At 37.2% G+C, this 110,413-nt stretch overlaps 4 protein-coding genes across 8 annotated transcripts; 3 read left to right on the forward strand and 1 right to left on the reverse strand.

Moving 5' to 3' along the window:
* Nucleotides 1-4,134: 4,134 nt before the first annotated feature.
* Nucleotides 4,135-13,066, forward strand: LOC135683463 (INO80 complex subunit B). The gene is made up of 10 exons (XM_065198719.2): nt 4,135-4,291; nt 6,534-6,714; nt 8,122-8,330; nt 9,195-9,276; nt 9,658-9,763; nt 9,979-10,036; nt 10,701-10,804; nt 10,916-10,975; nt 11,376-11,491; nt 12,500-13,066. The coding sequence occupies exons 1-10, from the start codon at nt 4,243-4,245 to the stop codon at nt 12,645-12,647; spliced, it is 1,113 nt and encodes a 370-aa protein (XP_065054791.2). The 5' UTR covers nt 4,135-4,242; the 3' UTR covers nt 12,648-13,066.
* A 6,037-nt stretch (nt 13,067-19,103) lies between these two features.
* Nucleotides 19,104-31,733, forward strand: LOC135683464 (ubiquitin-conjugating enzyme E2 G1). The gene is made up of 5 exons (XM_065198721.2): nt 19,104-19,265; nt 23,700-23,802; nt 27,131-27,228; nt 30,707-30,885; nt 31,501-31,733. Exons 1-5 carry the CDS (start codon nt 19,217-19,219, stop codon nt 31,579-31,581), a joined length of 510 nt encoding a protein of 169 aa, XP_065054793.1. The 5' UTR covers nt 19,104-19,216; the 3' UTR covers nt 31,582-31,733.
* Nucleotides 31,734-39,231: 7,498 nt separating this feature from the next.
* LOC135683462 (heterogeneous nuclear ribonucleoprotein L) lies at nt 39,232-61,117 on the forward strand. Of its 2 annotated transcripts, XR_016143893.1 has the most exons (22): nt 39,232-40,202; nt 42,383-42,494; nt 44,693-44,741; nt 45,026-45,064; nt 45,608-45,675; nt 46,353-46,443; nt 46,728-46,813; nt 47,172-47,268; nt 48,049-48,118; nt 48,226-48,387; nt 49,781-49,849; nt 50,054-50,092; nt 50,738-50,887; nt 51,697-51,800; nt 52,083-52,204; nt 52,504-52,611; nt 52,808-52,836; nt 53,168-53,241; nt 54,110-54,164; nt 54,431-54,562; nt 55,175-56,582; nt 56,775-61,117. XR_016143893.1 is itself a non-coding variant. In XM_065198718.2 (21 exons), the coding sequence occupies exons 1-21, from the start codon at nt 39,845-39,847 to the stop codon at nt 55,231-55,233; spliced, it is 2,073 nt and encodes a 690-aa protein (XP_065054790.2). In that variant the 5' UTR covers nt 39,232-39,844; the 3' UTR covers nt 55,234-61,117. The 2 variants fall into 2 exon arrangements, 1 of the variants encoding a protein (XP_065054790.2); XM_065198718.2 differs by having other exon boundaries at nt 55,175-61,117.
* Nucleotides 61,118-63,966: 2,849 nt separating this feature from the next.
* LOC135683466 (SANT and BTB domain regulator of class switch recombination) lies at nt 63,967-90,982 on the reverse strand. Of its 4 annotated transcripts, none has more exons than XM_065198726.2 (22): nt 90,822-90,982; nt 90,018-90,078; nt 88,715-88,776; nt 81,360-81,400; nt 78,537-78,728; nt 77,820-77,878; nt 76,095-76,189; nt 75,728-75,793; nt 72,834-72,920; nt 72,602-72,712; nt 71,984-72,061; nt 70,520-70,724; nt 70,257-70,329; nt 69,440-69,542; nt 68,324-68,384; nt 67,981-68,040; nt 67,707-67,800; nt 67,224-67,278; nt 65,582-65,640; nt 64,893-64,993; nt 64,301-64,401; nt 63,967-64,168 (listed from the first exon to the last, which is right to left on the reverse strand). In XM_065198726.2, the coding sequence occupies exons 2-22, from the start codon at nt 90,021-90,023 to the stop codon at nt 64,135-64,137; spliced, it is 1,743 nt and encodes a 580-aa protein (XP_065054798.2). In that variant the 5' UTR covers nt 90,024-90,078; nt 90,822-90,982; the 3' UTR covers nt 63,967-64,134. The 4 variants fall into 4 exon arrangements, with proteins under 4 accessions (XP_065054798.2, XP_065054796.2, XP_065054797.2 ...); XM_065198724.2 differs by lacking the exon at nt 90,822-90,982 and adding an exon at nt 90,227-90,802; XM_065198725.2 differs by lacking the exon at nt 90,822-90,982 and adding an exon at nt 90,227-90,801 and having other exon boundaries at nt 68,324-68,369.
* Nucleotides 90,983-110,413: the final 19,431 nt, after the last annotated feature.

Below are 110,413 nucleotides of genomic sequence, written 5' to 3' on the forward strand. Positions count from 1 at the left end.
TATGCTATCATTTCCCGATTTCAGTTGGTATGCTATCATTTCCCGATGCCTTATTTGCAGGAATAAAATCTATAGCTTGCTGCAGCTCTTCTAGTGCTGGTTCAAACCTCCAAGATTTCAAACTGAGGTAATGTCGCAAATACGGCCTCATTGATCTCAAATGTTCTTGTACATAAAATCCCGTAATGTTCAACAGTGGTATAAATTCAGGCTTTCATTTGGGGGGGGGGGGGTCAGGCCTACGATTTTCCGACAAGATAACATCTTGGATCATGTCTAATTTTAAAGAAACTGCATATTTTGATAAAAATAGATGGTTTTTTGACGGGACTCTTTAGAAATCTTTGCTGACCACGCCATAATCAAGTAGCAAGAAGAACAATCCATGTATGGTTGTTCTTCTTGCTACTTGAGACCATTATTGATATCAAGATCGATATCTCATCTAAGACAATTGATGATACAAGAGGTCTACCGATTACACTTTTGACAAGTAGTACGTCCATTTTATGCATTTTATCTTATTTTCGTCAGTGGCAAATACGTCCCTTAGATTAGCTTAAAATTCCTTTTCAGAACGATTTCTGTGAGTAATTTCGACAGGTTAAACGGTTGTCAATTATTCGAAGAAAGCCCGAATTTTCCGACGACATCGCTGATTGGGGGGGGGGGGGGGCGAATCACTTTCCAAAGCACATGCCCCAAGAAGCGCGACTGTCTCATTCTGATATCCTTAATAAGCCTTCTATTTACACCGGCTCTTGCAAGAACTTCTTCGTTGCTCACCTTGTCTGTTCACGGTATTCTCATCATCTTCCTTAAGAGCCACATCTCATAGCTTTCGAGGCGCTTCTTCAAATCTGCTGTTAATGTCCAAGCCTCAGTCCCATAGTCAGGGACTGTCTGGCGTCAAAATCGCAGGGTGGCTAGCAAACTCAAAGGGCCCGGTTAAGGGCGTGGCGGAAAAAGTTGGACCGCACCCACTGAAAAAGAAACCATAAAATAGGGTTAATTCAATAAAAATTGATAATAAACCAATGTGATAAACAGCAGCAGCATATCGATTTAATTCGTAAATTCTGACCCAATTGGATCCATACCTTTCCTCTCGTGTAAAAAGGCCTTAAAATCTTATGTAGAGTTAAAAATCAAGATAAAAAGAGTGTCATCACACATTTATATGCATTGTAGAGTGAGTGAAGAGTATGCTGCTAAGTGCATGTTGTACACTCTCATTTATAACAACCAGTAACTTTAGGTTCAGGCTGACTGTTTTTTACTTTTTACAAATTTCTCTTAACTTTAGGCTGAATTTTTCTAAATTTTTTCTAAAATTAATAGCGTGTAAGCAGTGCGATGGATAGCTTTTCCACTCTAGGGTGGTGTTCAGGCATCATTTGCCAGCAAAGTTGGTGAGAAAACCTTCATTTGACGACAAGTTTGAATATTCGCCGAAAAAGCACCCACACATGGCTAAAAATCCTCGTTTTTGGGATAAAATGTTGTTCCAAATTGATTTTATAGTAGCTCAGTCTAAGCCTGTTCTTGATTTGTTCTCAACTTTTGACCAACTTTGATGCTCGTGTTTTTATAAAATTGTTTTTTAAATAAAAAAGAAGGTCGGTAAAAAGTTTTGAATGCGCAAGGTATGTACAGTTGGCAAGCTTCTACCCTTTTAATACAGGGTGTCGATGTTGACTTTGGGGTCCTTTCTCTCTTTGCGAATCCCCACCTTGAAAGTCACAGTTTTCTTCTCCAAATGTTTCTTCTCGGAGAGCTTGCTCCTTGAAATCATCTTCTTTTTCTGGATCTCCATTTGCACTAATTGTTGTTTCTATTTGAGCGATATGCTGCTGGTAACAATTTGCAAATGCCAGCAGCTCTTCCCTGAGCATTTCCAAGCTGACATTCGCTAAACGAGAAATCTTGAACAGAAGGCTTTTGTTGCTCTCCTGTATCATCTTTTTATCAACAAATCTTCTTGGCTCTAGCATTGCTAAATCCTGATACAGATTTCTATTCTTTGCGAATCTGTCAATCTCTCCCTATCTAATTTTGAAGCTGTAACCAGATGGTAGTGATGACTCCTTTACCTTATTTTCCCACATTGGAGCCTCCCCTCTCCAGTAATTGAAACATATGCTTTATATCCATGCAATATAACATTGTACTAAGTAGGAAGAAATACAATGCCAGCCGCCCTCCCGCCAAAAAATATAATACGAGTTTCTTTTCCAAAGCCTGTCTCTGATGGATTTAAAATGTGACTTAAATCTAGCTCTCATGAGGAGGATTCTCAAAATGATCTTCGTTATGTGATTCATGGTACGGTATTGCTCACTGATATTTTCGGAAGAGCTATGAACACAGATTTTCTAAAATCATCGGGAAATTTTCCATCATCATACATTTTTTTGATTATCATACATTTCCATACATTTCAATGGGGCTACTTTTCTTTATACTGACGCAACGTTTGATTTCTTCGTACATTTTACAAGTTTTGATAATCCCTTATGCTACCGATGTTTATACGAAAACGACTAGGAGTTTTGTTGCGATATATCTTCTTCGCACAAATTTTAATCTTGCAGCCAATCAAAGAATGGTCAGTGTCACATTCAGCACTCTGATAAGATCTCGTGTGTAAGATTTCCTTCAAATGGGAACATCTTGTCAGCACAAGGTCTAATTGGTGCCAATGCCCAGATCTCTGATGCTTACAAGATGTTTTCCTCAAACTTTTTCCCGCAAAGAAGGTGTTAATGATGCATAGGTTATGGTTTGCACATACTTCCAACAATAGTTGTCCGTTATAATTCATATTTCTGACGCCATGTTTCCCTAGTATGCCTGTCCAGTTTTCAAAGGAACGCCCAGCTCTTGCATTAAAATTGCCGAGTATTAGAGCTGTTTCTGTTTGTGGGACTTTTTCAATCTCCTTTTCAAGGTCTAGGCAGAAATTAAACTTATCCTCGTCGTCAGCCTGATGAGCGGGTGCATATACACTAAAAATCGTTAAAGGGCTTTCAAAGGGCGTTACTGGTAGTGTGAACCTTCAAAGTCATGAGTCTGATTGTTTTAGCCACTGGAGTTTCACAGAAGGGTGTAATATTATTTTGTATGGCAAAACCAACTCCATGTTCGCGTTTCTGCCCTTGTGGCTTCCCATGCCAAAAATATAGTGTAAGAGCTCTCCTTGATTGAACCGCTTTCTGGTAGGCGGGTTTCAGATGAAGCAGCAATATCAACGTTAAGCCGATCCAATTTATGATAAAGTAAAGCCGTTTTTCTTTAATTCCTAGTCTGCATTAAAGACAGGGGTCAAAGTCCGTATATTCCAATAAGCAAGAAGTTTGATTTCAGTTGATTCAGGATTTGTTTTTTTGGAGAATGGCTTTTTAGCCCACCTTTTCTAGGACCGTCCTCTGATTGATCTGGCAAGCAGGCCATCCCTAAATAGGTGTGCTTGGATATCTTGGTAGCTGCCTCAGGTTTCCTTCTGCCACGTACGGAATCCTGCGACCATCACATCAAAACCTTCGACGACCACGCCTAGGCACTTAGTATGGAAGATGGGAGCTGACTTAGACCTTCCATCCCCCGTTTTGGCTTTTGTGGCTGTAGCTTCTGCCAGAAGGCAATGATAAATTTAAGCCAACTGCCTATCGTCTCAGCATGGGTGCCTTTTCCTTCTGGTGTGGTCCCCTAGCCTTTCTTCAGCCAAGAAGTACCCACAGGGCAGTGGGGGCATGGGTTTTAAGGCGCCCATAGCTCGCCTTACTCTGGAGGCTGCAACTCTGTGGTATTTTAAAGGGACCACCCCGCCACGAATGGTCCCACCACGTTGTATCAATCTCTCCAGTCGGATGCAGTTAAACATCATACTCATGACTAAGGGGTATTAGGGGTAGTAAGGTTCATTAAATGTCAATGTGTACACGAGAACAATTAGGAGTTTTGTTGCGATATATCATTTTCATTAAATGTTAGTGTTTGAATATAAATTAGTAGAAAAGAAGGCTGATTCAAATATATTCAAAGGGTACCAGTCCCTTTCTAGAAGTGAATTGGAAATGCATTTTTGCCACACAAGACTCACTAGCTGACCAATGAGCTGACCTGACCACTGTGGAGCTGATCAAGCTGACCCGTTCCACTACCTCCTTTTGATGGCGTACCACCTTAACTTATAAACAGTGATTTTGACGAGGAAACAATAATTATTTAACGCCATTGAAAATGGGAAAACGTAAAGGCGAAGAAAGTTCAGAGGATCATTTAGAGACTGGTAAATCAACACACTATCGTCCTCTTTTCATTGCAACTCAGGCTTGTCGAATTAGAGTAGTGTCCGTCTTCTGGCTGCAAGGCAAAATGAAAGTGGAGATCTTGAAAATTATATCTCTGCCCCCGCACAAATCACAAGGAAACTGTGCATTAGGATTGCTTCTTGGTTTTCCATTGCATTGATCATATAAGCTTTACTTTACTTTTCGTGGTAGCATTTTACAAATTAGTTGCACACAAAGCAGTTAAACTGAAAATCGGGAAATTGCGCTACTAGGTGGCTGTTCGAATGGCTTTCTAATGGAGTCAACCTTTTCTGTCTAGTAGAGCTGCTGCATGACCAATATGACTATTTGCTACCAAAATTCAAACAATAAAACACAGTGCAACTAGCCCAACTATTCAAACAAAAGTTCCCTCCTAAGCCAGTCCACAGGCTCAAGGCTGCAGAGTGTAGCATGTGCACACACAAGATTCTTTCAGAGGTTTGTCTAATGCACACAAAAACATAGGGCTGCACACACATTCTTCTGGGCACTGGAAAATTTTTAAGGAGCACGCTTTTTGAATCTTTGCTTTCCTATCTTGGTGTAAACAACATTTTCTTTATAACTTTGAATGCTGAGGAATGGGGATTTTAGTAGGCATAAAACAACTTTAATTTACTGTCCATGACTAAATTAGAAAACGTTGCTGTCTGTAACCAAATTAGAGAACACGTACCACTTATTTGCTATGTGCATTTTGTGAGCAGATTGACTTTTGTCTATATGATGCTATCCTCCTGTTTTGAAAACTCTGGCATGCAAATGCATTGAATGAAATATGAGGCACAGCTTTTCAGGTTTGCTCACTGAAGTCTCAAAGCTATGTGAAATTAGAAGCAAAGAGGAAAATTTTTAAGGGCCATGTTCTACAGATTACCACAGAATGGCCCTGGAGTCATCTTATATCTAATTTTTTTGATTTGATATTTTGAAATGACCTATGGTTGCCCTAATCAATTGATGCCCAGAACTAAAAATCTACTGACTAGCATAATTCTCTGAGAAACTACAGTCTTAGGTTTATTCTCAATTTCCAAAGCAATGGCTGGTAAGAAGAGACCTTGACAGTTACTAAGAAAGGGCATAACAAGGTCTGAATCAATGAAAGTAAGATTTTTTGGGAAACTACGGTATCTGACTTGTGCTCAAGCATGATTTACTCTTTTGGGATCATTCTGTGGACTGAATTAGGTTGAAATCAACTGACTGAGTGAACTTTTAGGGGGTTGCATTTCAACCCCACACCCTCACCTGGAAGTTTGATTACGTACAGAAAATAATTGAATTCTAATCATGCAAAATATATGATTTGTCTCCATGCTAAATTATGATCTGAAGTCAAAATTTTGTGGAATGCTTGAAAGCTCTTTTGCAGAAATAATTTCTGTGCACACATTTGTGAGACATATTGGCAAATACTTTGCCCATTAGAAACTTGCTATGCACATTGGATCAAAATTGAACAGTGTGCACACATTGCACACTTTGTCAGCACTCTTGCACATATGTACACATTTGTATTTGCTCTTGCACACACAAGATCTTGTTGAGAACTGCCACACTCTGCAGACTGGCCCAAGCTGGAAAACTTGCATAAGCTGGCAGCTACACTCAATGTCTTACACTTGTTCTTAACCTACAATTTCAAATAAATTCATATATATACTATATTTTATACTATAGGCATGTTAACTATATACTAGCATCATTTGTGGTCACCCAGACTGGAAACTTTGTCATGTGCCTGCAGTATATTGCCTTATGACTTACGAGTCTGTAGTTAATAAAAATTTTAATTATTAACCCTTTAAATTTATAAATGTGTGTGGTTTCAGGTGGGCAGTGGATTTTCTGTGGTGTAACCTAGATGGATTCCACCCAGGGCTCTCAGGCCACAGCTGATAGAGTGCTGTTGCTTACAGCAAAATGTTACAAAATTTATACATGTTTTCCAACCTGTTCATGCCTTAAAGTATGCTCATGAAATAAGCAAAAATATTCAAAATAAGGCAGTTGTGCCAAATTTCTGTTGTTGTTATTGTTATGCTCCAAACCTATTTTTGAGCTTGTCCACATTGTTCTAATCTCAAAAAGTTTCTTTGATGGCATTCACTTATGTTGAAATAGTCAACCCTTTTTAAAACTGTTTAGAGGAGTGTTTCAAAGTTAGATGAGAAATCAGCTATTCTATTTTAGGTTCTTTGCATAAAAAATCAAAGCACAAACATAAAAAACACAAGAAAAAACGAGAACGCTCATCGTCAAACAGTGAAGAAATAGATGTAGTTGGTTTTGATATGAAAAAGGAAGGAACAGCAGGTTTTGGATCATTGAAATTGAAGATCAAGTTTGGAGGAGAAACAGTATCAACAACTCAGTAAGAAAATATTTTCACTGTGACTGTTTTTCACTAATGTCACTGTAGTTGCCAAGGCTCCTTGAATATGAAATTAACCTAACAAGCTTGAATGAAAACAACTGTGTCAAAACAAACAAACAAACAGCAAACAAACAAACAAACAAACAAACAAACAAACAAACAAACAAACAAACAAACAAATAAACAATTGTTATTCTGCACTAGAAACAACTTCAGAGCTCAATTTTAAAATGAAATTCTCTTAAAATATCTTTGCACTGTTAAAACACTTCTAACCCTTGTGTGATGTTTTGTGGGTTCCACATAGTTTGTAGATATGATTTGTATCAATTTGTGTATCTACTTACTTTTGTGTATAGAACAGGATGGTTCTTAATGCGACCATCAGGCTAGTATATATAGCTTTGCCTATACGGCATTGAGCACTCTACGACAGACTGGTAAACAGTCATTTTCATTTTGTGTGTATATATCCAAGTTTTTAGCAGACAGGTTTATCAAAAAAAGAAATTTAGGTATTCAAAGAGACTTTATACCGCCCTGTTTCTTATTAGAAGGATATTTAATTTAGAGCAGGAATTTTTGTCTGTGGTTGATTGCGTTTGACTGCATTGTTTTCTATTCTCTTGAATTTTGATTCATATCTCTCATCAGGCTGTTCTGTTTTGACCTCCTACTGAGATTGACAAACCTTTGAAACTGACACACCTTTGAAACTGACACACCTTTGAAACTGACACACCTTTGAAACTGACGCACCTTTGAAACTGACACACCTTTGAAACTGACACACCTTTGAAACTGACACACCTTTGAAACCAGCATATGTTAGAAATTGATAAACCTTTTAAATTAGCATGGCCTTTCTTCGTATTGTTTAAATGCAAGTCTGACCAGAATAAGTGAGACATCATTTGCATTGATCATTAATCGCAAAAGGCTAAGGCCGGATCCATGAAGAGCCCCCACTTTTCATGTTATCAGTTTTAAAATCAATTGTGCTCTCCCTGTTTCAAAAGTAGCTCCCATACAAATTTCATGCTGTCTGTGCCAAAGTGAGCTTATAAAGGGAGAGTCTTTACCACTCTCAGCACATTTAAGCCAATTTGTAACAGGTTCAACTGATTTTGTACATTTGGAGTTGTTCTTTCAGTTACTTTGCCCAGGTCCCAAAATTCAAAAGTATGATTTTTGATTTCTGCACTTAGCTGTTTTGTTTCAGTTGTGTGGTTTTCCCAATGCTTCATTGTTGTTTTATATCATAATTGATGATGCAACTTATGGTTGTCAAATCTATGAAGTGGAAGATAAATTTTGTATCTACAAATTCGTTGATAATGTTGGCTTTCAGATATATCCTATTTGTAATTCAGTTACAATTGTTTTGTCTTGTTATCTTGCTAGATTTATAAATGTGAAAGGAAAGGAGCTGAAGACAGAAGAGCCTCAGACTTACAAAGAAAGCAGCTTGTACACCCAAACAAAACTTGCTTCTATACAGATAGTGGAACCGAATATTGAAGAAGAAAATGATGATGATCTTGATGATTATGATGATGTAGAAGGAAGTGAAGATATCAACATCAGTCACAATGATGACTCTTTACAACAAGGTGAATCAGTTGCTTTTTTGGTAAAAGGCTAATGACATATATAAAGATGTGAATAATGCGGTGTAGTAGCCTCTTATTGACTATCAGTTTATGATAGTGTTCATAAAATCAGTTACCCAGCCAGTATTCAAATTGAAAGCTTCTGAGAGTGGAATGGGAGTTTCTCTCAGATTTAAGTATTTAAAGCTTGAGCCCCTAGAATCACTCAACCATTGATGGGAACTACTTGTTGGCAAATTACGTCTGTTCAAGATTTTTAAAATATATATTGTGAATTGAAAGGGAGCATGATATGTAAAATAACTAATTCAACATTTACTAGGTAAAGGCCTTAAAAAAATTGCTTTTTGAAATCCAATTGGGCATCTTTTATCAAATATTTTACTCTAACTCATGCCAAAATATAGAACCTAAAAAAGTTTATACTGTACCAAGACTGATGTTGTCTTTTTTTCAAAGACAACTTCAAACAGCTGTTTGCTGGTTGAAAACGTCATTGCTGCACAGAGCGCCTTGCCTGTAATGAAAGGTTTTTAAAATGACTGTTTTCAAGATTTGAATCCTCAGAATGGTGGCCAAAAATTGAATGCCTGTGGACAAACTTCAAAATGATAAGTGTTGAAAATGAGAATCACCTCCAATGCGTCAAGAACAAACTGCAATGAATTATGTATGTCTGATAATTTGCACCAGCATATGGTCCTTCATCGGAACAATTGTGATGGGTGGTTCAGAACAATAACAAGTTATGTTTTGATTGATACCTGTCACTTCTCTACCATTTCAGATTTTTCTACTCTCTTGAGTGCCAGAACATTAGACGATGCTTGCACTACTCAGTCTAACCGTTCATCTTTTTTCCAGGTCTCGAGTACAGCGAGTTTGCAGAGGACTTGGACGAATCTGTCTCTGACGTCATTTCCCAAGATTCAACTATTAAAGAAGAGTAGGATTCTCTACCTATTTCTGTTCTTTCTTGAAATTTCCGTTGTATTCAAGTTTGTGTTTTTAGGATTTTCGTCTTAGATAAGATATTCTTTGTAAAGGAAAGCTTCGTGGTACTGCTAAAAGATATCTTTTATTTGTGGCTTGGGGAGATGCTTGTCCTTTTTTATTAATTGTGAATGTATGTTCATTACATTTCGTTTGCAAGATGTTTTTATGTCACGTTTCTAAACCAATTATTTAGGAAATGTTATATAGATCGAAGCCTTTAAAAGAAGCAATTAATCAACTGGACAACAAATCCAACTTCTTGCAATGTCGTGTTGTAGCAATGAGTTTCGTGGGTTATGATTATGATTAAAACAAAGCGGTTCTTGTTTAGTGATGACGATGAATCGAAGTGGCTGGATGCGCTGGAGTCTGGAGAGCTGGACGACTATGGGAGATTGAAGAAAGAGAAAGACGTCTCATTGATGACGGCAAGACAGGTGAGCAGTATGGATATTGTTTATCAGTTGATGCATCCAATAATTTGGTCAGTTTGAATAACAATTCACAAAAACAGAAGACTGATTGTAGAATTATTCTGTATATCAGATTTGTGAAAAATCAAAACAGTGACATTGATAAAAATTTATTTCAATTGAGATAGGAAAGTATCTTTACATTTAAGCAGCATTCAATGTTATTTTGTTTTCACCAGAGGGCGCTGTATGGACACCTGGTTGAAGGAGAGACAGAACTTCTCGAGCTGCCAACATGTATGCTTTAGATGCTAAGTTTTTGTTTTGATCATCGATTTGTATTCACCTTTATTGGCAAAATGAATGCTCATTTGAATCGATCTTTAAATCTGACTGGTCGCATTACCAAGCTAAAGCCCTGCTCTCTTTACGCCGTTTTCGTACGGAAACAAAACTGAATCGATTCGTTTTTGATTTTGCATTCCATTAATTCTCTGGTAAATGGATGTATTTGATACCAAACTGTAGGTATTTGAATGCTATATTCAAAATGAAGTGATTTGAAAACGATTTGGAACCGTAAAAGCGTGATGTCATTAGAAAACGAAGTTATTCATCCTCAGTTTCAAATTAAGTCCTTATATGGAGCAACGAGAATACATTGGTGAACCCCTTCTTTTTCGTGTTAGCGTCTCTTGATGAAAATGGAGTTGGCCGGAAAAGGCACTCTATGCTGGGGGTAAAATATGCTTGGTTTGTCCCTCTATTCTATTTTAAAGTTTTGTTTCTCATTGTACTGGATTCTTACCGTCATTTTGTTTTGTTCCTGCCCGTTACTTTTAATCACATTACTCATTCAGGATGCTTGGAATCCTCCGGACAGCCTATCACGTTATCTTCCTTCTGACGTAAATTGTCGCTATGCATAATGTAATTTAACAAATTTTGGTTTACCCTTTAGGGGCAAAAAGGAGAGACGAAAATTCAGAGGAAGCACAGTTAAGAAGAAAACAGAGAGCAAAGAAGAGAAAACAGCAAATGCAGAAACAGATCGAAGAAACGAAGGTAATTTATACAGAAATCCGTAAATGGAAATGTGAGCAATGCCCGCGGGATTTCACGGGATAATGATAAGAGACCTTGCTGTATCTGTACCTTGATTTTGTCCCTTTTTAGGCGCAGACGATTGACAAACTGTTGAATAAGCAAGCAGCAAAAGCAAGGAAGGAAACAAAGGTAATTTTGCCCCGATGACGTCTTAACAAAATGATTTTAGAATATTCGAATTCTGACCATGTAAACCGAAGGTTATACAATAATAGTTCTACATGTAAATAGAAAGTTGAATGTTTTATGAACTGGCCACGATATATAAAATGTTGAAACATGCTCCTCCCCCATCGCTGTAAGATTGTTTCGCGAGCCGAGACAAAGTGGCAGTAGCCCTCCAGTAACCCCTTTTGATCTTCATGGCCATATCACTGCCAATTAGTAACTTGTATTTTATTTTGTACTTCTGATATATTCGTTTAGATTATGCATTCCAAACTAAGAAGTTTTTGAAGCATACTTTCACGATGAAGACATGAATTCTTTGCATTTGCCATACCGACTAACCTTGTACTTTACTTATTAGCTGTCCCACAAAAATAGGAGACATGGAACACACATCAAGTATGCAAATGGTCCGAATGGCATCAGCATTTCCCTATCCAAAGGACTTGATTTCCCAATGAAAGCCCAGCCCCCGAGGTAAGTGCCAATCATTTTGGTTTTTTGCAATGTACTTCACGACTCTTTGATGACGTATTGCTGTTTGCTTTGTGTTAGCTGATGACGTGTAATGTCTACAGGCGTCACCCTTGATGGCTTGAATATGTCATTTTACTTCGCTTTAAGTTTTGTTCTTCCTCCTGCACATCTTGCTGTCAATCATGATCCCCTTGAGAAGCGGGTTCTTCCCCTAATGTTAGGCACAATGTTCAGGTTTTTCATCCGCTGCATTGGTTTTTCTTCGAAATTAGAAACGGATTATGTTTTCTTTTTTACTGTTTGGAGGACATTTTTTGGATCAGAGATACTCTTTTAAGTTAAAAGCAAACCCTTTTATTACTGAATTTAATAACCCTAGCTTCAATGTTGAGTTTTCAAATGTATCTATCTACGAGGCAACGATATGAAGGTGAAAAATATCCTGAAGCGAAGAAGTAATCGAGGGACACGACCAGAAAGGACTCAAGCCCGTAGCCAGCAATACTATACGAGCAGCGATGTCCAGTGTACGTGGTAGTCTACGCGTAGACATAAGGGATATTGCGTATTGGCTACCCGTAGACCCAGATTACTAGAATATAAACTCTTACTTATGACTTAAAGGCAGAATGATATTGAAACTGTAAATTGTGCCCTGTAAAGATGTGAAAAGTTAGCAGTAATTCATTATAATCTAAAAGAAGTTGGTTGTAGCCAAATCTGCGCAATGTACCTAGGTAAGCAAAGGTGTGCAGAAGAACTTCACGGGCTGCTGGTCATTTACGGCCATTGGTCATTTGCGCTTATGTTTATTTTCGATGCAAATAATCGCAGGTATAAATTGCTTCTAGTAATGAAGTATACAATGATTTGTCATCAATTAGAAGGAGTTTATTGTAGCCAACTACCCTAAAGTTTTAATCGAAATTACAATGTTAAGATTTTGATTTCCATTAACAATTATTGTGTTAACTTTTAACATAATTTATTTTTTTCTTTTTTAACTAGAGAGCCACCAATGTCGGTGAAGTGTGCCGTCGATGGCTGCTCAAATCAGAAAAGGTATGCTTGCAGTAGGACAAAACTACCTGTGTGTGGAATCGACTGTTACAAGAAAGTGCAGCAACTGGGTCAACCATTGCAAGTAGCGAGTTGATGGGTGTTTGTTTGTTATCACAAATTATTATTATAACGAGTGCCATGTTCACGCATTTGAAAGTGTTACCCCCGTCAAGTCCTTCATCTTTATGGGGTTTCCTGAGAAGGCGTTCTGCACCCGTGAAAGACGTTCTTCAATGATGAACCAAGAAATTGGCGTTGCTGAATGGTAGAGATTCTTCCGGTCTGTAATTTCACCGAAAAAGGTCGTTTGCGGGCAACGCCAAAGATTTTTTATGTGTACAGAACAAAATACCTTTAATGTTTCCAAATGGCATTTCAGAAATTGGCCTCGTTTTACATAAGCATTTTATGGATGCGAGGCCAATTGTTATGCGGTGTTTCTGTAGCTCTATTTGTTAGAGAAAAGAAGAAGATGATGTAAGGGTAGTGGATCAATTAATGCTTGTGCCTGTATTGCTGTCTCTGAATTGGGAAATTCTTGCTTCTTGATGCCTAATTTCTTCGTCTTCACATCGGCTGTTAGTTGAAATCGGAGCAACACGTCATAGAAGACAGATTTTGCGCCTTTAACGTACATGAAAATTTTACCAGCTAATTTACGTTTATTCTAAAATAAATTCAAAATGACAAACAATTTACTAAAATATGGTCGAGAAATTGGGCAGTGTCTGTTGATAAAACGATAAAACGAAACAGTTTGCTCTTGAAAGAAACAGTAAAAAATCTTTATGTGGATGGTAATATGCATTGGCAATATGCAAAAGGAAGGAAATTACCACTTAAGTACGTCCATGAATTACCCAGCAAAATCATTCAGTTCCTGTGCTGCTGTTCCCAAAATATCTATTTTTGCTCTTTATTTATGTCTTTCACTTTTTCTCTGTATTACTTTTTCTGTTTGCCCCGTTCTTTATCTGCTGCGTGTTTGTGATAGCTAGAAACATATAAAACAAAGCATGCATGTTGTAAGAGTAGCCCACTCGCTGTACCGTGATTTGACGGGTTTAGTGCTTGATAAATTTTATCTTTGATGGGTTTTGTGGAAAACTCAAATCAAGCCCAGTCGTACAAAGACTTTATCTACCTGGCTGAAAATTTCAAACCAATAAAAATAGAAATTGGTCATTTTTTGGCATTCACAACCTTCAGTGGCACTCACTGTTCCGGTCTGCAATATCATATAAAATTATAATTTGTCACCAATATTGACCAGTTTCCATAACCAAATTTGGCTGCAATACTGTATTCATGAGGCTCTGGTACCCAGGGTACAAATCACTCTATAGTAGAAATTGGTAAATCCTTACTCAAAAGTGAATTGCACCTCGATAATATGGAAAGTACTTTCGTTCAGGTAATTTACGTCTCTAAGAAGTTCTTATCACCTTTCGGTTTTACCCACAGCTAAATTTTTAAAAATTTTCCGACACAACAATGATTTTGCCGAAAATCCGTAAAATTTTGAAACAAGAGGGGGTCACAGCCCCCCTGCCCCCCGGCCACGACGCCCCTGGAGGTACGAGCTTCGGCGGTATCTGATCCTCTCCAGTAGATTTCTTTCCATCCAAGTTTTCTTTCCTTCCATCCATTTCTTTCCTCTCCAGTAGATTTCAATAGTTCCATAACTTCTTGATTGTTTGCTTCTTGAAAGGAAAATTTTTTGATTTTTATTCATGATTTTGAATGATAGCTAGGAAGCTATGGTGGTTTTTATACTTGTCCAGAATAAATCGAACAATTTGGCGGTCATCAGAAATTCCAGTATCATTAGCGAGGTTAACGGGCTTCTTACCGCTGGATTTCTCAACTATGTTTACATAGTAATCATTAAAGAGATCTGTCAGTTTCTGATCATTTGCTATAACAGTGTCGTTTTTCACAAGAAAAATATCGCTATTATTTGAAAGAAAAGGTTTTACGAGGTCCCAGAATTCTTTATTGGAAAGTGTACCATTTTTTCGCCACTTTAAAGTGGTTTTCATGGCTTTTTTCGTAGAGAAACACATTTATTACAGCTAAATTGCATCAGGCCCCCACCAAATTCATTCCTATCATGACGAATCGGTTCTTGGTAGTTATTCATGAAAAAGGTTTTAAAATTTAGTTTTGTTTCTTCTACTACCAAAATATCAGGCAGGCATCTTTCCATCACCATTCTCAGATCAATTATTTTGTTTCGGAGACTATTTATTTTTAAAAATCCAATTATAGGATTATTTGGACTTTTAGTTCTCAGATTAAAGATAAAATATTTTGATGCGTGGATCCGATTGAAGATGCAGAAAAAGAAAGTTCCGCACTTTTACGATTGTGGAACGATTGAGGCAGGTGACTCACTCTCAGTTTGAGATGGCGAAATACTACCTGAGGTTGGACTTAAAGGATTTGAATGTTCATCGTTTTGGTTCTTTTCTGAAGAATCTGGTGAAATACCAAGGTCTAGTAGGCACGTTAACGTATCAGACATTAAACAACCTGAAAATAAAATGTGATCAGGACTGACAAATTCGTCACCTTCATTTGATGACTTCGATATGCGCGAATAAGAAATACGTTCACATAGTCAAACAGCATTAAGGTAATTTACAAAACTGCTCCCTAAAACATTTGTACCTTCATTTTTTTAAGTGAATGCCATCTTCGAATAACAAATATGGCCAGCTTTCATCCAATGTTTCATGTTTAGTAAACGATATCTGACTTCCTGCAAGGTGTTCTTCCAAAAGCGAATTTACCGTTAGCCTTTTACCTTCCATTAGGTCTGTGTCTCCTCGTGCCAAAATGCTGGACACAGCAACGTTTCGGATCATTCTTTTCGAATTTATAGCAAGTCTGGTGATCTTTTTCGAAATTACATCAGGATCATCTCTTCTTAAATCATTGCAACCGCAGTGAATAATTAGATGATCTGGCTCTCTCTTCAGCGTTGTTATCTTCAGCGGGATTATATAAGATTCCATATCATCGGTAGTTGCGCCTGGGAAAGTTTTGACGAACGTATTCATGTGTCTAACACTTCGATTTATTTTCTGTTTCCGATTTTCCTTTTATGATTGAATCACCGACTAAACTAACTGTTGGTCTTTTCCTGGTAAAACGTCGAACCTGTGTGGTGTTAGGCCGCGTTTTTGGCTGAGTTTTAACAGCTTTTCCAAATCTTAGACTTTCGTCACTGGTTTCGACCGTCTGCGGTGGCAAGTCTATTTGCACTTAATTTTGTTGTGTTTGGTTGCAAAACTCTCCAGACCGAGGGGCGAATCACTGCTTAAAATCACGTACGCTCTCAAAAATAATCACACATTAATCACAAAAAATCACATTAATCGCATTAATATCATATTAATCGCAAAAAATCGCCAGTCACATTAAGCGCAAATATTTGAATCTTTGGTCACGTATATTCGCCTATGTAGTTGAAAAAATTAAATAACCGTTACAAGGTTTTCCACACTTTTATGCACATGTTTAAAACTCTGCTAACACACTCGAGAACATGAGCATAGATGAAGGCCTCGCTCTCACGCCGCGGTCGCTGAAACAGCTACAAGATGAAATGTAAATATGTTGCCGATTTTTAAGTACTTCCAAGATGGGGCGTTGGGGCTAGGTGTGACACCCGGTGGGCCCCTTTCAAGTGAGTTTGTAAAACCCATGACAAACAGACCTCTGTAAAAGAGATGCGTGGAATATGAACAGGGCCGCCGAGAGGGGGACAAGGGAGGGCAAACTGCCCCGAGGCCTTGAGGTTTAGGGGGCCTCTTAAAGCCAGGAATTCCAATATAAGAACTGAATTTTAACGAAATGCAACAAAATATACCTAAAAAGTTGTAAAACGCGGTAAACAACTGTAAAGATATTCTATCATGTATTTCAAGCTAATTTATATGGCGTGGCCCGAAAAATGTTCTTGTTCGCTTCGCTCGCAGTCCGAAGTGCTTTGTCACGTTTGTGTTTGTATCAAATGTGCACTATGTGCAATTGTGCATTGGATTTGTTCCACATTTTTTGCAGTCTTGAAGAGACTATGGTTAGAGAAAAGAGGATACACCCCAACAAATGAAGCAAATGAACCTTTAAAGGTGATAAAAACTGGCATCTTTTTCTTTTCGTAGGTGCATGGTTTCCTGGTACGTACCATTTTTTGCGACATATGGTTTTTTGATTGGAGATGTCATACAAATGAGCAGGCCATCTTATGATCATTTTCTCCCGGCCATTTTCTAGGGGCCCAGCGTCCCTGTTCTATACTCATTCCCCGTTGATTGCTGATCTACGTAACAAAACTCTCTGCCAAACTGCCATGATAGGTTGTCATTTCATTCATGAAATACTGTAGTTTAATTTGACCTATGACTTGGCTAAACCATTTTGTATTTTCGTTTTGTTTATGTATCTTGCCCTATGTCGCCTTTTCAAACGGGTTTGATTGCACAAAAACCTATTTGAAAGCACTTTCGAATATGTGATCAATTCTTAAAAAGTCACGAATAAATCACAAATTTCACTTTAATCACTAAAAAATCAAATTATTCACAAATTAATCACTCGTGATTTTTAATCTCGTACACCATTTTCAGTAGTGATTTGCCCCTCTCTCCAGACGAATTTGAACGAATTTCAACGGCCTCCGTCTGTGGATAAGGTCTGCGTTAAGGGTTACTTTTGTCTGTGGCTGTTTGGCGATTCAAATTTACCGCGTCAGTGTATCTATACTCCTCCGGTACAAAAATTGGTTTTAAGGATTCATAAGGCTAATTGTTTGTAACTCCATAATCTTCAAGTTGAATCTGTCTGCAATCTTGAAAGAAAATGCTGACGAACAGTGCGCTTCTGGAAGTGCCATAAGCCATTTCCCGAGGAAAGGCCCTCTCTTTCTGGATCCAAAGTGCTGAAGCGGGATGTAGACTTCGAATCATCTCTTGAGATTGTCTATACTTATTCAAATACCTTCTTTCAGAAGTATCGTCTTCTTTGTCGTGATGCAAAAAAACAACTGTTTTAAGTCCTTTTTTTCTGATCGTTTTTCTGAATTTTTCCTGATAGTTTCTTTTAAATCAGCTATAATTAGTCTAGTCTTAATGATATGAATAAGTTTCAAACGAAACAAGTACAGTAGAAAAGCTGTGACCGCCATGAAAGCTGAACTCATACGATATTGTATTTCTTTTTTTCAAACATTTGTGTTTTGCAGTATAACTTTTTGGCTACAGTTAGGCCCAATTAAATTGGTAAATCGCCAACTAGCGGCGAGCGAGTTAATGCAGTGAAAATTTCAAAATAATGCAAAACAGTATCTTTGGTGAAATCAAATCAATGCTAGGTAAATGAGGAAGGCAGTTTTTATAATAAAAAGCAATACATCATCCTTACAAGGCCATTTTTGTCCAAATTTACCTGAAAATCTGCAAACTCTTATGTCCTTCCTCGGTCATCACAAAGACCTAACCTTAAAATAAGCGAATATTTCTTGTTGCCAATGAAAATCATTTGATTTGAAATCCACAAGGTTCCTTGAGGTCCAAACACAAACTGACTTAGAGAGTTTATTGAGAATGAAACAGAATTCGAGTGCATTTCATCAACAAATTTTGCGCATCAATTCCAAAGCAATTTCCCGCACTTATCAGAGCCAGAAGCACATCCACAAAATGTTTGTTTAATCAAAAGTAATTTTCAAAAATAAAAAAATATATATTTGAATTTACGCTTCATTGAACTTTCAGTTTTATTTGCGCGCCATTGACTCTTGTCATGGTGGTGTATTGTAATATTTTATCTGGATATAAAAATGGTACGAAAAATTAGGAGCGTTGTGGCTCCTAGAAAAGAGCCGGGAGAAAATGATCATAAGAGGGCCTGCAATTTTGTACAAGGTTCATTTGTTATTATTTGCTGGGGGTGTATCCCCTTTTCTCTAACCATAGTCTCTTTAAGACTGGAATAATGTGAAAGAAATCCAATCCAATGTTGCACACTCGATTCCAAAACAGACGCGATAGAGCACTTACATGCACTGCGAACGCAACGAGCAAAAAATTGCTGCGGCCACGCCCTTTGAATTAGCTTGAAATACATTTCATAATGTTTTTGCAGTCGTTTACCACATTTTACAATTCTTAGGCATACTTTGGAGCGTTTCATTAAATTTGGAATTCCTTGCTTCATTAAATTTGGAATTCCTTGCTTTAAGAGGCCCCCTAGAGCTCGAGGCCTTCGGGAAGTTTGCCCCTCCTTGTTCCCCTCTCAGCGGCCTTGTTCATATTCCAAGCATCTCTTTCACAGAGGCCCGTTGTCTTGGATTTTTCAAACTCACTTGAAAGAGGCCCACCTGGAAATTTCCCGGTGTCCTGGCTAGCCACAACGCCCCTGCGAAAAATCATCATATATTGCTGTATCAGAAGGGTCTATCTGCTGGCCAAGTGATATTCCACGAGGTGATCAATATGACGTCATCAAAGGGCCGATTCTCGTTATGAGCATGCGCCGTGTAACACTGAGGATGAAATGAGCTGCATGAAGAAAGCTCCACATGAAAAGTTGGCATGCAGTAATATCGAGGAAGCTGGCTCGTTGTGGCGACATAAGCAGATCAATTAGTATTAGATGGAAAACAGCAAACAAGCGAGACTTCTTCTTAAAAAACAATTGGCAGGTTGGTTGTTTTTATGACATTTGCAAAACTCGAGTGTTGGGTCGCTAAACTGTGAATCTTACTTGCTGTAACCAGGCCTAAATCTTTTGACATTTTTTGTTGATGCTCCTTTGTTCTTCAGTGAATTGTGTCAAGAACTTTGTTCTTCAATTGTATAGCTAGAAATAATTTGCTTAATACTTCTTTCTTTGTTATTATGCGAGTTTTTCGCTTTTCACAAATTGAATTATTTAGTTTAATAAGATTCCCATGTTCGCAGTTAATTAAGGCAGCCGAATTTTTTTTTTAATTTTGGTCTGAAGAATTTTGAAATGAAAAAATTGTTTGCCAGGGCTCATCATGTAAGATTCTTGTGAGCAACAGGAACTAACAAAAATTATTCATCCAAAATTTCCATCCAAAGTATTATATTTCTAAAGTTGCCCTACGAAATGTCCGCCCTTGGTTGTTTGTGATACCATCTCTAGTGGAATGTTTTAATTGTTTCAGAAACTTGTTTTGTAACACTTGTCTTGTTATAGCAATGAAAAGGAAAGTTTTTCTGGATTAATGTTTTTAAATAGTTTGAAAATTAAATTCATATTGCACAAGTTCATGCCTTTAACAGTGAGAGAAATATTTATATGCTTGTTAATTTTTTCATTTCAGTTCATTGCTAAATTTAGGGAAATAGAGATGTATTGATAAACTAATGTTTATAATTATAATCATATCAAGTTATAAATGCAAATATTTAACTGAAATGAAAAAGCTGCCACAATTTCTGCAACTTCTAAACTCTTTATCTTCAACACAGGCACGTTTGGATTCACCTTTTCATTTACCACAGCCTTCAGCCATTTTTTGCTAGAGAAGCCCTTTAACTTTCTTCAATTATTGCAAAAACTCCCTTCAATTACTGAAAACTGTCAAAAGTTCTATTCGAATGATGTTAAAGCAATCAATTCTCCCAACTAACTTTTTTGAATTTCTTTACATCTTCAGTTTTTGCTCTGCTACCTTCTTGCACAAAAATTCCAATCTTAATGCCTTATTTTTTTATCAAAAGTGCTACTAGTTACACAGCCTAATTTGTATGTAGTTATTTAAGTCTTCGCAAAGTCCACATGCATTCCCTTCCTACAGAATTGTAATCTTAAGCAGAGCATATAAGTAAGTTCAATCAAAATATATACATGTGAAACAGAATTGAATTTCTTGAAAGCAAGAAACAAATGGTCTAGCCATTATTTATCATGGTTTGAAACCGTTGTTTGTTGATGGTCAGAACATGTTTCAAATATTGAATAAGATATTTAAGTTCAAGAAAATTTCAATATGAAAATCTCAGTTTCGTATCAGTCTATCCTGTTTGAGGCGGGCTATGATTGTCATCTTCAATTTTTCAGTTATAGGTCAGACCATGAAATGACAATGGTAAGGCAGTAGGTTTCATTTAATATTCATGGTATACCTTGGTTGTAGTACAGTGAAAACCCATGTTTAAGAATCTGGTTTTTTCCAAATAGCCTAAACAGGTTCTTATATGAATGGTACGTAAAGTCAATTTAGGCTACGAAGGTACTTAAGATAGGTTAGGACCTTGGTTAGAACTTGTAGTTATGAAGCAAAATCATAATTTTCATATTATGCAGTAATATAACACCTAAAGACAGTTCATACTTAACAAAACAAATACATACTCAAACAAACTCTTAGCAAAATCTCTGAAAAGTCATAAGTCACTAAAAAAAACTGTTTTATATGGAATACTTGGAATGAATGGAAATTGAAAGTTTTATTTGAATGATGGAAACAAGAGGCACTATTGTACTTTGGCTTCAAAGAATAACTGTTTTGCCAAGTTAATTTTAGATATTAGCAGATGATGATACTTTAGTCAGCAGTTTCCAACTAGAAACGTTTACAGCACCAATGGTAAGAACCTAACTTAAATCTTTAGCCTGAAAGGCTCTTATGTAGAAGAGGCCTAAATTTAAAATTTTAGCCTAACAGGGCCTTAAAACCCAGGTTCTTTTATGTTTATTTTTTTCTGTATGTCCATTTCAGTGAATGAACATGGTAAACCTTGGTTAAAACACGTATGCTCATGCTCCAACCATCAACAAACGTGGTTCTGCTATCGTTTTTTCTCTTTGTTTCTCTAGGGTGTGTGTTTGTCTGCAAGTGAATAAAAGCAGTGAATATACTTTAAAACATTGTTGAATATTTCCTTAGTCTTTAGCCGTTTTGTTGTTTCTCGTTTTAGTTCTGTTTTTGTATAGGTACCACTCAATATGTACAAAACAATCAACTTCACATTCTTACAATGGATGCTTATTCCTACCATATATACCAAACAGAAAACAATTTATTGGGCCATATTGATTGATTCACCATATCAACCACTTCCAACACAGCACTTGAACGCTTTTAATCATTAAAAGTTCTCAATCTCATCATTCCTTTAAGGCAAAACTTCAAGCAATCATTATTTTAGCAGAAATTTGCAAAGTGCAAAGATACTTTAGATTTTCTAGTTCACTACAGTTGAATCCACTGAATATTGTTTTGTATGATCATTTTGACATTGGTCATTTGCTCAATCTTTCTTTCGAAGAAATTGAAAACTTTGATACTTTAACAGGCATTCCTGGGAATAAATCAGCACAAGTGTGGCATTTCACACCCCTAGACTGTTTCAGGTGTGTGATGGAGTTCTATTGATACTTTGTCTTATTTCTACAAGGGTTTAATTACATAGTATATGGAGCCTTAAAAAATCCCATTCTTAGGTCTTTTCTTCAATTTTTACACAACTTTAAAAATTAATGTCTCTGATGGCATAAGGAAAGCTTATGAATATTGCCAGGGATCTTTACTAAATTTGATACTGAAAATATTTTAGATGCAGTTTCCAGGGCTTTGGTTAAAAAACAAACAAATTATTACAAAATTAGGTGTGCAATTAAACACACTCCTCAGTGTGGGAGTGCGATCGCATGCCTTTCCTGATTGTGGTGTAAGAACTCACAATATCTCTTTATCTCTATAAAATGTTGATCTCTATAAAATCATAGACAAGGTCCCTGTTTCACTGAACACTTTGGACAACATGTCATGTGCTCTAAAGTAGGTAAAAACAAAGAAATCAAAAAGATCTGCACGCAGATATCACTGTGAGGCTGCCCTAAAACAAGTGACAAATAAGATTCTACCGCAAAGGCGCTGATTAAAGATTTAACCCCCGTCTTTTTAAGATTTTATATTACCCCCGTCTATTCAAGATTTTATATAATCTGCTATCAGACTGCATTGATAAAACTTCTTAACTATAATGGAATAATGTTGTTTCGAAGTAGAATAAGGGTAAATACAGTAAGGCTGTAGTGCATGTGATTCAAAACTGGCCAAAACCCAAGGTTTGGGAAAATGCCCATGTTTGGTAAACGCAGCAGGTATTCACAGTTTACCAAAAATTTTCTCATTACCAGAGGGTAAGGGCAGCTAAATATCTTGGTAGCAAAAAGTTTGGAAAAATGTCACCCTTGCTGTAATATACGCCTGGTCTCCAGTGCATCCAAACATAATATTCAGAGACTACAAAAAAATATAAATTCATGGCTTGTCTCTTCTTACTCACCTATCTTTGTTTGTGACCTACCCCTTTGCAAAAAAGGTTCTGCACCTCAAATTCAAATACATCCGCACCTAACTACCACACCTTTTTCAGCACCTTCTATTTTTTTCTTTTCCACCTAAAAACGTTTCATTACTATTGTCTTGAATTGGATGTATCTTGTTATGTGTTGTTAGACAAACATAGCTATGTTCAAGATTATTTAAGTATATTTTCATGGGCATGGCTGTTTATGGAGAATGTCTATTTGAAAAGTCTAAAACTCCCTTCTCCAGAATCACCTCTAAAAATCCATAAATTTGCTCTAAATAGACATAGGTTAGGCAATACGGTTATGAAAGAACTGAGTTGTAAACATGTGTTTTTGCACAAATCAGCCCCATATTAATGTTTTGAAGTACTAAAATATGAAGAAGAATGCCATTTATCACTTGCACAACACGTGATTTGTTAAATAATTGCATGCAAGTATAAACAAACCAATCTCTTTCACTGAAAAAAATCACTTTCAATAATAACACTTACTTTTCAACACGCAAAAAATAGCTTTCATTGTGATGTTAGGCTAAGATTTCACATTGCTGCTACATATGGGGAGTGAAAAAGTGAATGAATTGATGCTTTTTCATAGCAAGTTGATGGAAACAAGTTTTTTTTGAAGTAAGCTTTTGGTAAGAAGCATATTTTGATTTGAAGAACAAAGATTTGCTAATATGCAAAATTATTTCTCGTGTCATTTATATTATCAATCCAGTGTTAGTCAATTTGAAATTTATTTTTCTTGAAAATTAAAAAGCTTCCTGTGTAATTTCTAGACCTGAACAAGAATCCAGTCGATGGGTTTTCAGCTGGGCTCATTGATGATGATAATCTTTTTCAATGGGAAGTCATGGTCCTAGGGCCTCCGGAGACCTTCTAGTAAGTTGACCAAGTTTATCCAAATATTCATTCACATAGCTTATATCAAAGCACTGTGGTAATCCAGCCATTTGCAAGCCTGAAGCCAGGTATTTATCTCATTGTGTAATAATTTTATAAATTGTATTTTCCTACTGTGGTTTATTTTTGTTTTGATTATCATCTATTACATGGCAGATAGTGTTTCATTTGTTATGACACCATCCTTTATTAATGATGTGGTTTCCTTCACAATTCATTTGCTAGCTCTTTCGAAGCAATCTTGAAATAAAAACTTAGTGGCTTATTGTTTGTTTATTAACAATCCTATCCAATGTCACCGTTACATAAGTAAAATTTGCCATTTTTCTAAGAATTTAATATCCAATTAACATTTGTTCAATGTCTATCCTCTCGAAGAATTTGTATGTCAATGTGCTCGCTGTTCTTGAACCTGTTTTCGAACCTGTTTTCTGCAATGAAATATCGAGGAAATTAAACAGATCTGATACATTTTTACCTGCTAATTACATTAAGTATTTTTGTATACCGTCCCCTCCACCAATTTGTAGCGGGATTTCTATCGAAGAAGTGAGACGAAGAGAAAAGAACTTCGTTTATTTTTTCTGCTTCATCATCGAAATCGAAAGTCCTATAACTAACTACGTGCTGAAATATATATCCTTAAGTTAAGTGCGTCATAAGTAACATGATAACGAGGTTAATACTGAAAAGGAGAATATTCCTATTACAGTCTACCCTTATCGAAAAATAATGAAAGCGAAAGATTACATTTTTTTAACGATTACAAAAAAGCTCCTGATTTAAAGATAATATACAAGTGCCTAAATGTAAGCGACCTGGTTTGTGGAAGTATGGACACAACTCTTCAAATCGATGCATAAACGGGACGTGCGCATCAGCGACTCGGGGCATTCTAGAATGGGGTCTTTTATGTATGACGTCAAGAGAGAAGAGTAGTACAGTAGAGTCTTTGTGCACGCGCACAGAAGAATCGGGTTTATTGTGAGAGAAATTAGTATGTGCTTGAGGCATGGCAGTGTTGCATACAAAGGAATACAAATTGTCAACAATGATTTGAATGGCATGACTGATGGCATGGGTAAATGACAATGTATCGTCATGTGTACCTAGTTGATTAATCGAGTCAGCGTCGCTGTGAACATAAACGTTAGCAGTAGAAACGTGCATAGGCGCAGATATGACGTCATTAGCCAATTTATACCGAGTGTGGGGAGCACTACCTGCAACCAAACTCAGAGGGATGGGACGGCTAATTGGACCTCTTAGGGTTTGCAAGCCTGGGGAAAATAGATGAATTTCCAGGCATTGGGATCCGTAGAAAAAGGGAGAACACAGGCATGAAATAGCTACGACTAAACAAACTTTCAAAAAATGTAACCCCCTACGGAGCAAAACCTGTTGCGTACCCCCGGAAGATTTAGGTAGTGACGTTGCTAAGCATGTGATATTTGCGCTAAAAGCAGGGGGTATACTACCTTGACATTGCATACTAGGAAATACCGATAACGGACTTGAATCATTACATGAAATTTCGAAATTCATGGCAGAATTGGCAAAGTACACCTTGAAATCTTTGCTATAAATTCGAGCATCTGTCTTGCGTAAATGATTCTGCCCGAACAAAATAGGCCATGGCAAATTAGGAACAAAAAGCATTGTAAATGTAACTGAGCGACCATTTTCCCATACAATAGGGACTTCCATTATACCTACAGCATGTAGATTGGAAGCAGGCCCAGCTACCGAAACGGGGATGTGCTGCTCAAGTTTAGTGAATTTGAGATTGGGATGCTGACGGGCTACGTGCGCAGCATGTTTTTGACTTGCTAGGGACATCGAGCAGCAACTATCCAAAGGCAAGGGAAGAGAAACTCCCGCAGAAGTAACCTTAGTCCACAAGATGTTTTTATCCGCAAGACGAAGGGCCGAAAATGTAAGATTACTTGTAAGGGCGGATACGGCGGGCATACCATAAAGTAGATCTTGCGGCGTAGCCTCGGGGAGTTGGGTGGACGTTGAAAAGGGGAGACGTTTTTCTACCTCCTGTGCAATACTAGCAGAGAGATCCTGTTTTAAAGATGCAAGAGATTCATCAAATACTTTCTTTACTGTATCAACGATAAAGGCATCATGATCTGTGTTAATATCTGCATAATTGCTATGAATTCTAGATGATACAGAATATCGAGAATCAGGCAGAGAATTACGAGTATCATGTGAATTACGTTTAAAGGTGCCTCGTGGCTGTACGTGATTCTGGCTACGAGAAGGCTTGTTACGTGTGGAATCGTGAAAGTTATGTAAGAATTTCTTACAATTAGACTTAGAACATTGCACGCATTTATGAATAAAGCCAAACTTACATCGGTTATTAGGTAATTCACAATGAGCTTTATGAAATTTATTAAAGTACCAGCAAATTTTTCTACCCGAGTGTCCAGAATTTACGTTTTGCTGGACTGGAGAAGCTGATTGCGTAGTAGCGGTAAGGAGAGATTCCGGCTTCCATGGAGTGGGCGTGTCTCGAGGCGAAAGGACGTGCTGAATTGACTCGTTTAGCAGCTTCGATGGCAGCAGTGAAATTGGAAAAAGGAGAATCACGACTGAGAAGTTCCTTGGATAATACAGGAGAAAGCTTTATAATGAAGGCATGAATGAGTTCCATGTGGAGGAAAAATGTATATGAGCTGCTCTATGAAACGATCTAGAGGTTCTCTGCCTGTAAACTCCGGTAGAATTAATTGTGGGAGATGTAGTGTCGAGCTGCTTGAATTTTGTGGACGAACGGAGAGAGACAGGTCAGCAACAGCTTGCGAGAGGCTTTGTAACTGTCGCTGCGTTTCGGCAGTGATTTCTTTTGTGGTATGTTGTTGGGATTTCACCACTTCGGCAAGACCACCAACAGGACCAACAACTTCTTCGATAGTGGACTTGACATACAAATGAAATGTTTGTTTTGTTAACACGAAGGATAATGATCCCAAGCTGAATATATTTGGTGCTTACATTTGCCAATTATTCAACGTTTATATAGTTTGAGGTGCATCGGAGGAAAGTATGTTTCTGTTGTGTGTCATGTTTCTGCTAATTTGTGCCATTTTGAAGTTTTGCTGTACGAATGACTTATTCTATTGAATTTTTTATTTCACTTATTGTTAGATTCTCAATGAGCTACTTTACATTTAGAAGCTACTGTATGTGACAAAAGATATGTTTTCAAGTTCATAGGTGACTGATAGAACCTTGAGTTATAGAATAAGAATCGGTTCAGCGTTTCTTAAAAATTTTCTTTATTTTTTTTCAGTGAAGGAGGTTTCTTTAAAGCCCATTTGATATTTCCACCGGAATACCCGCAAAAGCCACCGAAAATGAAATTTGTTGTCGATTTCTGGCATCCAAATGGTAAGTGTTGTTGGTACGTAAGGTTTTTTAACAACAATCGAAAAATTTCCTATGAACAGAAAAGAGCAACTGGATTAATGACGATCAAAATTGACTGGTGCAAAAAAATTTTCTCTGCATAGATCAGAAATGATTCTGTCTATCACCAACCGACTAATTATAGTTACTGACAATTTCAAAAAGTACACAGTTATTAGTACAGTACAGAAAGTGTTCACATGATGTTATCTTGCAGTTTTATTTGATTCAGGGCATTTCAGCTTTCATGCCAAGTCTGCTTTTGTCTTCGGGTCAATGAATACTTTAGAAAATGCCTTGTTGGTTATGTTAATGGCTAAATAGAGCCGCGAGTCTCTAGTTCATTTTCAATTCAGCGACTATCAGAGTTTGTTTCAATGATCACACTGAAGATGAGGTGGGTAATAAGCCGAATGCTTGAAATATGTTCGGTTGAATCTCTTCGAAGCTTTTTAATCTTTCGACTGCTTCATTTCTGAGAATGGAAAAGGATAAATTTTAAATTGGTTAGACAGTCATATCTAGGGCGAAAGTAGTTTTTATGTTGGTGTAGCATTGATTTTTATGTTGTCTTCTCGTAACTCCTTGTCCATTCTATTCTTGGACAAATTCTGAAGTACACATTTTTAAAACAAAGGCTCTCCTTTTGTTATACAGTACTTACAATACCACACGATGCCTTATTTTCTTTGAATATGGACGAGGAGAGCCTGAGAAGAATCCACGAAACGTTTTTGTAGGTGCCTCTTTTCCCAGGGAGCTTTAACCAACACTCTTCAATGCCCCATAACAGCCGTAACTGACCCATGTCTCTGACACTGTTGGTTGCTGTCTACTTCTATAAAATCGGTTTTCAGTGTCTCCCAACCGGGTTGAGCCTTAAGATCTCTCAATTTGCTTGTTTTCATGAATCCGTTTTTATGAATCCAGTTCAAACGAGTCACTTCAAACGAATTTGGGTGACATTTTTGTTATTTATCTTGGACAGGGTCGTAAAGTCGTAATCTCGTTAAGGGGAATTGGCTGCTCGAAATCCTAGATACCATTTCTGCACTCTTCATCTGCACACTTCCTCGAAAAACTTTTCATGTTAATTTTTTATGTGCTTCCAAACTGAATTATCGGTTATTTTTTTTGTCTTGATTCAAATATTTACGTTATCATTCTTGTTATTTTTATCTCTAATCAATTGTATAAATTATTCTTTAAGGTTGTTATTTTGATCCACAATGCACTTGCATAAGTCTTTTATTTATCTGTTTTTTTTCTTACTCCATTATGTTACCATTTTGAAATCGACAATTTGCTTTCAATTCGGCCTAAGACCCGTACTGTTCAACATAATATGGCCTTGTTCTGTTGTTGGCAACAGAATTATTGGCAGTAGATAACTTTTTACCAGTGGAAGATGGAAATATCCCTATGGTACAAAATGGGAAGTGGAGAGCCTTAAACTGTCTCAGAGTTGTGTCACAAATTGATTTTCTTACCTTAATTCCCTTTTCAAGTCAAGTTGTGAAAAAATGATCTCCATTCATGTCTGTGAGGAAAGAGCCTAAACGAAAGAGAGTTCGTGCCAAATAATGAGAAAATAACAAAACGAAGAATTGAATAAACGAATGAATTAGTAAGTGAGTGAATTTGTCAGTGGGTGTGTGAGTGGATATCTTTTAGCAGGTAGCTGGTTGATCAAGTTAAGATTGCCACTGTATACGCTTATGACGAGATTTCGATTTGTTTTTGTGCAGCCACTTGTCGATTTCTGGAATTTTCTTTATTAAAGTCCATGCTTGTTTAATTGCCATGGTTTCTGACGGGACCTTCAAACCGACGACCTGTGCGTCTGCAGGTTGCAGTGTATCTCAGGCCGTCAGAGTTTCCTTATGGCCTAGGCAATTTGACTACCTTTTTTCTCTAAATAGCGCCGCGTTTATTACAAAATAGAACTTTTGGACGCGGCGTTTATTAGAGGATGGTGTTTATTTGAGGGCGCCGTTTTATACAATGAAAAATGACAAGAAAAGTGCGATAAAAAATATAAAAGCAGACTTGTAATAAAGGCTTCGTGAAAAATGTTTTAAAGTTCACGAAAGATATTTTCAGGTTGTGTCAAGAAATGTTAAGGTCGCTGTCTCCGTCAGAGTTCTCGTCTGTGGCATGAAAACTTTCATAGCTTTCGAAAAGTGAAACATAAACTATTCGTTGTTTCTTTTTTAGTCTGTTTGGTGATAAACGCCGCTTTTCAAGACGAGGCGTTTGAAAGAGTGAGTTGTTTATTAGAGGCCGGTGCTCATTAAGGGAAATACGGTGCTCATGTCCTGTATGTAGTTGCTTGCATCAATATTTTGGACATGTGATGTTGCGTTGAATTGGACTAGAAAGAATTACTGGATGTCGCTTTTATATGCCGTTTGGGATGCGTTCCTATGTCGTCTTTTGTTGTCCCCTTTGGAATATTTGATCGTAACAGGAGTTGGAAAATCTTCAGTTAACTTGTGACTATCATGGTAACTATACGGTAAAGCGAGGTGATTTTTCTACCTTAGCTGTTGGTTAGCATCCCCTTCTTCCGCCAAGCAATTTTGTTAATATGGTTTTCAGAGCTTTTCTGTTTTCCAATATTCCTATGGCGAAAGTAGTGCGATGTCAGTTGTCCTTACGGAAAATTGTTAATTCACCCAAGTATTTTTGTTTACTGGGTGATCTCTGGTCCAATGCCGTAGGTTGAAAGGGCTGGAGATTGAGCGAGAAATGTAGATTGAATTACATAACTCGTCCTGAAAGCAGACGGACCTGGTCAAAGTTTGATCTTTATAACAGTATACACTTTCCTTTGTCTTTGATCAATTGACGTCATCTCAAGCTAGTTCACCTAATCTGTATTGTGTCCAGGGCTTGGCTGTTCTGTTTGACAGACCCGCGTTTTCAATATGAAAGAATATGCGGTTTAGTCAAGCCAGATATAAAACCATTGTCTCGCGACCTTAATGATAAAAAGTTACTTTAAACCAAGTGATTGCCGTTGTCACGTCCTTCAGTTACTGTCATTCCATGATTCCATCTTTGCAGCTTTGTTTTGGTATCGCTCCAGTTTTAACAATGAATCGCCAGCCCATGGTGGAAAGCAATTTCAGGAAAGCTGAATAGTTTAAAGACAAAAGCTGCGCTTGGCAAAAGACAAAGCAGGAGTCTACTCATGCCTTTGTCTTGAAGCCCTTTCTTTTCAATTTTTATGGCGTATTCATGTGGATATGAATACGAATGAGGGTGGTTGGGGAAAAAATTGATCGTGCTTGATATAGAGGGAACCAGACCATGTCTAACAAGGCTGATGATCTTAAAAAATCTAACGTGATGTGAATGATAAATAGTTTGTTTAAAGTTGGCCTAAAAATCTAATAGCTGTTGAAATCTAAAAATCGAAGTATATCGAGTTGATAATTGTGGTTTTCACTTGCAGTTTCAAAAGAGGGCGATGTGTGCATATCTATACTTCATGAACCCGGAGAGGACAAATATGGCTACGAGAAGCCCGAAGAAAGATGGCTGCCCGTTCACACGGTGGAGACAATTCTGTTAAGTGTGATTTCAATGATTGCTGATCCAAACGACGAGTCTCCTGCCAATGTCGACGCTGCAGTACGTTACTTTTGCTGCATTTTTGCGCATTTCTCATTGCAGTCTTCGTTCTTGAAACCTCACGCACCTCTCGCAGTAATCTCGCGCTGCCTTTGTTGAAGTCTCGCGCACATCTCGCAGTAATCTCGCGCTGCCTTTGTTGAAGTCTCGCGCACATCTCGTAGTAAGCTCCCGCTACTCTCGTTGAAATCTCACGCACCTCTCGCAGTAATCTCGCGCTGCCTTTGTTGAAGACTCGCGCACATCTCGTAGTAAGCTCCCGCTACTCTCGTTGAAGTCTCGCGCACATCTCGTATTAAGCTCACGCTACCTTTGTTCTTGAAATCTCACGCACCTCTCGCAGTAATCTCGCGCTGCCTTTGTTGAAGTCTCGCGCACATCTCGTAGTAAGTTCCCGCTACTCTCGTAGTAAGCTCGCACTGCCCTTTTTGAAGTGTCGCGCACATCTCGTAGTAAGCTCCCGCTGCCCTCGTTGAAGTCTCGCACACCTCTCGTAGTAACGCGCACCTCTTCTTCCAGTTTTGCAATATCCCCCTTTTTATCTCGCATGCTGTTTGCCAGTTTCCATTTTTAGTTGCGCATTTAGCTTAAATAGGTGTTTATCTTTGTTCACAGAAAGAATGGCGAAAAGACTACAATGGAGCATTCAAGAAGAACGTGCGCAAGTGTGTGAGAAAAAGCCAAGAATGTTTATGAATGGTAGACGGTAAAAAGTCATTCGTTTATTTTGCCATTTGTAATTCCTAATTATTGTAAAAAGTTTTCTAATTCCTCTGTAACTCCGTAAGTGTAAAACTATTCTTGAAAATAGGAAGACATGTACAACTCGTTTTAATTACTTGTAATAACTGTGCTCTATGTGTCTCCTCCTAAGCGTTATGCCACGCAGCATCCATTTCAGATAGAATCATATATTTGATTGATTACCAAGAGTCATCAGTTACGTAAGGCAGATGCCAGTTATGCAAGGTGCAATGATGGTACGTCACAATTACAGGAAATAAACTTTAGTGTTCCACAGGGATCTTATCTTGGACCCCTTCTGCTTTATGTTGAAAACTGCCGGGCAACTAGGTAAGTATCTTCAAGGAGTGTCAACCATCTGAATGCGACGTTTAACAAGGACCTAGATTCGTTAAGGGAATGGTGGCTCCAGGGCAATAAACCATGTTTGAATGTCGTGAAGACACGTTATTCGATCACGCCCTTACTTTAAACATATTTTAATAAAACTAACGGAACCCCCTGCCTTGTAATTGGTGGCTCGGAAGTCGAAATGGTCGATAGTGTCAAATATTTAGGGCTGTGAATTGACAAAAGATTGTACGATCTAAGGATTCTTGTGCTTTTGAAGTCTAAATTTAGTCTAAATTGGCCTAATATAGCGGAAATGGTAAAATATGAGACATTTTGCATTGTTTACGAATCAATAGTTAACATTGCTCCAAATTACCTATAAAGAAAGTTCACAATAACTTCTCTTAGTCCCACCAATTAAAACTTTTAAATTGTCAGCGAGCATTTTCATATCGAGATGCTAGAGTTTGGATCCTCTTGGATTCGAAAATCAAGTAGGCATTCTCTTTCAAATCATTTAAAGGTGATTTAAAATAATTTATATTGTCAGTTATTTATCAATTGTTTATTGTTTTAATAAGGCTACAGTATTTCGCTATTAATTTACGTTGTAGGATTTGACTTACGGCTCTCTGAAAAACGTTGTTTACTAACGGGATTACCGAATTTAAATTCAATGAAGTGAAACGAACTGAACATTGCGAGTCGGCGAAGACTCATGTGTTGAAAAAGCTCTCAAACAGTGACACAGAAAAAATCTTTCATGCTGCTCCGGCTTTTTTTTTGTTAAGCGTTCCATTTTGTCCCTTTGCCTCAGTGTCTTACTTGGATGGTGTTAGCCTCAGGTATCTCTCTCTCCTAGTTTCCTGTCTGTCCGGGCCAGGGCAGATCAACCAAGCAAAAGTGCTCCTAAAACGGCAGTCCGGTTCTGACAATTTAAAATATCATTTAAATCACATAATGCTTTTACTGTGTTTGGAGCGGTTCATTGAACAAAAGAGTGAAATTCTTGGATTTTGAAGCGTTAGTTACTCTGCAGTGAATGGCTATCAATGATACCAGTAACCCGGGACATAGATTGTTAAAAGTTCGGGCAATTACTGCATCGAAGTAATCGCGATTTGAAGCCAGATTCAAATGGTTTCATGTATACTCCCCGAAGAGAGTGTCTGGTTCATTCAAGTACTTAGGTATGCAGCAAAATTGCTTACCAGGAAGTTAGATAATACTTTCTCATACCAGTTGTGAACAAATTCGACCTGTACTATGAACAGTAACTGCATCATGGCGTTCGGGCAGTGCTACTCGCCCCAATCTCCTTTTCCATTCGAATGCATTTGAGTTCTTTATCAGTTTTAAGAAGATACCATTTGGTTTGTTAAATGTGATCATTTTGGATTCATGGATTCACTGAGGTTGATGTAGTTATAGTGTGACTGGATGAGTTGAAGATCAGTTTAAAATCCTGAGGGATTAAGATGTGGTGTTAATAAAACCGCTTTTAGGTGAACCCCATTATCCTGTTCTGGCAACATCAAGTATTGTGATTTGTCAATCGCTTTTACTTGTTTTGATAATGCCGCGGCGTTTTAAATTGGTTTAAATGTAATTAAATATATAAATTAAACATTAGATTGTGTTCAAGGTAATTATAATCATCATATGCACGGTATCGGGATCTTGCGCTCACCGGCGCTCACATGGATTTACTTGGTCGTGATTAAATTGAATTTTGTGGTAGATCTGTTGGTTGGGGATTTTGGAACAGAGCACTGTCTCATTGCGTGTACGGACAAGGTGACAGCAATGTGGGGCAATGTTTTGGCCGCGCTAGAGCAATTTTGTGCTCCTACTGTTAACAACTTGATAAGCAGAAAAGTAACAATTGAGATATTTGTTAGGGTATTGTATCTGATTTGTGCCGTGCTATCTGGTTCAGGAATTAGACAAAATGCCCAAGTAATGAGCTCCCGTTTTTGATCCTGATCGCCCCTTGACCACTCGTTCCCTTTCTTTAGGAACTTGTTTAGTTCTTAAGCGGTTTGCAAAAGCTCATGATTCCTCTCTTTGGTGAAACTGTTTATTAAAATGTTTACTGTTCATATAAGTTGTATGTTAGTTTTATCAGTGAAAAATGTAGTCAAATGGAGTCAAATGTAGTATTTGACAAATGTAGTCAAGTGAATGTAGTTAAGAATAATAATTTTGGACGGACATAAGTCACAGTCGCTTGCCGTAGTAAGGTGTGGCAAGAACGTTTGATAACTGCACTGGCTGTTACTACACAAAACCAAGTAGGATCCTGCAAAAGAGTAGGGGATTAATATATCTGACAGCCAGTTTCAAAGGAAAACCAAACAAGCCCTTAAACTTGAAATTTAAGGTTATCATGTCGGACGAACAAAAAATTTCTCATCATATGAATTTTCTGAACACAGAATGGTAATTTTCCGTGAAAAGCGTCAGCCTTTGCCAACTTCCAATGTCTCGTAACAAATATGGAGCGGTTCAGATGCTTTTTGTTTTGCTTTGAGCTATGGAAACGTCCACCAGACATGATTCTGGATTTTGAGCAAGGCTTTGATAAAACTTTGAAGAAAATAAATGCCATTTTGTAACTCGGCTTTTGCAATATCCAGCTTCATTTTGCCTTCCTTCGGTACAATTTTTTAATCTCTCTTTGTCTTAGGTTTGTCTTTATTCCTCGTACTTTTTAACCCCAAACTACTTCTCTTCAAAATCTGCCGACATAAGACTCGCCCCTCACCAACTCCTTCTCTCCATTCATTTTTTCCCGACAAGACTTTTACAAAATCCTTCTTCGACCGTAATTCATTTTTGTTAGAATGCAAAGCTGTTCAAAAGGACTGAAGCGCGAGTTCAGCTGGCTCGCGTTAGCTGGCAAACCCTCCTCCAGTAGAGTCTTAGCGTGACATCATAAACTATATATAAATGATATATAAATGTATTATTTTCTGATGGTTTGTACTTTTGACCACAATGAACAATGTAAAATATATTTGCTCTCTTATAATTTTCTCTTTGATTACTTGGTTCAGAATCCAGCATTTCTTAAAGTTTACTTTAATGGCGTCATCTTGTACGGGTTTGGCAATGTGAAAGTAGCGTTCGCTGATAGTGGTTTCGCAAAATTAAGAACGTTAAGAGATTCTTTTATCAAAAATGAAGCCGTTAGCTGCCCTTACTCTTTATTGGTATCTGCGGCTGATAAACGCGTAGCCGCGCGGCAGATGGTCACATCCGTACTGTCTTATCTAAAAGTGGCTTATATTTAATCACGTCATGTTTCGTGTAGAGTTCTTTTTGTTTACCTTTGACAAAGCTAATCTCGAAGACTTTTGTTTTGAAAGCTGCTGGAAAGAAATGAAGCCAGAGACGTGAAATCCAGGTTAGGGCCTCAATTTAAATTTAATCCAGTTTAAACTTTTTTGTTACTATAAGCATGATAGTCGAGAACAAATATTTTTTGAGATGGAACGAATGGGAGCCTGCATGGCTGGGGGTAAGGGGAAGTTTTGCCCCCATTATCTTACCTGTCCCTAGCAGGGAGCATAATTTGCCTCTTCACGAAATTTGCATGCGCTAAACTGCTGTGATTGTATAGACAAAAAGAAACTGGTTTAGGTTTATACAAAAACTATTTTTGAATGCGTAAAGGATATTATTGTTCCATTTAAGCAACTGATATTTTAAATAACACGCACAAGAGCAATCACGTGGCCAAGTGGACTGTCCAACAAGGCTCTCCAAAGGAAATATCAGCAAATTTTCTTGGTAGAGTGTACGTAACAAGTTCGAAAATTGTAGTTTGATAACAGATAAGGTTGACCAGAACCCACAGAGAGGTTTTTTGTTAGTTTGTGCTTTCATGTCATTTGAGAAAGGCAGATCAAGCTTGTTTACGACAGACCCTCTGTAAACCAAATACGACAGACCCTCTATCAATCTATTCACAGAATTTGCAAAAATAGAGCAATGGAACCCACTTCTACTTGTAAACATATTTTTTACAAACGCCTGAAGTAATGTTTAAAATCTAGTAATAATTTATTACGTGGCACTCTTTACTTAAATTAGCCTCAAGGAAGCTCCATTGCGTCCGATAGAGAAAAATTCCATTGGGAGCACCGAAAGAAAGAACTTTTCATAATTTCAGAAGCTATCAAAGGAGGTAAGAAAAAGTCATTTAGAACTGGTGGCAAGCCATTCTTTATCTGGTGCACGAAATAAGCGTATGGTTTTTATCAAAAAGTCGAAAATATATTGATGCTCTATTCTCTCGACGTTTTTCTTGCCAACATCCTTAGTAATACCCTAACAAAGTGTCGCACCTACTTTTTGTCAAAACTTGAATTTCTTGTAAATAATTTCTAAGCGCTTTCAAGATCTCCATCTAGAACCGGCATTCAGAGTAGAGGTGGCCTAAGTATTAGTTGATAAATGATTGTCATCAGCATACATGATTTCGCCGCAATTATTGACACCTTGTCGGATGTAGTTGAGCTAGATTAGCAACAGCAAAAGTCCGAGGTAAGATCCTTGGTGGACTCCAACGTTAATGCTCAAACATTGACACCTTTTGCCGAAAAGTAGTGCTCCTGACTTAAACCACAAATGCTCGTTTTTTTACTATTTCGTCATGAACAATGGACACTGAACTCGCAGATTCGCTTATGGTTGGGCATCTTACTAATATCCGGAATGGGATTTGTCAAAAGAAAGAAGAGGAGAGGACCTAGGGAATTCCACCCAGGGGCAAATCACTGCTTAAAATCACGTACGCTCTCAAGAATAATCACACTTCAATCAGAAAACAATCACATTAATAAAAAATCATATTAATCACAAAGTGCAAAATTAATCACAAAAGTTACTTGCAACAAATATTAGAATCCTTGCCCACGTTCATCCGGATACGTTATTGAAAAATTCAATATTTAAAATGTCCCTTTCACACTTTTCCAATCTTTTCATGAACACGTTGGAAAATCTGCAAACACACGATCGAGAACAACAAGCTTTAATCACCTCATTGGCTTTAATAAGTACCCTGCGATGAAGCAAAAAGGAAGACCTCGTTATGATGCCGAGGTCACTGAAACAACCATTGCTGTTTTTGTTGCCCAAATGCCACTGAAGTTGATCTGACCAAAAACCACTCCTGAAAGCAGTCATTTTTCACCCATAGCTACAAGGGCGGATCCAGACAGTTCCGGCTGTTGCAGTTGAAACTGTTACATTTATGAGAAAAGATTTATATCGGATTATTGTAATGTCCCCAAATAAAGTTTGATAATCAAGTTCCATATTTCTGGAACTTGTAATTTTTGATATCGGTGAAAGTTTCGGGACTGACAGTTTAATTTCCCAATAGCGACATCACTTGCGAGGGCAGAGAATAGAGCACATGCATTAGTCTTAATGTCTTTCACGAGCTGTTCAACAACTGTTCACTGTTTTTTTCATTCCAGGCCATTTGCATCCATGTTGCTATTGCTATTGTTCAAGAAAGATAGCTTTTTATGATGCATATTCAATGTTCAGTTTTTGATTCCAGACTATTTGCTTTCATATTGCCAATGCTAGTGTTCAGGTAAGATAGCTCTATCGATGCAAATTCAAATTCTTTCGACGAAAGTTGACGGCCCACAGAAATGAGCACGTGCATTTGTCTTAATGTCTCATTCCAAGTGATCAACAACGTTAAACTGTTTTTCTCTTCAGGCTACTGTCACCAACCTATAATACTGATTTAATATTTTGCTTATGCTGCTGTTCAGAAAAGATATCTCTGCTTTTAGTTGTTAATGTAAGTAAAGTTTTGCACCTTTTTCGTTTGCAAAGCTGCAAAGGTCAAATTTTTTTCTGGATCCACTCCTGTGCTGAACTGCTAATTTTTCTTTTTTAATTTCATATAGTATGTTGCAAAATCGTTTATTGAGCATGAAATTATTTTAGATCACTTTTGAATCTATGATTCAGTTTCTAAATAATCAAAAAATAATAAAAAATATTTAATCACTACTATCACTAAAAATCAAATTAATCACACACAAAATTGATTTAATCACAAATTAATCACTAGTGATTATTTATCTCGTACACCATTTTCAAGAGTGATTTGTCCCTCGAATTCCACTGTGAACAACGCGATCCACGCCCTTGAAAAGTCTAAAGAAGGCTCGTTTCATGACTAATATTGATTGGCTGGGGTCGGATCACATGGCTTGACCGCCCTGACATCATTTATACACTCATTTTTATAAGAATCTCGCTATGAAAACGATAACTGTAAACGTAAAATCAGAAATTTTCAGCACTCGAATAGAAGAATAATCAAGAAAGCTTTTTCACGATTCAAAAAATTGTTTACCAGTTCTTTCGTTTAATAGTCCAATATCTAGTGATCAAAAATTATCGAAAATATTTTTCTTGCAAACATTTTACATAAATAGACAAAAAGATACATAATTATGTCCAGTTCAGGAAATTACTGATAATCATTTTAGCACTTTTTTCTTTAAATTTTTTTTTTATTTTGGATGAAGAAGAAAATGGACTTGATTTGGGAGGTGACTGGCGAAATAACCCCTTCATAATTCGATGTAAATAGTGAAATTTACTTCGAGATCCGGATGTTTTGATATTAGAGGATATGAAAGAGAATTTGTGCCACCACAGAAAAAATTCAATCTCAGTCATGCCTCTCATATTCGACAGTATATAGCAGCAACAGTAGTAATGCTGGGAGCAAAAATAGAAGAAAATCCTAAAATGCATAAATAAAAAACAAATTTAGAAAAATTGCCAGGCAAAATTTGCTCAAAGATCATAAAATTCAATAATGTTTTAACCTTATATTAATAAGACAGCAAAGAAAAATGTTATTCTTTAATTGTGTCATGATGTCGTTTGATACTTATTTAAGTTAAGCATATTTTTTTGATCAAATTTAATTTATTTGCGCAACAAGGTCCAACAAAAACCAATGTATGCGAACAAGTTGTGTTATAGAAAATTCTATTTGATATCAGGCGGCGAAAGCTTTTAGCAACGGAAGAGGAGGCTTTAAAAGCAATCGAAAAATAATCTTTGCAGGCCATCGATAAATTTGTCGTTTTTTGTTTTCAGGGGAAAAACCTTTTTTGGAAGAAGATTGTGCAAAGGGGAAGAAATGGTAAGAGTTAGCAAGCAAGGAAATGGTAAAACGCTTTAGGCCTTGGGCTAAGTGCCTTATAAAGTGCGCGTTAGTTTAAGCCGTCGATTATAATCAAACTCACATGTTAACTAAGGGGATAATTGTTATTATTCTCACTGAAATTTTGATTATAAAATCTACGATAACTATGATTTTATTGTAGACATGATGACTGCGGAGAAAGATTGAAGCAGCCGTCCTTGGTTAATCAGGATAAGACGTAAGGCAACGAAGGAGAAGAACGATGATTGAGAGATGTCATATATATCACCTTGTGGCACCTTGATATTGCATTTCATATGATCGACCTAAATTTTCAGGTACCGCTTTCCTGCTTGTTATGCAAAACACACATCTACCATGAAAATCTGCTTTTTCACCCGTTCTGATTCGCCAAATTTTAGCTAGTCCCAAGGGATTTCGAGAAAAGCGAGGCGAGCGTAGATTGGCTGTTCCAGGGCAACACCGATTTTGTTTACATGTATTGGATTTCCTATCGACTTGAATTTAATGTTTGACTGTGTAAATGTGATTGAATACTATTGTTAATGCACAATAATATTGGTCCGATCTCCGAATTGTTATGCTAATCACTTGTTTCCAGTCTCCTTTTTGTGGTTTGTACGAGAAGTTTAAACAGTATAACATGACGGACGGGTGAACATGGCGGCCGAACGAACATCAGAGTCCCTTTTTCTAGCAATGCCAACATATGATTGCTATGATCACACAAAGAGAATAAGAAGGGACAGCCATCAGCTACCATCAATAGACATTGCCAACAGTTTTTCGTATAGTTCTGGCTTTGAACTTAGCAGCCCTAACTTTGCAAGCAACAGTTTCCAAGAGAAAGATACGAATTGCGTCGACCAATCCACATTGCATTCAAACGGCTCCCTTGCAAAATACTCGCGAAACCAGGCATTTGAAGCGTTTTACAGTTCCTTAAAGGCAAGTGATCTCAGCAGTTATATTGGCTTCAACAGTATTCTGTCAGGAAACGCACGATCGATACAAAATGGTGAGTTTTCGACCGCGTTTATTTGTAGCAGGTCTCATCGCGATTGCATTTTTCAGTTCCGTGACCAAAATTTTACGCAGCCTGTTTGGTTAAAACCACAATACGATAGGGCACGACATCACAGTTTTATTTGCATTAAGATACCTGACTCTATTCGTTTAATCGCTGAAAGGAACAATTGCAGCAAGGCATCACGAAAATCGCTGCTTACTCAACCTGCACGCTCTGTTGCTGAGTCCCAAACAAATTGAGATTGTCCGGAATAAGGCCTTTTCCACACAGTAAAGTGAAATCGTTATTTTCTTTATAGGATATACATTGAAACATTCACTTGAAATTTTAACATAAAGATATTACTTTGAAATAAATTTTAACTTGCGCCACAATTTGATTTAGTTCAGTGATTGTATCTGAAATCGCAATTTAGGGACGCCTTCAAAGAATTAGAGACGCCAGCAACAATCCGCTCATTTTCCTGTTGTGCTTGAAAAAGCACTCGTAATTTCTGTCAGTGAAGAAGTACTCGATTTGTGGCGCATACTTCAACAGTTCAACAGTTGCAATGCCCACGGCATATTTAGATAAACAAATGGTTTCAACATTATTAACGCAGGTCCTTACGAAAGGAAGATGTATTCAAAACATCGATAGAACTATTTCAGTTTTGCCTCAAACATATTTGTTACTTTTCCAAAAATTCCTTCCAACCTTTGCAATATAATGCATAAATATGGGGAAAACTATGTTTCTGGATGGTGTCACAATTTTGTCAAAATAACAATTATTGTTGATTCACGAAACCTTTCATATGTTTTTTTTATTTTCACGCCGTGCGTTTGAACTTTGAGAAATTAGCTTTGCCTTAAAACTGCCAGGGTTATGAATATGGTTGAAAGTTATATGAAGGTAACCGACTTCCAAAGAGTAATTGCTGATTCAAAATGAAAGTTTATTGTACAAGTCGCTGTCTAAATACTGTTAAAGCAGTAAATGCTTTTCTGTTGCTGCTTTTCGCACTACCGTGCGGCCACCACCGCAGTAGCTACTTGATCCTAATCCCTTTCGCTCAATAATGCAGGAACAGTGTCCCAGGCACGAACGCCACCGCAAGTAAAGACCGCCGGTTTAGAGACAACTTTGCAATCATTGACGCTGCTATGTTGAATTTTCTTTGAAAAAAGTAGCGCATAACAGTGCCTTTTAGGGAGCGTTTTTATCAGGTACGCCGCGTGAAAATCTAGTGCTGAGCCCTCGCCGTGTTATTTTCTAAGAATTGTGTTTAATGTCTGCTGCAATGGTCCTCACAAAGAGATTCACATTTATGAATTATTTATGGCTGTGGGCTAGCCTCAGCCCTCAGGGTGTTTTAGCTCTAATTTAGAGCCTCCATTGAGAACCCCAGCCTACATCCCCCACCTCAATCCAAGACATCTTGTGGACTTTGGTTTTGTTCTTGGGGACCTTTCGCTTGTTCTTTGTCGTCCTGTTATTCTGAAACTTGTCATCTCATAGTTCCAAAAGTCAAGAAAAATTGTTTTTCCTAGCATGAAAAAATTCACTTAAAAATTTTCCACCAATTGTTTGGATTTTGAATAAAAACAATAATGATAAAATTTTCAACAATGTTTTGCATACAAGAGACAATTTTGGAGAGAACATTTATAATGCTTTTTGGGCTATAGCACATTCGCTTGCTTCCTTTTCACTTTCGTTGTCAAGGACAATGTATATCGTACGATAACCTCCTAGTATTTTCGCCAAATTACAGACTTGTGCTGGGTAATGTTAATATGTCTTAAATGTTATTTAAAGGCGAAATCAATGTTACAGAAACAACGATTGCATTGAACAGGAAGTGTGCGAAAAATTTCATCAAAACTCAAAGCTTTGGTATTGTATCTGTTAGGCCAAATAAAAAAAATTTGACATTGCATTGCACCAATGGAAGGGATAAACTCGATAGGAATTAAGAATTTCCTGCAGGCTTCTGCCGCATTTCTAAATGCATAAAGTGCTTGATTACAATTTCCAAATTTTCTTTAGTCATCCTGCAGTAAGTGTAAGAATATTTGCAATTTTCTACAATGATCGAGAAACTTTCAATGCATTAATATATTATATGTTAACGTTCTGCCAAAACTCAACAATTCTCAAAGCAAATCAAATCTTTTTTGTTGCAGCCATTGAGAACCACAACATGCCGCCTTCTCGAGTTGTGCATTGCAGAGCCGTGGCAGATGGCTGCAAAGAAACGGATATTGTCGCAGCTATGAAACAATTTGGCAAAATAAGGTCAACAGATTTCCTTTTTAGTCTTTCCTGCATAATCTTACATTTGATATTAATTCACGAACTCTGTCCCACAACTGATCCTTTCTCCCTAGATCTTGTAGACTTTGGAACGCACTACTCTCTTCCTGCTTTCAAGACTTGATTAAAAACTAGAATTAACAACCCCTCTCGCCTTTCCCTTTTTAGGGCTTCACTATAGGCTCATTACCAACATTACCAACTAAACAAATAACGTATTAATAACAACATAAATATTTTTGCCTTTAAGCACCTTTTTATGTACAGGTCAACTATTATTTTCAAGGAAATCCCCTTGACTTGGCAGTAAGTGCGATCATAGTGGTACGATGCAAGACTGCACCATGCCAGCATATGGAAATTGCGGTGGCAAACCGCAATTTCTATTGTCATTTATTTCTTGTTCATTGACACGTGTTGCTTGCCGGTGTTTCATAACATCATTGCCGCTGACCTTTAATGCTGCCTCGTTTTGATTGCTGTCACGTTCCTGTAAGTAGAGAATTGTTTCTCGTGGCCGCAAGAAGGCTTTGGATAACCAATGTCATTTTATTCCGTGGTCAACTTAATTAGCCTGCTTCTATTTTGCCCTTTACCTCTCAAACTTTTTTCTACCTACTAATTTGTTCCAAACAACTTTACTTCTGCAGAGACTATTCGATTTTTCTTTTAAATTTTGAGGTAGCTGTGGTTTTTAAAACATGCGTCTTTATTTCTTGAAGGAGCAAGATTTGACAGCATTTGAATAAAAAAATGGAAGAATTCCGCTCTACCCTCGACTTCTTTTCTCACTTTGAGCTTTCTCCCAAGATGCTAACTATATTGCAGCTTATTGCTTCCAAGGATATCACATGCAACCTGCTAGGCCCTTCTCGAAGTTGCAAAACCTACCGATGTTTGTCTTCGTTGGGGCTTTGTTGTCTGCAAAATATGCAGATTTTTTTGGATGCCTTCTTTACCTTTTTCTTTTGTCTTGCAATTGCGAAAAACGTCAAATTTAGCCCGCAACTGTTTCCTTAGAAATGCCGCGTCCTTGTTTTGGTTTTTGGCTGTTGCGAAAATCAGCCCATAGTGCCTTTCGGCTTAATACAATAGAGTAACTTTCCCAAACAAAAAGCGCTTTTTGTTACAGTTGCTAAGGCTCTGTTATGCACCAAAGCCTACGTTTTGCAGGGTTAGCTTTCCCCTTCTCGAAAGGCGATTGGTTGAATATGTTTTCGTTGCCATAAGCCTTGAACACACAATATCTGAGGGCTTGACCTTGAAGTGTGTCGAAAGATGTTTAGTTTGCAGTGGCATTTTGAGAAGAGCAGTAGTCGTTTCAACGATTTGTTATTTACCTTTCATAATTCGCCAATTCTTTATTACTGTTTATTTTGCATTCATATTGTTTCTCATTGTCCCTCAGTGATAAGGATTGCGGTCGAACGATGTAAATCCTTCCTTTGTGCTGATACGATTTATTCAAAGTTATTTGAAAATGTATTAAGAAACCTGCACGAAAGGTTTTCAAGAATTTCAATAGTGCAGATTTGTAATTTGTCATTTGACCTGCGTGCTTATGTGAGCTGTGGTGCAGTATTGATGGTAGCCATAAGGTAGTTCTAAGGGGCTTTTGATTGGCTGGTTAGTGCTCTAGGTGCCTCCAAATAAGGCATTGTTGCTGATCAATCTCAAATGAATCTGTTCTAGACAATCATTTCCTCCCAAAATATTTTTATCAAGAGTTGTTTCCAATATGGCACTCCAAGTTTATTTGCCAGTTTGATATTTTAATAAGTGTCTCGATTTATGTCAGTTTGTTCAATTAACTTTCATTGCAAGAGTGTCATAGGTTTCGTTGCACAAAGTTTTTTCTAAATAGACTTAACCATAAAGCTATTTCCTTGTTAAGTGAAATCAAAATAAATACAGATACCGAGTATAAAAAGTACTAAAACAACTTGCTTTACTAAGAAAGGTTGCCTAAATTGCTAGGGAAGGCTTTCATTTTGTCTAAATGAAATCGGTGAACATTGAATTGACATTTGTGTCGCTTGGTCTATTCCTGACGAGGTTGGGTATCACAAGAGTTTTTTGATTTTCAATTATCTTAGTTAGCAGAAATGCAAAATTTGTGTAGGTTAGATGGCAATTCTTGATGAATATTACAATATATTAATTTTTGCTCGAATTTTCAGGGCTCTGACATTGATGCCAAAGCTTCGACAAGCTCTGATTGAGTTCGAGGTAAATTAATTTCATTTTATTAATCGAGTTTAACTAATGTTTTTATTACATTTTCCAAAATGCCACAAGTAGTTTAAAGCAACGGGATGTTTTCAATCGTTCCAATCATTTACTGAGCAGATTCCATTTCTACTTCCTTAACTTAGTGTCTCGAAATCATGGTTTCTTGCTAATCTTCTTTTTGCTAGTTTTGTTTTCTCGCCATTCGTCTTATCAACTTCAATATCAAATTCATCAAGAGCGTCAGCGTAATTTACTTTCTACTGCTCTTGTTTCTCTTGCAGACTCTAGAATCGGCCACGGCTTGCATTAAGTTTTCCAAGGTTTGTCAACATTAACGAATGTTTTCATAAGCTATATATCTAGATACTAGTTATCATTAAGATACTTTAGTTGCATTGGACACTGGTCTCTTAATGCATGTCATCGTACTCCACATTTACCAATCTTTTTACAAAACGATAGTTCACTTCTGGCTTGTTACACTTTTTTTGTAAGAACCAGATAATTTTTTGCAGTTACCCGATGTTTATATTTTCTGGATAATTCGTTTTAATTTCAACACGATTTTTCTGCAATTGCAAACCGTCAATTATTTCTGAGGCCACTAAATAGCAGATTTGCATGATATTTTTAGTAGCACTGTTGATTTGCAGAAAAAGTTTTTAATTTGAGTCTGGGCATGTTCTTGCTTGGAAAATCTACCCTCGTTGTTCTTGAAGGTGTGCCTAAACATTTCTAATAGAAAAAGTGCAGTCAATTCTAAAACACAAGCGCTGCTCCAAACATTTTTCATTGCTCATGTAAAGCTACTTGCTGAACTGTTTGTTGTGAATCTGAACGAGATAAGACGATTTATCTTCCAGGTAAATCCGATAATGGTTCTTGGTAGGCAGATGTACGTGAATTTCTCAAAAAGCCAGGAAATTAACAGGTGGGAGGAATTAGATTTTCTTATCTTGTATCATCACTAACAAGAATGACAGCTTTGTGCTTCCCATTCTTTGATCGGAGGAGTTTGAAGTATTGCAGGAGAACAATAATTTATTTTTAAATAACTCCATGCTGATCCAGCCAATTGAGTTGTATTTATTGTTGCTGAAACCAGGCCATTTCGTTTACCCTGAATGTTGTTAGATTTTGATGAGCCCCAATGAAAAGCAAGTAAAATAAAAAAAATGAAGTCTATGATAACCACCTTTTAATAAAGGTAACATATTTATAGAGGAACAGAAAGATTCAGGCGTTTTCCAATCAATCTCTGTCTTCTTTCTTTGAATCTTTGAGTAAATGAGAGGTAAGCGGTCGCCGATTGGTCAATAACAAATAACAATTCAATCGCGCCATTCCTCTTCTTGCGTTAATTTCGTATCCACACCTAAATAAAAATTTTTCCATTCTTTTGTCATTAGCAAACGTTTATACTCTGAGGAGTATCTGATCGATTTTCATATCTGCTTTTTAATGTGTGCGATTTTCTTACGTTCCTATCTAAAATCAAAATTTAACATATGAAGTCTAGGGTGTGGTTTCATGCTTATTAAATGCATATTCCTGTTACTTGTTTGTCATTCATCGTTTCTCACTTATCAACACATGTTTTTCCACCAGGGATTTCAGTGGCAGCAGTGGCACGCTTGTGGAGACGCCCACCAATGTTCTCTTGTTCACCATCATCAATGCAATTCATCCAATCAACGTGGTATGCTCTGCTTCTATGTCCTCTTTGCTGTGTTTTTAAAGGTTTATTGATTAGAGAAAATGCGAAAAAATTCGTGAACTTTGGACATCATTTCCATATTTTGTTCTGGTGCATTTTCAAAAGTTAAGCTATCAAAAATTATCTCTAATCTAATCTAAGTAGCCCATGCATTATGCTTAAGGACCTGTCTAAATACGTCTTAATTTTCTAGATTTAATGCTAAAATTTGTTTGTTTTCTAGTTTTCTTATCTCAACGCTTTAATCAGCATTTTGATCCTTTTAGGACGTGATAAAGAAAATTTGTTCAAATCATGCCGAGGTTCAGCGGATTGTGATTTTTCACAAAAACGGCCTTCAGGCGCTTGTAGAATATCTTTTCATGAAAATATTTATTAATTTCCTGCTGGCAAATGACATTTCTACGAGAATCGAATTTGACAACTTGAAAATAAGAGATTATCTCAAAATCACTTCCAGATATATTCATAAAAACTGTTTCCGAAACCCATTTGATATTTATGAAAACTCATTTCTTCAAGATATCTCTAACAGCACAGCCCATTAGTGTTTGCATTTAACAAAAGGCTGCTATAACTGCATAAAGATATTGAAATAGTCAAGTAACCGAGAAGATAAAAAACTTATTCATTTGTGCAGAATTTAGTCTATTGAAAGCAGATTCGGATAAGCAGCCTCGTAGCCATTAGATTCCTTAATATGGTCGCACATTTGGGACATCAGAGGAGGCACAAGCGGTGAAGAAATCACTCAACCGACGTGATATTTACGCTGGTTGCTGCACTTTGAAAATTGATTTCTCCAAGGTAACTTGTTTCGCCTTCATTCATATTGTCCAGGCTCTTATGTTTTCACCTGTTTTCTGTCTTCCAATAACATTGTAGCTTTTGATGAAGAGTTTTTGAGATAAGATCAGCAAATTTGATCAAGTTGAGCAATGCTAACTTCTCCGTTTACAGACTGCCATTTTAATTAAGCAACGGGTAAATTAGTTATGAATACATTAATGATGTGACATTGCCATCAATAGGTAAACTTTTTTTGAAAGCAAATTCTTGAAGTAAGTATATTTCGTGTAATAATCCATTATGTTTCTTTCATTTCCAGGTGGTTCATTTGTTTATGTCGAAGATTTTGTTTCTTTGTAACCTAGCCTGTGTTACATTTTTGTATAATCGTTTTCGATTGTTTTCATGTTGCTACGGAAAAGATTAGTCAGTGTCAAAAACCTTTATTGAAATCACGGCAATCAAAATAAGTTATGAATCATATTTTGCCCAATGTTCAACACTTTCCGCATGAGTTGGTAATATTTTAAAGCAACCGACTTTAAGAAATAATATCTTTTCGCTTTATAATGATTATTCATAGCATGACGTCATTATGATAAACATAGCAACAACGAACACTTAGCGACCTTTGACTGCAAATGCAATTTACAATAGCTCAGAAGAGGACGATTCGAAATTGCGTTAATGTACTATGAGTTACGCCGTCGAACAACGTTTTTTATGAAAGCTGCTTTCAGTGATGTTTCTTTGTTTAAAAATCGTTCGAGTAACACTTCTTTCGTTTTGTTGTTGCAGACTGGTCGACTTAATGTCCATGCGAATACAAGTGAAACTTTTGACTCGGCCATCGACAACCAAAGCCAAAGTAAGTCATCCTGTTTCCCCTTTTTTCCTACCTGTCTTAATTTTAAGAAAGCCTTTTTTCATTTTGCATCAAAATTGTTTTTAAAACATTATTGAATCGTATTTCAGGGGCAATTTTAGAGCTGCTGTCAAATGACCGTGATGGAAACTACTTTGCGGAACGCGGAATATCCAACAGCAGCTACTCGTCATCCAGTTATACAAATGGAAGCTTGGGTTCTTCATCGCCTGGGCCGAGTCCATCTTTTCCGATCGGGCAGGCTTCAAGTGGTATGCATCGTAACTATAGACACGAGTATCTTGTACGCGCATCGTTACGTCATCAACTATTATCAAGAGAATATGCAGCGAAGACCGCTGATGCCCCGAGAGACAGGGTTCATAGAATAAATGAAGTGGTTGATCGCTGACCAATGATACCTAATTGATTCAATAATTAAATATTCCTAAAATATTTTCAATGTCGTTTAATGCTCAATGTAATTCCTGAATCGTATTTTCGCTCCACCAGCACAACAATTATCGCGTGCTAAGCGTAACAAGAAAAAGGAATGTTTCGTGATTCGGTTCTGTAAACCCGCACGCAATGGATCAAAATACACTTTGAATTGACCTAAATGTAAAGGTCAATCGCATCATGTAATGTTGTGTTTCTGCTTCTTTTTGTAACTGCACACAATGTTTTCTTCACGCAACAAGCAAACGTGACATCCACAGCATCTCTTCCTCATTTCCCCTTGGTTCGACTAATTATTACGATGCAAAGTTTAAATGTAAAATCAATGTGCGTTAGTTTATACGATAATTCCTTTTACTTAAAAACTATCAAATTCATGAAGCATCATCAACCAAGTTAAAACTGTTTTTTCCGTGGTACAAAAATTAACCCAGTTTTTGATCTTGTATCTGTCGTTTTAAAGAGTGTCAGACGAAAAGCTTAAGTATTTTGCAAATGTTCTCCTTTTTCCAAAACCATTTTCAAGTCAAGATACTTGGGAACTACAAAACGAAGGCAAACTTTTTGGAGAGACAATGCGAAATAAACTTGTACATTTATTAGTACATTTGAAAGAAACCTCTGAACATAGCTCTGCAAATAAGCACGGTAAAAGAAATATTGCCACTGTTCGCTGATGCATTTTTCCATCATAAAAAATATCATTTGCATTTATTGCTACCAAATGCCTTTCTGTAGAGAAATCTCAGCGATACAATCATCAAAAGTAACATTCCACTGACCAACGTTCTCTTTCCTTTATAAAAATATTTTGTCTTCCTACGATTGTGACCTTTCAGTATTATTTTGAAATCCCCTCCCCCAAAACCATTAGGCAGACACCGTGTATAAGAATCCTTCTTTAGGAAAATTTTCCTTTCCAAATAATTTTTACTGTTTAGATATGATTTTAACTGTCAAGAACTTTCAAATCTTGTTTTCCCCAAACTTTAGATCAATTAAAGCATTTTTTGTTATCTGGGAAATCGAAAGTTTCTAATGTTTTGAAAAAGATTTGCGGCTGACTGTAACTACTTTTGAACGATTTGGCATGATTGCGTACTTCAAATTGAAACATATTTAAATATTTAATCATCTTTGAAGCATTTATAAAGTCCATTGCCCACTGAGAATAATTGGTAATTGGATGTTGAACTCTCGTTTCAGATCCAGCGATCGCGGATTCGGTTATGGAGTCAATTGGCAGCAGATCATCCACATACAAAGCAGCTCAGAGTAAGCAAACCTCGCATTCATTCCGCCCAATCTCTGATGCAACAAAAACTTCAATTCTGTTTAGTTTGTTTGCGTGTAGAAATCTCTCCTTGTGAAATTACATTCTTGATATATAAAAAGTATTGCCTCAAGGGTTTTCAGATGTATACACACATTGCATTTGAATTTGGAAATTTTTGTTTCATTTTTGTTTTTCTATTCTAGATGACATCATTGCAAAGGCCATTGCAAAGCATGGAAGCTGTGAGTTCCCGACTTAACTCATTTCTATGATGTTTTTTGCCACAAATGCTTCAGAGGGTAATTTGGCGGACATCTGAATGGAAAGAGGACCAAATAGCAGGGGTTTAGTTTGATATCGTTAAAAAGTGCTTTGTAGGAGTGGGGCTACCTAAATGTTCACAAGATTCTGAGAAACGGTGTGGGCTATCATTAAAGAGTGACATCAGTTCATAGTTGGAATTAAAAACATAATTGATATTAATTTATATTGTAAGTAGCTTCTAACATAAAATAACATCTCAAATCTCAAATTTCAACACAAACACGGGCGCCTCTGCATAACCGAGTACATATGTAACAAGAATAATTACACATTAATATCCAACCATTACAATTTCTCACAAAAAAGACAAAATACTTGTCAAAATGAAGTCAGTGGGTGTGGCTATTGTATCAAGTTGATGTAGGTTCGTTGGCTCCTTTCTGGAGGCACGTAAGAGGAAATCACCATCTCAGTGGTAGTAGTAGGCTTGAAGAGGCTTTTGTTTTTTAGCTATTTTTATACGCCTATTTTAAATAAACAGATAGTAATAAATAAAATTAATGATAAACTGTGTGAAACTTTTCGTCAGAACTCTTCGTCAGCGCCATCATTTTATTTTTCAGCTGCGTTGAACTCAATACTCTCAGACACAGGCATTCTCAATAGTTTGATTGACACCAACAACACCAACAACAGTTCTTCAAGCATTCTCGGTATCCAACCAAACACAAATGGCAGTGCCTTCGCCTCCTTTGGCAAAAGCCTTAGCTTAGGTTGGTACATGTCTTAATGCAATTTTTTTGTTGACAAAACTGGAATCAGATCCTTTTTTCTTGAAAAAAATTGTTTTTGCACAACACTTGGTCGTTTCGAGTATGGCCTTGGTTATATCCAAAGGCACATTGAAACCAGCCAACAGAAAACCAGTCAGCATCCATAATTTTTTTGACTATAATACTTTGATATTTCTGCGTAATTTGATCCGAATATGTTCTCTTGCCTGCCATAATCCAGCATATTCTGCTATTTTTGTCAAACAAAATTATTTTCTATTACAAATTAAAGATAACTGTGCTTCCGTTTACGCTTGGACGAGCCATGCTGTTTTCAAATGGAATTGTTTTATCATAGTTTTTTGACAGTTTTTCACAGATCGTCAGGCACCGCGGAGCAGGGGGCTTTAGAAAAGCCTCTTTTTATACGGTTTTAGCCCCCCTTTTTTGCCAAAAATGCCAAATATTAAGTATCAAACTACCAGAAATACCTCGTTTTATACGGTTTTAGCCCCCCCCCCACTTTTTTTCAGACCCCCCACTTTTCTCAACGCTCCGCGGTGCCTGATCGTTTTTTAAAAGTTTTTAACAAATCGTGTGAAATCGCCTTTGCTCGAGTGAAAGTCTTGGCAACACAATAGACCGGCGTTTTGTTTTTTTTCCTTCGTGTTTGTTGGTCGTACGTAGAAGCAAACAGTACTAGCATCATTTGCTGTGAATTGATCGCATGTAACATGTGAAAGTATCCACTCTTTGTATTGAGTTTGATTGTTAATTCCATATCTAATAGTGGAATCTTATCTCAACAGCCGGAGGAGAGGGGTGCGTAGCTATGGTGTATGGGGTGAATTTGGAAAGGATGAATTGCGACAAACTCTTCAATTTGTTTTGTTTGTATGGCAATGTGGTCAAGGTAAGAATATCTTTTAATTGGGGCATTTCGAAGATCTTCGCTCATTGTTCGTATAACACAGTACCTGGTATGATTGCCCTGTCCAGTCGGGGATGAGGAGAAGTAAACGTGTGCTTAAGAACGAGCTCCCCGTGTCCTTGCAATGGTAGAATCTGCTCAAATTTGCTATTACATATGCTTTATATTATTAGGACTATGATTGTCATGGAAATAGAAAAGAGAAAGATATGCTCGAACTATAGATTCACAGAATGTTTAACACAAATGCTGTTCAATTTGCAGGTGAAGGTTTTAACAAACAAAGTCGGTGCTGCAATGATTCAATACACAGATAAAATGTCGACGGATATCGCGATCCGGAACCTTAACAACCTGACGCTCTTCGTGAACAAATTCCAATTATCGTTAGTACATTTCACTTGTTGAATTCTTCCATTTTCTTCCTATCTCTTGCTGTCACTGTTCGCAATTCGCCCTTTGCCATTCACCCTTCGCAACTCTCCCTTCACCGTCAAGTGACAGTTGGTTTCTGCCCTTGATGCGTCTACCTAGCCTTAATCATAATCCTTAGCCGTAATCTCTTTCTGTCCTAATCTTAATAAATATCACTAACGGAACTAGCTGCATGCTTTCTCTAATGTAGCCCGATGAATAAAACTTGGTTGCAGCTTGAAGTCATTCGCTTGTGTTTTCCTTTGACTAGATTTTCGAAGCACCCATTCATTGCCGATGCATCTCAAATCTCACGGCTTCCAGACGGCTCTCCTTCTGCTGTCAATTATGCTGACTCAAGAAACAACCGTTTCAAATAGTAAGATCTTTCAAGTTCAATGTAAAATTATGATTTTTGAGACTTAAACATTAACCGATTCATGCCCTTGTATTTTCGTTTCATTAAATATTGCAGGTTTAGCCATTGGTCTTGCTCACTAAATCAAATGTTTTGACTTTAAATATAATTTCAAGTCTTTAATTCTTAATTTGCGTAAAATTGCTTGTCATTTTAGCATTCCTGGAGGAGTTGACATCTTTTCACGTATCTTTTCTCTAGTTTATATTTTAATTAGATATTCAATCATTTCCTTGATTCGATTTGAAAGAAGAAACAATCTTAAAGTTTTGCTTATCTTCAAATAAAGTTCTAAGTGCTTGTGGAATAAAGAGATTGTTACAAACTAAATAATTGAAGGTTAAATGCTAAAATATTAAGGGTTTATAGTTATAATGAACAATGAACATGGGTTATTAATCGACATTTCATTAGATGTAATCAGATATAACTAGATTGTTGTTTAAAATGGACCGAATAACCAAGAATATGGATTTTGTCATGGATATTGTTATGGAAATTGACTCAGAGACCTCAGGTATACATCCACCATCAAAAGTGCTGCATTATTTCAATGCCCCTGCAGACTGCACCGAAGAGCAGCTCAAAGAGGTAAGCGCCATTCATTTCCTTTCCTACCGAAGAAAGAATTTCATATTTAGCATTTGAAGCCAGCTCAGTTGATTCATCATCAATTTTTTCATCTAGACTCCAGAAATTTAACATCAAACGGGTTTTCTGTGATGTCATTGGAGATAAAATTTATTAACAAGAAAGTAGCTTCTGGAACCAAAAAACCTCATACGAAATTTGACAGAAAAGAGAACCATTGACAAGTCTTCCCGCAATTCTTTATCTTCATTTTGTGTCGCTCCTTGTCAATTTTCTTTACCTTGTTATTGTTTTATTATTTCAAATAGTGAGCTTTTAGGAGTTCTTGCAATATAACCTTTGAACTTAAACAGATGTTTGTTACTTTACATTTCTAGAAAACTACTAATGGTTCCTAAATTATTCCTTTGAATACAAAATAAAATTATTTGCTATGATTATGTTGATTTGCAAAAAAGTTAGCAATATTTAAAAGAAAGATCAAACAATGGAATGGGGACCAATGTAAGTGTAAATATGCAAAAAACCGAAATGTGGGTATGCTGAGATCCTAAAAAAGTTGATTAAAAAAATTGTTTTATTATTTCTCTCTTCTGATTATGTTTTAATTTTGTAATTTTGTAGAAATGTAAATAGTTGGTATGAATTAGCTTTTTACGCTATGTATAGCACTGTGAAAATAATAATAATAAAAGGAACATTCGGAAATTTCTGATTTTATTAAAAGCTGACAGACCTTGTCCGTTTGATTACCACGCATCTTTCAGTCATTGTTTGGCTTTTGTTTGAATAGTTATATCTTGGTATCTCTAGAAATCGTCTGTTAAAATTGTAAACTTTTGACAAATACTGATTCCTTATTTAAAAGGTATTTGCAGCCGTCAATGCCGAGATTCCACTGAAGCAAGCTACCTTTGCAAAAGGTAAGCAAGGCTCAAAGTCTTTTCATAAGCCTGGCTTGAAGCGATTGTATCCAAAGCTTGCTCTCATAGCTTTGTCTCGAGGAATTCTCTCAAGTAAAGGCGTTTGAAGTTTAGCGAGTCTCGACGAATTCTGTCAAGAAAAGGCGATTTGTTAAAATTATGCGAAAATTGATGCTATCCAGTAGAAATATTGTAAAACTAAAGTTTCGCAATTTTTGCCTGTAAATTTGCTGTGCTCAGGCAGTAAAAGTAGGCATTCGTTTTAGGCCAGCGCAGTGTCGAGGCAGTTAGCATGCTGAGTCAAGGGAAATCGTCATCTGGATTGCTTGAGTTTAGCTGCGTGCCGACTGCTGTGGAGGCACTTATACTAGCCAATCACTTCACCATGCACAGAGATGGTAGGTTGATTTTCATGTCTAGAATCAAGCACGGATCTCTTTTCCAGTCGCCACTATATGAAAAGATGATCAAGCGCAGAATGTGATGCATAACCAACCTTGTTGATTTGCGGATAAAGCAGTCAATCAACATTCGGTTAATGCAGCTTATGTTTTATGACGAAGAGCTGTTTTCTAGGAATTTTATAGCCCCTCGCGTTTAATAGTCACTTCTGTAGACTTCCAGTAGTTTGTCATGCACACGTCCGTCAGCCCAATATAGATTTTGCTAACAATTAGCAAAGTCTTGTATCCACCAATCAATCAATCATTACATAGGAAGTGTGCCCTTTTGATACTTATAAAGTGATAATTTTATCAAAGTCTTCACAAATATCACATTTACAACTATTATCATGTCTTGAGTTGAAAACAAGAGCTTTTTAATATTAATCCCAAACTAGGCAGTTGGTATCCTTGTTTTTGTGAACATTTTAGAGTGAAAATGTCGATTAAGGGGTTCCTCATGTAGAATGCCTTGCAGTAATCCCATCCACGTGCACTGATCCTATTCATGTCCTATTACATTGTCTCCAAATTACTCAAATGTTGCATATTACTGCTTTGTCCTAGGTGGAGGTGCGTACACTTTGAAGCTGGCTTTTTCACCGAGCAGCACAATTAACAATTGAGAAAGCCACAGGGAGCACAGATAACACCAATAGCATGATGTTATGAAAGTTACTTGGTAGCAATGTAGTGATCAGATGCATTTGGTGAGAGAGGCCGTTGCTAATTTCTTAATGTCAGAGCACAGAATTTAAATATTTTGTATTTTCCACACGAATCTCGTTCAAGTTTCTCACGTCTAAATTTGCAATATTTTTTTACTCATCTCTTCGCAATTCGAGAATTTGAACTTTTCTTTTTAAATTTTTATCAATAGTCGTTTTATTCATAGTGTGCATTCAATTCAATTCATTGTTAACAAACGCACCGTCGTAAAAATCAAAATCGCTTACTTTGTCAAATGGCGATAAAAGTAACATCTTGTGCAAGGCTGCAATAACGAAAAGGTGTTGCTTGCAAGGCCAAACATAAGGTATATTTCCAGATTCGTGTCCATTACTACAGGAAAAGCCATGTCTTATTCTCTAGGAAATTTTTCAACAAATTAATTCAAAGTTCCTTTTGTCATTGAGTTAGAAGAATATACTTTTTAATTGTGAAACTGTGACCCCCCATCTTTTCGTTATTGCAGGTCATTTTGCTATTAAATGGTTTTGTTAGTGTTGTCCCCCTTTCCTTAAACGTATCGTATGTAGGTAAACATGCAAAAAGTGAATCTTCATAGAAGATTTATCGTCGTCCATCATTTTGTTATATACTTCTTAATTACTTTCGTTGTGCAAGGTCAACCATACCAGTGATGTAATACTTACAGTTCGCAGAACTTATCACGTCTCCAGTTTTCACAATTTGACTTTCTTGCTGCAAAAACGATGTTTAAACAGTAGATTGGTATCGATATCTTGCACGGCCACGGTTACAAATCTTTCAAATGTTTTCGTGAATTACGCACGACATGAAGGTTCAAGGCAGTACGTCGCGCCGTTCATGGTTTATCGATGCAAAGAAAACAAATTATATTTCAGTGAGTTTTCATTTCGTAACAAAGGACGCTTTTACTTGCTATTGACCAGTTCTACTAATTTGTCACGCTTCTCTAATTTCGAGGACCCTCGAAATTCAACAAAAAATTGCCAATGGACAGCGCGACATGCTGCTTTTAAACCTTCTCAATGTTTTGATTATGTAGTATTCTTTTCGTTACGTAAGACGTGCTTAATCTCACAGACTCCGAATGAGTATGCCTCTTTAAAAGCTTATCCTGGATTGGCAGGGCCGGCGAAACAGGGGGGGGGGGGGCGGGGGGCCATGGCCCCTCCACATTTCTGCAGAGCAAAATAGTTTTTTTAGGCAATGCGGAAAGATATCTAGTCCATCATTCTGTAAATGAGCGTACGCAGTATTACGCTTGGTAGCTATGTATTTACCAAACAGAAAATTGAAAATGGGAATTTGGTCAAAAAAGTCGGTCATTGTCCAAATGGTACAACGAATAACAGCTTGGCTAAAGAAATAGCTCGAGAAAACTGATTCAGAAAGACTTTGTTGCCTGCACCAAATGATGGAGTATTGTTTTTTCTATAGCCTAAACTCCGCTCCCAAGGTCTATTTGTTGACGGGAAGTTTCTCAAAAACTATTGAAGGAAAAGAAACTGCTGGAAAGAAAATTTTTGAGAATATGAGAAATGAAAAACTTTTGTTGCATAATCTTTCATTTTGAGTTGACAGTGACTCTTTTGATATTTGATATTGACAGTGACTGTTGATGGTTTTGTTAAAGCTTGATTCATTTATTTTCTCCTCCATTTCATTTTGGTTCCTTTTTAAATCTAAAAAGCTTGATTACGAGCTGCAATTAAAAGTTTGTTCCAAAAATTTGCAAAAACTTTCCTATTACATGCCAACATTACAAGAGACAAAATTATGCGACACATTGATAAAAAAAGCTTGAAAATATTTCCTCGGATTTTCCTTCTGTCAAAATCCATTTTAGATACTGTTTCTGGCCATCCCTAATACACCATAATTCTAAAAATTTTCTTGCCACCAACCATTTCGACCTTTCCTAAAACCTTTTATAACCTTGATTTTTGGCTCCTTCGCTTTCAAATATGTTTCGCCGGCCCTGTTGAAACTGTTGATTTACGCAATAACTTGCGAACTATACTGAATGAAAATTCTAGTAACAGGGCTGGAAGTTCACAGAATCCTTTGCATAAGGTCATTGTTCCTATTACACATAGAATTGTGTTTTTAAACTCTTTAAAGTTGTGACAACTTGATAGCGCCATATTGAATGAGCCCAGAGTTTCAAAACGCTTCGCGAAAAAGGCAGCCTGTTACCGACCACAAAATTTCACAAACTTTTTGTCAAAATTTTTTCGCGTTTCGCTGTCGTTAATCGAGCACTTTGTAGCACATTGTGGGTAAAAACGTTGTAGTCCATTCACAGTCCATTAGGTTTAGTTGAGCGTGGAAATGTTTTTAACAGCATAATAGAAAGAAACCACCTTTTAATGCGCATATTCTAGTGTTTTAACAAGCCAGACATATTTGTTTTAATGTTTGAGTATATGTTCAACACACGACTAGCCCGTTTTCGTATACAGTTATTGAAAGCGTTGTCTGTTTTGAACTCGTTTTCAGTTATTATACGCCTCGTTATGACACTGTTATCATAGTTAAAGCATTCAAATGCAAACATTTTTGTAATTTTGATATTTGTTAAACCGCCACATTATTGCATAGGCCATAACTGTTTCCGTGGTTCGACCACGTGATTTTGTTGAGAGTGCATCGTAAATCATATGAATCGCATTTGATGCGGTTCACATGAAGCACATCTCAGAATATACATAGAAACGATGCATAATACTCAAGCACATATGAAATCTAGACTACCTCGTACTAACAGTTCATCTTTGCCAGCCGTGATGCCTGGATTGCTAAGACCCACCTTCGTATCCATTGTTGCTATTACCAACTAGAAGCGTGCCTAGGCAATGAATTTCTAGCGTTCCTCTTATTTTCTTGCTCGTATCAAAGTCACTTTAGCTTCTGTACTAAACGGTTATTTGTGAGTTAAAGGGATTGTTCCTAAACTTTGAACTGTAGATGCAACTTATGTGCTCCAATTTGATACCAAAATTTCCCCTTAACCTAACTTTGGATTTATTTTCCATGCAACATTCTCCAAAACGTTTCTACCTGTTTCCATAATTTTCTAAGGAATCTCTTTTAAAATAACCACTGTTGTTGCGCCTCCACATCAACGCTTGCAGACATGGGTGCGCTTCAGTACGCCACAAATTTTTAGAAATTCTTTTGTTTAAGCATCTTACGTCGTCCATTTTTTGTTTTTAATTTTTCCTATTACGAAATATGCCAAGCATCAATATTCTAGCTACAGGACAGACAAACATTTTTTCAAAAGGTCTCCTTCAGGCCGATAGAGACAATGTGCTAAGTTCAACTTTCTTGAATTCTTTTCCAACAATCTGGTTTATAGTTAAGTTTCACACGACGCATAATATCTTCGCATTGTTTCCGTCGCATTTTATTGCTCGCATTTTGCTCTCACTCATCTCTCAAGTACATGTGACTAATAGGCCGCTTTTGTGTAGTTTATAAGCTTTTTATAACATTTGATAATTCTCAGAATATTTGTTTGTATATCTCGTTACGTGCAAAAAATATTCAGGGCACGTATGATTAAATGTTCTACCGATGTTGCAAATCAAAGACTAACGGAAAAGTCAAATAAATACGACAAGAATGCCATGTAATTCAAAGGTTTTACAACCTTGACCATCTGTTTCCTAGTCTATGCCCATCATCTAACCGACCTTGTATATGGCTTGGTGAAGTGATGTCGTCAAAAAATCTCTATTTTTGATTAAACATCCACCCTTTAGCTTGAAAAAATAGTTGAAAATAGTCGTTTGTGTGAATACCTCAGTTGGACAGCTCAAAAGTTCGCTTAAGTTAAGTTTTTAGCTATTACCGACTGTTCAGGAATGGGCCTTTACAAAGTTCATATCTTTAACAAGGAATCACACAGACACTTCGTAATACATTTGACTGATTTTGTATGCTTAAAATTTGTTCTTTCCGTTTTGTGATCCAAGTTTAAAACGATAAAAAGCTTTCCGAGGCGCCATCACTTCGCCATTTTGTTATACAAGGATTCTACTTACTTGACAGCTGTTAATAACGAGGTCAGATTATAAGCTTGCCTCCAAACTGCTTGCATTGTCCATGTCAACTGCCATCTACAGATTCCCCTGCCCAGGAGCTCATTTTAACGTCATATACGAATTTCAATGGCAGCAACGCTTTATCTAACGCACCTATGCACTTTAGTCTTAATGTGGGTCTATTATCGTTTATTATCGTATAAATGCTCTCATATTTGTTCAACCGTCCACCCTCTCAGCTATCATAGAGAACAAGCAAGACACATCGAATCATTTTAAAACTCGATGTCCCTAGTATCCTATATCAAGCAACAGCAACAAAATTAGCAATGTAAGTTTTTTAATCAGCCCCTGTGCAAGTAAAAATGTTGCAGCGCCTCCACATCAACGCTGTTCAACATCAGTGTATTTCAGCTCCTTCCATCTTAGTGTTATGTATCGTCGTCGGTTTCCATGAAAACAGCAGTCTCATTCTGATTTACAATGCAACAACACCGATTCTTTATAAATGTCGCAAATTTATTTTACTAAATGTAGCTGGAAATCTGTTGATCGTGGTAATCTCGTGTAATTTTGCACGATTCAGCACTTTCTTTTCCAGACAAAAATTTGAAAAATAATAGACGTTCTTTACATTTGTTCGGACCGCAATATTAATCGAGTACAATTGTTCGTTGTATCTACCCGTCACAATTTCACGTTTAAAACGATTGTTTTTAAGATTTTGTTCATTGTTATATTTGATCATAGCATGTATTGATACAAGCGTTTAAATGACACTGAAGCAAGACTCATTTTAAAATCAATAGCTTATTATCAACCCCCGGGGCTTTGAAATTTGAGATCCTTAAAGCATATGCAAAAGTTTGATTTAGTTTGTATTGGAAAAATCCATAGCACTTCCAGTAGTTGTCACAAGCCTAAAGCACCCACAATTGCAGAATACCAGAAGCCCTTTTCATTGCCTTTGCCAGTGCAACATGACTTTGGACCTTTATTTTAATGGACATCTTAAAATGTTTATCTTTGATGCAGAATTTTTGAATCTATGAAAATCACACCCACAATGTTGTCTTGCAACAGTGTCTTAGAATTAGCAAACAATTAATGTAAATTAGCATATTCCTGGGACAGCGTTTCTCGGAAAATATCTCCTTCAACCATAAAACCAAGATTCAAATCATGTATGACTTTTTACACACAGTCTACTTCGGACAAATTTAGCCCCCTTTTGGTAAGCCCCCTTTTGGTAAGCCCCCTTTGGTAAGCCCCCTTTTGGTAAGCCCAACTGCTACCACAGATATATCAATGGTTATTTCGTTTTTCGCTCCTGTGGGCAGAGCCTTGAGATCGTGGCAGGAACATTCTCAAGGGAATGGTTCCAGGAGCAGCGCACTCACTCATTTTGATTCGCAGAAAAAAATGACATATTTCATATATTCATATTTTATATACTTCATATATGTGGCCACTAGAATCCGAGTGACGTAGACCCAGAGCCAAGAATACTATCTTTATGAGGCTACCCTTACTCCCAATCTTCAGATGCCTAGGGCATGCTCCATGTAACCATACCCCGCCGTACCTCGTCAGAGGCCTTGGTTAAAAGATCTGTGGAGGGAGGCTGCTCTCGGAGATCTTTACGAGAAAAGGCCCGTCCCAGGAAACCTTCCAATATCTTGTCAGATACACTAGTGTAGTCAATGTAAGTATTTGCTTCACGTTTATGATGATATTGCCATTCACTGAATCGTGTTTGCTATCTCCGCGTCTATCTGTTGTTGCGAAGGAAAACTGGGTTTAGCCGAAAAAATACGATGAGGGAAAGGGCAAAGAATGGTACAAGAAAGTTTTGAAGACCACTGTGTGGGAGAAGAGAAAATGTCGCTTATTTTAAACAATGGTTATCTGTTTTGCCCTGACCTGACGGGTGAACCTGCTTCTTTATTTCCTCTTTTCTTCATTTTGTTATACGCAATAACCTTAAGCTTGTTGAAGTTTGCATTATTTGCTAGCCGTAGACGTAGGCGCTTGTTAAGTTGAGTTTGGGATAAACTGTTTCGATATTTGAGGCGACACGAGTTGCTTGAAAGGGCCTACGTAATATATCTAACCTACAAAAAATTTGATTAATTTTGAATTGATTTCAAATTTAAAAATTCAATGTCCAAATTTGATGCAGATTTTAAGCTGCTGAATTTTTTGTTCAATTAAATGTTAATTGGTCGTGTTAATGGTATATAATTAAAATAGAACAAAAAAGTAACAGAAAAGAAATAGCATCAATTCAAAAAGATCAGACATTAAGACAAAAAACAGCCCCAGTTGATTGATTTGATATAACAATTGACAGTAAATGGGTGGATCATTAAGGACATTTATTCAAGGGCGTTATGACTAAGGTTCTATAAAGTGGCAATTCTGAGAAAAGAGCGTTTACAATTTTCGCATGTTTAACTAAGGCAATATTCGTATTACTTAGGCCTCAAGACTTGTTTGTTTACCTGACCAAATATTGGATTTCTGTGAACAACTGTACTGAAGCTCTGTTTCCTACCTGATATAGATGAAAAAGTTTCAAACGTAGCACAAATGTAATTTGTGATTCAACCGAAAGAACAACACAAAAAACGTTCTTATAGAAAAATACTAAGAAGCACATAACTTCTTTGTAAAAAGTACATAACTTAACTGCAAAAGATTTAAATGCATTAAAGTAAATGCATAAAATGCATCTTCATTTGAAGATATTCTAATGCTAGAGAGAGTAACTTTGTACACCACAGAAGTATGTAGCCTAATTTTCAGCTTCTGTTGTGCACAAACGTCCGTCGCTAGCTGTTGTGCACAAGAGGAATGGGTGCCCCGATATGAGCCATCGAATATTTACCCTCGAAGCACCCCTAAATGGCACAAATGTCTCGTTTTTTAATGAAATTTTTGGGTGGGGGTGTCACACCTCCACAACCTCGTAACGACAGCCCCGAGCCTCTCTCGCATATTTTCAGCATGAAATAATCTACTGAATAATTGCTCATTAAAAACACTTAAAGTAGCTCGTGGTCCAGATATAAGTGTACGGAGAATCGGAGCAGCTTCCAACACGAGCACCTTTGAAAGACTAAGTTCATCCTATATCCACGGTCATCCCACAGCAAATAAAAATAAAAATTTTGAATAAAAAACTGAAAAAACAGTTAGAAATACCAAAAATAGCCCAAGGGAACAGGTTCTGGTTAGGAAAAACATCGCAAAGCTTTTTAAAAATCCTGTTCACTGCTCTTATGCTAACTAAGCAATAAAAAATGTTCATTGATATTGTTCAACTGAAAAATTTAAGAGGAGAAGGACACTTTTTATTTCTAGCAAAACATTTTAATTTTCAAAGTAAAATCTAAATATAAAGATTAATTCACAAATTTTGGCCTAGCCAGTAAACATTCTGGATATGTTTTTGTAAGAAGAGTGAAGAACTGGAGGCTCTTAAACTGTTCGAAAACTAGACCTAGACTGTAAAACAACAATTATCAAAAGTAGTTCCATAAAAATGCCAGTAAAACCAATCGATTAGGTTTTCGAAAACTCTGTAGATAAAGTTGGCGCCTTAACTTATTCTTTCTAATTATATTCTGCTTGCAAATCTTTATAACAATGTTTTTGCTAAGAAACAAAAAAGACGGTTGGAGTTACCTTACCATTGTGGATGCTACCTTACCACGGTGGATGCTACCTTACGTCGGTAGGTGCTACCTTACCACGGTGGGTGCTACCTTACGTCGGTGGGTGCTACCTTACCACGGTGGGTGCTACCTTACGTCGGTGGGTGCTACCTTACCACGGTGGGTGCTACCTTACCACGGTGGGTGCTACCTTACCACGGTGGGTGCTACCTTACCACGGTGGGTGCTACCTTACCACGGTGGGTGCTACCTTACTACGGTGGGTGCTATCTTACGTCGGTGGGTGCTACCTTACTACGGTGGGTGCTACCTTACGTCGGTGGGTGCTACCTTACCACGGTGGGTGCTACCTTACCACGGTGGGTGCTACCTTACCACGGTGGGTGCTACCTTACCATTGTGGATGCTACCTTACCACGGTGGGTGCTACCTTACCACGGTGGGTGCTACCTTACCACGGTGGGTGCTACCTTACGTCGGTGGGTGCTACCTTACCACGGTGGGTGCTACCTTACGTCGGTGGGTGCTACCTTACCACGGTGGGTGCTACCTTACCACGGTGGGTGCTACCTTACCACGTTTGGTGCTATCTTACCACGGTGGGTGCTACCTTACAATGGTGGGTGCTACCTTACCACGGTTGGTGCTACCTTACAATGGTGGGTGCTACCTTAGGACGTGCTTGGTGCTACCTCATTACGGTGTGTCAAAGCAAGAATGAAAAGACTTTTTACCAAAATTTCAAACTGTTTTCTTTGGTGTCTCGATGATACAGAGTCTGACTTTTCAGGCAAGGATAGGACCTCAATGTTATAGGATGCTCCCTACTGTACGTGAACGCACAATACCATTTGTCCGTAAACAGTACGTGCTAAATGCACGCAAACAATTGCACAAAAACAAAGAAAATAGGATCAAATCAGGATACAGTAGGTTTTGACAGAAGGCATGCGAGTAGAAAGTTAACAAAATACATTGAATAGAGATAAATTGAGAACAAGTTGGATAGGAGTTGGCATTTTTAGGGATGTAATTTTACATGACAATAAGTTGTGTCGTTCACAATCACATTAAGTCGAATCCAACATCATTTGACGGATGAGACTCTGCCGGGCCTTGACCTGTCAGACAATAAAAGACGAGAAAATATTACCTTGAAATTGATTTAAAAATAATACTTTTAATGAAAAGGGCAATGAATTTTCTTGAAATAATTTAAAAAAGAATATGTTAGGAGAAGGACAAAAACATACCCATAAGAGGATGAAGAGCTGTTGGGATTCTGGGTTCGAGAAGATAAAATCATGGCACGAAACTGCTGTTCAATCCGATGGTATGTTCCTGGGGTAGCAGCCTAGCAACAGGAAAAGGCATTGAGGTGGAAGGAATACCATCTTATTGATATAATAGCAGCTTGCTAATATGATATCAGGTATTGAAACAATAACAATAACAGATAAAACATCAGCCTATTGATACAACATCATCTTACTGATACAGAATCAATTTACTGTATTTATCAGCTTTTGGATGAAACTTTGGATAACTGATGTATTATTGAATTACTGATATGATGTAATATTGGATCATGTCAGCCTATTGATACAACATCATCTTATTGATGTAATATCTGCTTATGGATGTAATATCAGCTTATAGATGTAACATCAGCTAATTGATAAAACAATCTATAAAATTTGATATATCATCAATTTATCAATCATTATTCATTATTAGCTCATGACATTATTTATGTGAATTTTCCATGACCAGAGACGATAGATGTTAAGGCTTGTTCTTACCTAGTTATCTTGATTTAAAATTCATTGTTTTTTATTTTCATACCTCTTGTGTATTCTCCAATGCTTTATCGCTGTCTGTTTTCTGAGTCTCATCAAATCTTCGTTTGACCAAAGACATCATTAACTCATTCATTCGTCTCAAGTCTGTGAACAATGGTAGAACTTAGTAAGTAAACCTCAAATTGAGTAAGTAAAATACACTGAGAAAAAAGGCCGGTTAGAGACAACAAAATGTCCCAAACAAAGTTTTCACTTAACAGTTAAGAATCCAGGAAAGAAGGGACCAACCTCCTTTTCAAAATCTGCTATTTGAAAAAATCCAGAAAATAAATACTAGAATCTTCTTGTCAATCATAAACAAAATAGTACAATGTTTAATTATCTACATTCAGAGACCTTTTCAATTCGTTAAAACATTTCCAATGAACAATTCTGTAATGAAAAATTCTGTCTATCTGCTTGGTGCTTTACAGGCTAGGGTGAGAACGAGTTCTCAATTTGCCGAGGCAGAACAGTAAGCCTTGCTCAACTTGCTTCTAATAATCACACTCTTTTCCATTAAAATATTAAGGATTCTCTTTAATTTAGTTTAGATCAAATCTGGAAAAGACCTAGATCTTTTAAACATTGAATTTACAGCTTAACCCTAACTTGAAGCAAATGAATACGATTGGATAAACGAAATTTAGCGTCAGGGTAAATCAGAGACAAGCAGACATTAGGCATTCTCACCATCTTCTCTTTGCAAATCTTGGTTGAGTCTTGTTGGCAATGACGTATCCCAAGTTGGGCTAGAAATAACAAAAACAAATATTTGAAAATAGCGGAGAAAACCATGGTGTTCCAATAGGACCAAATCTCACAAAATCATCTCTGAGGAAGCAACAATAGAAAAGCAATGAGAAGCTCTACCAAGAAATCAGATGAGCATCAAACACGAAAGACCTCTAAATCTGTTTTCAAATGATCATCTATTCTCATTCAACGATCTAAATTCTTTGCAATTCTAATTTAACGATCTAGTTTTGCAAACTGATTATGGTCACTGAATTATCGAAACATTTCATTGAAAAAGGAGAAGGTCATTTTATTTGCAAACATGGCATAAACACCCACCCGACCATGTGACCGGGCGGTCGCAGAACATTTTTCAAGCATAAAGTTCTGTATGAAATTTTTTGAAAGATACTATTTTCAAGAAGCACCTTTGCTTCTTCCATGTTCATCAAAAGAAAAAAACATGAACACAAAACAAATTTATCTTTTGTATGTGCACTTGTACATGTTAAAATGGGTTTTCTATCTAAGAGCCCTTGAGAATGTTTTTAAAAACTCTTGTTTGACAAAATTTGACAGTTTTTCATCTGGCTTAAGCATTTTTGTTATAGTTTGCACAATTCTTGAAAATTCTGCAAATTTTTGCTTGTTGATGCATGCAAGGTCTCTACCGTATATTGCCTATCATGGTGATTTTTACTGATTAAAACTTTCTCTTATGCTTTTCGCAATTGATTTCTTCTCAGGGCTCTGACCTATATCTTCATCAAGTAGTTTGTTAAAAACTTCCATGGATACATGCACATCAGAAGATCAATAATTTTAGGCTCGTTTTCTAAAGTTGTTTTGCCCCTACCATCCAATGATAACAGCTACCCCAATTTAATCTTCATATGTACTTTTTCACCTGCATTCTAGCAAGTTTAATATCCTGATTGTAAATATTCTCACCAGTTTGGAGGTAAATATTACGGCTAAACCCCCTATTCCAGATCAATTTAAGCGTTAATGAAAAAAGAATCATCGTCAGATTGAAAGGCAATGAAGAAAGCTGAATAATGTTGTGTTTGTTGGATCGATTTTAGGACCATTAAAACTCATTATGTTTCACTGTCTTGCTTCCAGCAGGTTGAACTCTCAGGAAAGTCGGTCTCCTGCAAATGTTAGATCTGGTCATGGCTGTGTTTGGAGAAATATTGGCAAGTCCATGCTTGCTAGCCCATAACCAAAGCGTTTGACATGCCTAAAGGTTTTCAAGACATTACTTCGAACAATTGCTATGACTGGTTGAAAATACACCTTTTCGATGTAGCTAATGATATATAATAAGATTTAATGTTCCTCTGTATTGTGTTGTTCCTCTGTATTATAAACCTCAAAGGGTATTTTGTTGTTACTCTGTATTATAAGCACATGTAATTTGGTTCTAAAAATATTTTAAGCCGGTTTTCTATTAGTCAGAATATTTCGCAAAACCGGATCTACTATTGCTTTTTGGACCTATATTCCGTTTCGCAAAGAATAAAAAGTCGGATTGACTCCAATTATTCCGCTGCGCACAATGGTGCCAGACAGTCAAATCGAAGAACAAGGATACCTCGGTTTGTCTTCGGCTCTCGGGTTGCGTTTGGTTGGGTTGATCACAACTCTGACTAAAATAAAGCAAAAAACAGAAGATAAAATTATGTAGAAAGAAAATAAAGGACGCAGGAAAGACCAAGGGGCAGGGGGACAGGCTTCAGTAAAATGGAATTTAAACATAAATTTCCAGCTTCTAGTTCTGTTGTAGCTGCCACCTTATTTTGATGTTCTGTATGCATCTTGTTAATTGTCTAGCTGCTGTCATAAGAATTGTTTGCACATGTTTTGTCAAAAAAGGCACTACAGTCGGGATTTCATATCAATCTCCGAAATAATTTCAAAGGCCGAACAAGGCCCCTTTATAAAAGTGCAAGAGGGGCGGTTGCCCCTTCCCCCTCCCCTATGTCCCCGTCTCCGGCATCCCTGATCAAAATTGATGGTTCGAAAGGGCGAGAAACGAACGCAGTTTATGCGAGTGAAAACACAACGGAATGCCTACCGATACCATTTTCTTCGGAATCACTGTCATCTTCGTCCTCGTAATTCTTCACCCGGTTTCTCGCAACCCGTCTCGACTTCATTTCAAAACGAAGCTAAAACAGAGATTCTACATTAGAAGATTATTGCTTTTTAAATTTCATATAGCTTTTATTCAAATTATTTTATAACTACATTTTGCAAAAAAATTAGTTTGTATGCTCCAAGAAGTAGGTAGGTTGATACAAGAAAAATAAATTAAAGGCAGAATTGACATTGATTTATAGAATACCAACCGACTGCTTTGCTTCCATGTGCTTTGAGTTTGCTAACGATGCTGCTGCGTGCGGAGGCGCCTATAAAAACGCAGTAATAAACAAAAGACGATCAATTCGACGGCAAGTTCTATTTAGTTTGTGTTTTACTAAATACTAAACTGTCGTTTTTAGGATCAATAAGGCAAATCAATTTATTTATGAGATGAAATGTCCTTCTAATTGACAGAAGGATACAGATATGCAATATAATGCAAAGGTTTCTAAAAGAAAGAGAACGAAGTAACGAAGAAAGAAAGTAATGGCAAAAGTATTTACATAACTAAAAAGAAGAGTAAAGCACCAAGATCGGAAGAATGCTTACCATGCTTGCAGGGCTCAGAATACTTGTGATGAATATATTCTCATTTCTAAAATGCAATGCACTGAAAACAGGTCTTGCAGTCAATCTCATGAATAATGGTACTATGGGAGATGGGGAGGGAGACGGGAAGGGAGATGGGGAGAGATAAGGAAGGAAATCTTGAGGGTGAATAGAAGGGAGATGAATAGAAGATGGGGAGGGAGATGAAGGGAGATAAGGAGAGAGATGATGAGGGGGACGGGGAGGGATATGGCGAGCGAAACGGGGAGGGAGATGGCTAGTGGGACAAGTAGGGAGAAGGGGAGAAGATGGGGAGGGAGATGAAGAGTGAGACAGTAAGAGAGATGGGTAAAGATGGAGGGAGAGTATGGGGAGGGAGATAAGGGGAGAAAAGGAGGGAGATGTTGAGGGGGATGGGGAAGGAGATGGCGAATGAAACGGGGAGGGGAGTAGCTAGTGGGACAAGCATGGAGATGGGGAGAAGATGAGGAGGGAGATGAGGAATGAGATGAGAAGGGACATGAGGAGTGAGACGGGGAGGGAGATAGGGGGAGAGATTTGGAGGATCACAAGGAGGAAAATGGGGAGACGATGGGGAGGGAGAATTAATTGCAGTACTATTGAATTAATGTGTTCTGATAACATGCTCAATTCGCAAGTCATTTGGTAAACGAACAAAGCAGGATATCTTTAGGAATGACATCAAATCAAAATTAAAATACAGACTAAATAGAGGGAAACGATAAAAGTTAAGACAATATTAAAATTTTATGTGTGCAAAAAATAGGAAAGAAGAAAGGGATTACAAATGCTAATTTAAACTCAACTATACTCATCTTCATTGCAAATTTATTTAAAATAAAATATTCGGCAAAACATTTGCAATTACAGGGATGCAATACAATTACTGTAGCTAACAATGTTGCGAGAATCAAATCAAGATTGAAATGAAATGATGCAAAACGTATTTGATAGCAAACTGATAACAATATAATCCCAGGCTCTGACATATAAACAAAGTAACACATGCTCAGCACAATCAAACAGTGTCACACTTGCTTAGTCAAAACAAAAGCAAGGAAAGTAAAGAAAGAATTGAATTAGTTAGGTCCATACTTAAATTTTGATTGCTTTGGGGGAACACAGACAACATCCTTGTGGGCCAACAGCTGGTCATATACAGCTTTTGAGTTCAGATTATGATTGATTTTTGCATAACCTACAACAGAGAACAGCAAATAAAACGAAAGATACAGACTACACTTGTTGGTTATTCCGAAACTAATACTAAACTAACACAAAAACTAACATCCTGCACTACAACTCTGTGCACCTTTCTGCGATAACACATTAATAAATTGAAAACAGAACTAGATTTGATAAAGAACCACATTTTCTACTGTATTCAAAATAATCTAGGTAGGGAAATTCTCCTATTTAAAAAACAATGACATTTGACTAAACAATGCAAATTGCTAGGGTCATTGCTAGGGCCATTACTAGGGTTATTGCTAGGGTAAATGCTAGGGTAAATGTTAGGGTCATTGCTAGAGTCATTGCTAGACTGATTGCATCTTGCTGTTTTTATAAGAAAGGGCTTTCTTGTGCATGCGTGAGTAAAGCAGGAATATAGCAAAACGACGATGAGAATCCATCACATTGTAGAGCAGAATTTTAAAATAAATTCAATGCAAAACTAATTTTTAGCTCCGGCAAACAGGTCTTCGTAAGAGTAAATTTCCGGTTGCTTGTAGGACAAAAGCAGGGTATCTAGCAGAATTTATCAAAATTTCAAAATACATTTATCACTTCTATCATTTTATTGTAGACTTCTAAATCAAAATTCGGCAAAGAGAAAGTTTGCAAATAAAAAAATGTGCCAAAGATGAGAAATACAAAATGAAGAAAAATTTGCAATGATTGCGAAGCTGACCTGCGCCATCTGTTGCGCTTACGTCACGCCCAGAAGAGCAAACCTCGACGAGATGTTCTCTAAAAGTGCAACCCTGAAATGGTGTTAAGTCTGCTAGTTAATCAAAAACATCCGTAAAACAAAACTTGTAAAAAACATGTAAAGGTGGAGCCAAACTGAACTTCTAATTTGTCTTTTAACCATTATTTGTCTATTCATTAAGCTTAATAACCGAATTACAAATCATGCTGCGTATATGACATAAAGCAGAGCTAGCGGTTTACCTTTGATTTTTCAATTGGATTGAATTTGATGGCAGTCGCCTTACAGCAAGGCATATAGCCAGCCGATGCTGTGGTTTTCTCGAGGCTACCAGAATTGCTTGAATAGACAGGTTGTTGTGGGTGAAATGCGCATGCTCCAAAATCCGTGCATGGGAAAGTCTCTTGGCACCGCGAACAATGGAGATAGTTAATGGTTCCCCATATTCTAGAATTACGACAAAAAATCACGTTTACGGAAGATAAACAGCAGAATTCAAGAAGAACAGCTACGTTAATTGCCTTCATTGTCCCTTGATATAGAGCAAGTCGGCCACACATTGAAATGTCGGCCACACATTGAAATGTCGCCCTCACATTGAAATGTCGGCCACACATTGAAATGTCGCCCTCACATTGAAATGTCGCCCTCACATTGAAATGTCGGCCACACATTGAAATGTCGCCCACACATTGAAATGTCGGCCACACATTGAAATGTCGCCCTCACATTGAAATGTCGCCCTCACATTGAAATGTCGCCCTCACATTGAAATGTCGCCCTCACATTGAAATGTCGGCCACACATTGAAATGTCGCCCACACATTGAAATGTCGGCCACACATTGAGATGTCGGCCAAACATTGAAATGTCGGCCACACATTGAGATGTCGGCCACACATTGAAATGTCGCCCACACATTGAAATGTCGCCCACACATTGAAATGTCGGCCACACATTGAGATGTCGGCCAAACATTGAAATGTCGGCCAAACATTGAAATGTCGGCCACACATTGAAATGTCGCCCTCACATTGAAATGTCGGCCACACATTGAAATGTCGCCCTCACATTGAAATGTCGCCCTCACATTGAAATGTCGCCCTCACATTGAAATGTCGGCCACATATTGAAATGTCGGCCAAACATTGAAATGTCGGCCAAACATTGAAATGTCGGCCACACATTGAAATGTCGCCCTCACATTGAAATGTCGGCCACACATTGAAATGTCGGCCACACATTGAAATGTCGCCCTCACATTGAAATGTCGCCCTCACATTGAAATGTCGCCCTCACATTGAAATGTCGCCCTCACATTGAAATGTCGCCCTCACTTTGAAATGTCGGCCACATATTGAAATGTCGCCCTCACATTGAAATGTCGCCCTCACATTGAAATGTCGCCCTCACATTGAAATGTCGGCCACACATTGAAATGTCGCCCTCACATTGAAATGTCGGCCACACATTGAAATGTCGCCCTCACTTTGAAATGTCGGCCACATATTGAAATGTCGCCCTCACATTGAAATGTCGCCCTCACATTGAAATGTCGCCCTCACATTGAAATGTCGCCCTCACATTGAAATGTCGGCCACACATTGAAATGTCGCCCTCACATTGAAATGTCGGCCACACATTGAAATGTCGCCCTCACTTTGAAATGTCGGCCACATATTGATACATCGGCAATACAAACGTACCTCCAGTAAACATTTCTCCAAGTCTTTAACAAGCCTTTCAAGTTCAACAAGTAGTCATTTATATCCCAATCTTCGTCGCTGTGAAGGAGAAACCACGCTATACAATTAATAAAAAATAGTCTAAATGCTTTATGGTTTTAGCACCCCTAAAATTTGCCAATCGCACCTAAATTGCCAATTTGAATGCAGAAAGCAGATTCTCTAGGCACTTTATTTGACATGTGAAGGTTATTCAAGAGGCAATGTCGATTCGCCAAGTACTCACTTTAGCAAACCTTTTAAAAAATAGACGTAAGAGGGAAAAAGTCTGCAAAATTTCTTTTTCCATTTGAACGCATCCTTTTTGACATACACCCTTTATCTTAAATACCGGCTAGATACTTGCATTCTGAACATGTTATGTTGTTCTACTGTGTTTCGATCTGAAAACGAGTGAGGTCCCAGTAAACAACACGCCCAGCTTCAGGAGACTGCTTAACTATAAGTTGAATCATAAAAAGGTTTCTAGTGTCTGCACTCAGCATTTCGATACTTTCAAGCCAACAGTCACATAAAAAACAGCTCTATATGCCACCATTTAACCAAACACGGAACAAAATGTGAAAGTGTGACACTGACCGGGAATGGCCGTAGCTCAGGTTTCCTCGGTTATCTATTATTGTCCGATCCGGCGTGCATTCGATCTTAGAATGAAACTTTGCTGTTAGCAGTTTTTCACAATAAATGCACCTGAAAGTAAAATATGAAACAAAAATTAGAACTCTTATATATCAAGTAGTAATATTGCTTCTAAGTTGTAATTCTAAGTCAAATAAAAGAATGAAAATGCATAAAAAACGGAAACACATACCGAAACATTGTGCTTGCGTTTGAAGGACAGTCCTCATTTCCAAAATCTGGACTAAAAAGCTCTTCAAATTTCTTGCAAAATAGTTTGCTACAACAGAGAAAAAAGAGTTTCGAAGAATTTTACCAAGGAAAATCAAAGATTGGAAAATTAAAGTCCAGAAACGCATCTAAGAGACGTGTATGTGCAAGTTACAATGGTACGACTTCATACGTACATGTTTTCTATGCAAAACGTTAGCTTCAGAAGATTTCAGTGCTTTTCTTCGCTGTGCTAATGAAATCATAATTTTCAACGCTAGAATAAAATTCAGCTACAATTTCGGCAATGCCATTCCAGTGTAAAAAACAGTACTTTTTCTAAAAAGGATCCTGACCTATTATTACTTTCAATTGAGCTTTAAACATCTCCCTGAAAGAAACTGCTCCTATATCTAGCAAACACCTTCCTAAAACTGCATTAACATGCAACATAGACCAGAGGCGAGAGGGGTGGCATCATCACCTGAGCTGGAAATTAACCAGACTAACTTTTCTGACTCAATATCTGTGTAGATTACGAATTTGGATGTTGCTTTGACGTTTAGGGGGGGGGGGGGGGAGGGTTTCTAGATATAGGTGGCCAAAGTCCAAAAACTAGCGATGTGGCCTAATTTGACTGTTTAATCGCTATCACATTTAAAAATTTGGTAATTGCTCTTATTATCTGGAGATGTAGTTATCTTTTGTCCAGTTTTTACCTTATGCTGAAATTTGGGGAAGGCAGAAATCTCTAGGGGGGGGGGGGGGGGAGAATCTTAGGAAAAGACAGTGACAATAGATTCAAAATTACGCATGTTCTTGAAATATGAGAAGTTTTGAAAACTTGTTGTTCAACACCGTTCAAAGAAAAGGGATCCGTTAATTTAGACAAAGCTCTTACAAATCCTCTTGCACCGATGCCTTTTGCCCTTGCAACAACTGAAGATAAAGATGTATCTGATGAAGAATCGCTAGAAAATGCCAGCTGCCATATAATAGACGTGGCAGCAACTTTGAGGAGTATGGGTATGTTAAGCATGCCTAATAAATTTAAAGAGCTTTCATGGAAAATTTTGCGAAAAATATCACTTCAGCAGCAACAAATGTTTTTTGTCTGTGATTGGTATTCTGCCAGATCAATGAAAGGCGTAGAGAGAGACTCGCGAGGACATGGTGATGAATTTGTAATACAAAATTTATATATCATAATACCTGCAAACTTCACAAAATTTACGAAGAATGGCAGAAACAAAGAAAGGCTTTTTGATCTAATCGAACACGTTTGGATTGAAGATGCAAGCAATCTAGTAACTCAACGATCGAGTAATATACTTTGCAAGAAAAGATTATGGTTTTTCAGGGGTAATTCAGGTGGAAAAGTTAAACACAAACCGTGAAAAGGAATATACCAAATTCTGCTACCTAGTTAAACATGCCCTACGGATGAATAACGGACAGGAGTGCATTGTGCGCTCTGGAGATGTTGATATTCTTGTTATCCTTTTAGTCTTATAATACAAGGAGTGCTATCTTTGTTATGGAAGCAAACACTCTTTGCATTTTCATGGCCTGCATGCATTTTCAGGGAATGACTACATCTCATCCATCTTGCGAAATGGAAAACCTGCATTTTTGGAGGTTGTGAAAGGACGTAAAACTGTGCAAGTGGCAATTTGTTACTTGGCTTGAAAAAAATTGTTTGCACTCTGTATGGAGAGAAACGATTGCTGCCAGTGATTGAGACAAGATGTGCTATCTTCTGGTGGACCTTTGAAAGGACAACAAAGTAATTGGTCTGTCACTGCTGCCCATATGTACAAGCAGAATCAAAAGCAATTAAAGGCAGTCTGTCCCCTATTGTGCTCAACTTTAACTTCAAGGGAGTGAAATTCACGCACCGTTGAGCTTGATCGATAATTAAAAGATTTAAACCAATCAGTGACAACTTTGATTCTAGAGGTTTTGAACCAAATGGCTGTGTTCTTGTTGTAGTGAAACTGTGGCTAGAAAAATTTGGTTCCCTGTTTGGTTTCTACTACAGATATGTCAACAGGGAAAAGAAATGCTTCCATTATCATCATTCAATTCCAGTTTCAGTAATCAAATCTTCTTGCCATTTCCGATAACCTTTTGCTCGCAGTTTCAAATGTCGTCCACTACCGCAGCTAGGACTGCCAAAGCAAGCAGCGTAATCCGTTAAGGCGAGATGAGCTATTGTTCATATCAGCCAATCATTGAGGCGACAGACTGCCTTCAAAGCGTGCAAACTTTGTGGCAAGGGTATGGAGAGCAAGAGTTTGGAGTGGCAAGGGTGTGGCAAGCTTCGAAAAGCATAATCAACGTAGAAGAACCAGCCAATCATGGCTGGTTAGAAAATTTGTTAATTGATTGGATTACGGAGCCCTACTATCCCGAGGACATTGCGGAGCTATTTTTTGCAAGCGAAAAGAAGGAAAGCGAATCAGAAGGAGAAAGCGAATAAACTAAACGCCTTAAGAAAACAATAATAGTGAAATTCACCCTATTTTGTGTTTCCTGTCATCTACCCATCAATGCCAGGAAAGGCTAAATTTGACAAAGCATTGATTAAGACACGTTTTTAATAAAATTAAACATTTTCTAAAATGCAATAATTGAATACAGTCAAATTGGGACAATTAATGTGTAATTTGGTCTTTGACCCTCATTATTTAGGAAACGCCCCGCTAAACGCAAAAGCAACATCCAGATTCGCAATCTACGCAAAAGATTGAGTCAGACGAAGTTTGTCTGGTAAATTGCCAGCTCAAGTGACAATGCTCCCCCTCTCACCTCTGGTCTAATATTGTAAACAATAAATTAAAAACAAACAACATATGATCATTGTAGCTAAATGACCTCTTAAATTTGTCTTTTTTGTCAGCAATCGCTTCGACCTCTTTATGCGTGAAAAGTTTTGCAATCCTAGAAGAAGAAAAGAAATAAACATTTTACAAGGTCTTCAATTTGCGCTTTCAAAAGTATTTTCAAGGAACTATATGCATGCACAAAGGTCAGCTTTATAGAAAGAGTCTAGTATAATCAAGGAAATAAACTACATTCAAGCTTTCTTGCATCTTTCGCATCTTAAGATTTTAATGCAATAAATCTACAGACACTAAAGAAGATATCCATCTGTTTGCAATTTGGTTGCATCAAGTAATTCCAGCCTGGCAGATGGTGCCAGGTGTAAAGTTTAGAAGCTCATTTCACAGAATCAACTGACCTTGCTACTAGCTTATCATTTATACAATTCATGTTACATGGCGTGGCAATGATTTTTGAGATGTTCCTGTAGCAATATAAAATGCATTCTTGCACCTGAAAACAAGTTATAAGGTATTACACATCAAACTTTGTAGAAATTGAAATTAAGGGAGATGTGTAGATAAGAGCATTTTCACATATTTCTATGTTGAAGAAAGAACTTTTTCTCTCAACCATAAATTGACAAAAATTGGAATGACAAAAAGATTAAAATTTATTCAATGCTCAAAATTTCTTGCAAAAGCACAATATCTTAATGGAGATTCACGCGAGTCTTAAAATAGATATTGATTCTATTTCCTCATCCAAAACTTACTGTTTTACTGAATTAAGGATCATCTGTTGGTTATGACAGCCAAAGTTCCAAAGAAAATAATACTTCATAGAGTTATGATTAAAAAAAGCTAGACTTGAAGAAAAAAATTGACTTAGGGCTGCCCTTATGAAGGGGGGGGGGGGGGGGGGGGCTTGGTAAAAAATTGCACTTTTGGTCTAATGGGAAATAACATTTAAGAGGTATTTGTGACAGAGCTGATGCCAATGGGGAGCTTTGGGGGACATGTCACCTTCCTATAAAGCTGTTTGTCCGAAAATCTGAATGCTTGTGGTCAAATTTCAGTACTTTCTACAAGTCACATTTAACAATCAATTATTTTATGTTGCATTGGCTTAAAACTGAGTCCTCATGTAGCAATTTAATGGCCCTTTGTTGAGCAAAACTTTAGGATTCCTTTTGCAAGAAACTCCGGGATTTTTCTGGTTGATCATGGAAGCCTTTACAGTGGGCTGCATGAAGCAAATGGCAAAAATGATAATCAAGATGTATATTCAGAATTTTACTATATATTGAAGATGTCTTTGCCACTAGAGCACACGTTACACGAGAAAGTGCTGCAGAGATTTTAAATATAGGCCCATGTCAACCTGGCAAAATGAACACTGATCTAAAAACAAATGACAAGCAAAGGTTTCCCTTCTTTGATTCTGGATAGAATCTGCACAGAAATAGACCAAAGGTTTCAACATTTTGATGGGAATTTGTCAAAATTTGAACATCTACCCCCCAACAGAATTCTTGATGAATGAGCAAGGTCTCATAAAGAAGCGCATTCTAAAAGCTATTAGAGGATTTGTCAAATCTGATGACCCTGTGTCTTTGCAGAAACACTGAAATCAATCCTGATTGAGGTACTAGACAAGTTTGCAGCCATGAAAAAGAGAAGAAGATTATTGATTGAAAACACCTGACTTTTTGGCATTATTGTGCCATGGAGCCTGTTTTTTCCATGCTATCAGGCTGTGTTGATAACGTTGTTTAACATTTTTAAGTTGTAACATTTTGAATTTTACTTAAAATTGATTTCTTTACAGCAAAAAGGCAACTACGCCATGAGGAAATCTATCTGCATCTCAAATATAGCAAATTCGGTTGCACAGTGAGCCACCAGACCTGTCCTAGCAAATTGGATCTGACAAATAGATGTGCATGGGTGGTATTCTATCATTGAAGAAGATACTGTATGTCATCAGAAATACTATGCTGTCTGCCCCCTTACCCCCTATTGCTGGTATGGGCCCTGATTGGTGATGATGCAAGACAATTAAAATACTGCAAGAATAGCAAACTTCTTGAACAGGATAAAAAAGGTAAAAGGTAAGCTAAATAAGCAGAGCTTTGTCTTACCAATTTTTCCATTTTCAAGAACTCTGATGATATCAAAATTGAAATAACATTTGAAGGCTCTAAAATATGAACATGTTATCAAAATAAAGAAAATACCTAACCACTTTCATATTTGGATGTGCAAAAATATGTCATACTCAGATACTTAAATTAAGAAGGAGTTTTGTCTTTACAGCTAATGAATAGTTAAAGGACTCTAAGCACATATTAGTAGTCACAGGAGTAAACTGAATATGATATCAATTAGGATTCCATTAAATATTGTCTATACCAATCTTTATCCTTAAAAAATTCACCTATACTAGCATGATGTGCATGAATGCATATGATTTCCTTCAAACAAACAATTCAAGTGTCTACTTTTAGATACAGATACTTTATAGTATCTTGTTTTGAATTAATCCTTACATCACAGAACAGCCCATATCATATACTCAAATATGACATGTTTGCATACATTAAAATCAAGGGCTTAAAATTATTATGTGAAAACAAACAAATGACAGCTGATTGTGTAAACTTGTAAGAAGGAAGACAAGATTGATGTATAACATGGTATGATGTGAAAGTTGCAACACTGAAAATGAAGCTAGCCGGCAGAAAAGTGATACATAGAGATGTATTGACCTAACTTAAAAACTGACATTTGAATTTAAAGATTCTATCACGTTACATGGATTTGAAATGAATAAAGATGAATGACATAGAATATATTACCAAGTTTGGGTTTATCCTCCACAGAAACACTCTCTTGTTTTACATACCGCATTAACCAATCAAAAATATACACATCACAGTGAACAGAAATATCAACATCTTCCCACTTGTCAGTTTCATTTGACAGATAATCAGCAAAATATTTCATTTCATTAATCAACAATTCCTTTTGGCATACAAAATCTTGTTTTACTGAAAAAACAAATAAGAGAAACTGAAAAAGGAAACGTGGAAGACAGGTTAATGTAAAGGTATCTTTAGAAGAACTCTTACTAACATCAGCCAAGAAACAAAAATGAAATATTGCATACTATATCACTGCTGGAAAATTTGTTATGTTCAGGTTAGGGCTGTCCAAACCTTCAGATATTCCTATTCGGTTATTCGGCTTATAATTTAACGAATATTCGGTTATTCGGCGAATATGGGTGTGGCAAAATGGGTGTGGCAGGGTGGTGGTAAAAAACTGCAATCTGAAAATTTATTGTAATTTAACCAAGCTGTGAATATAGCTTATCAGTCATTACTATTCGATAAGTTAGAACCATTAATTTTTTGTTTTCCTATTGATATTTCCTGTGTTTTACGTAACTTCAAAGGGTGTGCTACAAAGCAATTTTTAAAACGATTTTTTGTCAAAAATAAATGTTTTCTTGAACCTTCCCTAGCATTAGTCACCCCTAATGGCCAGAAAGTCAGTATCAAATTGACGAGAAACTATAGTCGTAAGTCTTCAAAAAGGGTCGTTTTCCAACATTTTGTGAAATGAAAAGCTTTCTAGCACGGGCTTCGACACAGGTTGGGAAGTGGAGAAAGGGGGGGCAAGAGAAAATTTAACACTCACAACAGAAGATTTTGTGAAAAGTTATATTATTCTGCAAAATAGTGATACGGCCAAAGCCCCCCGGCCACCCTTCGTCTGAGGCCCTGAAAAAGCCCCATGACCCCCACCTGCAACCCCGGCTCCACTCCCCCTGCCCCCTCCAATCTTGCTTTATTCGCTTTGTAACTATTTCTTGGGTTTGCGATTTTTGAAGAAGGCCCGTATCCATGAAACTTTCTCGAAGATTGAAGATAGGAAGTTGCCTTTCCCTTTTAGAGCAATCCTTGCTATTCGACCAGTCAATGCTATTCGATCAGTCACGGTTATTCGAATAGTCACAGCTATTCGATCAGTCACGGCTATTCGATCAGTCACGGTTATTCGAATAGTCACAGCTATTCGATCATTCACGGTTATTCGAATAGTCACAGCTATTCGATCAGTCACGGTTATTCAAACAACCATTGTGGACCTCCAACAGTGAGGTTATTCGCACTATTCGTCTCCAACCGAATAATCGTACTATTCGAACTATTCGTTTGTAACCGAATAATCGTACTATTCGAACTATTCGTTTGTAACCGAATAATCGTACTATTCGAACTATTCGCTTGTAACCGAATATTCGCTTTGGACTTCAGCTAACCGAATAGTGAAACATGTAACCGAATACCGATTATTCGACCTTCGGTGGACAGGCCTAGTTCAGGTAGAAATTCTGCTTAGAATAAAGTTTTTGCTTGTGTTACAAGCCCTAATGTGATTATGATTATGATGTCTTAGGAAAGACACAAATGGACTAAGTAATATACACTCACGTTCAAAACATATTGGGACGAATTCGATAAACGAATTATGGCGTTCCGTTGGATTCGGTTTTGCAACGGAAACTTTTTCAGATTTGGGCAGTCTTTCTACAAATAATCTAGGCCTACGTTTCCCCAAAATGGAATAACAAGTTAGGAAAATGCTTCAACTTATGAAGCATAACCACGAAAAAACAGGATTCTTGCGATTTTCCTGATTATAACAACAAAATATGCAGAAGGGTTATATGGCCTAAAAATGGCAAAGTCACATGACCTTCCAAAATTTTTAGAGCTGTCCAAACAAATACAACTTTTTAATTTCACGTTTGAATAACAAAAAAAATTATCAAAGAAATTATAAAATCAAATTTTTAAGCTTCAAAAAAAGTTTACTTCATCGACGAAAATGCTACAAATTTATTAAATTATTGCATTTATTCAAGCTACTTTTAAAATTGCGTAACATTCAAGGAGAAGCCATTGAACTCATCGTCGATGATTAATTTTAACTTTGAGAGAGCATTTGTTTTTCTTATAACGCTGGAGAATTGGTATTTTTCATAACTTTATAGCCATGTTTTTGCTTATGTTCCATTATTTAGCTTCTTTTTACATGACAACACGATGTCTGGTAAGGATTCAAACCTATTACTTCGCAGTTCCCTCAGTAAAGAACTGTCGTCCCTCGGCGTCGTAAACTTCTTCGGTCTGCCAACCCTTGGTAAATTTTTTTACTGTTCTTGTACCGAAAAACTTTTTACACACCAGAAAAGCTGCACTCAATGAGCAGCCGACAATTGATGCAATATCGCAAAATCCATTTACTTTATTATAGTAGAAAGCAATTTGTAAGCGCTTCTCTTAACTCAGTTCTTGAGTTTTCAGAGCTTCCATGTTTTCGTCTCGAGACCTATAGAAATTTTATGGTCGATGATTTTTTAATTTTTTGGCGTACATAAAAGGCTTCAAAATATCAACAATGTCTTGTGAAAATTTCATGGAAATAGCTGCCGTACTTTTTTAATGAGAAGGATTTTAAAAAAGTCTTTCCAAATTTGTTGCATAAAATGTCTTTGAAGTTTCGAAGTGTGTCCCAATACTTTTTGAACGTAAGTGTAGAAGTGTGATTCTCATCTCATATCAGGATTTGCAGAAAAAAGCATTGTATGAACAAGTTTTTAAAAGAGTTACCATTTTTAGCTTCATCACAAACATGAATTACAATACTGGATCTAAAAATAAAAGAATTCCAATTATACAAAAAATTCAAAGCTGGTTTTCCAATGACAATCAGGCATTGCAAGGAGCAGAACAGCACATCTTTGACAATCTTAACACCTTTGCATTTCTAGGCAATCAGTTGAGCACCTAAGAAAATCTATGACGAGGTTGCCTATATCGTGAGTCAGTAAGTCGTGAGTCATGAATCGTGAGTTATGATCAGTGAGTTATATATATACCTCTATAGCAAGGCTAAATGAATAAACTGGATACACATGGATGATGATATCCTGTTCTTTTCTATACAACGCTATGATACAATAATACATCTTTGCTGGCATCATCCCTGGACGCAGGGGTGTGGGGGCACCCAGGTATAAAGGAGCATACTGAACATATCCCCCAAAATGCTCTCAGAGTTGAGCAAAGACTCAGAATTATGAAAGACAACATATATACATGTTTCTACATGTTATATATAGCAGTATAGTATATCTATACGGACACACGCACCTTTCTAGTTGGACACACTAACAACAAACTGGATCCCAGATCTCCTAACGACACAAGATTATGTGAGAGGGCCAATAGACAGGTCATTTGCTGGAAAAATTAGGCCTTTTTTCCTGTCAAGGTTTTCTCTTCAGATTCCTTGCCAAGAAACATTTTGGAAAAGATTAAGACTTGGGGCATGTTGAAATTTGCCGAAAAATTCAAAATGGCGGAATTTTTCAAAATGGCGGACTTTTTACACTGTTTTGGCCATAATGCTCCGATTTAATCTTCTAAGAAAAGCATTACTTGGCATCAAAGTGTCCTATTACGTCATAAACATGTTTGTTGCCATGAATGATCATCAAAATTCAAAATGGTGCTCTTAAGGAGGTAGAACTAAAAAGAAATCAACAATTTTGGCGCTTCGCTCCATACTAACAAAGTTACTGTGGTCATATATTTTTATACGATAAACGCAGGATACACGGGATAGTAAGTCACCTCAGGAATTCATGCCCATGTCTTTAGGTCATTTCATGCTCTCCCAAATGTTGACATTAACTATTTTAACGTTTATAAACAAAGGTATAAATTGCACTATTTTGATAACCACAAATGCAACTTGAGCTTTTGAAATGTAACCGGCAATGAGATAGTATCTTGCGACTGAGTAGCTTCAGAATTTATCTGTGAAGTTTGGATGAGTTTTCCCCGTGAAAAGATGTGATTTGAAGACCAAAGGATACATTCAAGGGTACTATGTAGTTGAAAGTTGTCGACAATATTCTCTGTGATTTTCTTAGCTTTACTAAGAGGGCTTGATAATAGAAGATGCTGAGACATTTTAAAGGAATGGAAGACAACTTTGCTGTGTTGAAATTAAACTGTTAAACACTGTATGGTTATTGCAGCATTGGAATTATGTCGGCAAATCCCTACCTGCAATTCGATGGTCCTGGAATTAATCGGTGTATTTTATGCGATTTGCTTATTGATGACAAGGACAAAAAGGCTATCCAGTCAATAGCTTTTGATACCATTCAGAAGAATGCTCGTCTTTGGTCAAAAATCGACAAGCGAGTTTGTATTGAACAACCTTACAAGGCATTTCGTGAGGCATCATTGAGGCTTCCCCAATGTTTCACTGAGACATTGTACACTCATAAAGGATGCGCAGTTTCTTTCAGAAGCAGGCTGAAGACAAAACAGTTGCAGTCGGCAAAGCTCGAGGAAAATGATGCCTTATGTGATGATCAAGAATCACGTAAAAGTTATAGCGATGACGAATCATTAGTCTCCACAAGTAGGAAGAAGAGAACCAAGCTTTTACGAGAAAAAAGCACTGAAAAATCTTGTTTGATTTGCAACGAACGTTCGAGTGACGATGCACTTCCATACAATGATGGGGGATTGGCACGCTGTTCGGAAGAAAAAGCAGCACTAAAGTTGAAAACCTTGGTTGCCAAGAAGTTGTTAGATGAGCAAGATCGCCATTATGAAGCAGCTAAGAGAATTGACATCTTACTAAATGGTGCCTCCTATGATGTTTTTGCAGCAGATGTCTATTATCATAAGAAATGTTATGCGTCATTTTCTTATTCGTATGACAAGAAGGAGACATTGGCATATAACGCGGAGCAGGAACGGAAAGTTATGGGGTACTTTGATGAGATGATTAGGCGAAGGGTGATTCAAGATAAAGAATCCTTTCTCATGACTGAGCTGTTAAAAGACTTTGCAGAGATCAGTTCTGACTTTGGTCTAAGCGAACCACCTATAAGGCAAAAAAAGTATCTGAAGACACATATTGAGCAAACCTTTCCAGATGAAATTGCCTTTTCTAAAGTTGGTCAGAAGAAACAAGTCCTGCATTCCAACACAGTTGGACCTGTTACCTATGTCGAGGCTGCATTGAAGGGTCATGGTTTGAGAGAAGTTGATCTAACCAAGGCTTTTGCCAGACTTGTAAGAAGAAAACTGGCAAACAGACATCCACTTACCTGGCCACCAACAACTGAAGAGCTTTGTGAGTCTTTGGAGACTTTTTTCCCGCTAGAGTGTATTTTCAATGCAATTGCTCTGTCGTTGAATGACAAATGGCCTATCAATCAAAATGGGATTGTCAGTGTACCCAAGGACTTGAATCAAAAAATATCCAGTCTTGCTCAGGGATGGGAAGCACTGACATTACACGGCAGGTCACCTTTAAACATTGCGATGGGCTTGACCGTTAACAGATTAACCGGAAGTAAGGAGACATCAAGACTATTGCACTGTGGTGGTATTGGAATATCTTACAATGACATCAGGTTGCTTAGCAATTCTTGGGCCGAAGCGGTAACAATGGAGCATGCTCAGATGCTTCCACCAGGATTTGTAAAAGGTAGAGCAGTTCACATTACTTTTGATAATTCTGATGGCCGACAGCAAACTTTGACTGGGTCACAGACGACGCACCACACCACGGGAACGATTTTCCAACCATCATTTCCTGGTGATAAAGGGACACGTTTATATGAACCATGCGTAGATCTATTACACCACGGAAAGAAAGATTTTGGTTCATATGTTATTCCAAAGAAACGGGCAGACCCTCCAGCAATGCCTGATTTTGAAGACAAATTCAAAGATTCACCGCTAATCGAAGAAGCATTTTATCGTGATGTAGCTTGGGTATTGTGTGGAGCTGTAAGTGAAGAGATGCTTCTAGAAATACAGCCTGAATTAGACACTGATGCTCTCCAGCCAGTTGGATCATGGACAAACTTCATGAAAGCTGTAACAGATTGCACTACAAGAAGGTGCAAACTAGAATATCTTCCTGTTATTCCTCTTCCTCCACATGATAACGTCGTCAAATGGTATATGGACATGATTCAAAAGATGCTTGATCAGCTAGAAATAGATCATATTTTTCTTCATGCAGATCAAGCAATTCATTCAAAAGTTCTTATCATTCAATGGCTAAACCAAGGGAAATACGATCAAATCATTACCTTCTTGGGCGGCTTCCACACGATAATGGTCAATTTGAAGATCCTTGGAAAGAAGTATTCTTGTCTCGGACTCAAGGAATGGTGGATAGAAGCCGATGTAATAGCTCAAGGGTCTGCTGATCAAGCAATGGAGGGAAGGCATTACCATAGAAGCATAAGGCTACACAAACAGGCTTTTGAAGCCTTGCTTCGCTATCGAATGAAGGGTGTTCTGAACAAAGGTGTATTCACTCCAGGATTCAAAAGGCAAATTGTAAATTTGAGACTTGTCCAATCAACCGCCAATTTAAAGTCAATAACTAATTCACCAGAATTCAAACAGATGATAAACAATTTAACAGATGTCTTTGGCACACAAGCTCAAATGATGATGCAATACATTCGCGATGTCTCGGCTATGCTATGCTTCGTCAGTGCTGTAAGAGAAAATACAATTGAGCGCCATTTAGCAGCAGAGCGTGTTTTGTTGCCAAAGTGTTTTGCATTTGGGCATCAAAACTATGCCCGTTATCTTACATTTCAACATGTCAAGCTGCAGGATATTAGATCAAAGCAAGAAGGAGCATGGAATGACCTTCTGGTTAATGGCTTTGGTGGTTCAGTCTCTGGCAAACCATACTCGACTATCCATGGTGACTTGATAACCGAAACAACCATTAACAGAGAGGTAAAAGTCAGAGGGGGTCCAATGCAAGGTGGATTTAGCACCGATGAGAAGGCTGTTGATACCTTTGTAAAGACCATTTCATGGCTACTGTTCGAGCCAAACTGAAAGAACGATTGGATGTTTTGACGCAGTCCGTTCACAAAGAAACAACTATTGGTGCGATAAAGAAGCACGAGGCAATGATCGAAGGTCTTGTTTTGCAGCTTGATAAGTATTTTGATCCATTTCTAGATGGTCCTGCAAGACATTTCAAAACTGGAGCCGAAATCGAGCCATCGGTCATTGAGGGACTTCTGAATTCATCTGCAGTAGGAGAAGCAATGTATGCTGAGTTTATTGACGAAAGACTCAAAGCCAAAGAAAATAGGGTTAGTATATTTGCATCAATAAAAAATCCTAGGATCAAAACTGGCATGGAGCGGGCAAAAAAGATTCCCAAAGCCATAAGCATTCTCAAGGAGGACAGGCAAGCCTTTGGATCACTCGTTGGTAAGGCTACAAGTCCAAGAGACGCACACTCTTATCCTCTTACAACTGTTCCACTAGCTTTAGCATCACCTGACAGTGATCTCAGACAAGGCTGCAAAGCTGCATTACGAAATTTTCTGATAGAAGAATCTTTAGCAGAAGTGCAAACACCTTTGTCTAAAGCAGCATGGTTAGTTGACGGCATGGCTGCAGTAAGGTCAATCAAAAGTAAACCTACTTGGGGAGAGTACGCAAAGGCATACTTCAGATTCTGCACACCTGCAGCCTCTTATCAAGCACATTCAATTGCTGTGATATTCGATAATTACACACAGGAGACAACAAAACAACTTACCCAGCGTCGCCGCGGGCACTCTGGCAAAAGAGTGTTCATTACAAGTCAAGAGCAAAGTATGCCACCACGAAAGGATTGGGACACTTTCCTCCACAACGCAGAGAATAAAACAGAGCTAATACGTTTCTTGGTAAATTACGCCAAAAACCACAAAGGCATGTTCAAAATACCACTTCAAATAACAGAAAATGAAAAGACATGGCTAATTTCTAATGATAACTTCACAGAACTTGAAGACAGCAACCACCGTAAAGCTGATACCCGCTTGATCCTAGAGGCAGATAAATTAGATGCACCTGTGATCGTACATGCTACAGACACTGATGTCTTAGTGTTAATGGTTCATGCCTTTCCAACACGGGTTTTTGAACAGAAGTGGCAAATGAAGATAGGACATGAAAGATTCATAAATATCGAGTCAATTTGTGTAAATATCGGCACAGAAGCTTGTGCTATTTTGCCAGCATACCACAGCATCACTGGTTGTGATACGACGTCTTTTCCATTTGGAATTGGAAAATTAAAGCCATGGAAAAAGATGGTAAAATTGAAATGCCTTAACCTGCTGAACAATTTTGGTTCCACTCTGGCTTCCATCGGATTTTTGTCTTGTGCAAAAGAGTTCTTTCGAACTGTCATGTACGGAGGCAACAAAGGTGAATGCCATGTTGACACAAGAATTCGAATGTACGAAAGGCAGAAAGTCAAGTCAAGTTTGGGAATAATTCCTGATGAGAACAGTACAACCCAACATTTAAAGCGAAGTTGTCTCCAGGCTTACATATGGCATCAATGCACACAGCAGATGATTAACTATCCTCCATTAACTGAAGCATGGGGATGGAAAGAAGAGGAAACGGGGATAGTCCCAATTTGGTATACGTGCAGCCAGTTTCCCCCAAATAATAACCAGTCGGACACTGAGAGTAGTGATGATGGAGCAGAAGTTGTTGTTGGAAGTCAAAACAGTGAAGCAGAAAGCACAGATAATAGTGAATATGACTTCGATGCTGACTCAGATGGAAGTGAGGATGAATTTTAGTTTTCAGCATTTAAATTTATGATTGAGTTGGACTATTATAAAACCTTCAAATTTTTCAAATTTCGGTATGATTTTTTGCCATTTCATTATGTGAAATTGGATTTTTTTATTTCATAGAGCCCTATCCTTACTTGTGGGACTCTGTCGTTACATTTGTTTATCTTTTATAAGGTTTCTGACCACAGTAACTTTGTTGGTATGGAGCGAAGCGCCAAAATTGTTGATTTCTTTTTAGTTCTACCTCCTTAAGAGCACCATTTTGAATTTTTGATGATCATTCATGGCAACAAACATGTTTATGACGTAATAGGACACTTTGATGCCAAGTAATGCTTTTCTTAGAAGATTAAATCGGAGCATTATGGCCAAAACAGTGTAAAAAGTCCGCCATTTTGAAAAATTCCGCCATTTTGAATTTTTCGGCAAATTTCAACATGCCCCAAGTCTTAATCTTTTCCAAAATGTTTCTTGGCAAGGAATCCGAAGAGAAAACCTTGACAGGAAAAAAGGCCTAATTTTTCCAGCAAATGACCTGTCTACAAGTTTGATGTGGTTGAGGTTGGTTTTACACTGCTTTTTCTCAGTTTTTGACAAGCTGTGCTTGTCCTATTTTTATGGTTTCAAACAAACATTCAAATTTGAATGTCATATTTTCATTCTGCATTAGGAAATTGTCTTCGGAGTTTAATCGACTCATTGCAACACATTACAACTCATTGCAACACATTACAACTCATTGCAACTCATTGCAACTCATTGCGACTCATGATTCATTGACTCATTGGCTCAAATGCTAGTAAATATAATCAATGACTCAATTTACAGCTTACTATAAATTCTAATTAGTCAACAACAGTTCCAAAATTGTGGTTTGTCATCATTAAATGTCTGCTTGCTATTCCATAAAGAGCGTCAAATTTATTACAAAATATCTTCAAATCTGACAAATAATAAAATAAGATTTTATAATTGACTTATGTATACAGCATAAATGCACAAGGCTAGATTGACAGAGCTCCTAGAACTTTCTAGGGCCATGGGGGGCATTATGTCACTACCTGGAAAAAGGCATGTGTCTCTTGCTAATGAATTTCTTTACCACGCTAAAATTTCAAGTGGAACTTGAAAATCAAATAAATAGTTCATTTAGTCATTCTAGAAATTCTTTATATAAATACTGGTCAAGAATACCTGACATGCACTCAGGCAGCCCTTCCATGTGAATAACATGACACAAGAAATAGATTTTTTGAGCGAATCAAGCTGACCAATAAATTAGGCAAAATTAAAGTTGAATCTCACTTTCCAGATAATCCTTTGGCCTCTTTGCCTTTAGTGCTTGGCCATTCTTCAAAGTAACTTTGCTAAGAACAAAAAAAGGTTTAATCACAGATTTTAGGTGCACACCTTTAATTGATCATTCAATTAAACATTTTTTATATAATATAAAAATCTTTTACAATACATGCTTACATCTACATCTGACTATACTTCCTAATTACTTTACAAAGTGTACAACACTCCAGGGACAAGACCACAGGAACAAAAGCCAATGACTACCCTGTGGCCATTAACTTAAACAAATATACAATAGGTAACAGCTAAATGAACCAATTACAGACACTTACAAATACTATTAGTCATTGATACCATTGGTATTATGCATCATTATGCAAGTACCATCATTATGCTTTTGTAGAAATAGGGCAAAATACAAAATAGCACTCGGTCACACTCTTTTACCAGTCTAGGGGTGCAATATGCCCAACTTGTGCCAACCTATTCCTGGTAAAGCTTCCATTTGAAGCATCTATGGAGCATCAATCTTTACATGCATTTGAAGCACTTCTAAATTGACTTAATCTTTTTCCCCATTTGCAATACTTTTGACCACAAGAGCCTTTGAAATTCTCACACAATAAAGCTTGTCCTATAGAACAAGCACCAAAAAGCTTGTCCCATAGAACAAGCACCACTATTTGACATGGCAGTTACATAAGAGACAAAAAAGGCTTTATTTAACATCAAACTAAAGTAAAATGTTTCAGCATTAAAATGTCAAAGTTCATTCAAACACAGAAACTTTGCTTTTTGAGAGAGCTAAAAAGCCAATTTAAGGCCAGTAACTACCAAAATACATCGTTGCACATATGACTTGTCAAATGGTGTAGAAATATTTGCATTTGAATAAAAATGATGTCCAAAAAACTTCAGGCAAATGAACTTGCTTAAGGCATTTTTAGGCAGCTAGAACTGTTTTCTTCAGTGTCTGACCAATAATTTTATCGTTTCCTAACTCCTAAAAATGTAAACAATTTATAACATATACATATGTAATTTTTTAGTTGCTCTCAAGAGCCATTAGTCAATCAACTTGATTTTTTGTTTATGGATTTATGAAGGAAACGTTAAATTCAAAAAAGCTGGGCAAAGGTTTTCTTTATTAAAAGTGAATATTACAGTTTGTTCAATTTTTTATATTATATACTTGTTTTTATTATTTTCATGGCTCTAAAATGATGATTTCATGCACAACTTGCTCTTTGTTGAAATTACAGTTGTCAGTAAAATTGGAATTACATTAATTTTCTAAAAACGAACTTACCTCCATGCTGTCTGCAACGTTTTCAGAATTTGAAGAAGGGTTCTGTTTAGTATAGATAGGACTGCAAAAAAAATCACATCACAACTGGCTTGACAAAAAACTTTTTGGTATAGGAATGCCTAGAAAAGTACAGCTTTAAAAAAGCCGAAAAATGTTTCAATTGGCTAAAAGATTTGAAACATGAAAACAATGCAGCAAATGCTACTCACACTTTTGACACTGAGAGTAAACTGTCCTGGTACCTTGTCCCCTTTCCAGCCATTTTAAAATAAAAATCGACTGATAGAAGAATAACTAGGCTAATAAAACTCCATGACATTGACCAAGTATTTCTTGACTTGTTACATTAAACACGCCGAGCCAAATAGGACTCCCTGCTTAAATATTAATGAACCTGCGAGCAATGGTTGTTTTGTTTTGAAAAAGCCGAGTTCAAGAAGGCGATTGGATTATTGGTCTTGCTTCTAATGAGCCACCATATGTAAATTCTTTAGAATAACGAATTGAGGGAAGCATGGAGCGAGAATTGCAAAGGAACAGAATGGAAGTCTATGCATTTTTAATGCGCCAAATTATGTTAGAACTGGTGGTAGGAAATAATTTCTACAACGACCTGTCTCACATGAAAGCCACATATGAATGCAAGATTTATTTTTTGCTCAAATTCTTCAAGTTCTGTGACTGAGTGTGTCTGGAATTCTGATTTTATCTCTCCGCATTCAATGATAATTTATCGGTGTTAACCGCCGCCATCAATCCGTATTCAAAAACTGCATTTTCAAAAGCAAAATATTCTGATCTTACCAGCAGCTATTTCCTCCAAGTTATCGCCATTACAAACGCATTTCACAATCCAAATTAATCCCAATGCAAGCCAATCTGCTCAAAAATCTTTTCTTCAACGCCATTTGTAACAAATTTGGTTGAATCTGTGTTTTTAGTTGTTGCTGCTGTACACCAATGGTTTGATCGAAAGAGAGACTCCCAGGGAAAGGGCGGGCTTCGTTTCCTCTGAAGGTACTGATAGGGGGACTGTAAGGAGCCAGGAGGGAGGAACCAGGTACGCCTGCACAAGATTAAAGCAGGAGGGGCAGTGTTGGTTCTAAGAGCAAATAGATAAAACTATTTTCACTGCCATAAAGCAGTACTTGCGAGGGAGGAGAAGGAGGCAGTGGCGAAGCTAACCAAGAACAGGTGGTGCTGCGGAAATGGGGTGAAGCCACGCCCTAACGACCATCGGAAAAGGGGGAAACGCCCTTCTAGATATGTTGAGATCAAGATTGCAGCGAAACATTTTCCACTGCTACATTTTGGAAAAAAGGGGATGAAGGCTCGGATCCTTTCAAGTTCCTCCTGCCTTACATTGAAGAAGTCAAAAGAGCATCACAAAAATTCTTTCTAAATTGAGTAACATTTGAAAGTGTTTTCATTGATTGAAAATTTTGAAATCATTGACTAAAAAGAAATTGCTTGTGCAGATAGGCATATACAGTTGTAATACATACTGGAAACATAATTGATTCAAATTATTTAAAAAAAGTAAAAATATTTGTCACAACATGGATATGTCTGATGCACGGTAGATAGGGTCTTGAATCGATTTGCTTTGAATATCAGAGGAGATCCCCGACATTTTGCCAGTACAATACAATCTGATTCACCGAGTACAAAAACTTCTAGTAATTACTATTGTTTTCCTGTTTAAGGCAGGAGGACGAACTGCTGAAATTAAATTTAAGCAAGCCCTTTTTCTGTCATGCACACTCCATCTCCCCTCGATCTCGACTTTCCTGGTACAAAAAAAACGAAGATTCTCTCTCGGCAGCGGCGGCAAACTTCGTCTACTCTTTATAATAAGTCTTTGAATATGACTTCCTCAGTGGCGATTCTAGCCTTAAAAATCTGGGAGGGGGCCAAACTTTCAGTTATAGAAGCCAACACTAGTTATTACTTTGGAAACTAGTAGAATGTAAAACAGTGGCGTGGTGGCTCAAAATTAGCTAGCTACAAGTCACCGGTTCTTAGCACCCCATAGATAAGTATGTCCTTGGTACAGCTCTATCAAGGCTGTTATCATTATGCCAAATAGTTTTATTTGTGGTGTAAGGAGCAGCTGTGTCCCCTAGGAAAAATAATAAAGACAAATTGTTGCTGGGGGCCCCTAAAGGTTCGGGACCGTTTGTTATTTGACTAAAAGTAACTTTGTTCTGTTACTCCACTGAGTTTTATCTGTTTAACAATCATGCATCATGAACATGGTTTTCAACAGAAGAACTAATTTTCTAAAAAATAAAAGTCTAATAGCTTTGGGAGGCTGATTGGTAAAATTTTTCCACAGTAGTTATGTCTTATATCCAACCTCCATGAGATCAAGCAAATCATTCTGTTACACAGAACTTCAAGCCATACAATTTCGATAAGCAATAGTAAATTTGCCAAGGTAGACTGGGATGGTATTGGGCTGACCCTGCGCACCCCACCGCAAGAAGGTGGATCATCGTGATAATTTATAGCAAATTTAGAATTTAAATTATTGTCAAGAATGAGTTTTTCTTGGTAACTACAGAACTCTTGGTAACTCTTGGTTTTTATTTGGTAACTTATTAGAAAGGAGCCAGAAGTTCGTAAATGTCCACCTCGGTTACAAACCAAAACGCTTATCGGGGCCCCTAGTTTGTTAAATAAATGCAATAAAGATAGCATTGAGGAAAATAAAGAGAGCAACCCTAACAAAGTCAAACAACGATTAAACAGCTTCGGATGAAAACATTGAATTTTTAATAGAGACTTTTGAAAAAACTAGGGAGGCAAAACAAGGGGCAAAGAAAATTTCTGGGGGGCCGTGCCCCCTGGCCCCCTGGCCCCCTGGCCCCCCTGGCCCCCCTTAGAAGCGCCACTGGACTTTCTTTGCTTTCTGCAGTCTGAGAGAAAACTATATGCATATCAATAGGACCAACAACAAATTTTTACAGTAAACAGGACCAACAGAATGACCCTAAACAATTTGATTTCCATAAGTACCACTCGTCTTGAAACGATCGATTCTTGTATAAATCAAGTGACGACAGCGTAGGGCCGAAGCTTCTAGCAGCAAAAACTTCTTCAGCAGCAGAATCATGATGTCTTCGTTACAGTTAGTTTTATCCATGATATCAAAATAGTGAAGCCTGACTATGGCCTGAGTGAAAATTCTTTGTCGCAGAAAATCAACAAGTTATACCGAAACATAGGGCTCCAAAAGTCTAGGTCCTGCCTTTATGAAAGAGCAGGACCTGAGGTCCTGCCATTTCTGAAGGGCAGGAGGGCCATTATTTTCTTCTATTGTAAGGCAGGACCAAAAACAGGGCTACGAAACGTTTGCCCATTGTTGGGCAGGACCAAACATAGGGTTTAGTCCTGCCTACGAGTCAGTGGCGTAGCTAGCCAAATAGCAGTGGTCATGCCCTCCCCTCAAATTTGAAAAAATATGGGTGTCGCCAAATTTTACCACGCCCAATTTTTTAGTTGATGAATTCCTTTTGGAAATTTTAATCTTAAGGCTTGTGACTTATAAAAAAATTGTGATTAACTTTTGGAATGAGCTTTCCTTATTTCATAGCAATCATCTTGTTACACTATGAAATTACCTTTATCTTATAGCTGTGACACTGTTTTGGATTGTTGGTAATTTATACAGACAGAGTTCTGACAATTTCCAAACAGAACTGTACAAAAGACATTAAAAAAACATTAGTTTAGTATAGTAGATAAACTTAGCTTAAATTAAAAATTGTTTTGTTCTCCTAATCTCTTTCAATTTGCAGGCTGAAATACATTTGTAAATTTTAGAGATAAGCTAAAATTTGTATATGAAACAATAAATCACATGAAACTGAATGGGAGCTTTTTGGTCATCTTTTCCACAAATAGTCTTATTATCAATCTGTTGAAGGTATTTTAAAGCCATCACGATTAACTAACAACCACAATAGAATTGATAGATGAATAAAACAAATTGGCAAATGAATATCCAATGTAAATATTGATATGAAATATAGGAAGCTAAAATAATGGATAGGCCTAGTTGCAAAATGTTTTCTGCAAAGTTAGCAAATACCTTGCAAAATAAGTTTAGCTTAACAAAAACATTGATGTTTCCACATATACTTGTGGTAAATATCCACATGATTGGATTGTCCTTACTAAATCTAGCAAACAAGGGTTGTAAATGAATAATTTGATCTTGTAAATTTTCAAATACATCAAAAGTTGTAATAGTGAAATAAAACTGTGTAACTAACAAGATCAGTAACATGCTTGACTTGTCTCTGGTCATTTTATTTCAACAGCTATAAGTAGTAAAAAGTACTTTCAACTAAAAGTGAAGTCAGTAGAGCTTTGAGTTTGACTTTAATTGTGTGTAAAAACAGTGTTATTGCATGTGATAATAAACAAAAAATTGAAGAATAACTTTAAGCAAGTTCTGGCATTCCCTATCCATTAACTACAATCTTATTGTCCTAATCATAATATTGGTAACAATGCTTTTAAAGGGCTTAACAGTTTCTGAATATGCTGCTAAATGTCTGGAAAGTTTAAGCTCTCAAATCTGTTGGTTTGGAAAATAACACTGTTATCTCCTCCATCCATCTCCAGTGAACAGCATCAAGATTTGGCATTCACTAAATCAAGAAGATTCTCTGCAAATGTTCAACTAGTAACAATTGATTACTGAAAAGGCTGAGAGTTTGGTTTGGTTGCATAAAATGATCCTGCTCGCTGATTTTATGTCCAAAATGGTCTTTCGTGCCTGTCACTTCTCCACATAGTGCAACACCATTAAGGCTGAAAAACCCTGTCGTTGCCATAAAATGTTCTGGAGATTAACATGAGTCGTGGCTGCTTGGCAATAAGCTTTTGTTTGCATTTTACTTACAGAGAATTAACTCCCAGCTCGTGGATCTAGGCATAGCAGCGCCGCCATCGATGCCTCGCATTCGCGTTCACGAAATAACACAGGACGGTTCTGATGATTATAATGATGGTCATGCCTTCTCGAAATGGCATGACTAGCCTTTGTTCTCTCCTGCGTCATTCCTATTGTTAGGCATGACCAAACATAGGGAACCAGCGTTATGGGCATGACTAAAACACAGGGTTTGGTCATGCTCATAGTTATGGGCATGACTAAATTGGAAACCCTCTGTTTTAGTCATGCCCGACAATAGAAGAGCGCCTTCGGAAGGCTCCATATTCTTGGGTGGAACCATAGGGCTCCAAAGGCGAATGGCCTGAGCTATTTCATCAGGAGAATAGGACTTTATTCTTACGAAAATATAATTTTTTGAAAAATGTTAACTCTGAAAATAGATGGTCATGCCCGGCATGACAAGCATGACCGCTAGCTACGCCACTGCTACGAGTATTGGGCAAGACTGACCACAGGGCTAAATTTTTGGCGATATCAATTTACGAACGGGATACTCGAAATTCCATTTCAGTCACCCTGTGTCTCAAAATTGAAAAAGGGCACAGCCACGAAGTATAAGTGTAGAATAAGACAAGAAATGCCTTTGAATCAGACAAATAATGATTTCATAAAGTGAATCAATTTTTAATATTTTAAAAATTCTTATCTGTGGAAATTTGTGGTCCTGCCTCTGAAAGCAGGACCTTTGGCTTCGCCACTGAAAGGAGGTACAAAAAATATTAGCATGGATCTGTTCTACCCATAGAGCTGGGTTTGTTTACGATCAAAAGCTCTACACATAGGGATAATGTTGACAAAATTCTCCATGCAAGTGGGTATTAAATGGCCTTATCATTATTCGAATTGTTTGGGTTCACAAAAATCATGGCAAACATACACGGGCTGGTAAAACTTTGATTGTCCACTAGTGTCAACTCTCAATTCTCCATGTTTGCAGGTTCATTTTGCAAATGCAAAAAAGAAATTAATAATCACAAGAAAAAAGGACTATTCTTATATTAAGGCATAACATAAGCGTAACATTCTCGTTCTGACAATGGGCACAAAGTCATTATCTCATAAGACGCCGCTGGTTTTTGAAGTTTACCATCGTCTGCTGAGAAAGAATCTTTTTCTATTTGTTTTCAATTTCTAATGGAAATCAACGTAATGAGAGTGACTAAGCTGAACTAGTCATCAACTATCTCAAGATTCTATAATCTTTTTTAGGAGTTCACTGCTTGCCCCCTCTGCCCAGGGGCAGACTGGTCGGTCGGGCTACCGGCCAATTGCGGACTTCACGGCGATTTTTCTTAATTTTTGCTATTAAATGGCAACCCGTATTGTTTGGTAGGGGCCCTCTTCTGTTGCCATAGCACTTAGAAATTCTCACTAGAAATATAAATTCTCACTAGAAATTTGAATTCTCACTTAGAAGCACGCTAGAAGTTCTCAAAATTAGTAGATGCAGAATGAATAAAAAGATCACTTTGAGGTATTTAAGTACTGGAAAAGCATTTTCCAAAATTTTGGGCCCCAGCATAGAGAATACTGGGCCCAGGGCTCACTGTGCCTAATATAATCATGCGATACTTGACTGGAATGTCCAAAATCTGATCATTTTTTTCTTCGGGCCCTCAGTTTAAATGTATTTTTATTTAAATGTAATGTGTTCATATACACTCTTTTTTTATAAGAACCAGTAAATTTAAGTTCAGGCTGACTGTTCTTAATTTTTTCTAAAATCTGAGGCTGGATTGTTCTTAATTTGTTCTTAAAATAAGAGGGTGTAAGCAGTGCTATTGCTAGCTTTTTCGCTCTAAGGAGGTATTCAGGCTTCATTTGCCAACAAAGTGAGTGAGACAGCCTTAATTTGCTGACAAATTTAAATATTCACCGAAAAAGCACCCGCACATCGCTAAAAATCCTCGATTTTGAGAAAAAACGTTGTTCAAAATTGTATTTTGAAGAAGCTCAGCCTCAGCTTGTTCTTAATTTGTTCTTAACTTTTGACCAGTTTTGGGGCTCGTGTTCTTATAAAATTGTTTTTACAAAAAAAGAGTGTAAAAGGACTGCGTATACCCAACTTGCATCAAAAGAATACTGACCAATCAGAAGCCGTTATTTTGATATACTTGACAAGTTGGGTATTCGCAGTCCTTTTATATTGACACATTATAGACAGGGAATTTTGTAGAAAAAACTAGCAAACTGCCTAACCTCAAATTTTATTTCACATTCTTACTAAATCGACCATGGAGATTCCAAATCCAAGATGGGCCAAAAAAAATTATCACCGGAAGTTACTGTTTTTGATGACGTCATCAAAAAAATGATAAAAAATCTTTAAAAATCAGCCAAGGACTCGAACTCAACTTTTTTTCCATTTCTGAACTAAATTAACTATGCAGATTTCAAATCTGAGATGAAATGAAAAATATCTTGAACGGAAGTCAAATTTTGTGATGACGTCATCAACTTGGAGAAAATTCACTTTGAACCTTTTTAATTGTTTTCTCGCAACTATCATTGTCAAATATGTTCCATATTCGAATTGCACACATTCAGTGCTTTTAAAAGTTGTATTGAATTTCTATTATACTTACTTTTAAACGTTCTTTCATGACGTCATCATCATTTTATGACGTCATCGCCTTTTAAAGGTAATTGAATAACGCGTGAAAGGATGCCTAAAAATCTTTAGCTAGTTAAAAATGTCATTCAAAATTAAAATTTCGTTGTGTAGAAAATGATATGGATCCATTCATCCTTCATCACTGTCTCCTTTGCTGGAACTCCAGAAGAAAATGTAGTTCCATTCATCATCGTTTGCTTTAAGCTGACCACCTCACCATAATTTTTCCCATGGCCTAGTCCTCATTGGTTACGGAATTTTCTTCGATTTCATCACTAGAGCGCTGCAGATCTTGCAGTTGTTTAGCGGAGGGTGTGCGGGGCCCTGCACAAGATGAACATAATTTGTTTGAAAAAATTTTGGAATTATTTTGCTGACTCCAGTATTTTCTGCAGATATTCACAGCTTTTTTAACGTTGACGATCGGATATTTTTGTCTTCAAGCCATTAAGAAACGTTTTTCTCTCTATATCCTCTTCGTGCCATTTCTTATTTATTTATCAAATGTATGTTCAAAATTAGAAGATGTAAAGAATTTTTTTTCCTATATACCACACTAATACCACCTGTAGGCCAGATCATTCTTTCCATCGTATGTCTAACGAAAGCTTAAAGGCAATTTCTCTTACAATCTTCTTTTGATAATGTAACCAGTAGTAAATGCTTGTGTCAACCAGTATGGATCTGATTGTAGAGCTTCTGATCATCTGTTTTTCATTGCCTTGCGAATTCTTACTCTTATCTGCACAAGTGTTTCGTCACATTTCCCTTTGTATGATTATTTTTGCACAAATTTTATCGCTTTCGTGAGAATGTCTTTGCAGATTTCCTGTCTCATCGTAACTCTCTCGAGCAATTTTCCCTTTCCAGAACACTCCTAAAGCTTTTTAAAATGTTAGCTTTCCTTACAACAACATTACCGGTGTTGTTTCGCAGCCAATAACTGCATGAACAGCCGGTAGATTTTTGGAACTATCTAAACCCAGGTAAGATACGACGTTCCAAAATTAACGTACTTCTCGTTGTCAATCTTTAAGGAATATTTCCTTGAAGGCTTTTCACACAATAAGCAGTAAAAACTACATTAGTGTCCTTTCGACAACTAATAAATTTTATCGATGAGGAAAGAATGGAATATCAAGTGGATGTCAGCCTCTTCATAGCTGCAATTAAGCAAGTATGTCGTGGAATCTTTGATAATCTTTAAGGTTTGTTATTTATTGGTAAACATGAGTGCTTTCAAAATTAACTGCTTTCCTTCTTAGCCCTGGTGAAGCCTTTGGATTATCTTGATCTTTGTAATGCAGAAGACTGCCAAGCATCACTAACAGCAACAAAAACCTTGAAATGGAATATAAGATAGGTTTAGTGCGGGTATAACACTTTATCTCTGCGATATCCCATTGCAAAACTCGGTTCCTACTTGATAACTTGTCAAGAACATTTTGTATGATCTGGTCTGGTTCTTGTTGTATCAAACTTACTTTCTAAAGCTAGTTCAAGGCTCTACCAGGGCTAAGAAGGAAAGCAGTTAATTTTGAAAGCACTCATGTTTACCAATAAATAACAAACCTTAAAGATTATCAAAGATTCCACGACATACTTGCTTAATTGCAGCTATGAAGAGGCTGACATCCACTTGATATTCCATTCTTTCCTCATCGATAAAATTTATTAGTTGTCGAAAGGACACTAATGTAGTTTTTACTGCTTATTGTGTGAAAAGCCTTCAAGGAAATATTCCTTAAAGATTGACAACGAGAAGTACGTTAATTTTGGAACGTCGTATCTTACCTGGGTTTAGATAGTTCCAAAAATCTACCGGCTGTTCATGCAGTTATTGGCTGCGAAACAACACCGGTAATGTTGTTGTAAGGAAAGCTAACATTTTAAAAAGCTTTAGGAGTGTTCTGGAAAGGGAAAATTGCTCGAGAGAGTTACGATGAGACAGGAAATCTGCAAAGACATTCTCACGAAAGCGATAAAATTTGTGCAAAAATAATCATACAAAGGGAAATGTGACGAAACACTTGTGCAGATAAGAGTAAGAATTCGCAAGGCAATGAAAAACAGATGATCAGAAGCTCTACAATCAGATCCATACTGGTTGACACAAGCATTTACTACTGGTTACATTATCAAAAGAAGATTGTAAGAGAAATTGCCTTTAAGCTTTCGTTAGACATACGATGGAAAGAATGATCTGGCCTACAGGTGGTATTAGTGTGGTATATAGGAAAAAAATTTCTTTACATCTTCTAACTTTGAACATACATTTGATAAATAAATAAGAAATGGCACGAAGAGGATATAGAGAGAAAAACGTTTCTTAACGGCTTGAAGACAAAAATATCCGATCGTCAACGTTAAAAAAGCTGTGAATATCTGCAGAAAATACTGGAGTCAGCAAAATAATTCCAAAATTTTTTTACACAAATTATGTTCATCTTGTGCAGGGCCCCGCACACCCTCCGCTAAACAACTGCAAGATCTGCAGCGCTCTAGTGATGAAATCGAAGAAAATTCCGTAACCAATGAGGACTAGGCCATGGGAAAAATTATGGTGAGGTGATCAGCTTAAAGCAGACGATGATGAGTGGAACTACATTTTCTTCTGGAGTTCCAGCAAAGGAGACAGTGATGAAGGATGAATGGATCCATATCATTTTCTATATAACGAAATTTTAATTTTGAATGACTTTTTTAACTAGCTAAAGATTTTTAGGCATCCTTTCACGCGTTATTCAATTACCTTTAAGAGGCGATGACGTCATAAAATGACGATGACGTCATGAAAGAACGTTTAAAAGTAAGTATAATAGAAATTCAATACATCTTTTAAAAGCACTGAATGTGTGCAATTCGAATATGGAACATATTTGACAATGATAGTTGCGAGAAAACAATTAAAAAGGTTCAAAGTGAATTTTCTCCAAGTTGATGACGTCATCACAAAATTTGACTTCCGCTCGAGATATTTTTCATTTCATCTCAGATTTGAAATCTGCATAGTTAATTTAGTGCAAAAATGGAAAAAAAGTTGAGTTCGAGTCCTTGGCCGATTTTTAAAGATTTTTTATCATTTTTTTGATGACGTCATCAAAAACAGTAATTTTTGGTGATAATTTTTTTTGGCCCATCTTGGATTTGGAATCTCCATGGTCGATTTAGTAAGAATGTGAAATAAAATTTGAGGTTAGGCAGTTTGCTAGTTTTTTCTACAAAATTCCCTGTCTATTACCTTTGAGCATAAGTCTAGGTGGTAAAGACATGACCGTTTTTGTGACTCAATTTCTAGTAAGTTACAAAATTTTGGCATAATTGCATTGGCCTGGCCTGAACGTGCTAGTTTTTTATTCCAAGATTTGTTGACGTGGCGAAAACAATGCAAAATAATGAATAAGTTTTTAATGTCTCCCTTGATAAACGGAACAAGAAAAAGAAGCGAGACCTTAATACAACACGAGAAGAAATGGAACCGTTCCAAAACTAGCCCAAATAGGCGTTGCTTTTACACGAGAACTGCTGGAACCGTTCCATTTGGGACCTGCTATCCACTTTCTTTTGGCTCCGCTACAGAAGTAGTTCCATTTGGAACCGTTCCGTTATGTAATACTGCTAATTTTAGGCTTTTCTCTCTAGTCCATTCGTTTGATTTTCCTTACCTAATCACTCTTGTTTATCTGTAACTTTCCTTGCTCGTTCCGCATTTTTCTATCACGTGTATTAGGATAATCTTTGTATTATTATGAGTAACTTCATACCTACGTCAATTATCAGCATGTTAAGTAGATCGCCATAGCAACCCAGTATTTTAGGATATCGCGCTACCCCACCCCGCTCGTTACTAAGTAAATTACTTCCTTTCACCGTTTCATTTACGTATGTCTATTGTTTTTAGTTCAGTATATATAGGAGACCTGTACCTCATCTTAGGCAGTAAGAATTATGGAAAAGTAGCAGCAAGAGAAAGCAGTTTAGGCATGCACCGTTTTAGGGGCAAGATGCTTGTGAAAGATCTTGTCGCCTTCGTTTTGCTCATAGTCGTTTGGAAATATTTATAGGAGATATATCAGTTTTGGAAGACCTCTGGGATAGTTCTTGAGAAAGATTATGCCCATGTCACGCGTTAATTATTATGCCGTTGTTAGCATGCAAGTTATGTAGCTGCCGGGACGATTTTATCGAAAGAAAAGAAGGAAAGATTTAACCGATTTACGTCGCATCATTTATTGGCCATCCTCTGCTTTTTAAAGGTCCTGAGAATCAATCGATTTAAGCAACATTTTACAGTTTGGCTTCCGTGTAAACGGGCAGAACCGCTTGAAACCGAACCAATTGAGAACGCTTAGGAGACGAGGGGTGTCATATGCGTTTCGGTAATCTTATGCATTTCGGTCCGGGTACTCAAACTTGTGACAATTTTGGTTGTGCAAAAACGTACCCAATCACTTAAACATTAGGGTACCAAAACGAATAGTGGAATTTAGCATGCAAAACGGTCCAGGTACACAATTTTCTGTTTCATATTGTTCAGAATATGAAGAGCAATCGAGCTATTTCTAACAAGGGGGTACTAACAAGAAGCTGTGCTGTGATTTCCCTTGTTAAGTTTATGCAAAAAGGTACAACATGAATGGCGACTCCAAAGTTTGCTTGATTGACAAGTGTGAAATTTTAACCTCGAAAAGCATTGTGTTCAGTTTGTTACTCATAACGTGCTATAACATCGCACTACGATGAAATCACATGATTTGAAACACTGGTATTTGAATATAGATAGGGCAAGTACACTGGTTTGATTTTCATTGATCTAGAAAGGCATTTGATACAGTAAATCATGATATCCTACTAATGAAGCTAGAAAAATACGGAATTTGTGGACTAGAGCTTGATTGGTTTACTTCCTACTTGCAGGAAAGAAAGCAGTTCTGCAGGTAAATTCAACTTCCTCCAGGATAAACGACATAACTTATGGTGTCCCCCAGGGGGCCTGTCTTGGCCCACTTCTGTTCCTCATTTACATAAATGATCTACCATTCTGCCTAAACAAAGAAAAGGTCACCATGTATGCTGATGATACTGCCATATCACACTCCTGGAGATGCCTTTCTAAATTGCAAGATGATCTAAACCAGGATCTTGTGAATTTTCAGAACTGGCTACATGGAAATAAATTGTCTCTAAACGTTTTAAAAACGCAGTCTTTGATTATTGGATCCAGACCAAATATTCAAAAGATCGAAAAGAAGACTGGAGCTAAGCCTAGTTTCGAAGTAGGTGAGCAAAAGATCAATATGATAACCGATACTAAGTATCTGGGAGTTCAAATTGATGACAAACTCCAATGGGATCGCCATGCTAAGGCACTACGAGCTCTCGGTCTTATTAAGCATGCCAAGAAATTTCTTCAATCAGGGGCTTTGCACTGTATAGAGGAATTGTTGAGCCACATTTCAGTTATTGCTGCTCGGTTTGGGGGTGTTGCAGTGAAACCAAAATCAAACTCTCCAAAAAATCCAGAATAGAGCTGCAAGAATAGCTAAAAAAAGTCCTTATGATGCTCCTGCTTTCCCTCTGCTCCAAAATCTTGGCTGACCCTCCAAATTCTCAAGCCATAACATAAATACAGTAAATTCCTCGAATTAGCCCCCTGGGGGCTTATTTATTTTTGACATTTTTGGATGGGGGCTTATTCTAGCGGCGGCTTATACGAGGAGAAGGGGGGCTTATAGAATCATTGTTGACATTAAGAAGACATTTTTAAAATACCTCTTTTATTTTAGTAGAAATTTATTGATGAGCATTTAATTAATTACTACCAAAAGTATGAATTTGTTGAGGTAATTCAATAAAACGCCATAGGCGACCTCAGATGGCAAAAATCATCAAATTGAGGGTGGGGGCTTATTCAAGGGGGGGGGGGGGCTTTTTCGAGGGGGGGGGGCAATTCGAAGATTTATGGTAATCACTTCTGCGGACCCAGTGCGGAAGACAGACCAGCCAGCAGCATGCAGAAAAGGCAGAAAAACTATACGCTTTCTGGAAATTTATATTTCGTAGGAATTGAAGGCCGTTTGAAAAAAGCCATGACAAAAACACGCACGTATAACCGATAGCTCAGCAATATAAAGAGGAAGACCAAAACAGTTACAACGTGGTTTTGTTTATTTTTCTTATTAAATAGGTTTCTAGGCCAAGATGGCCTCTAACCTAATTACAATATAAACATAGCAACAAAAGTTAATAGAATTACTGCTACAACAACAACTTTTCAAACGTTATTTTCAACTAAATTTAAATAGTACAATTTTTAATACCGAATAGAAAATTTAACATACGCAATATTAAAATGTCATTTTACAGAGAAAAATGTATATAATCAACTAATACAGTAAATCCCCGCATATAAGAACCTACAAAAATAAGAACCTAGAGGCTGTTTTTCCTAAATTATGCACCTTGTAATTAAGATCCTGTTTCAGTGTGATAAAATATAATAGGTTCTTATCCCAAGGGCAAAAAATAGAGTGATGATAATGAATCCTAAAATTTTGAATAAGGATCCTTCGAATAAGAACCTTTATACCCTGAAATTCATCCAAGTACCTTTCCAATAAGAACCTACTTCAGCCTGAACCTCAAAAAGTCGGTTCTTATATGTGGAGATTTACTGTAGTGGAAATCCGGGGTTTAAACATCTTCGGAATTAATATTATTATACTGTTCTTTCATTCTTGTTTCAAGCATTTTTATAGAAAAGTGGCAGCTAAATTGAGACATTTTAAAGGGGCCTGTGCAACCAGCATGCTTTTCGCGCTCGCATTTGTTTTGTTTTTCTAACTGTGTTCTTCTATGCAAGACAAAAATGGCGAGGAGAATTCAATGGGAAATTTCTCGAATCAATTTAGCGCTTCAATCGCTTTTGACGGCTTCTATTTGGTTTCATTTTGCGCGCAGCTTGTGCTAACAGCTTTCCACCATTTTCATGGACCACGAAAATGGCCGCCTTCCCAGCTTACGCCCGCAAAGGCTACTGGTTGTCCACGCCCCCTTAAGTCTTCTTGACTTAATATCCAGATAAATTGATTCCAATTTGTTAGCTGCTTTAAATTAGGGGCGGTTCATTGGACTTCATTGAAGAGATAGTACCTTTTAACAGCAAATTCTGGACACACCAGAAGCGGACTGGCCCACCGGGACACCGGGAAATTTCCCGGTGAGCCCTCTGCCCCAAGTTATTCTTTTCAAAAACTTGAAAACTATCAAAAGGCAAATAATCTTCGCACATTTGGATAGGGGGATATTTTTAAAGGTATTTTAAAAGGGCGTCATCGCAAAATTTTTCTGCTCGCTTCGCTCGCAGGAGACCCTTCACTATTTCTCAACAGAATATTCAACACTTTCCCCTCGTTTTGGTATTTGTATAGAAAAATCTCTACGTTCTCAGGACAATCCTGATAATATAGAAACTAAAATGCTAAAGCAGTCCAATCCTAAAAAAAACTGGATTCTGATATGCTTGTCCAAGGAAAATGGACTTGATTTAAAACTTTTGAATACTGTTAATTTTTTTAGATATTTGATTACAACTTTGGAAAATCTCTTTTTACACGTAGAGATTCCTCGCCTTACACAATTCAGGATATAAACGTTAGTGGAATTGTTAAGGAAATAGACAGGTGTAGAATATGGTCAGCCACCTAATTCCTACTTTCACTAAAAACCTGATTAGCTTGTATTTTTTTAAAGCAAGTACGCCATACATTAATTCGGTATCTGTTGAGGGGGTAGTAAGAGATTTCATTAGCTAACTAGCAGACTGCTTGTCAACTGACTGATGACTAATAATTTTGTGAAACCAATGACTTACGACTAACCATATTATTTTTTTGACTTATGACTAATGCAAATTATTCCTAATGTCTGATATCCAATAACCGAGGGCTCACACTTTGGAAAAATTAACTGAGCACTACCCTGTGCTCTTCCAATCACAATGGTTGTAACTGGATAAAATGATCGATGCGTTGGGTATGGGAAGAGTATTGGGTATGGAAACGTTCATATATTACGTAATCAAAGATGGGGAGGAGAGGGGGACTTACACAAATGTTATGGCTATTACGTTCATTATGGCACTTTGTTGAAGTTTGTTAAAATAGTTGTTTAGGGAGAAGGGGATTTTTCAAATATTGCCGATTTTTGATTGCGTAGTATGTGCACATTCCTTGTGTTGTTTCTCTTGATTAATAGTTCTTTTTCTTTGGGCCATCAACTATTCCTTGATAGTAAAAACTGCTCTAGATAATACTTTCTGAACAAGACTTCCGTGGCAAGCTATTTTATTTCTATTTTATTTTCTTCAACTAACAACTCATAGTCATCTTGCTTTTTGTACGTTAAAACCAGGAGTTTCGTGCCAAAAAGAAATTATGACTAGCTGAAAAAAAATCTTGTATAATCATATTGTTTAAATCAAATCAAAAATCATATTGTTTAAAAACATTATGCAGAATTTGTTGAGGATTGATGTCCTCATGTATAAAACTCCTGAAAAATTTAATAGAATATTAAACCGGATGTTTGGAAAAAAACTGGTTTCAAATTTACAACTAGCTATTAAAGTATTCCATTCTTTCTTCAAATTGAAATTATTTCTGTCCCGGAATAGAGACTGTACTTTTTCTTAAGAAAATTCTTACCATGTCTACGCACAGTTACTCATACAGAAGGAGCCTATCAATGTACAAAATTATCAATTTGCACAAAACGGATGGCAGCAGAATCTCTTAGAATTTATTTGTCCAAGATATTTTATCAGATATCTTTCGGACAAGTCTACAGTTTTAAGCACATGTTCAATACCTTATCATAATTCCGCACGCTGATGTCTATCTTTTGCAAATGATTTGTAACTGCAGCGTAGAGGCAGGAGCAACACAGTCATTAAGCTAGCAGGTGCTGAGACACCTCTTGACATTTTTCAAAGGTATGCTGCAAAACTTTATATATAACCGTTTGATGAGCTAAGGCGCCAATTGGCGCCCTTTTGCTTGCTTTTCCCGGTAGGTCGAATGGTAGCCAGTCCGCCACTGGGACATACCATAAGTAAGTGAAATTCATCTCCTAAAAACCTGTCGCTAAGCAGAAACTGCAATGTTTTTCTTCTCTAGGGATAGGGTTTTTACCAAAACGACCAGTTTCTACTTCTAGATTATGAGCGCTTAGTCTTAACCGTGGATGGCATCGTCTTTCGTTAAAGTCTTTGACAATGTCAAGATAGGACTCGAATTTGAAAACAATTTTAACTTGAGCATATGTACATAATTTCTTGTTTAGTACAACGTGTATTTTAAGTTTGTTCATTATTTCACTCGCAAAATGACTTCTAACCTTAGATTTTATCGCAGCAGTGTTATCGTTGTGACTGATTTCGTATCTGGTTTTCAATTTGTGGGTTTTCGATACCCAATTGGGGGAGTCATTGTTTGTGCCGTTCGAGAGCGCTTCAAATGTACCTATCTGGTTCCAAATCAAGAAGGGACTCAAGCCTGAACAAGAATTTTAAGATATTTATGTGCCTGCTACATGAATGGAAATTCTGTCCAATTCAGCGTAAATAGCGTCAGTGCAAGTAGTAGATTTGACTCCGAGTATGTATTTACAAGCAGAGAGATGTAAACGCTCAAGGGTAGGCCACTCATCAAATCCCCAGATTTCTGAGCCATAATTTATGATGGGTACTATCATCTGGTCGAATAAATATAGTCCAGGCTGTACGCTGTAAACCATTCAACTTTTTGCATTTAGAAATTAAAGCAAAATATGCTTTACCAGCTTTTTGCTTGACCTTTTCAATATGCTTGTTGTAAGAACCATTTGTCTTAAAAGTGACATCAAGATACTTGTAAGAATCACATTCTAAAACAGCATTATCTCCCAAGTACCATTTCTTCTTAGCTTTAGACTTCCGCTTGTTCTTTTTAAGCAGCATAATTTTGGTTTTGTTTACATTAACTTCCATCTGAACTTTAGTTGTGAAAACATTTAACTTATCTAGTTGGGACTGGAGATCCTCTGCTGTTGTAGATAAAAGTATAAGATCATCAGCATACATCAAGGTATGAAAAACGTTTCGTCCAAGCTGAACATCCTTTGTATTTAAACAAATCGAATCGTTCAAGTTATTAAAAAACATTGCAATAAGTATCGGGCTCAAAAGACAACCTTGCCTTACACCACGGTTGCAATAAAAAAAACTTGTAAGCCCGTCATTTGCTCTGGCGCATGATTTGACTTTACCATAAAGTGTTGTAATTATTTTATGAAATTTACCGGAGACACCAAGATCGAGTAGCTTTTCAATCAATAAGGTGTGATTAACAGATTCAAATGCCTTTTTTAAATCTGAAGTGGTGACTTTCTTCCCTCTAAAATTTCTTCTATAATGGAGTTTAATCAGGGGCGCAGTGGCTGGGGGGGGGCAGGGGGGGGCAGGGGGGCTGGCAGCCGCCCCTCCCTGGCAAAAATTTTGTCGGATTGTCGGAAAATCCAACGTTTGTCGGATAATTTGAAATATTAGACAAAATGTAAGGTTTTCATCGATCCTGTCCGAAAGGTCGCATATTTTTTTAAACCTGTCGTAAAATAGGGCATGCTCAACCCTTCTTACTTATTTTCATTAGAGTATTTATCGGAATTATCGCATTGCTGAAATTTGTAAAGGAAATTAACGCTCTGGTCTCAGTTTTTTTATAAACTCCCATTTCCGACAGTTAAAATTCAACTCAGTTCATTTCGAAATGAATTCGCTGGTGTTGTAGAAGACGCAAAAAGTTAATATTTTCGCCATGACTTAGAAGAGGAAAATTTTGTCGAGCGACGAATACGCAGAAAGAAAAAGATGTCAGGGGAAAATTGCATAGATGAATTAGAGGGAAATAGGGAATCCGTATATCATCGTGATAGTAGATACAGCTATCAGCTCAATGAATACAAGATTCACGTCTCATAAGGCGATTTTGACAGATTTTGCTTTGCTCAACCCTGAATGTTTTCAAAAAACAATTGAAAGGCAGTTGTGTGCAGTGTAATTCAAAAAGGTTGCGAAGAATAACGGCCTGGATGACGAAAAATTAAGAGATGAGTACAGCTCTTTCGTCAATAATTACCGTAAATTTTGGAAAGTTGCAACACTCTCCCGGCTGCAGGAGAAAGAGAAAACTTTTTAGTTCCATTCAGTTCTTCAGTTGATAATAAGTATAACCTGCAAAGTGCCTTTCCACAGCTGGTCCTTTACAAGGTTCTCTTCACTTTGCCAATAGGTTCAACAAACTATGAAAGAGCTTTTTCAAAGCTGAGGATTGTAAAAAAATCGGCTACGGTCAACGATGGGACAAGACCGCCTTTCCTCTCTGATAACAATCAACGTCGAAAGTGATATTTTACAGTCGATAGACTATGGTGACATCATCGATTTGTATGCTGCCACATCTCTTTTGAGAAAGATGTTGCTTGAGTAACAGTTTATATAAATTTCAGTTAAAAGAAAACTATTCTTTTGGACACGTTATATCTATTTAAGGTTTAGCATAAATAAATGCAAAGTAATTATGATGGGATTTAAAATTTGCCAAAAAAACTTTTTGCTATAAACAGCTATAAACACTAACTTGACAGTTTATTGTCTAGTATAGCGAGAAGACTTGTAGGGTGTAAATTTATAACTAGTTGCAGTTTTGTTTATAGCGATTTATATTTGGTAAGTTTTGTTAGAATAAAGGCTATTGTTGAACTTGAAGGTGTATAACGAACGATCCATTCGTTAACGATTTCCAGATCCATTCGTGATATTGTCGTATCAAGTGTTGCAGTATATGCAGCAAGGGTAATCTTCAAGGAATATATTGAGAAAAAATTTGTCGGAAAAATCATAGTTTTATCGGAAAATTTTCAGCTTTGCCCCCCCAAAAAGTTAACTCCCACTGCGCCCCTGAGTTTAATATAAAAAGATGATCAGAAGTTCGAAGCCCTTTTCGGTAAGCAATTTGATTTTCGTTTACAAGTTTGTAACCATCCAGTACTTCAATAAGTCTATCAAGAAAGACACCAAGAAACAGTTTGTCAAAAATACTAAGAAGGGTGATACCCCTATAATTATCGAGATCAGATTTTTCACCACCTTTAAATAAAAGTACTATCATGCCTACTGCCCATTCCTCAGGAAACTCTTCCGAGTCAAATATTTTATTGAATAATTTTGTGAAGACAATACAGACAGAGAATTTTGCATAACCATCTAGCAACCTGCCTAACCCAAGTTTTTGAAGTTTAAATCATAAGAGCAAAAACCAATGATCATTTTAAGCCTTGGGAACATTCGGGCAAATGACCGGACGTTTCCGGAAGCATGAAAAATGCACGGTCAGCAAAATTTCGAATTTCAAATTTTTCAAATCTAATGATACCATCAGAAAGAACTTGCAAAACTGAGCAAATAGTATGAAAAGAGCAATGTGATCTGACCTATAAACAAAATGTAATGGCTGTAGAAACTTTTCGCTTTGTCAAACAACTTGCTTTCTGAAGTTTCTTTATAGTACAGACGCAGAGCTGTAAAATTGTGCATGTTATATTAATGGCATAAAGTTCGGTACAAGTACACAATCTGATATGCTGAGTAAGATGAAATACATATCAAGCTTCAAAAATGCCCCAAAAAGCTATTTTTAGACTGGGGTACTGGTACCTAGTCCTCTTTTAGGTATAGCACTACAACGTTTTAACTTTGCAAGCTATAAAATTGAAACA

Source organism: Rhopilema esculentum, chromosome 7 (genome assembly GCF_057945365.1).
Source record: "Rhopilema esculentum isolate cy_ngs chromosome 7, ASM5794536v1, whole genome shotgun sequence".
NCBI classification, from domain to species: domain Eukaryota; kingdom Metazoa; phylum Cnidaria; class Scyphozoa; order Rhizostomeae; family Rhizostomatidae; genus Rhopilema; species Rhopilema esculentum.

What these genes read in the sequence shown, in the direction of transcription:
- LOC135683463 (XM_065198719.2), top strand. Translation starts at nt 4,243, where the DNA reads ATGGGAAAACGTAAAGGCGAAGAAAGTTCAGAGGATCATTTAGAGACT. An exon ending in ACTTCTCGAGCTGCCAACAT is followed by an intron (nt 10,037 to 10,700) that starts GTATGCTTTAGA and finishes TTTACCCTTTAG; the next exon opens with GGGCAAAAAGGAGAGACGAA. An exon ending in ATGAAAGCCCAGCCCCCGAG is followed by an intron (nt 11,492 to 12,499) that starts GTAAGTGCCAAT and finishes TTTTTTAACTAG; the next exon opens with AGAGCCACCAATGTCGGTGA.
- LOC135683464 (XM_065198721.2), top strand. Translation starts at nt 19,217, where the DNA reads ATGGAAAACAGCAAACAAGCGAGACTTCTTCTTAAAAAACAATTGGCA. An exon ending in TCTTAAAAAACAATTGGCAG is followed by an intron (nt 19,266 to 23,699) that starts GTTGGTTGTTTT and finishes TGTAATTTCTAG; the next exon opens with ACCTGAACAAGAATCCAGTC. An exon ending in CTGCCAATGTCGACGCTGCA is followed by an intron (nt 30,886 to 31,500) that starts GTACGTTACTTT and finishes CTTTGTTCACAG; the next exon opens with AAAGAATGGCGAAAAGACTA.
- LOC135683462 (XM_065198718.2), top strand. Translation starts at nt 39,845, where the DNA reads ATGGCGGCCGAACGAACATCAGAGTCCCTTTTTCTAGCAATGCCAACA. An exon ending in GGCCTTCAGGCGCTTGTAGA is followed by an intron (nt 46,814 to 47,171) that starts ATATCTTTTCAT and finishes ATATGGTCGCAC; the next exon opens with ATTTGGGACATCAGAGGAGG. An exon ending in GTGAACAAATTCCAATTATC is followed by an intron (nt 52,205 to 52,503) that starts GTTAGTACATTT and finishes TCCTTTGACTAG; the next exon opens with ATTTTCGAAGCACCCATTCA.
- LOC135683466 (XM_065198724.2), bottom strand. Translation starts at nt 90,336, where the DNA reads ATGTCATGGAGTTTTATTAGCCTAGTTATTCTTCTATCAGTCGATTTT. An exon ending in TTCCGAAGAAAATGGTATCG is followed by an intron (nt 67,279 to 67,706) that starts GTAGGCATTCCG and finishes GCTTTATTTTAG; the next exon opens with TCAGAGTTGTGATCAACCCA. An exon ending in AGCTCTTCATCCTCTTATGG is followed by an intron (nt 64,169 to 64,300) that starts GTATGTTTTTGT and finishes ATTGTCTGACAG; the next exon opens with GTCAAGGCCCGGCAGAGTCT.